This window comes from Marmota flaviventris, chromosome 11, assembly GCF_047511675.1.
Source record: "Marmota flaviventris isolate mMarFla1 chromosome 11, mMarFla1.hap1, whole genome shotgun sequence".
In the NCBI taxonomy this organism is placed as follows: Eukaryota; Metazoa; Chordata; class Mammalia; order Rodentia; family Sciuridae; genus Marmota; species Marmota flaviventris.
Genome location: NC_092508.1, coordinates 55,481,092 through 55,625,270, shown reverse-complemented (window position 1 = coordinate 55,625,270; position 144,179 = coordinate 55,481,092). Strand labels below are relative to the sequence as shown.

The following is a 144,179-nucleotide window of genomic DNA, read 5'->3' as shown; positions in this document are numbered from 1 at the left end:
TATGCTAGGCATTTCAGTATTTATGGGCAGAGGTATACCCAAAACTTCAAACATAAAGTAAAACCAGCAAAATATGCTCTCCTCTGGTTCCATAAATACTTTTCACCAGTATCATTATTTTTTCCAATGAAATTAAATGAGTGTGTTAAACCTGTAGCATAGGCTATTGCTTGGTATCTTCAGAACTGCTTTTGTCCTTCATATTCAAGTCTGAATCGGCTCCTCTTTCCTGTTATTCTTAGAATGAGATTGCAGAAGGGCAAGCACAGTCCATGCTGTGTATGGTCTAGCTCTCCAGTAACAATAAAGACTTTCTTGGTCAATAATCTATACGGTTTTTATCCATGAGACTAACCCTGTAAAAGGATTTGAAGGTTTTGTTTTTTAATAAATGTTGCCTGCTTCTAGGTCACACCTACCTCCCATAAATAAACACTCTGAATACAGGGCTAATGCATGTGTTGCAGAAGGTGCCTGGTTTAAAGAAATAAATATGTTAGCCTTCTACTTCTGATGGTTTCTGTGTTTGGGGACAAGAGCAGACAGACATGATTTTACCTATTGCAAATCAGAATACATTCCTATCATACTCAAATGCCAAATAAAGTTCTACCTAGTTTTACTAAATCTATGACTGTTTTCTTTTTTGTCTTCCATTGTTATCCTGCTATATAAACTATATGAAAGCATATTCCTAGGGAATTTCAGAGTTTCAACAAATGGTTCTTGATAAAGGACATGAATGGGTTTTTAGGCAATTTCATTGGAGAAGTAGGAACAGAAGCCTCATCATGGGGGTTTCAGAAAAGGAGAACGAAGGGGAAATAAAGACACTAGGTATGGAACAGCACATCTTTCTATGTATTTGGAAGATGCTGTCAGGTCAAATGAGTATGTTTATTGAACTGAGCAAGGTAAGGCCATATTTAGAGCCTCTAAGAAAAATGACAGATCTCAAGGACTAAAGTTTGAATGTGAGAACAAAACTAAAGTTGTTTTTTCAAGAGAATAGGGAACATATCCAAGACTTAGAAGAAAGTAGAGGTAATAACATAAATTATAGGAAAGGGAATTCTTAGAGATTTATCTCCAATATACTAGATCCCAGAAATTCAAAGATGAATGTAAAGGGAAAGGGGCTGGGAATCTTTAAGAAAAATGTGGTTTCTTCCTTCCACAAAAAGCACCTGGTAGAAGTGAGCCTGCAAATCCTGCAGAGGATAAGGCATATACACCCAGGAACCGCCTTCTTTATAAGTCTTGGTTTGAACCTACTTACCACAGCATTGATGTGACCATTCTTACAGTAATGGGATTCAGTGCAGGTGCAAGTGGCTAGAAAACAAAGTAACAGTGGCTTACACAAGATGGAAATTGTACTAGGTATTAGGACCATACACTTATTTGGTTCCCTCCCTTTGGAATACATAATTTGATTATACCCCCTCTAAAGTTAGGTCATGTGCCTTGCATGCATCAGCAAATTAAGACGTGTCATTTTTGTATACTTTCTGGACCCATCTAACAGGGAATGTACAATTCACTACATTCCCTTTGCCTGTCTCAGCTACGGTGGAAGTTTGGTTAATTTGAAATGCTGTTAGCCTGGGTCTCTGAGTCCCCACAATGAGCAGAGTTCCCTGCTGACCAGCATTGGAAGTGTGATGTGACCAAGAAATAAACTTTTGCTATGTTAGGACACAGATTAAATTTCTTTCTCACGTGAAAGTCTGGGTAGAAAGACCAGGACAGATCCATGGCGTTAGAAATCCAAGCTCCTCTGTCTTGCTGTTTAGCCATGCATGGCCACATGCTTCTGATCCGTAATTATAGCACTGATGCCCAAGCTGGAGTGGATGTAGAAGCAGAGGGCTTGGTGCCTCTTAAGGAAGGCTCCCAGATGCTGTCTCCCTTCCACCTGGACACCTGTGACCAGAACTTAGGCTCATGGTTACACCTGGAATTGAAAGGGAGAAAGAGCTAATGAAGACTAGGCAAGGCCAGCCAAAAGTTTGTGGCTGTTTCACCATCTCAGAGGAGAAAGAGAAAAGGGGACTACCACTCTTATCTTTCAAGGACTGCTCTCACAAACATGGTAGGGATAGGACAGCACTTCCCCACCCCATTTTTCATAAAACTACAGAGGTACTTAGCATATTGACCAATATGGATGAGAAGAGATTGAGGTCAATTAACACATTTTATTGTTGGAGAGGGACTCTTTTTCTTCCCCAATATCTCCATGACAATGTTACTGAACTAGGCCCATTTTGCCCATCATGTAATATGCCAATCACTGAAATGATTTTTTTTTTTTTGGTACCAAGGATTGAACCCAGGGGTGCTTAACCACTGAGCCATGTCCCCAGCCCTTTTTTATGTTTTATTTAGAGACGGGGTCTCATTGAGTTGCTAAGTACCTCACTAATCTGCTGAGGCTGGCTTCGAACTCAATCCTCCTGCCTCAGCCTCCCCAGTTGCTGGGATTACAGGCGTGTGTCACTTCACCCAGCCCAATCACTGAAATGAAAAGACAGAATTTATTCACAAAGCAGTCAAGCCTATTAGAGATAGGAGAGCTGGTCTCAAATCCACATCCCCCAGGATAGAGTCCAAGGGTATTTATCGAATAAAGAAGTAGGATGGTCTGAGGCCTTGGAAAGGTAAATGTAGGTAAGGAAACTGAAGTAATCCGTGGTCTGTGCATGCAGAATCAGATTTCAAGAAATTTCATAGGACATGTGTTCAGAAAATGGAGGTATTTTCATGCCTTCAGGATGGAGTTTGGGCCCTCTGACATTCAAAAGGTCACCCTTGGACACTTGCACAGGCCCCAGTGAAGGGTCAGTGGTTTCAACTGGTTTAAGCTACCTCCAAGTTCCTTGAAAACAACTTGGACAATCATTACCTTCATGACCCCTATGTCAAAGGTGTTATCTGTAGCAAAGCCAATGGGAAAGTATTGCTTAACTATGTGACCTCTAAAATTGGTGATAAAATAAGTAACTAAAAGCAGGTGAAGCTAGAGAGTTTATCCAGGTTTTGCCTTGGTTTCAGTAAAAGATTATGAGACAACAGTCCTCAGTATAACCTTCAACAAGGTTTGAAATGGTAATCTGTATTCATTCCATGTACTTGTTTGTCTGGCTTCTTTTAAAGGAATGCCACAAAAGGACTGGGGCTGTAGCTCAAGAGCACAGTGTTTGTCTAGCATGTATGAGACCCTGGGATTGATTCCCAGCATGGAAATAAATAAATAAATAAACAAACAAACAAACCACAAAAAATCAAATTTATGTTATTTGCTACATCTCAAGATAAGAGACAGGGATATAATATAAGAAATATAAGATATAGTGATAGAAAGATTGGCCTAATCTAGGGATTACATTCCAGTGAGTTTGGCTGTATACTCGTTGTTTCTTGCAAAGACCAGAATTACAAATAGATCAATGTGATCAATTCCAACAGACCACTCTTGATCTAGTACCCAGGACAGTCTTGAAGAGATGGGCTGAAACTGGTCACAGAACTCTTGTTTCTTTGCAGAAATTAATCTGTTCTTTTCATAGTTTACTTGGTTCAAAGCAGAGTGAAAAGCCCATCTAAATTCATTTTTGGTCACCATTCTTTATATTGTGTGTGTGTGTGCCCACACGCGCGCGTAAAATGCCTTTAAGCTTTATTAGTGAGCACTACATTCAGACCAGGAAAGGAATAGAGTTTGACCCACAGAGTACAGACAATTCAAGATGTAGAGAGAAGAAAGGCAATTTTTGAACCAAAATTAACCATCAAAATGAAAATCAAAAAAGAGGACTCAAGAGAGACAATGATATAGTGACCCTCTGACCTTTCACTCTTTTTTTAACCTCCTCTTTTCCTGCTTCCTCCCTTTATTTAAATAGTTAGAAACTTGTTGTCCATTGCTGAGGTTCAAGCCTGCCTGGGCAGGTGTGTGGAACTGGTGGGGCAGGCTTTTGCAGAGGCCTGAGGGCCCCTGGCAATGGATTCAACTGGGTCTGCTATTTAAATTCAAACACATCCAGACAAGTCTGGAAAATTAGTAGAAAGTAGAACTGGAATATGTGTGACATGCGGAAAAGCCTCTCTACAGAGAAAACTTGTTCTCAAAAAAGGAGAGCCTTCGTTGCAGGAGTTAGAGACTGATTTAGTTTCTCCCCTCAAAATAATTCTTATGATGACTTTTTGGTCCTGGGAAATTGGGACCCAGCGTCAGAATCTGTGTACCTAATGAGATCATCACTGTTAGAGGCTCAAATAGGATTTGTTATCAGGTCAAAAAACAAGCCTGCAGTGTGCCTTTGTACACATTAAAGATTCCCTCCCTCCCTTCTGCTTTAACCCTTCTGAAGAAAGTAACCTAAGTAACATGATGCAATTTATTATTATTATTATTATTATTATTATTATTATTATTATTATTTTGTTCCCACACTGCCAAGAAAAAAAAACTGTCTGCCATGCCCAGGAGAATTTTGTTTTGTTTTTCTTTATTTCAATATTAGGATTAAACATAGGGCCTCACACATGCTAGGCAAACACTCTACTACTGAGATGCAGACCCAACCTACAAACCTAAAGATTTTCTAAATCTTTAGATGAGATGTCCACTGATTTGTGAATTGCTAATAAAAGACAATTACATCTTTATACTGAATTTGTTGTAACTTTGTCTTTTGACAGAGATAATTAGATTTAGGTCACTGGGGTGGGGCCTTGATACAATTAGTGCCCTTATAGAAGAGGCACAGAGTTTTCTTCCTCTCACTCCCCATTACATTCAGGAAACAGTGAGAAGGTAGTTGAATGACGGCACAACAGGAAGAGAGTCCTCACCACAGACCCAAATTGGCTGGCCCCAAGCCTTAAAAGGAGCAGGGAAGGGAACAGGGTGGAAACCCAAAAAGAGTGATCTAATGTTTAAACTGTTAATGCTGCATGACCAGATACTTGACTATATAGTTCTCCAAGTGTGAGTATAAGGAGGCAAAAGGGCAAGCAATTAAATTAAAATATTGGGGGACAAAAATGCGGGATAAATCAATACATTATTCCAATACCATAACCCTAAAAAAAACAAAAATTGTTAACAAGAATTTAAATATTAACACTGCTTTCTGTTCCATAAAACATAGAGGAGTGGCATTTTTCTGGAACACGTCCATTTCTGTAATGACTTAAGAGATTAATTCAATAAGCTAAATTTACTAAACTTCAAGCTGGCAACCAAGAATTTTTCCTTCTTTTGATGTATCTAAAACATTTTTAAAATAATTTAAACTGGCATTCAGTATAGATTTATTAGAAAGCTAATGGTATGTAATGTTATAGTTTTAGTAAATAGATTGTTTCTAAAAACAAAGAGTGATATGAAATGAGTTATTCTTAAATTATAATATTCACTATGTATTCTACTTGGAAAGGAAGAAAATATCTTATTGAAGCATTATTTTCATACTTCTTTGTAGTTATAAAGCCTTTCTCACAAATATTTCCTTTAAATACAAGGAAAGCAGATCTGCTCCAGAGGTGTGCTGGTAAATGCTTAACAAGGAGCTCTCTGAAAGGAGTAGAGTTTGAGGTTTGCTGCTTTCCCCAACGTAAATGCTCCCACCATGGTTATCCCTCACTGTAGTGTTGGGAGAAGAAGTGCACCATCTGATTTTGCAAGCTGCAGGCCTCTGAAACCACTCAGCCCAAACCCAGAACCCTTTCCTTCTTGCTCATATCCCTAGAGATATCGTTTGAAAATTTACAAGTTTGATATCCTTGTACAGGGACACTCTGATGGTTATCTCTAAAATTGATAAATTGTTGTTTATCTAGAAATCCTATTTTCATAGACTTATCTTAGGATTCAATGAGAAATTTTATAAAATATACAGGAGGAATTTAGTAACCAGCAGTAGACAATTTCTCCCACTCATTGAAATAAACTTTAATCTTCATCCCATAATCCCTAATATATATATTTCAGATATATTTTCTCCTCAAATTTAGTGTTATATGGAACTTTAAAGAAGTGCGCAAATTAATTCTTAAAAAATTTACTCGTAAAATTATAAATGAGACATTACCTTATTCCTTTCCCTACTTTTTTCTCTCTCCTTTTAAACTCTCTCAATCTCTCTTTTCCTCCCTCCCTCCCTTTCTTTCATTGTCTCCCTCCAAAAGTTACTATAAATTTGGAGATCACAAATTTAGCTTGATGAGGAATTTGTACAAAAGCTAAGGAATTGCAAGCCTTACCATCCCCAACATAGAATGGAAAGATGTGGGACTTGTGATTTGAAGGAGTCTAGGGATAAGGTCAAAGCAAATTCCCTCCCTCTTGTGTTTCTGAGAAGACCCAGGAAGTCTAAGTGTCTGCTATAGTCACATGACAGCCAAATGCCAGTTAGAGCATTGCTGCCCACCAAAAACAAGGCAGGCTCTTATGGTAATGATCTTCAGAAAGATGAAGGACTGATGAGGCATCCAAGCTTTTGTCACTTCTTGGCAATATCTCCCCTCTTTTTATGTGTTTGTTTTCTTGTTAGTAAATAACCACTCCATTTCTTTCTTCCTTTCATGGCTCTCTGTAGCCACACACATATATCTAGATATAGATATAGATATAGATATAGATATAGATATAGATACACACACGCACACACGCACATGTACATATATATACACACACTGTAGGTTATGTTTTCAGGGAACAATAAATAATCATTTTCTTACATATGCTAGGAATCAACAACAAAATATTTGCAGGTCTTTCCATGAGCAAATCAAAAGAAAAGAGTTGAGACCAGAACCCCAGTTGGCTGTCTTTCCTAGAACTCCACCCAACTGAGACCTGCGCCAGTTAACACACACATGTATAGAGCACTGACTGTGTGCCAGGCACCATGGTCTAGAAATTAGTTGTTCCATCCAAGAGCCCCAATTTACCCTCAATTTATTAAAATTTTTTGTTTGCTTTTGTGTGGCAGAGGGCTGGGTGGTCCATTTGTTACTGACCCAAGCACATTTTGCCCACTGTACAGTATAACCAATCACTGAAATGACCTGTTTCCCAAAAGAGAATGATTTTATTCACAAGGCTGCCAAGTGTGTAGAGTGGAGAGAGCTAGCTTCAAATCCACCTCCCAAGGATAGAGTCTAGTGGCACTAACTGGATCAAGAAGAGGGTGGTCTGAGGCCTGAGAAAAGTGATTACAGGTAAGGAAAATTGTTATTTGTTCTGTGAGTGCATAACTAGACTTCAAGTTTCTTCATAAGACACATGTTCAGAAAATGGCAGTATTAGCATCCTCTGAAGGTGGAGTTTGGGCCCTCTAACATTCAAAAGGTCACCCACTGGACACTTGCACAGGCCCCAGTGAAGGGTCAGTTGGTTTCAACTGGTTTGAGCTACCTCCAAGTTCCTAAAAAACAACTTGAGCAATCATTACCTTCATGACCCTATGTCAGAGGTGTTATCTGTAGCAAAGCCAATTGCATTGCTTAGCTACGTGACCACTAAAATTGGTGATAAAAGCCAGTGAAACTAGAGGTTTTATTTGTGTTTTTCCTTATTTCCATTCCAGGCAATATTGAAATACCTCTCATTCCTCATAAGGACTAATCTGAGACTCTCCTGCCTGGGAGAGGAAGGGGGAAACTACTCCTAGAAGGGCAGGCAGAGAATAGAGGAAGCAGAATGTGTCCTCTGGGTCAGATGAGGCTTGCTGAGAACTCAGGGAGAGGGAATTGTGAAGGTCCAAAAAGACACTGAAGAGAAACCATAAGAGAGGATCTAAAATAGGATAGGCGAGAAAGGAGGCCTAAGGATAGGAAAAGACAGGAAGAAGTTCCAGCTGGAGATCAGGATATGCTGGGGTGCGGAAAAGCTGTGTCAATACTGGAAGATAAATCTGGTGAACTAGAGCAAAGTCAGGGGAAAACCTAGCTCTCCAGGAATTGTGTGGGAGACAATTCATCCTAAACCTAGGAATAGAAGGATGATGGAATAACCAGGAAAGATAGGCTCAGGGAAGGAGCTACAAGAGTTAACGTGCATGTTGTGTGCAAGACACTATCCTAAGTACTTTGTATGTTATCTCATTTAACCCTCAACAATAGCTCCGTGCAGTGGCTGATATTATTATAGTAGGAACACTGAGAAACATAATGGTTAATTTATTTCTGTGCAGCTTGTGAGTAACATAGTCTGGATTCCAAAGCCAGGTAATATAATCTCAGAGGTCTTATCACCGTGCTGTTGCATAACCCAAAGAACAGACAAAACTGGGCTGAACAAGTTAATGTTTTTCAATGAGTAGCATAAGGTTGTAGTCTTGCAATTTACTTCATCTCTAAGTAGACTGTGTCCTGAAATATCACTGTAAAGATATTTGTTCACATGACATATTTTGAGCACATTATACAACAGACACCTAATTTCATTTGGCAAATATTTACTGATCATCTCCCAAATTGCAGGAACTGGGCTAGCTAATAGGAATTCCTGCTCTCAGGGAGTTTATAATCAAGTGGGAACTCAGTGGTCATGGATTATTACTAAAGCAGATGAAGAAAAACCACAGGTTTAAAGACATATATATTAAAACTTGAATGTTAAAAAATGTTAAACACTATCAATTACTGATTCTCCATGATATACCAAAAATTTCAAATGACCCTACAATTGTGATAGTGAGGACAGATCTTCCAGCAATCCCTGTGTTCTAATATGACGTACACTACTTAGTTTTTAACTCTAAAGTCAACAAAATGGAGAAACTTTATTGTTTTCTGGCTATTTTTAAATGAAGAAATTTAGTTATCAAAATGTAAATAGATTATCCACTGTCACTGACAAAATAAGTGGCAGAGATTTAAATCTATTTCCCTATGATATGCAAGTCCAGGGTTCTGCATTGAAATACAAGTCCTGTGAAAAAGAATGAGTGTCAGTGATAGTTAACTAAAACTCCATGGGCCTTCTAAATCATAAGTATAATTTTTACAGCATGAATATGTGACTTTTCACAGATAAACCCACATGTATTGAACAAGGGCTGGATTTGGGAGCAGGGAAATACTGAATTCCCTGGTAGTTCTAAAGATGAGGTTTTAAAACAAATGTGTTTAGCTTAATGATAAAAATATTTTGCCTTTAAATAGCTCCTTTCTTTTTTTTTTTTTTTAACTCAGAGCCTATACATGCTCTACTACTGAACTCTACCCCCAAAATAGCTCCTTCTCTGAGGAATTTTTTTAGAAGTGAAGATCTTCCCAGAGCAGCCTTAACCCATTATGTCCCATTGTCCTATGCAGCACACTTATAAAAACCTATAAAGTTTTATAGAATGCCTATAAAATTGTTCAATTTAATTTTTATAGGTGCTCTATAATATAGAATGATGGCATATGATGAGTTAAGGTGTGCTAGAGATCTTTAGCTAATTCTTTACCTAGTGTTGAGGGGTCTGGCATAAAGTCCACTTGGTAAAACCTTTGACCAACTGTGCGTCTCTGTTTATTTTTTTTTTAATTTGGTTTTTTTTTTTTTTGTGTGTGTGTGTGTGTGTGTGTGTTTTTAATCAGGAATTGAATGGAGAGGCACTTAACCACTGAGCCACAAACTCAGCCCTTTTTATTTTTTTATTTTGAGACAAGTTCTCACCAAGTTGCTTTGGACCTCACTAAATTGCTGAGGCTGGCTTTGAACCTTCGATCCTGGTGAACTTGCCTCAGCCTCCCAAGCAGCCAGGATTACAGGCATGTGCCATTGAAAAACCAGCCTCTACCTCAGAGCAAAGCCTGTCCAAGGAAGGGACATCACCTTTGTCCTTGGAAAGACCCACAGAGCACTCCTAGGCACATTCCCACCCTGCTAAGTTGTTTATCTACAAATCAGATCTTCTGTGCCAGGTGTCCCTGACTCAGTCAGGCTAGGTAGGGATCCATAGCAACCCCCTAGTAGCCACCAATCAGCATGAGACAGGGAAATACCTGGGATGCCAGATGACCCTCCCAGTAGTTTATGGTGGTTGATAACATGTTGGGAAACCATGTAGTTCAGCATGTACACCCCTCTTGGCTTAAACCAATCAGTTCAAATGAATCCCCCTCTTGTAGTAACCAATCACCCTTACCCAACTTGTTCCCGCCAGTGAATGTGCTAACCATGTTTTAGGGTTGTTATTTGATTTTCCCGAGGTGTGATGATTTGCTAAGAGATGCTATGATGTATGTGGGGGTCCCTGCCTTCTCCAAAGAATGTATAAAACTGCTGCAAACCCTGGGCTCGGGGCCTCTCAGCGTCACCAGTTGCTGTGTGTGCATGTGGAGGACCGAGCTAGCTCGCAATGAACACCTCTTTGCTATTTACATCGATCTAGGTCTCTGGTGGTCTTTGGGGGTCCCGACTTCGAGCATAACACATCACACCTGACTATCTCTGTTTAAAAGCTCACAACTGGAAAATTGATCCAAATAGACTCTTTTCTCAAGAGTTGATTTAAAAACCTGGATCACTTCAAGTTGAGAATTTCCTATTTCCATACCTGTTTTGGAAGAAATATGAAGTGATCCATGGTGTTTCTGGAGAAACAATCCTCAAAACGGATTGGTTCTCTCTCTCTCTCTCTCTCTCTCTCTCTCTCTCTCTCTCTCTCTCACACACACACACTGTGATCCAGTGACCATGTGTAAATATGCCCCAAGAATAATGAAAAGTAACAAATTCAGAACCAACCAAACAAGAAAACAGGAACTGAAATTCTATAATCAGCTCTTCATAAGAATCCCCCATGATGACCTTATCTGAAATCCTCCAAGTACTACTTTGTAATAAGGCTTTGGGCAGGGGATACAGCTCAGTTGGTAGAGTGCTTGCTCACATGCACAAGGCCCTGGGTTCAATCCCCAGCACCACCAAGAAAAAAAAAATCTGTAATAAGACTTTATTTCTTCGATCACCAGAACACTCCCTAAGAAATTATAGCCTATAGGCTTAAAAAAGAAAGTTTAAGTGTCACAATCTGGCTCCAACACAGCTATCTGCAGCAAGATTCAAATGCAGGATTTCTCAACCTGGGCTGCTTTTTGAAATCACCTAGAGAGCTTTCAAACACATTGATGTCAGGGTTCCATCCCCAAAGGTTCTGGTCTAAGTGGTCTGGGGTGCAGCCTGGACATTAGAACATTCAAAATCTACCTAGCTGATCCCAATGTATAGTCAAGGCTGAAAAGCATCATTAATGCTAGATACAAATGATGTGATTGCTTTTCTCTATTAAAAAAAAAATGGTAAATTAGTTGTAACTGGACAGGCCCATCTCAGAATCCTTGACCACCTTGGTTAAGGGAGTGGACTATGTCCCATTAACCCCATTAGAGGGCACCCTTCAGGCCATTTCTTCCAAACCAGCTGAGGCAAAAAGATACCTAGCCAGTGCACTTCTCTTGCCCTGCAGAGCCAAACCTGGAACTCATTAGAGGGCCATCCTCCTGGAAGGAAAGTCAAGCTTACTCTGAAGTCTCCTGCACTCTAGTAGGAGAGGAGAGGCAGACTGCCTGAGGGTCTAAGAAAAGAAATTTGCTATAATAGCTTTCTGTTCCAAGGCTTGCTCCTTTCAAACATAGTTCGTCACCTTACCCATACACTTTTGTATTGCATTCTAAAAACATTCCACATATTTTTCATCAAGATAGGTTAATACCTTTTTAATTTTTTTGGTCAATACATGTTGAGATGTTTATACATTGTTCTAAGGATGAATGCAAAAAAAATGGGAAAATCTTCCATAAGTTATGTCCCCTTTATTTATGTACCTTCACCAGGAGCACTGTACCTGTGGTGTTTCTCTGCACACTGATTTTATTACTGTCATACTGATTAACATATGGAAAATGAATTTGGTGTCAAGGAGACACCAATGAAAGGAGAGGAATATAAGACACGTATATTTTGAAAGCAAAAAAGTCAACAGGTTATATAATATCATAAATATTTATAGCATTCATCAATTTTGAAGGCTTCTAGTTATTTGACTTACACTGTTTGGTTATTGCCTATATAGTCGTTATTGTAATTATCCCAAGATCATAAAAGGTTTTTTAAGAGTGTTGGTATATTAATGTGATCTGATGTTTGAAAAATCATTTCCATTTATGACTCAAAATAGAACATAAAAGAACTCTACACCACCAATGCTGTACTGTACAATTCAGGAAAGGGAAGTCAGTGAGATCATAAGATCCACAAAACAGGACCCAAGTCTGTTTTACTCACAATTGTATGCCCAGAACTTAACACTGGTGACTAACACATAGTAAATAACCAATGAATAAATGTTTGTTTAATGAGAACACATGGAAGGAGAATAAAAAACAGGAAGGAGGGAGACTATATTATAGAAAGTGAATGGAAGAGTATTTCACAGATTCTAGCATGGAAACTTTTTTAGTGTTTTCTACCAAATTTCTCACCCTTGCTACAAATAAGGTATCTGCATAGAAACAAAATGATTTTAAAATGATGATTATTAAGACTATGCAATCCTATGTATATTGTCAGTACTCTTAGTTGCAAGTGACAGAAACTCCACTCCATTTTTTTAAGCAAAACAAGAAATTGGCTTTTGCTCACAAAACTATGTATGTAAAGTTCCAGTTCTGAGCTGGTTCTAGTATAGCTGCATTCAGATGTGCATACAGGGTCCTCAGACATACTTTCTCCTCCCACTCTCTTTCTCTTTTTCTCTCTCCTCCTCCTCCTCCTCCTCCTCCTCCTCCTCCTCCTCCTCCTCCTCCTCCTTCTTTCTCTCTCTCTCTCTTCTCTCTCTCTCTCTCTCTCTCTCTCTCTCTCTCTCTCTATATATATATATATATATATATATATATATATATATAATTGAGGGGGGCGGTAACTGGAGATTGAACCCAGGGGCTTTTTTACCCCTAAGATACATTTCCAGTCCTTTTTATTTTTTTATTTTGAGACAGAGTGACAGGGTCACTAAGTTGCCCAGACTGACCTCAGACTTGTGATCCTCCTGCTTCAGCCTCCCTAGAAGCTGGAATTTCAGGTATGTACCACCATGCCTAGCTCCCCTCCCTTTCTTACTTAGCTTTATTCTTAGGCAGGTTTTTTGCATTTCTGCATGTTTAGCCCCATGCTGTTCAGAGACCTCTTATTGTCTCAAACATACATATTAATCTCCTAAAACTGGTTAGTCATTTAGGTCAAGAGTCTGTTCTTGACCAATCTCTATTTCCAGAGAACTGAGACACTGGGATTGCCCATCCATAATCACTTAGAGTAAAGGAAAGACAATTTTCAAAGTATAGGCTATGAAACAAACAAAACTAACAGACATTGTATGGATTCAGCTTGACCTGACTGCAGCCAGCCAGAGTCTTGGCCATCATGATTGCCTCTGAGTTACCCTGTTCAGTTCTCCCTGCACATGTTCCCAACAAACTATAAATAAACAAAACCATTAGAGTTTTGTTCAATAAACATTAAATAAACAAACCATGTGGACCTTTGTGGCCAGACCCTATGCCTAATTTTTTTTTATATTAGCTTAAGATAAACTAGTACAAACAGTTTAGATAAAATCATTTTTGTCATAACCACTTTGTAAGTTTTAGCCTTTCTGAACTAAATCTCAGTGGTCTACTTAGTCTTGCTGTCACCCAGGGCCATGTTTCTATTAGTAAGTTCCCCAGCAAATTAGGAATCCTGGATCCTCTTGCCTCTTCCGTTTCACAGCAACTGGGGCAGGTTTTCATTCACTAGAACCAGCTCAGTCCTGAACAACTGAAAAGTCTGCCAGGACACCAAGAAGCTGAGCAAGGGGAAGGAAGCAAATCCTGGGTTAGCCAGCTAATGTGGGAAAGAGGTGGGACTTATGTTAAATAATCAGTGCCCACCATATGAGTAAAAGGATGCCCCCAAATCACCTCTTGGTTTGGAGCAGCTATGTGCTGAATGCTGCTTATCCCACTGTGGTAAGAAGAGAGGCATCTTGCCAAGACAGTGGCATAGACATAGCTGTGGGCAGTTCAACTAGCCATCAGTGCACAGCTGACAGCAGATGGGAAGATAAAGAAATTAGAAGAAGAGTTATAACTTGAAAGAGATGTTCCGTCTCTCAACCTCTCAGCCTCTGACCTGGCAGAGGAAGTGAAAGACCAGGACACCGCTTACAGACCCTTGCTTGCTATTTTGTGCAGCTGAGAGTGAAAGAACTAAAAGAAGGAACAAGTGTGAGCTATCATCTCAAGATCAGATTGGGAGGCAAAGAATTCAATTCACCAGGAGGACAGGAATGAGGAAGAACCTGGTATTGAAGTGAGAGAGGATGGGGATCCCCTGCCAATGAGCCTTGATTTATTGCTCAACCATTAATGCAATATAAGACAAAAGTTCAGCATATGCAGATGCAAGAGGGGGACCCTTCCATTCAAGATGCAAGAGGGGAACCCTACCATGCATAAACTTTGACTGTTTGGGATTATACTGCTGTAGAATTGGTAGTTTGTTGCAAAAAGTTTTAAATAACTATCCCACAAGGGTCTGACTGCCTGGATAGCAAGAATCTGGGACACAGATGGGATGGCATTTCTCTGGCAGGAATAAAGATGAGAAAATGAGTAATATTACTTTCATCTGGCCTTTGGGCTACTTATGTCTACTTAATGGCCCCCAAACCCAAGTAAATAATTCCCTTATATATTGGATAATCTTGGGCCTGAGAAGAGTTTGGTCAAATGAAAAGGATCTGCCAAAATAGGTACCCCCATGGAAAAGTGTAGGAAAAAAACCCAGGGAATTCTACAGGATTGAGCATGCAACAGGCCATTTACACTCAGGTGTTCCAAGGACTTGATAAAACCATTTTTAAGTTGGAATGAGAAATAAACTATTACAGAAGCCCCTTGAGAATGGATCAGCCCTTTTCTCTCCTTCCTTAGCCCAGTCATCAGAGGTTTATGATGTGGGCAAAGCTATTACCAACTGGGGAGAGGCTGATGTGGTCAAGAAAGTGTGTCTCTTGTCACAAAACCTGACAAGAAAAAAGGATAAATAAAAACAGGAGAGAAGAAAACAGGGGTCTGAGTGAGATTAACAAGAAAGCAGATATGACACAACTTGCTTTGCGCTGGCACCGCTGGAGAAAAGCTAGATAAATAATGGTGTGCAATTTTGGTAGCATCAGGGGAGGAACTTAAGTCCCAACAATTTCTAAACTTTCCCCTGTGCTCCCCCTATAGGGGAAGAAGTGGAATTTCTCCACTCCTGGTTGGCCAGTTATGCAGGATGGATTTCCTTTCCTCCTTGAGATTAGGAGTGGGGCCAAGGTCACCCCAGAATGAGAAGTATAGTGGGAACTAGAGGACTCACATGAAACTCACTATTCACTGGTCCTCCAAGAAAGAGGAGAGGATTATCACCTTGGTAGAGTGCCCTTGCCACTCCTTATTTGGTACTAATTTCCACAGTTCCTGAAAACATTTTAGGAATTAATATTTTTATATATTTATTTTTTAGTTGTAGATGAACACAATATCTTTATTTTATTTTATGTGGTGCTGAGAATCAAACCCAGGGCCTCACACATGCTAGGCAAGTGCTCTACCGCTGAGCCACAACTCCAGCCCCTTGATATTTTATTAGAAGAGGCATTACAGACCTCTGTGGAAGAAATTTTGACTCACCTGGTAAGTGTGAGGATGGAAAGCACTGCAGGAGTCTGCTAGACTTTCCACCACTAGATGGGTGATAAATAGCAGGTAGTACAAGCTTCAGGTGAAGGTGCTGGAATTGGTACAACCATAAAAGTATTAGAGCAGATTAGGATATTTTGATTTTCCCATAGAGCCTTCAGTAACCAGTCTGGCTGGCCAATAACCAGATACAACTTGGAGAATGCAGACTCATTCTTAGGATAGAAAGCAGTAGATAATCCCCACCGATATTCTCTGGCTCTATTATAGCAATGATATCATGCTAACAGGTGAAAATCATACTTTCTTACAGAACACAGTAAAGTGACTGTGCATTCATCTATGCATGAGGAGATGGGGATGTCAACCCCAGCAAGATTCATGGCCTTGGACCATCCATGAAGTTCGTAGGTTTTGGCTGGATTCAGTAAGACCTTTTTGATTCTGGACACAGTGCAAGATATATGTGCCCAGAATATCCGTCCCATACAGCAAAGAATTTGATAGCCTATGTGCAGGCTCTGGGCACCTCCTTTCTAGGCATGTGATGCAGTTAGATTTCACCAGTACAGCACATGGCATGAATTGGGTTCTCTGGCAAAAACAAGTACATACTTCTAGATTTTTGGTCAAGGCACTGGAAGGGAGCGGAAACTAGACACACCCCTTTAGAACAAAAGTTTCTAACAGCATACAATACCCTGATCCAGGTGGAACCACTGACCAAGACTTTACTCATCACAGTGCAAATCGGCCAAACTATGAGGGATTGGTGGACGGCCTATTTCATTGACTTCAATTACTGTAGCACAGACCCCTACTCTAAGTAAGTGGCATGCACATTTACAATAATGCAACGTCCTTTTCAATAATTTATTGACTCCCAAGCTGTGGATGGTGCTAGACCCAGTTACCTATGAAACGGTCTCACCACGTTCTGTGTTTACCCCAGCGCCTCTCTCACAGGGCAAGATTGGTGGTCCTAAATCTGAAAATGTTTAGTATCCAAATTGGCCCAGCAGGGGGAGCTCGAGTGTCTGGACTGCTGCTGCAGTACAATCCACCACAGATACTATCTGGTTTAAGGCCGAAAACCAGAGTGGATGGAGGGCAGTGCCGCAGTCTGGCTGGGCACAAAATAACCTAGCCGCCACACAGCCTTGTAGGTTCAAACAGCAACCTTTATTCCCGAACTCTCACCAGCCCTCTACACACACTTCCCGGGAACACACTGCCTCCAGTGGGCTCCGAGTGCCAATTCTCCCAGAACCCCCGCGAGAACTCAACCCCGTGGGAACTCCAAAGTAGCGGGAGCCCGGGGCAGCAGGATCCACCCTAATCCCAGCAGGATCTGCCCTAATCCTGGAGCCACCTATTCCCAACAGGATCCACCCTAATCCCCGAGCAGGGTCACCTTTCAACCATTCCCTCTGGCAAAAATGCCAGGCGTCATTCTGACTAAACTGTGGCTCTCAACAGGGCAGAATGACAGCGGTATGGCCAGTAGGAGTTCAAGGCTGCTGGTTGTTTGTATTGACAATTGAGCAGCCTTCTGAGGATTTACTTTGTATATGGTACAACGGCAAGAGAGATAATGGTCTACTAGCATCATGCAAGCCTTTCCTAGCAAGAGAGAGTTAATGAAACTCCCACCATTAAAGATCCTAAGAAGTTAAGTGTGATGTATGGGTACCCATACCAGATTAACACTGATCTGTACATTCCACCAGCACTTCACCCATTCCACAGTACATTCTTCTAGGATTGAGCCTAAGCACATATTTTATCATAGCATTCATCTGCCATGTAACCACCAGGTAGCAAGATTGGTGAGGAGAAAGCACCACTTATTATAGCAAAAGATGTGAGCCCTATAAGGCTCCACTGGGAGTTCAAGGGACTCGTTCCCTCCCAATGGGTTGGCTGTTCCTCACTACAATGTGAGAAATGAATGGAAAAATAAATGTTTAGTTGGGACTAAAATGTTTAATCCAGCCCTCCTAAATTGGCCCCTGTTGTTCCTGTTGGACGCTGTACCAGTGGCCATGACTTAGGACCTGAGTGGGCTAAAGGAAACACCTCTAGGTGTTACAGGTGGCTTCTTGATCTGGCATACCATAGTACCATTGGTTTTAGAATCACTCGTGGATCCTGTCCTGTGTGATATGCTCCATGGCATCAGCCCCCAACTACTGTCATGTTGTCTAACAGGGATGATGCCACCAGTGTTGTTTAGCTGGATGATACAAATTTCCTTTATAAATCCCAACTAAACATTTATTTTTCCATCCGTAGCTGCAAGATTTTTATTGTTCTTGTTTGCTATTTTTCCTAGAACCCATGCTGTTATCAAGACAAAATGTTATATGTATAACTCAAATGTCATATGTCTATGTCACATATGAAAACTCAGATTAATGCTTTATCTGATCCTGTCTCTCCTATAGTAAACAAAGTAGGCCATTGGTTTGACTTCTGGGTCTCCCGGTAGCAAAGATGTTTATTATTTGCATAATTGTTCTGTCTTTTTCCATGCATGGGGCCTCTACTGCAGCTAAAGACTTTCTTACAGGTCCCACAAATGGTCTCACAGCTTGCCATGCTACAAAGTGCTAAAACCCTTCACAGGCTCAGGTCTTAGGGTAGAAGGGAGAGAGGTCCCTGAGATTTTAAGAGCTGGTTAGCAGGAGTGCAATGTATGGATTCAGCTTGACGTGGCTGAAGCATCTTCAGTCATAACCACCATGACTGCCCCTAAGTAACCCTGGTCAGTTTTCCCTGTCTAGTTTCCCAGTAAACTATAAATAAACAAAACCATACTGTGGTATGTGGAGCTTTAGGACCTGACCCTGCGCATGACTGTTTCATATTAGCTCGAGATAAACCAGGTACAGTCCTGCTTGGATGAAATCAATTTTTTCCTAACCACTTCACATTTATTTTCTTTCTATTTTTCTTTTTTCTTTGTTGCAGTGCTGGGGATCCAACATAGGATCTTGTGCACTCTAAGCGAGTGTACTACCACTGAGCTATATCCCTAGCCTCTGTCCTGAATAGCTATATACGAAGTCAATGCAAAGGACTTAAAATATAATACTACATTATTTTCAAATATGCAAAATTACTTATTTGCTAGGATGACAGTATGCTTAAAAAAAGAAAAGTAAAAGGTGTACATTAAAAAAAAATAGGGGTGTGGGTATAGCTTGGTGGTAGAACACTTAGTGCATGCAAAGTCTTGGTTTGATCATTTTATGTCCAAGACTGGAAAAAAAAAAGAACTGAATAAAATTACTCTAAAATATTAATAATGATTATGTTTGGGTGCTGAAATTCTTAATAATGTTTTTCTTTTCTCTTGTTCACAAGTTTCTTTATTGATCATGCATCATTTTTATTATGAAAAAATTAATAACATGTAAAAAAGAGGACATGTCTTGCATTATAGGTATCTGTGTAAATGTTTGATTTCACTTTCCAAATTGTGAAAGTAAAAACCAAAGTCTTTCGCAACTTTCTTTCACAGCACCTGGTACACAGGATCTTGTACCTACCAGATGCTGAGAAAACATTTGTTGAATGAATGCCAAAACCTAGCTCCTTTACCATATGCTATCTTGTCTGAAATTCCCATACTTGATCCTTGAACTTCTTTGGATCAAGGCAATAAAGGCTCCTGATAAACCAACAGTATGTTTTCTAAGAAATGTAATATTAATTAGAGACATTATTTTATCAAAATAGCAAGTCTGCCTTCTTGTAAATTGCAGCCGAAATGGGACAGGGAAAAGAAAAACAAATTTTTCTGAGGGGACAGAATAGAAGTTAGTGATTTTCAATAATAAAGAAAGGAAGCCTTGGGGGTAGGTTTTGTTCAAACTGTTTGCCCCTGCTGTTCTGATATATGCTCCACCCACAGAGTGTTGAGGAGGGAATGGGGAACACACATAGAGAGAGTCTACTTGTCAGATGTTGCATCTGAGTGAAGTACCATGGTAGACAACCCAGGGAAAAACATGGTATTTTATTGCCCTAAAGAATTTTATCTATTTTTGTATCTATTGGTAATAGTTTTGTATATATTCAGAAACTCACTTTGGCATTCCTGATCTTTGTACATGTATGCGTGTATGTATTTATATGTGTATGTATATATATACACACACACCAGTCAATACAATCCTGATTTTTTTTTTTGGAGGGGGGCTGGTTACCGGGGATTGAACTCAGGGGCACTCAACCACTGAGCCACATCCACAGCCCTATTTTGTATTTTATTTAGAGACAGGGTCTCATTGAGTTGCTTAGAGCCTCTCTATTGTTGAGGTGGCAATCTTCCTGCCTCAGCCTCCTGAGCCGCTGGGATTACAAGTGTGGGCCACCGTACCCAGCTTGAACTGATCTTAATACCTTACTGAGTTCCTCATTACCGAGTTAGTAAATCTTTTACACATCTTCATTTTATGAAAAATTTTATTGCATGAAAATTATGTCTTAACCTTTTCAAAATTATGTTAGTACCATAGATGTTTCTAGGAACATTTTTATTCATCAGAAAATTCCAAAATTAAAGTCTCAACTTTCCAAAGAATATCATTCCACTTTCAAAATAATATCAGCTTTGTAATAAATCTAATTTTCCTAAATTAAAATAGGAAAAGTTCTCTATAGAACTTCCAAGGAAGTTTTGAAAAGAAGACATTGTCAGATGCTTTAAAATCAGATCTTTAAATAAAAAGAAACTAAAAGCAGACAGATCAGAAGAGTATGAAGAGAACAAACTTTAAAAATGATCAATGCCAAAGATCTATGATTTTAATACCAATCCTGGGCAAAGGTCAACAGTTGCAATTAGTTATATAGATGATTTGTGAGCACTCACACACAAAAAAAAGATTGATCATTAGCTTAGAGTTATTAGTGAGGCAAGAATTACTGTGGAGCCTGATCCATATAACCACCTTGTTAACATAAAGTAGGAATTCAATAAATACTTGTTTGGTTGATCCATATGCAAAAATGTTCTTTTATCCCCCAAATCATTTACATTGCTCCCTTAAAAGTTTATAGTCAAGGGCTGCGATTGTAGCTCAGTTGCAGAGCACTCACTTCGAATGTGGGAGGTACTGGGTCCAATCCTCAGCACCATATAAAAATAAAGTAAAGGTATTGTGTCCATCTACAACTAAAAATAAATAAAGAAATATATATATATATATATTTTTAGTCAAGCATCCCAGTATCCTTTCTCTTAAAAAAAAAAAAAAGATGCATCAAGTAGAATAAAATGTAATTTGATCCATACTGTATTTTGTTTCCTGAATATTTTATAATTAAAGTATACAGTGACTTAAAAGTCAGTGGAATAAAGCAGATCTTAATTGGTACTATTATTTACACCACAAACAATGAGCATTTCAGAACCTATTCTAGATAAAATTCTAGGTAATATTTGTCTTTGCTGTCCCTTTTTTTGCCTTCAGCACCCCCTTGTGCCAGAGATCCCTTCCTGGGGCTTCTCCTGATGTGCAGGAATCTCCCTATCCAGGTTTGTCATTTCCACTGATTTCCAATACTGTCATCTATAATCTTCCACCTTTGTCTTACTTACCATATTGTTTCCCTAGGTACAGAAATGTTGGGGTCTCTGCCTCTCTCCTACTTTCCCTTTTTGCTTGCACCCAACCCAGCCACCAAAGGGAAATAAATTTCAGTGATTGTTCTGAGCCCAAGTTAGGCCAAGTTTACTGTTGAGCAGAATCACTGTGTTGGTTAAAGTTCATAATCTTCCTTCAGTTTCCCATGGCACTAGCTCGGTCTAGATTAATCAGGAACCTCATTCAGGTTCCCAACCATCTCTCTGCATGGTCTTTCATGTAGCAAATCAGATAATAAGATCTCAAAGCAAGTTTGAGAACAGAATTGTCCACAAACCCAAAGAATCTAACCCCAGTTTTTATTGAACCCTTGTTATGGTTTAGATATTAGGTGTCCCCCAAAAGCTCATGTTGAAAGGATAAAAGAAACTGAAGTTAAAATATAAAGGACCAGCTATTGTAAAGTTTCTAAACTGCACTCAGAACCTGAAATTCCTGTGGCAGTTAAGACAATTCCCGGAACTGCCCATTAGATATGTGTCGAAATCCCCCCTGACCACTTAGTTGCTTAACAACCTGGACCCTGTGCAGCTTGGCATGTAGGCACCTCAGGGCCCAAACCAATCAGTTTGAATGTATCCCCCTCCTTAGGACTGACCTATCGCTCTCGCCCGAACTGTTCCCGCCAATGAATGTGCTAATCATGTTTGAGAGTTGTTGTTTGATTTTCCCCGCGCCTCATGATGATTTGCTCTGATGTATGCAAAGCCCCCGCCCTCCCCAAAAAGTGTACTTAAGCACCGCTTAACTCCTGCTTGGGGCTCTTGGCCGCTCTCCCTTCTTGAGTGAGCACGGAGCCCCAGTGCGCTGGATTTTCAATAAACCCCCTTTTGCTGTTGCATGAGTCGGTCTCTTGGTGGTCTCTTCCTCCATCGTTCGCCGGTCCCTTACAATGTGTGAGACAATGCAAGAATGTTCAGAGGTGAAATGATTGGGTTATGAGAGCCTTAACCCAATCAATGAATTAATCCCCTGATGGGGATTAACTAAGTGGTAAGTGTGTAGGGTGTGGCTGAATGAGAGGGGAATTGGGGTCCTGCCTTTGGGGTATATATTTTATATATAGTGAGTCTATCTCTGCTTCCTGATCATGTCCTGAGCCACTTCCGTCCACCACATTCCTCCACCATGATGTTCTGCCTCACCTAAAGCCCCACGGAATGGAGCCAGCTGTCTAAGGACTGAGACCTCCAATAAACTGAGACCCTAAATAAACTATTCCTCCTCTAAAACTGTTCTTATCCATCTTTTAGGCAAAAGAGAGGAAAGAAAAAAAAAGCTGACTAAAATAACCCTTTTCACCAACAGTCTCAGGAGAAGACTTTTAAAGCTAAACAAATGCAAAAGTGGGGGTGGGGAACTGTCTTTATTTTTGGAGTGACCCCCTTAAGTCGATAGTAAAGTAGCTTGTGGGAAACTGATAAAAACTTAAAACAGAAGGGAGCATGCTCATTTTATATCAAAGGCTACATCTCCATTGTTTGCCAATTGTTTTCTTTTTTTGTTATTATTTTTTAAATAAAGACTACTTAAAAAAAAACTACCAAAGGAAATTAATCTAAAAACTCAAATGTTATGTTTTACTTAGTAATAACAAGTCAAATATTCACAAAAACCTTTCTCTGCAAAGATACTTGGTTAGTGCTGGAAATTTGTCTGGGAATGGAGTGAAGAGGAAGCCACGATACATATATAGATACATAACAATAATCTACTGATATGTCTTTCTTTAACCTGTAAACTGATAGACTGATGAACTGAAGGAAAATAAGAAGCACAAACAAATATTCTGTTATTGAAACAAAGTACAAGTAGGATGGGAAGGGCCAGAAGTGCGTCTCAGTCAAGGACCTCCACTGATAATCACTAATTCAAGAATACCCTACATGGCCAGTGCTTTCATGAAAATGCTTTTATTGTTTTATAACTGCTGTGAAGATTTTTAAAAGATAAAAGGGATAAGATATGTAAATGTGGAGTTTTAAGTTAGACTTTGCCCATGTTTAGCAATTAGACTTTAGTCAAATTTCTCAACTGACAAAGAGGAGATTAATTTTGACTGATTTGGGAGGAAATGATAACAGTTATGAAGCACTGCGTCACTAAATATCAGCATGGTCACGATTTAGTAGTTTTATTTTTGCTTTTATAATTAAATGTAAATGAAAGTTTACATTTCTTCTGTTGCTTTTTGAAGGACAATTTTTATTATTTTTATGTACAGAAAACTGAAGAGTGTATATTAACCAAGTTGAGTGGGTGAGATCTTTAGCCTCTTCTTGGAACATTTAATTTCTTCTCTTTTTCTTTCTTTTTTTTTTTTTGGTGCTGGGCCTTGAACGTGCAAAGCAGGTACTCTATCACTGAGCTATATTCTCAGCTCTAGAAATATTAAATTTCTTACTTCTGAAAACATGACAGTGCTTTCTCAGCATGGTGATGCTAGCCAAGGCCTGATGAGTCTTCCTAAGGTTGCCCACAAGAGACTGAGTGGACAAGCCCATTTAAAGGAAGGACACCTCTGAAAACATCAACATATGGTTCAGATCAAAAAGATTGTGACATTTTGGGCTAGGTTGTAGCTCAGTGGTGGAGCACTTGCTTAGCATGTGTGAAGCACTGGGTTGGATCCTCAGCACCACATTAAATAAACAAACAAACAAATAAAAGGTATTATGTACATCTACAACTAAAACAAAAACATTTTTTAAAAAGATTGTGACCTTTCATCTCAACATAAACCATTTAAACGTAGGCAGAATGAGCAGAATATCTTTCCAATGCCTCAAACTCAAACCCGTGCCTCAAAACATTCTGGCTCCTCACCCTCCTTGCCCCTCTTATTTCTGCACTCTCTTGTGAGTTAATAGTGTCATCATTCACTCAGTTGCAGAAACCTCAACTTCTACCTCTATTTAGTCAGTTGCTGACTCTTGTAAACTCTCTCTTGAAACCTCCGTTTCGGGGGCTGGGGATGTGGCTCAAGCGGTAGCGCGCTCGCCTTGCATGTGTGCACCACATACAAACAAAGATGTGTCCGCCGAAAACTAAGAAAAATAAATATTTTTTAAAAAGAAACCTCTGTTTCTTATTTTTCTACATCCAACAACTTGGATATACAACCTATAATATCTGGATATATAAACTTATAATATTTTTTCAGTCTTTAGAAATTTTTCTTAATTTCTATTTTCCTTCCCTTCATAAATTACTTTTAAATTTCATGATTTTATAGAATTCAATTATTTAAATTCAAGCAGAACTTTTTATACTAGATAGTGAATTCTCAATAAATCATACTTGAATAAAATTAAACTCTTTAATTTTACTCCTAGATCAACAAAAATGTACAGGTTAGATATATGAATGTTAAATAAGGACCCAAATTATATTTTGCCTGTATGCTTAATTCATTTATTCCTAGGATGTTTCAATTCAATATTACTCTAAAGTGAATTATCTCAGTTTTTTACTCTTGTGTAAATTATAGCATGACTTTCAATTTAATATGTGTCTATTTATTCACTCCTAGATTTTCATCTAGATTATCAAGAAGTCTTCTTTCCAGCACAAATGTTTACTTGTGTGTGTATGTGTGTGTGTGTGGTGCTGGGGATTGAACCTAGAGATCCTCAACTACTCAACCACACCCCCAGCTCCTTTTATTCTATTTTGAGATAGGTCTAGCTAAACTGCTAAGGCTGGCCTCAAAATCGCAAGCCTCGAGATTTGTTGGAATTACAGGTGTGTACCACAACATCCAGCTCAAGGTGAAACTTATATCCAAGCATTATATTCAAAACCATATTGAAACAATTATTTATGATGCATTCCATTTGAAGATACTGGTATAAAAATAGGTCTTGATTAGTTACCTCTAAGACCTGATATACCCTCCAGACTTTTTATTTTCTTGTTCATCTCAATGGGCTTTTTAGTCTAGTTTACTAAAAAACACAGTCCAAGGGAGATTGAGTGCTCTTGCTTTATATGGTAGATGTAAACCCAGAACAGGGAGAATGAGGAAGAAGAAAAAAAAAAAGGAGTGGCAGAAAGGATAGGAAGCAATGCACAGCTAAGCCACAGGAGAAATCGCTATAGGGGCAGCTAGTCAATAAGGAGGAAAGAGGGTGATTGACTTGCCACATTCCCTCTGACTCCAATTTCTACTAGTCAAAGTACAGCTCCAGTGTAGTTAACACCCCAGTCTTTTGCATTGCATCATCCAGATACTTTGGCAATCATTTGAGAAACTGGATACTGTGCTCTTTGGTATCGTGTTTCATAAAAGTCCCAAGGTGATAAGAGGAGCTAAGAACTCCAAGTGGGTGACTGGCACAGAAGCAGCAAAGAGGAACCAACATCCTGAGCCAGGGCTGAAGGGCAGAGGAAATCTGAGGATGTATATAAGACATCTCCATTATATATAAGTGCCTACCATAAAGTTCAGAAGACAGGATAAACATCTATCCCCCACTGTCTCTGGATTCTTTCTCAGAATTCTCAAAGGCAGCATGATATATTTGCTATTGCAATCAAATGAGGAGGCCTCCCCACTATTCGCCAGCTTTCGTTCTAGGATCATTTAACAAGAATCTTTGCTCACCTAAATGGAATTGCATTATAGTATATTGAGATAAAGAGGATGGGGATATAGCTCAGTTGGTAGAGTGCTTGCCTTGCATGCACAAGGCATGCACAAGTCCCTGGGTTCAATCCCCAGCACCTAAAAAAAAAAAAAAAAAAAAGGAATCCCTTCTGGCTGGCTATGCCTTATAGGGATGAGCAATGAAAACTAGCTTCTCTCCTAGCCAATCCCTAAAAAACAAATGCCAAATGTCTTCTTTGATATAAGGAGAGTAACCAAGAACAGAGTAGGGACGAAGAGCATGAGAAGAAGATTAACATTAAACAGGGATGAGAGGTGGGAGGGAAAGGGAGAGAGAAGGGAAATTGCATGGAAATGGAAGGAGACCCTCAGGGTTATACAAAAGTACATACAAGAGGAAGTGAGGGGAAAGGGAAAAATAATACAAGGGGGAGAAATGAATGACAGTAGAGGGGGTAGAGAGAGAAGAGGGGAGGGGAGGGGAGGGGAGGAGGGATAGTAGAGGATAGGAAAGGCAGCAGAATACAACAGACACTAGTATGGCAATATGTAAATCAATGGATGTGTAACTGATGTGATTCTGCAATCTGTATATGGGGTAAAAATGGGAGTTCATAACCCACTTGAATCAAAGTGTGAAATATGATATATCAAGAACTATGTAATGTTTTGAACAACCAACAATAAAAAATTTTAAAAAAAAACTAGCTTCTCTCTATCCCATGTAATCCATGATATATAAATAACCTAAGGCTTAAATAAATAACATATTCTGTGACAATTACATACATTTATCAAATAATTAAATGTGCAGCTTCCACAAGTGGAATATTGGCAAATATCTCCTTAAAAGAACCATGACAACAATTCATCTCAGTTTCTCTGTTCAATGACAACTTTCACTGTAGGTCCCTTTGAGAATGGAATAAGCCAATTCTAATCTCATCCAGGGAAACAGGTAACATTTGCCAGACATGAAAGCATGAGTGAATTGGGGCCCTGACTAAAGGCTGCCCCCAACCTTCTCTTTCCACCTTCTGCTCAGAGGGGCCTCTGGAATATTTGTGTGGACACTCCAGCCCATTTACTTAAGGGATATACTACCAGGAGTGGTACACCTTAGGGAGGACAGATATAGAGAAGGGATATGACAGGCTCTGGTGTGTTTTCCAGGCTATTTGGGCAAAGCATTCAGGGATCACAGAAAACCAGAGTCCCATCTATAAGAACAGTTGTCCTAAGAAAATCACAAAATTGTATATCTTGTTGTAAGTAGTTGAGAGCAATGGACTCAGCTCTGTTCCTTTTCATGAGTTTCTGGGAGTTATTTATTACTGCTTATCACCTGTAGATGACATATGGGCATTTGGGAGTAAATGGTCACATAGATTTCTTATGAGAGATCAAAGTCTTTGTTGTATAGCATTTTGTTTTATTATTCTATTATGTAGCCAAGGAATTGATCATTGACATTCAATAGCTTAGATTGCAAAGCTTATTTTGAGCAAAGAAATGTCAAAGAGGAATGGGGTAAATATGTTAAGAATTATATGCTGCTAGATTACTAGGTGATAATTATAGCTTCACTTTATTTATTATTATCAGTAGTAGTAGCAGTAGTACCAAGGATTGAACCCAGGGGCAGGCACTTAACCACTGAGCCACATCCCCAGTCCTTTTTATTTTTTATTTGGGAAAGGGTCTTGCTAAGTTGCTTAGGGCCTCCCTAAGTTGCTGGAGCTGTCCTTAAACTTCTGGTCCTCCTGCCTTAGCCTCCAAAGTCACTGGGATTATAGGCCTGTGCTACCACACCCAGCTATAGTTGTACTTTAAATTATGTATTGTGAAATACCTGCTTTGTTTTTCTGGTGGTGGTGGTGGAGGGGGTTGTCAGAAAGAGAAGATGTGAAAATTTAGCCAATCACCCAACTTAATTTCTCAGGGAAAGCCCCTGAAAATACTTCATTCTCCTGGCATAAAAATATATTATTTTGATTATAATCTATGCCATGTTGCTTTTTAATCTGAGAGATTTATTGTCTCTTGTGAGAAAGTAACCAGTGATGTATTTTATACTCCTCAACTCACACATCTAATTAGATGAGCAAAACACAATTAACATCTAACTTTCACACTATTTTGGAAAGGAAAAAAAAATCTTTGCTGAAAGCCAGTCCTGCATTTTAAGAAACAAATTGCCGATAGTAGGAAGAACCAAATGGGGAAAGGTTTGAAGCACAACTATAAGCCTGTAAGGATTGTAAGGTCACCTGAGGAGAAAATGGCCCCTGTATAAGTGCCCGGCAATGCCCTGCCTCTGACAGTACAGCAACCCCATATGGAGAATTTCGTTATGAAACTGCTAATAAAAGAAAGAATTCAATATTACACCTTAAATTTTTTATAGCATTTTACTCAAAGGGCACTGGGATAGTTATTGCCTTCATTTCAGAAAACTGAAATTTATACTGGATAGCTGTTGCCTTCATCTGCAGAGGCCCAGGGATGCCCTAAGCTGCTGCTATTGCGATTCAGGGTGGCAAGGCAGAGAAGAAAGACCTGGGCAAATTGCTTACAGAGTGAGATTTTATCTCACACTATCTCTGTTTATAGTTTTCTCTTCTTGTCTTTTATTATCCATATTATCATAAGCAAATTACTTAGCTTCTCTCACTCACCAGTGTCCTGGTCTCTTAGGTGGAGATACTAGACCTATCTATGGTAAATAAAAGGATTAACTGAAATAATGTATATAAACACCATGACAACCAGTAGGCTCCTAATTTAAGTGTCTACCTTTTAAATATAAGTGGAAACAGGAAGCTACATCCTTCCTACCTTGTTGCTTTTTTTGCCTAGAAATTCAAACTCACAGGACAGGAAACAACCCAGAGTCTAATGTTGGAATTGACAGAGAGCCAGGAAGTGATGATGGCTGCTCTAATCTTCCCTGAGAATTACTTGCCTCCAGCAAAACAGGTTCTCAAGGGAATGAGCAGGAAATTTTGTTTTCAGTTTTAGATATCTTTTTTTTTTTTTTTTGGTACCAGGGAATGAACTCAGGGGCACTCGATCACTGAGCCACATCCCCAGCCCTATTTTGTATTTTATTTAGAGACGGGGTCTCACTGAGTTGTTTACTTCCTTGTTTTTTGCTGAAGCTGGCTTTTTTTTTAATATTTATTTTTTAGGTATAGGTGGACACAATGTCTTTATTTTACTTTATGTGGTGCTGAGGATCAAACCCAGTGCCTCACGAATGCCAGGCAGCCGCTCTACCTCTGAGCCACAACCCCAGCCCGAGGCTGGCTTTTAACTTATGATCCTCTGTTCTCATTCTTGCCAGCTGCTGGGATTACAGACGTGCACCACCACACCCAGTTTAAACACCTTTTTTTAGAAACACTCTTTGCTCCACACATTAAAAAATACTTTAGAGGCCACAGTTGTAACTCAGTGGTAGAGCTCTTGCCTAGCACGTGTGAGGCACTGGGTTCAATCCTCAGCACCACATAAAAATAAATGAAGTAAAGGCATTGTGCCCATATACAACTAATGAGAGAGAGAGAGAGAGAGAGAGAGAGAGAGAGAGAGAGAGAGAGGAGAGAGAGAGAGAGAGGAGAGAGAGAGAGAGAGAGAGAGAGAGAGAGAGAGAGAGAAAACTGCTTTAATGACACCATGGGTCTTACTTGTACATGTAAAAAAAGTATTGGCTAGAATGTGATGTTCTTGGCAACTAAAAATAGAATGGTTTCTCTCCTTTACAGCACTATGCTGAAAAGCTTTTTTCAGTTCTCAAAGGTGTGTGGTCACTAAAATATGAACACTGAAGTGTTAGACACAAAACATTAGTTTGAGGATTTTAGAACACATACTCCTAATAACTGAGACATTTCCTTATTCAAGAGAGCACTGGAACTATTTAATGAATATATTATAAAAATAAAAAAATATCAGATAAAATAGAGAAAGTACAAAACTAAGACTTTCTATGAAAGGAAAATCTCAGCATCAATGATATATTCAATGTCTATGTATAAATATAGATGCTCTACTAAACCATGACTGTAGGAGTGTCATCTACAAGATGGTTTTGCTTGCTATTTCAGAAACCATAAACATGGTCACATTTACTTATTTTATATCTGTGAATATTATGATTCAAGTAGTGAAAATATTTCCTGCACAAATATTCAGGTAATTGCTGGGCACAGTGGTGCACGCCTGTAATCCCAGCGGCTAGGGAGGCTGAGGCAGGAAAACTGCAGGTTCAAAGCCAGCCTCAGCAAAACCAAGGCACAAAGCAATTCAGTGAGACCCTGTCTCTAAATAAAATACAAAATAGGGCTGGAATGTGGCTCAGTGGTCAAGTGCCCATGAGTTCAATCCCCAGTGCCAAAAAAAAAAAAAAAAAATCAGGTAATAATTATAGTGTAAATGAATAAAGAGTAATTGATGAAGATGAATTTCATTTCTTTTCTTAATTAGTTCCAGATTTTTCTTTTACTTCCTTTCTTTTTCTTTCTTTTTTTTTTTTTTTTGTTTTTGTTTTTGCAACTTTAGTACTATGTTATATCAATAATTCAATGAATAAAATGTGGTATAAATTGTTACAGAGCTGGGGCCTCCTGAGAAACTGAAGCAACACAAAGACTCTCCTTCAAATCCAGATTCTTGCAACCAACTCAGAAAGATTTCAGACATGTCACTCAGAGTAACAGGAATGAGTTTATTGAAGGGACAGCAAAGGGGAAAGGGGACATTCTTTTTTTTTTTTTTTGAGAGAGAGAGAGAGAGAATTTTAATATTTATTTTTTAGTTTTCGGCGGACACATCTTTGTTTGTATGTGGTGCCGAGGATCGAACCCAGGCCGCACGCATGCCAGGCGAGCGTGCTACCACTTGAGCCACATCCCCAGCCCAAGGGGATATTCTTGAGGGAGAAAGTGGGTCCTTTCAGTGAAGAGAGGGACAATGTGCATCTCCTGCACTCCAGATTTATTTGAAATCTCAGAGAAGTTTCCAGAGAGTCCAATCCAGGTCCACCTCTTGATTTTTGACTGATAGCAAGATGGCATCAGACTTTCATTGTCATGGCAATTCTAGGTCACATTGTGTCCCAACCGGCAGGACACATGGGCAGCGAACCTAGATGGGCAGGAATGAAGGGACAAGAGACACGAGACACGAAAGGATGACAGCAAGACAGGAGTTCTGATCAAGCTGCAAACTTTTATTGTTCACACAGGGGTATTTATATGCTGGGGATGGGGAAGCTCTCTAATCAGCAATTGCTGGATGTGGGTGGTAAAACTGCCAGCTGCAAGATGTCTGATGATCCTGATAACCGTAGGGTGTTCCAGGGAGATAGGTAGCTGCAGGATGTCTCCCAGGGGGCTGTCAGGCTATTCTTTGAAGGAGAATTTCCTTCTAGCCCCTGACATCATTGGCCTATGCTGACCAGTTCTAATTGTATTTTTTTTTCTTTTTTGTACTAGGGATTGAACCCAGGGACACTTAAACAATGAGCTACATTCCCAGCCATATATATATATATTTGGGAAAACATATAATGGCATATATATATATATATTTGGGAAAACATATAATGGCAGCAGCACCCCAGAGAAAAACCCCAGCATGGCGTCTAACGACCCTCTTTCTCCTCTTTGTTTCTTTCACTGGCGCGAAACGTTCCCGCCGGCGCCAACGTTCAAACCCTGCTGGTGGGAAGCCTTAGCCCCAATTAGAATTAACTTCTTGGGCTCCAGAACTGACATATGGAAGAGCTTGCCAATAAACGGGCGACCTGTTATCTACCTCAGCCCTGCGACCTCTCCTTAGACCTATATAAACACACAGCCTTTTGTAATAAAGCGGAAACCTCTTTGGTGATCTGTGTCGTGTGGTGCAGCATCTTCCAGTCTTACATATATAATATATATTTTATATATATATATATATATATATATATATATATATATATATATATATTTTTTTTTTTTTTTTTTTTTTTTTTTAGAGAGAGAGGGTTTCACTGAATTATTGAGGGCCTCACTAAATTGCTGAAGCTGGCTTTGAACTCGTGATCCTCCTGCCTCAGCTTTCAGAGCTGGGATTACAGGTGTGCACCACGGCTCCCGGCTCTAACTGGATTCTTAACCATACATTTTTACAGATTTTTTGGTTACAGGAACTATCCTTATCTCCCAGACTTTCAGGATCAAGCCACAAAAGTCTCCCGGGTTTGTCCCATCAACATTATCTCAAGCCTGCATTTCTGCTACAATTAACAGGTAGTTTGCTGAGCAGTGTGACCTATCCTGTTCACTTAGGCCATGCAGGGCTGCAGGTAAATTGCTTCTTGGAAAAGAAAGCATGTGGGAATCAGCACAATGGGCCCATTTCATAGAATTATTCTCTTAACTTTGTTGTTCCCACCATACTCATCTGTATGCCCCCTAAAATAAATTAATGAGGGAGTTGAGTTACATACTTTCTAAGGTTTCTTTCAGATTTAATATTCTTAATTCAACTATAATTCAATTTCATATATAAAGGAGAAAAACACCATCATAGCAACAATGAATTAATTGAAACATTGATGGTATAGAATCCTTCCCAGTTATCCAAGAAGGTAATTCTTCTTGAATGGGTTTGAATTTACATAAAACTTCATTATTGTAAAAGGAGTTATAGTAACTCAAGTTAACTGAGATTCCTAGAGAAAGTTAACAACACACTCAAGGTTGCAGGTTAATCTAATAAAGATTTGTAAAAATTGTCAAATATCAAGAAAGAAAACACTTTAAATAACCATACTGCATTTTATATATCCCTTCTGTTAAAGTGAGCTATTTGCTAAATGGTGTTCTTTAGAACTGTGTGAATTTACAAAACCAGTGATAGGAAGTGAAGTTGAGCTTCATCCCCAGTGAACTGGAAGAATTTTAATCACTTTATCACTTACTTGCCTTATCTGTGGTTCTATGTACTCTTCCATAGAAGGATGTGTAAGGGTAAAAGAAATTGAAGTTAAAGTGTAAAAGTTAAAGTATAAAAGACCGGGCATTGTAAAGTTTCTAAGCTGCAAGGCCTGAGTTAAAATGTAAAGGACCAGGTATTGTTAAGTTCCTATGCCACATGTAAAACCTGAAATTCCTGTAGCTGTTAAGACAATACTCGAACTGCCCAGTAAATATTCCCCCTGACCGCCTGGTTGTTTAATAACTTAGGGCCCTGTGCGATCTTGCACGTAGGCATCACAGGGCCTTAACCAATCAGTTTGAATGTGTACCCTGCTTTAGAACTGACCTATCACCCCTGCCCAACCTGTTCCCGCCAATGAATGAACTAATCATGTTTAGGAGTTGTTGTTTGATTTTCCTGCGGTGTATGATGATTTGTTAAAGGAGACTGTGATGTATGTAAAGTCCCCGCCCTCCCCAAAAAGTGTACTTAAGCATTGCTCAACCCCTGCTCTGGGCTCTGGGCTGCTCTCCTTTCTTGAGTGAGCAGGGAGCCCCAGCATACTGGAATCTCAATAAACCCCACTTGCTTTTGCATGAGCCGGTCTCTTGGTGGTCTCTTCCTCCGACGCTTCGCCGGACCCTTACAGATGGAATTGAGGTAAATAGCCTAGAAAGCTCTAAAATACTCATATGATTCTTAATGAATGTTTGGTCCTTTTGAAAAATTCTAAATATTTTCCTAAGTTTCGTAGTACACCTAATAAACAGTGTTGAAGATACTATCTTAGAATTTGAATTAAACAGAATTCATAGTTGACATTATAAGCTTGAAGTAAAGAACAGCATATATTAGCATACTCTGAATAAGATACAGGATGTAAACAAGACAAAAATGTATTATCATTCTAAATTCAGCATGGTTAATCCTGCCAAGTGGAGATTGTTTGCCTGTACCTTTAAAAAAACAAGAGGAAAAAAAAGAGAGAGAGAAAAGGACAGTGCTTTTTACTTTGTCTCTAAAACCCCTTTGGGGTTTTGTTTGTTTGTTTAGTATTTATTTCTTCTTAGTTTTCCGCGGGCACAACATCTTTGTTTGTATGTGGTGATCGAACCCGGGCCACACACATGCCAGGCGAGCGCGCTACCGCTTGAGCCACATCCCCAGCTCTGTTTGTCTGTTTGTTTAGATACTGGGGTCTAAACCCAAGGGTGCTTCACTACTGAGCTACATCCCTTTCAAACTTTTTCTTTTGATACAGGGTCTTGCTAAATTTCCCAGGCTGGCCTTGATTTTGAGATCCTCATGCCTCAGCATCCCAAATAGCTGGGATCACAGTGTGCACCATACACAAGGCTGCCACAATCCTTTTTTTTTTTTATGTCAGATTTCTTACCAGTGATTCTATTTTGTTTTCTTGTGTATACTTCCAATAACAATCTGAATTGCACTTTATGTTTTAGTTTGGTGTTTTGCCATGCTGAGGATCCAACCCAAAGCCTCAAGTGCATTTTGTTTTCTACCTGCGTTTTGAGATTGTCATAATTGCTACAAGACTAACTAAAAACACAGATCAACAGAATAACATTGTTTGGATGTAATATTACTTGACTCACCCTGCCGGAGCCACCGGCAGAGACTTGTTCAAGAAGTTGAACAATAGATCGCAAAGAAGAAAAAAAAATTTGCCCTGCAGCTCTGGACATAGTCTGAAAGCACAGGCTCAGGTAATTTGGAGGTCCTTGGGGCCAGCCAGCCTGAGCCTGCTCACCTTCAGAGTCTATGTAGCACCAAAAAGGACGCACCTCACAAAAATGCCATGAAAGTTGATGAGCTTTCACTCTATACAGCTCTGAAGGGTCCATGTATTTACATTATATGGAGGAGCCAAGGAGTCAACTCAAGAAAGCATCTCACAGCTTCAACATCATTGCAAGCCATGTAAAGTTGGTGTCAGGAAACACTCCCAAACTAAGCCTAAATGTTAAGTTTGATTCAATGGGGGCTAGACAGCTATGAATATCTCCAAAATGTACCCCCTGGATTCTTTCCAAGACTTGGTGTTATTGGTTTTGCTGGCCTTGTTGGACTCCTTTTCAGTAGAGGTTCAAAAATAAAGAAGCTTATGTATGCACCTGGTTTCATGGGATTAGCTGCCTCTATCTATTACCCACAACAAGCCATTGCATTTGCCCAGGTCACTGGGGAGAAATTATTACTGGGGTTGATGAGGCTACATAGTCATAAAAGATTTGCAGAAGGAGAACTTTCAGAAGCTCTCACTTTTGCTTTATAAGCCAGGAAATGTGAAGAATTCACCTGGAAATAAGTAGAAAACTGCATATTCTGCCTATTTTAATCAGTTGCAGGTAAACAATGGAAACTCCAGACAGTACATCAGTATTTCTACAGAAAAGTGGCAGAGAAGTCAGTATTGAATATAGTAAACTGGACTTTTTCTTCAGGAAAATCTCTAGTAGGCTTTTTCATTATCTTGAGTGATATACTACAAGTGGACTAAGCTGAAATCCTTTCATCTAAAGATAATGTAAAAGGGGGCTGGGGATGTGGCTCAAGTGGTAGCACGCTCGCCTGGCATGCGTTCGGCCCGGTTCGATCCTCAGCACCACATACAAACAAAGATGTTGTGTCCACCAATAACTAAAAAATAAATATTAAAAATTCTCTCTCTCTCTCTCTCTCTCTCTCTCTCTCTCTCTGTCTCTCTCTCTCTCTTTAAAAAAATAAAATAAAAAAATAAAGATAAGTAAAAGCTTTAGAACTCCTCATTCTCATGTCACTATTTATGTACATAATTAAAATCCAAATTCAAAAATAATAATAATATTACTTCACTCAGCCTCTTCCCCATTTGCATCTATCATTTCTGTAGATTTAGGATATTCCATTGCATGAACTGAAAACACAGCTAAAACTAGGCATATTTATTCATCCATGAACTTTTGGAAGAACTATAGGTTATCACCATTTACATCATGCTCATCCACATGGACAAAGAATCATTAAATTCCTATTTTCTGAGCCTAAGGTGACTCCACATGGTTCCATTTTCTCCATTTCATTCTGAATTAATAATAATAATAAAGCATGCCTAAATTTTTTTGAGATTTTATTGTGTCATGTTGTAAGTAACTTATTCCTTATAAGGATCTTTTAAAAACTTAAAAAAAAAAGTACCAAATAAATAAATAACCCAAAAAAGAACCAGTCAGTTGAAATCTGACAAATTAAGAGATACAATATACAGATCTGTAATCAAAAGCTCAGTCTTCATCCTTGACACCAATCCAATAACGAAGACAAGATCTTGAGAAAAAAGAAAAATAATGTTTATTGCTTTGCTAGAAAAGGAGAAACACAGTCCCAAAGGCTGTGATTCTGCCCATCAGCAGAAATAGGGGTTTTTTATAGAGGTGATTCAGAGAAAATGAGATTAGGGAGGAGAGATCAGGAAGAAGAAGTTTAGGGAAAAGAAACTCAGGGAGAAGTTTAGGGAAAGAAGATTGAGAAAAAGAAAAAAAAAATGTAAGTTTCAACGCCACAAGGAATATAGTCAAAGCATCAAGTGAACTCCTGTTACAGATCTATAGGGACAAAGCAAATACAATTATATATATAATTGTATGCATACACACACACATACATAGATAGATATGTCACTGTTTTTTGTGTTTTTTTTGTTTTTTAATATTTATTTTTTAGAATTTGGCAGACACAACATCTTTGTTTGTATGTGGTGCTGAGGATCGAACCCAGGCCCCACGCATGCCAGGCGAGCGTGCTACCACTTGAGCCACATCCCCAGCCCCAGATATGTCATTGTTGATGTAAGGCCCAGGCTAACAATGTCCATTTGGTAGGACAAGCCATGTTGAGCTTTACAATGTCTGGTCTTGCTTATAAATTTAGTCCAAAGGCACAAGAAGGAAACTAATATTATTATCTTCTCTCAGTTATTAGCAAGGGGTAGTGCAGGTTCAAAGTGCACTGTCTAGATGATAAATCCTTACTGTTAACCACTCATTATATTATTATGTAGTGCCTGTACCTGTGTAACATAAATTGAAGGCCAGAGCAAAGCAGTCCTCTCTAAAACTGAGGACACAGTACGGGTAATAGAGCTTAAACAAGATAGAGTTTGTACATCCCAAAGTACACCCGCTTCAACTTGCTGCTCCTCACTAGAGGCAGATCCCTCAGTAGGACACAGGTCCAAGGCCCATATTAGAAGGTGTTGTTAAAGCCTTTCTTGACTCCCCTTAACCCTACATCTAACACTTTCAGTCACATGATGACAAGAGATAACCATCAGGTTCCTTCCCTCTTAGGACTCATCTTATGAAGGAATAAGTCATTTTGCTCTTCATCTTAAAGTCTCATTCTTTAAACTACCTATTTTTTTCCTGTGGCAAAAAGTGCCAGTTATTCTTCAATATCTGTATAGTCCCTTCTTCCATAATGATAGAGGTCCCATTTGCTGTCTCCCTGAAGTTAGTTATGGGCATGTGATCAAGTTTTTCCCAATGGCATATAAACACACTGATAGAGTTCAGGACACACTACCCCAAGTAATGTCATTCCTTTGGTATTTGAGAAAACTGCAGAAATGACAATACTCTCACCTTCTCTTCTAAAGCAGGTCATAAGGTCCTCCTCATTTGAGAAGTACCCTTCCTATACTTGGAGGAAGGAAACATCAGCATCTCTGAAGAATCTGAACAAATGGGCCTTGCTAAATTCCCCACACTTTATTACCATTAGCTCATGTTCCTCTTGTCCAATCACACTTCTCCAGGAATATATAATTTTTCATCAAACATAAAATACATGAGTATACTTGTTTCTTTGGATGTTTATTTCCTTATGAGGTCTTATGTATTATGTAAAACTTAAGTTTTTATGCTTTTCTCTTTAATCTATCTTTTGTTTTAGGTGCGTTGGCCATGAATCTAGACATCAGTGAATAAAGAAATCTTTCCCCCTTACTATAATACATTGCTTGCACAGTTTACAGAAGTGTTCTTAAAGGATGTGATATACTCTTCTCCCACATTCTCCCTTCTGCTGGCTGGAATGTAGATTTAATCTCTGGTATGAAGCACAGCAGACAGCAAGATAGAAATAGGAATGGCATGTCATTCCTAGAGTTGTACTGACAACTTCATGCACCAAAAAGATTTCTGGAGTATGAGAGGGAAACAAACTTCTACCTTGTTAAAGCTCTATTATCTGGAATAATCGTGTTACTGGTAGCCATACTGACCCTAACTACTCCCCCCTTTCATCTATTGACCAGCAGGACTTGTGGCTTTTCTAATAGAAAGAAAAGCCTCCTCTTTATACCAGAGGACCTTATGGCCCCTCCTAATTGGGCCCATGATAAAATAGAAAATGAATTTGGAAAAATCCTTCCTTAGGTTAAAAACTCTGCTTACAAGGATACTCATATGCATAATACGACTTTGCTTTCAGAAGCTGATAGCACATAGCCTTTTTTCTTTTATATTTCAATCTAAAAACCAAATTTCCCACTTTTGCTAACATATCAACACCTCTATCAATGGGAGTAGATTGTGTTCTGTGAAAAGCAAAGGAGAATGTCACATAAATATTTTCAAACCTTACTTTTTTTTTTTAAGAGAGAGAGAGAATTTTAACATTTTATTTTTTAGTTATCAGCGGACACAACATCTTTGTATGTGGTGCTGAGGATCGAACCTGAACCTGGGCCGCACGCATGCCAGGCAAGCACGCTACCGCTTGAGCCACATCCCCAGCCCCCAAACCTTGCTTCTTTACAGCCATCTGAAGGATAAGCGCTGGGTCTCATTCCTTTGCATCCCTTAAGCTATTTCCCATTCACTTAGCCACCTAAGTTCATCTTTTTAAAATGACAAATTCAAGGGGGGAGGGGGGAGGATGGGAAAGGCAGCGGAGCACAACAGACACTAGTATGGCAATATGTAAATCAATGGATGTGTAACTGATGTGATTCTGCAATCTGTGTATGGGGTGAAGGTGGGAGTTCATAACCCACTTGAATCAAAGTGTGGAATATGATATGTCAAGAAATTTGTAATGTTTTGAACAACCCACAATAAAAAATTAAAAAAAAAATAAATAAAATGACAAATTCATAAAAATCAAAAGTAGATTAAAGGGCTAGGGACAAAGGCTCAGTTGGTAGAGTGCTTGCCTTGAATGCACAAGGCCCTGTGTTCAATTCCCAGCACCACACACATACACACAAAAAAAGTAGACTAGAGGGGCTGGGTTGGTGGCTCAGTGGTAGAGCACTTGCTTAGCATGAATGAGGCACTGAGTTCAATCCTCAGCACCACATAAAAATAAAATAAAGGTATTGTGTTCACCTACAACTCAAAAATATATCAAAAACATGAGTTTTTTTTTAAAAAATATCAAAAACCTGACTTTTTTTTAAAAAAAGGAGATTAGAGGCTACCAGTGCTGGGAGGAAGAGAGATGAGGCATTACTGTTTAGTGGGTACAGAGGTGATGTTCATGCTGTAAGAAAAAATTTTAGTAACAGATAGCAGTGATTATTACATAATATTATGAATGTAACTAATGACATTGAACTGTACATTTAGAAATGCTTAAAATTATATATTGTTTTACATATTATATTTTTTCACAAAATAATTTTTAAATGACAGGAAAAAAGTCTAATAGTAGAATAGAGGGAATAATGCCTACCCTACAGCCTTTTAATAATCTATACCTATTTATTTTTATGTTATTTTCTAATTTCTTTTGTTGTAAGAAAACAATTTATTTCACAGAGCAATTAAAAATAGTCAAGCATGTATTTTACCACTTAATTTATCAATATCAAATAAAATTTTCATAATTTGTTTCTATTTGTTTTCTTGATAAATTCTTCATTTTTTCCTCCCACAATGTTGCATGCCACATGGTTGGGGCAAGGATGTATTTTTATTTTTTTATTTATTTTTTTTAGAGAGAGAGAGAGAGAATTTTTTTTTTAATATTTATTTTTTAGTTTTCGGGGGACACATCTTTGTTTGTATGTGGTGCTGAGGATGGAACCTGGGCCACACGCATGCCAGGCAAGAGCGCTACCGCTTGAGCCACATCCCCAGCCCAAGGATGTATTTTTAAATACCACAGCCAAAGAACTGGAGCACTCATTGACAGCTACCATGGTACTATGCCACATGTTAAATGTGTTCCTAGCAATTTTCTTCAGTCATCTTCTATGACAAGTTTTTGAAAAGCATTTATTCCAACGACCTTCATTCATCTTCAAAACCCACTGGATGTTGCACCTTGAAGAACCCAGCAATGGGCCCACAAGCCCTACTACCACCCAGCCACCATGGCAAAAGGACACCTATCATTCTCCACGGCTGTGGGAAAAGTTATTTTCTAATTCTTATATAAGCTTTTGAAGATTAGAAGATGTTTCTAATATATGTTTCAATAGAAACCAGCATATTTTGTTTGTTCAACTGAATAATTAAAAACAAAACCACTTTATTGGGTACATGGCATCTTCCATCTATATTTAATGATGTGAGGGCAAGAAGTAAGGTTTTTGTAGCTCATATTAAAAGTGTTTTCATAGTGAGAACTGTTTTTTGTTTGTTGGTTTGCCAGGAACTGAACCTATGCCTCATGCATACTAGGCAAGTGCTATACAACTGGATTACAACCCCAGCCTGATGCTGTTATGTGAATAGGGCTCTGAAATAAAAAGAAACCTCAACTGGGGAAGGACTCCATGTATCCAATGGAAGACCTTGTAAGGGTAAAAGAAATTGAAGTTAAAGTGTAAAAGACCGGGCATTGTAAAGTTTCTAAGCTGCAAGGCCTGAGTTAAAATGTAAAGGACCAGGTATTGTTAAGTTCCTATGCTACATGAAAAACCTGAAATTCCTGTAGCTGTTAAGACAATACTCGAACTTCCCAGTAGATATTCCCCCTGATCGCCTGGTTGTTTAATAACTTAAGGGCCCTGTGTGGCCTTGCACGTAGGCATCGCAGGGCCTGGACCAATCAGTTTGAATGTGTACCCCGCTTTAGAACTGACCTATCACCCCCGCCCAACCTGTTCCTGCCAATGAATGAACTAATCATGTCTCAGAATTGTTGTTTGATTTTCCCGCGGTGTATGATGATTTGTTAAAGGAGACTGTGATGTATGTAAAGTCCCCGCCCTCCCCAAAAAGTGTACTTAAGCAGTGCTCAGCCCCTGCTCTGGGCTCTGGGCTGTTCTCCCTTCTCGAGTGGGCACGGAGCCCCAGCATGCTGGAATCTCAATAAACCCCTTTTGCTGTTGCATGAGCTGCAGTCCCTTGGTGGTCTCTTCCTCTGACGTTCGCCGGACCCTTACAACCTGAGCCACATATAAACCTGTTAAGCCTAAATCCTTGATTCGTTTACAAGGTATTTGCCTTCTCATATTGTATATAACATTATATAGAGCCTAGGGTTAGCTGTGTCCCTTCATACTTTTGTCTACAGGAAAGGCTGAATTAAAAAAAAGAAACCCCAAACCTCCTTGTTTAGGGAAAATTAAGTACTAAAAAGAAAGTTATTGATGGGAGGTAAAGTAATACCATATCCCAGGAAATTAACTAAGGCAATGATAGCAATAGGACCAGATGAATCAGCAGAAAGGAAAATACAAAAAAAAAAAAAAATTAAGATCAGGAAATAAAGAAAAAATATTGTGAAATCTAAGTAGGGATCTAAGTAAATAGAATGAAAAGGGATTGGAAAGTTATTGAAAAGACTGGCAATCTTAAATATCTTTTTCATTCTTTAAGCCTTCACAGTGTGCTATTTAAACAAACACATTTTGAATATTACCATACAGTAGTCACAGCAATATGAAAGCATTTGTCCTTGTGTAAGGGTAAAAGAAATTGAAGTTAAAATGTAAAAGTTAAAGGGTAAAAGACCGAGTGTTGTAAAGTTTCTAAGCTGCAAGGTCTGAGTTAAAATGTAAAGGATTAGGTATTGTTAGGTTTCTATGCTACCTGCAAAACCTGAAATTTCTGTAGCTGTTAAGACAATGCTTAGAACCGCCCAGTAAACATTTCCCCTGACTGTTTGGTTGTTTAATAACTGAAGGGCTCTGTGTGGTTGCACGTAGGCCTTGCAGGGCCTGGACCAATCAGTTTGAATGTGTACCCTGTTTAGAACTGACCTATCACTCCCGCCTGACCTGTTCCCGCCAATGAATGAACTAATCATGTTTAGGAGTTGTTGCTTGATTTTCCCGCGGTGTATAATGATTTGTTAAAGGAGACTGTGATGTATGTAAAATCCCCGCCCTCCCAAAAAAAGTGTACTTAAGCAGTGCTCAGCCCCTGCTCGGGGGCTCTGGGCTGCTTTCCCTTCTTGAGTGGGCATGGAGCCCCAGCATGCTGGTTCAATAAATCCCCTTCTGCCAATTGCATGAGTGGTCACTTGGTGGTCTCTTTCTCCGACGCTTCGCCTGACCCTTACACTTGCTTCTACATGAAAGGGGATTTCATAACTGCCACTCAGTGTAACTTAATTTCTACCTTCTAATCATTCACAGATATAGAGCTGTTAGTTTGCAGCAGGGCCAGAGATCTGTCAGCAGAATATGAAGTAGCTATGATGGGGTGATTTGTTGAAAACTTCTGTCCAAAATCAAATTCCTCCACTGACTTGTCTTGACCCAAATTCCTACCATTTTAAACTGTTTGCTTTGAGTTAATGTATTATTGTCACAATAAATTTTCCTTAGGCAGATGTCCCTGTGCTTAGATAACCCACAGTTCTGGGATGCATTTGTCAATGGGAAATCAGAAGAACTTGAGTGAACAAAACATAGGACAATTTTTCTTGTGCAGGGGGGGTATGCTCTTGAGGGGTATGTTCCCTCCTGCATCTCAGTCAGAAGTCTCATGTCATTATTATCTATCTCTGTGTTTGTGTGTGTGTGTATGTGTATGTGTATATACACCCCTTCCCCCACACACATATTTTGCTCATTTAATATCTCATGTTACTACTAGTGACTCTTTCCTTTTCATTAATTATATTTGGGTCATAGTTACCCTCACTCTTTTTACAGAGATACATAGACAGTTCTTAATCACAAACAAGTAAAATATTTAGTAATTTTGGTCCACTGCCAATACATTCTGAAGAACAACAAGAGTTTTGGTGCATCTGAGGCTCAAACGTAAAGGAAAAGAAGACTCCTCAGTCAACAGGGACCTAGACAATCTCCTTGGCAATCATAATCTACCTATACAAACCCCGTTTTTATCTCCAAATCTCTTCCACTTTTTGCCTAAAATCCCAGCATATAGTTTGTTTTGACTGATATTCAAATGTACCTGAGAATTCAAAGGGACATAGAAGTCAAATTTGAGACAATCTAAATATCAAAAGGAATATTGACTGCAATTAATTATAAAATACTGAATAAATAAAAATTCATAAATCTACAGTGGTTCAAAGAGAGAGAGAAGTTAATTTGCCATCATTAAGGTAACTGTTGCACTACTTATTACTATAGAAAAACCAGCCTCTACCTCAGAGCAAAGCCTGTCCAAGGAAGGGACATCACCTTTGTCCTTGGAAAGACCCACAGAGCACTCCTAGGCACATCCCCACCCTGCTAAGTTGTTTATCTACAAATAACAGGAGAGATCTGCTGAGTCAGGTGTCCCTGACTCAGTCAAGCTAGGTGGGGATCCATAGCAACCCCCTAGCAGCCACCAATCAGCATGAGACAGGGAAATACCTGAGATGCCAGATGACCCTCCCAGTAGTTTATGGTGGTTGATAACGTGTTGAGAAACCATGTTGTTCAGCACGTACACCCCCTCTTGGCTTAAACCAATCAGTTCAAATGAATATCCCTTTTGTACTGACCAATCACCCTTACCCAACTTGTTCCCACCAGTGAATGTGCTAATCATGTTTTGTTAGACCAGGACGCAAGAAAAGACCACTGACTCCAATTAATATCAAATTAAAGCAAGCTTATTATTTCGACCAGCCAGGCTGCCTTGCCCATCAAAATTGTGGGAGCCAAGGACAGCACCTCATCTTTCCTACAGCCCAGCTTTATAGCCCAGAAAGTTACACAAAGGGGGGTTAAACTCTGACAAGCATCACACTAATGGTAGTTTACATTTTTTGCTGGCCCCAACATCAGAATTTATGAGGACCATTAGAGCCTCAGAGAGGGTTGTTGTCTGGCCAGGGAAGGCCTATATTTATGAGGTGTCACTAAGTTTCAGAGAGTGCTGCTATCTGGTCAGAGAGCCAGGCATGGGTGAGTTCAAGGCACAGGCAGGCATTCCAAGCAGGTTCAGAATTTGCAGTAATTTATAGTAAAGCCGAAATTATCTTTTCATGGTTTTGTGGCGAGATGCCCAATTTTAAGAAAAGACCAGGTTGGGTCTATCAGTTTTAGAGTTGTTATTTGATTTTCCCGCGGTGTGTGATGATTTGCTAAGAGATGCTATGATGTATGTGGGGGTCCCTGCCTTCTCCAAAGAGTGTATAAAACTGCTGCAAACCCTGGGCTCGGGGCCTCTCAGCGTCACCAGTTGCTGTGTGTGCGCGCTGAGGACCGAGCTAGCTCGCAATAAACACCTCTTTGCTGCTTACATAGATCTTGGTCTCTGGTGGTCTTTTGGGGGTCCCGAATTTGAGCATAACACTATTAAAATTGGTAAAGTATTTATCTTGCCTTTTAGGGATTGTAGTTCATTCACAATTCATGAGGAAAAGTTTTTTTGGTTTGTTTTTGTTTTTTTTGTGGTGCTAGGGAATTGAACCTAGGGCCTTAGTGCATGGGAGGCTGTAAGGGTAAAAGAAATTGAAGTTAAAGCGTAAAAGTTAAAGGGTAAAAGACAGAGTGTTGTAAAGTTTCTAAGCTGCAAGGTCTGAGTTAAATTTCTGTAGCTGTTAAGACAATGCTTGGAACTGCCCAGTAATAAGGGCTCTGTGTGGTCGCACATAGGCATTGCAGGGCCTGGACCAATCAGTTTAAATGTAACCCCCTCCTTAGGAATGACCTATCACTCCAGCCTGACCTGTTCCCGCCAATGAATGAACCAATCATGTTTAGGAGTTGTTATTCAATTTTCCCGCGCCTAATGATGATTTGTTCTGATGTATACAAAGCCCTCCGCCCTCCCCCAAAAGTGTACTTAAGCAGTGCTCAGCCCCTGCTCGGGGCTCTGGGCTGCTTTCCCTTCTTGAGTGGGCACGGAGCCCCAGCATACTGGTTCAATAAATCCCCCTTCTGCCAATTGCATGAGTGGTCACTTGGTGGTCTCTTTCTCCGACATTTCGCGGGATCCTTACAAGGCAAGCACTCTACTAATTGAGCTATATCCCCAGCCCAAGAAAAAGTTTTTTGATTTTTACAGACAAGTGTAGATTGTTAAATGTAGAAGATTGATAATTAGAAAAGTCACAGGGTGGGCATGTAGCTCAGCAGTAGAGCACTTGCCTAGCATGTGTGAGGCCCTGGGTTCAATCTCCAGCACTGTCCAAGAAAATTCACTATTCTACTATCCCCAGTTAAATAATAGTTCACTCAAGGATGAACAGATAAAGGGAAAGATTGTTCCAGGGTCAAAATGACAGAAATCCATCTAAGGGAAATTCATGGAAGTAAATTATAAAGAACCTAATATAAAAATCAGCTTGCCAGGTGTGGTGGCGCATGCCTGTAATCCTAGCTGCTTGGGAGGCTGAGGCGGGAAGATAGCAAGTTCAAAACCAGCCTCAGCAAAAGCGAGGTGCTAAGCAACTCAGTGCGTGCCCCTGTATCTAAATAAAATACAAAATAAGTCTGGGTATGTGGCTTAGTAGTCAAGTGCCCCTGAGTTCAATCCCCAGAAATACCCCCCACCCCCAGCAAAAAAAGATTTTAGCCTCATTAGACTTCAAAACTGGGATGAGTCTGAAAGAAAGTATAGTCATTATGGATGTCTCATGAATAATACTAGCATGAAATTACCTCCTCATCCTCTCAATCATCAGCCTGTGGTGTGTGTATGTGTGTGTGTGTGTGTGTGTTAGATGGAAGCAATGCTCTATCACATCATCTCCACACACTAATCACTACTTCATTCTCCTGGGAGGAATGGACACATTCCAGGAGGGTTTTCAGGTGGACATCACTATACACCTTCTCTCCCAGGGTAAATAGCCACCCCTGAGAGAACAATCCATGCATTTCACAATGTCTATTTTCATTATTACAAAATCTTAGGAAAACAGGGGAAAGAAAAATCAAAGAGGGAAGGATCCAGAAGGAAGCAGACAGCACAGAAGGGGAGAATAATTTTCCTTAATAAAGGGAGGAAAACATCATAAAGGAGGGACAGGTAGTAATACTAATCCCTGAATTAGAAAGGATTAACGTCTGGCTGGGCACAAATAACCGAGCCACCACGAGGCACTTGTAGATTCAAACACGAACTACTTTATTGCCCAAACTCTCACAGGCACTCCCTGTAACTCTCTCCGCCCTCAACCGGCTCCGGGAGAGCTCAACTGGAACTCAAAAGTAGCCGGCGCCCAAGGCAGCAGGAGCCGCCATATTGCCGGAGCTCAGGGGTCCATATACAACTGAATACACAGCCTGCCCCAATCCAGCATCATCCAGTCATAGCAATTATACACAGCTTAACTTAATTATCATCATCCCAAAGGCTAGCTGGTGTCACCTCTCAACCATTCCCTCCAGCAAAATGCCAGGCGCCACCCTGACTCGGCTGTGGCTCTCAACAAATTTATTTTACAATTAGATAATCATTTGTGACCTTGAAGAAAGAATTTCTGCAGCCTAGGGCAGAAACTAGATTATGAATACTTAAGAAATGAGTCTCCGATGAAGAAATAGAGGTAAATCACCAAATGGTAAATGAATAAATTGCTCAAGAGACTAAGAGTCTGCTTTAGACAGGGCACTACAAAGGAAACTGCTGCTGTCTCCATGGGCTTGTGACCTTTGTAGACACACAAGGCCTTGACTTCAGGAAGGGTCCTGGCTTAGCTTAATCCTCTGATGTCAGTCTTGAAATTCTTAATTTTGAACAGGGGTCCTGAATTTTCGTTTTGCACTGTGCTTTACAAATTATGCAGTAGGTTCTCTAGGGCTCTGTAGGGGAACTGAAAATTTTCATTTAGCATTCATTCATTTAAATGAGCTTCACAACATAATAATTGCCCATTATATAGCCAGGCACTGTAGTTGTCTCTGGAAACAGGATTTTTTTTTTTTTTTAAGGTAGTAAGCAAGACAGAGGCATGACAGAAAGTCTTTTAAGGAAAGGTTGTGACCAACCCTCAAGAATATTAAAATGACATGATATTTTAATTCAGTGCCTTAGTCATAGGACCTTTATGACCTTTGTCAATTTACTCAACTTTCCTAAGCTCTTTTTTTTTTTTTTTTTTTTTTTAGAGAGAGAGAGAGAGGAGAGAGAAAGAAATTTTAATATTTATTTTTTAGTTTTAGGCGGACACAACATCTTTGTTTGTATGTGGTGTTGAGGATCGAACCCGGGCCGCACACATGCCAGGCGAGCGGGCTACCGCTTGAGCCACATCCCCAGCCGCTCTAGTTTTCTTAGCTAAATAATAATAGGTCCTACCTGTTAAAGTTGTTAGGTGAATTAAATGAAATCAGGAACATAAGATGGTCAGCACAGTACAGGGCACATGGTAGTATTCAAAATGTGACTATCATGAATTGCCAGCACCTACCATCACTTAGGGTGGAGAAAGAAGGTAATTTTAGATGTGGATTTTTTCACTTTTGTAAAAATGAAACAAATGTGTTTCATACATACTTAACACATTGATTAGGCTGAAAATGTACTTCAGTTTTTGACAGAGGTCAAATCTTTGTAATAGGATGTAAGGGGGAGAGATTTTTATTTTGTGTGTGTGTGTGTGTGTGTGTGTGTTTACTTTACATACTCCTTTTCAAAAACTAAGATTTTAGAAAATAGAGCAGTTGGCATATCTTGAATATAGAGGCAGAAAACAAAGTTTATGATTTATTACAATTCTTCCTTTCTAAGAATTACTTTCTTCCAGTCCAAAATAATTTCATTCAATTACCATTCTTTGTTCTGACTCTGCCATATCTTGGAAATATCAACTCCTTCCTTTCTCCGCATAACAGATTCATCATTCATAAAATGAGTCACACAAGCCAGACAATGTTTCTCAACCAGCAGACCTTAGCATGCTTATGTCCTGAATGGATGTGAGAAATTGACCCTTCCTGCAATGGGGCAGTCAAAGGAGGTCAGAAGCAGCCAGGGCCCCTGGGGTCAGTACCTCTGGTCATGAACTGCCTTATTTAAGACTCCCCAGGGCATTTTATGCAGGGTGGTCTGGGGTGTGTGCCAAGTAAGCAATAGCCACCATGGTCAATAATCAGCACTTGCATTTCTTATTGTCTGTGAGCAGTGTCTGCCATGTGGGCAATTATATGCAAAGTACCCTACTGCCTATCATGGATCAGAAACTCTTATCCATGTATGAGTTTGTAATCTAGTTGCCAAAGGTATATAACACAGCCCAGAGGGTAGTCTGTCAGGGCATGAGAGAGGAGCTTGAGCAGAGAAAAGTTTCTGGTGGGCTCAGCTCTAGGTAATGCCTTTAATATTTGTCTTAACATACAGTGGTCATTTCTATACCTTTGCAGGCAGTGTCCTTTTAATGGCATTCAAGCTAGCTGTTTTCTATGCATACATTTCTGCAAGCTAAAGTTTCAATGTAGAAATCTTGATATAAAAATGTATTATTGGATTTGAAATCCATTTTATTATCACATGAAATTACATTTGTCAATAAAAGAAGAGTTGCTACATCCTTTAAATATAATTATAATTGTAAATTTTGAATGGTTGTATAAAATGGTTTTAAATATTTTATTACGTATTTATGTGATCAGAGTCCCTCAATGATAATGACTATTCAGAATATGAGAAGTTCAGCATTAAAAAGTCTGGATCAAAAACTGCATAAAGCCATTTCAGTCATAAAACCTAATATCAAAATGTATTCACAGGAACAAGTTCAAATCCATCATTAAAAAAAATGGAAATCCTTATTTTAAAGTATTATGCCAATTCCATATTTAATATCTCCCCTAATACTATGTATTTCATTTTTTTATCAAAATTATAAACCTTAAAGAAAATGTTATAAATTTAACCATCATTTAGGTAGCTCCAAATCTCTTTCAGTTTACCCTAGTGTGCTGTACAAAAACGATCATTTTCTGTGTCATATGAAAGAAGTTGAGAGGCCTTGATATAGATTATAAGGCCGTCTGCCACCCATCCCACCCCAGGAACCTCATTCCCTGCTTTTGCTTACTCTGTCTCTCTCATTTCAAACACAGCTAGGGACACAAGGGTACATAGCAGCCAAGGTTCAAGTTTGTATATTACAGCATCAAGAACTGGACCATGGATGGTTGAATGCCACATGATCTTAGAGCTAGAGGGCAAGCTTAAAGCATAAAAAATAGACAGTGCCTAAAAATCACCTACAGTTAATAATAATAATAAATTTGGCAGGGTGTGGTGGCGCAAGCCTGTAATCCCAGCAGTTAGGGAGGCTGAGGCAAGAGCCAAAAATTCAGATCCAGCATCAGCAAAAGTAAGGCGCTAAGCAACTCACTGAGACTCCGTCTGGAAATAAAATACAAAGTAGGGCTGGGGATGTTTTTCAGTGGTCAACTGCCCCTGAGTTCAATCCACCCCCCAAAAAGAATAATAAATCAGGATGATTCCAAAGGGAAAAATTCACATTTATTAAAGGACAAAAACCTGAATAAATGGACTAACATACAATATTCCCAGATGGAATGATTTAGTAATCCTGTTTCTCAAGTTAACATACAACATACAAGTTATTGATTAGAAATAACTTAGAATATATAGACACCCATGCCCTACAGCAAAGCCAGGTAAATATTCGCCTTTATCACCCTTGTAGTGTCTCACAGAATTGCTCAGTGTGGATAACATCTTCCATCATTTTATTTATTTTTATTTTTATTTTTTTTCTGTAGGTACTGGGGATTGAACCCAGAGGCACTCTACCACTGAGTTACATCCCCAGCCCCTTTTTATTTCAAGAATGGTCTTGCCAAGTTCCCCGGCTGGCCTGGAACTTGTGATCCTCCTACTTCAGCTTTCCAACTAGCTTTCCACTGTGCCATTTCTTATGGTCTTTAACAGTGCATTTTTCTACGTACCTGGAATTGATCAGGCTATCAAGATTATTTCATAGTAATGAAATTCACAAAATCTTGGAATTAACCAGACACTATAAATTTTTACAATGCATCAAGGCTGTTGTTGGCTACTGAAGTACCTGAGTACTTGTACTTAAACAAGTTTGCTTGTAATTCTAAAATCAGAGCAACAGTGTTATTTCACCCAAGTTACATTTAGGTCTGCTGACTGTTTTTTGCCCCACAACATAAACTTTGTTTCCCAAATACGAGGCATGTCCTCCTTTGGCAATGCTAAATATCAATAAATTCTTCACTTTTCATGTCTCTTTTCCACACTTCAAGCTGACTACTCTCCATTTAACACAAATTTTCTTTTCAAACAATTCACAATATAACTGATTAGACTTCTAATCTTTCAAGGGAGAGACAGACCAATTCTAAAGGAGTTGTTCATGAGGATTGATGAATTAAAATATAAGGCATGTCCTAGCAGGGAAGGGAGGTTTGTCAATTGTAATTTTGTTTAAATATTATTATTATTAATTTATGGCTGTCATGGATGTTGGGAGATCACCCAATCCTATCCCTATTTTCAGTCAAAAAACTAAAGCTAAGATCAGGAGCTGGGGTTATGGCTCAGCAGTAGAGCGCTCCCCTAGCACGTGTGAGGCCCTGGGTTTGATTCTCAGCACCACATAAAAATAACTAAATAAAGTTTTGTGTTCAAATACAACTAAAAAATAAATATTAAAAAAAAGAAAACTAAAGCTAAGATCAGATGATTTAAAAATCCCTTGGCTAGGCAGAAAAAGGATTAGATCTCTGTTTTTCTCTCTAATTCATCTCATTCATTACACTGAATAACAGAATTGGTAACAGGTGAGTACATGAAAGTAAAAAAATTACTCGCCAAGAGGCAGCAGGTATGGTGAATGTGCCCCTTTAGAAATTTTTAAGCCATTCACAAGCCCCTAAATTCTGCCCCTTAAAACACATGCTTCAGTTCTTTCCTGGATAACTAGAAAAACACTAAAAAATAGGCCTGACAATTCTTGAGATCAGTGAGCACCTAATGAACTGACCTCCATTAGTCCTTTCTCAGGTCGTTAAGGATAAAAATTCAGTAAATCAGCCGCATTTTGAGGACCGTCCAAGGTGCCCCATGATTCATGCATGTCGGTGTCGCATGGATTTTCAGTACAGGCCCTCTCATGTGTGCGTCGCCAGTCATACACATTGGTCCCTAGCATTTGAAAGGTGGAAAGATGATCCGAGGGGTCGAGCCTTTCTTGAAACCTTAAAATTGCAGGATAGAAACCAGTGGTTTTAGTTCAGGCACAGGACTGGAATGAATTCGGAAATGGAGACCGAGAAGTCTGCATGGGGGAAGGGAAAGAGGCGCAAGAAGAAAGGAAAAGGCCTTTCTCTCCGGTGACGCGCGGTCACGAGGCATTCTCCCGACGTGGGCGCTCGCCATTGGCCCAGCCCAAGCTGACGTGCCGGCAATCGCCAGGGCGCGAACGGCGGCAAAGGCTGTGCTGCATTGGAAGTTAGCAAGGCGCGCGCGCTCCCGCGTTCTGCCGAGCCTCCGCCCCCCCGCCCTCCTCCCGCCAACCCTCTGCTCCAGTCCCCCTTCTCTCCCGCTTGGCCCCGCCCCTTTCTTTCGCCGCCCCTCCCCCACCAAGCCGGCGGCGCGCGGAAAGGGCGTCACGTGACGGCTGGCCCCGCCTCTTCCTCTCGGTCCCATATTGAACTCGAGTTGGAAGAGGCGAGTCCGGTCTCAAAATGGAGGTAAAACCGCCGCCCGGTCGCCCCCAGCCCGACTCCGGCCGTCGCCGCCGCCGCCGGGGGGAGGAGGTATTAGGGGGAGAGTGGGGGGTTGACGGGTAGTGGCCGGCATGGGGGAGGCCTGGCTCGATGGGAGCGGGGAGGCCGGGTGGACCAGGTTGGCCGTCCCGCGCTCTGCGTTGAGACGAGCGGTGGGAGGGGGAGGGGAGCGGGCCTGGGAGGCCTCCTCGGGGCCCCTCGCCTGCCTCGCCCTCACTCGGCCGCACAAGAGGGGGCCCTCGGAGGCGAGGCGTGGCTGGGGGGACCTCGGGCGGGCGACCGGTCCGCCGGCTGCGCGGCCTCGGATTCGAGGCCGAGAGCGGCATGGCGGGCCTCAGCAGGAGCGGTTGGGAGGAGGCGGTGGGGGGAGGGGACGAGCCCGCACATCCGGGCGAGCGAGCAGGCGGGCGGCGGCCACATTGACATTGATCCGCTGCCGCGTTACGAAATGGCGCATTGGCCCGCAATGGCCGCCGCCTCGCTGCGCCGCTGAGAAGGAGCGCGGGATTGGAGGAGCAGTCAGGAGGCGGCCCGGTAGAAATGCCGCAGATGGCTTCGAGGTTCGGGGCGCAGTGCTTTCGCTGAAGTTCTGCCTGCAATTTTCTAGGCTTTTACAGGTCCTCTTCGGCGACGAGAGTTTATTAATTCTCTGGCCTGTTCTTCGCAGTATCAAATTGGAAATAACGAGATATCTGAAAAGTTCGCTGCTTTAAAATTCTTTTCAATCTGCTAATTTTGCTAAACAAAGTATAACTACTTAAATCGCCATGTGGATGCAGTACTTTGGAGGATTTGAGAGTAGATGTTAAATAGGAATTTACATTTTTTGACATCCGTTTTTCTCTTTGGGTTGATTCTAGTTGTAGTTAGAGTTTTTAGGACTGCAAGTGAAGTTAAGTTCATGTGTTTTCGGTTATTTGAATTTTGATTTTTTGTGGACTTAATATGTTATCAATCAAATGTATTAAAGACTTGAGAAAATTGTCAGTAAATTAGTGCATTAGGCTATGTCACTTAACATTTTTTTTTTAGCATGTGACAACCTCTTCACGTTAAAATACCTTGTCTTCTATAAAACATTAGGATGTGATTGTGAGTGCATGCGTTAAATGACATTTCGTGTAATTCCTTAAATCTTTAAAACAAAGTCGGGCCACATCTTAATTTGTTTTTAAACCCTCAATATGTTTCGTGCTCCAGTTTATATACTTACTGTAAGTCCCACTTGACAGTTTGTTGTCACACTAAAGATGCTTTTTTTTTTTAATCATTTATTGGTGTGAGGCAAATGCATAGTTTTTGCACTGTATAACAAACTGGTTGTAGAAAGATACGTGGTGGGTTCTTTTCTAAGGTTTTGGGAGGTGCCTGTTTTAATACCGATTTTCATGACACAGGTTCTCTAAATTGCCGCTTGCAACTTTCAAAGTTGTATTACATAGTTTTGTGGCTAAAAATTAAATGCTTCTTGTTGTGCTGACTGAATATTTGAAATGGCATGTATTGGACAGTTTCTCCAACACTTCAGGCTTACAGAAAATGACTTCTCATTGGCAACTTCTAAAATAACCTAACAGTTGTAGCTTAAAGTTAAGGAATTTTGGGTTCTGGATTTGTCCTCTTGGACTTAATGACTTAATTTAGTTGAAGTGATTTTGTATTTGAAAGGCTGGTTTCCTTGCTATCATTTTAGTCAGACTTTTTAACTGAACAAATATTGCAGGTGTTTTTTTACTACTTTGTAGATTGAAGATTTGAACTTTTAAAAAATTAGCTTTTTGCAAGAAATAATTAAAATATTGACTTTCTCAGGGCCACGATCCAAAGGAACCAGAGCAATTGAGGAAGCTGTTTATTGGTGGTCTGAGCTTTGAAACTACAGATGATAGTTTAAGAGAACATTTTGAGAAATGGGGCACACTCACAGATTGTGTGGTAAGTTACTAGGGAAACAAAGGTTTAGGAAAGGGAGGGTGGAGGGCCTGTGAAGGTATATTTCAGTGCTTTCAAATTTTTATTTTGTAGGTAATGAGAGACCCCCAAACAAAACGTTCCAGGGGCTTTGGTTTTGTGACTTACTCTTGTGTTGAAGAGGTGGATGCAGCAATGTGTGCTCGGCCACACAAGGTTGATGGGCGTGTAGTGGAACCAAAGAGAGCTGTTTCTAGAGAGGTATTTTAATAATAACATGTTTTGTAATATGTGAAGTTGTGAAAGTTTTGTTTTTTTGACTCAACATATTTTATTTGTAGGATTCTGTAAAACCTGGTGCCCATCTAACAGTGAAGAAAATTTTTGTTGGTGGTATTAAAGAAGATACAGAAGAATATAATTTGAGAGATTACTTTGAAAAGTATGGCAAGATTGAAACCATAGAAGTTATGGAAGACAGACAGAGTGGGAAAAAGAGAGGATTTGCTTTTGTAACTTTTGATGATCATGATACAGTTGACAAAATTGTTGGTAAGTAACAATTTATTGGAATTTGAGGAAACGAATGGTTTCTTCTGTGAACTAACTTTGCTAAATTGCTGTAATCTTGTGTTGAATAGCCTATGAAATGTACAGTTCACTTTTCATGAAGCACCTACACTTGTGTAACAAGCATGATAATCGAACTATTTTTACATCCCAGAATGTTCCCTCATCCCCACTCAGTCAACTACCTTCTTGGCAATGTTTTAATTAATTACAAAATGACACAGGATATCGTTTACATGATTTGCCAAACATAAAATAACTTTTTTTGTTTGTTTGATTAAAAAATTAGTTCAGAAATACCACACTATTAATGGGCATAATTGTGAAGTGAAAAAGGCCCTTTCTAAACAAGAGATGCAGTCAGCTGGATCACAAAGAGGTAAGTAGGATCATATATACATACTCAGTAAATGTGAGGGGTTTTTGTTAGATTCTTAAAGAACTTCTTTGCCTGTGTTCAAGGTCGTGGAGGTGGATCTGGCAACTTTATGGGTCGTGGAGGAAACTTTGGAGGTGGTGGAGGTAACTTTGGCCGTGGTGGAAACTTTGGTGGAAGAGGTAAGGGTATACTTACTAACATTAATTACATGTGTATCTGAAATTTAATAGAAATTAAATACACAACTTAAGTCAAATCTTACATTTCCTCAGGAGGCTATGGTGGTGGAGGTGGTGGCAGCAGAGGTAGTTATGGAGGAGGTGATGGTGGATATAATGGATTTGGAGGTGATGGTAAGTTTTTATTTGTCTTTTAATGTCTGATAATCTTGATTTTATTTCTCTACCTTCTTTAAAATGTATCTAAAATGTTATACTGTGTAATTTAATCATGACTTAAATGGATTGATTATTAAATTGTATTTTTAGACTAGTGCCATAGAAAAACATTTTTCCTTGGAGATTAAACATTATGTTCCTTTTGGCCAGTAAGATGTATTGTACTTGACAGTTGAGATAGAATTTTAGTGAAACTTTTCCCTGAAATTTTTTTAAGTGAATTTTTAAAAAATGAAAACAGTTTTCGTTTCAAGAAGTCATTAAGTATTCATCTTAATTCTTACTAGCCCAGATTGTTGCTGCACTATTAACCAGATATTGCCAGGTTTTAGTGTTTATTCATTGGTTTGTTGGCCAGTGACTTAACTGTAATATAAAACCTGAATTCAATATCTTGACCATCAATTGTGATTATTTTGTGTGGCCTTATTTTATCTTTTTAGGTGGCAACTATGGTGGTGGTCCTGGTTATAGTAGTAGAGGAGGTTATGGTGGTGGTGGACCAGGATATGGAAACCAAGGTGGTGGATATGGTGGTGGAGGAGGATATGATGGTTACAATGAAGGAGGAAATTTTGGTGGTGGTAAGTTAACTTTTATGTAAATACTCAATTCAGTTACATAGTTTCATTACAGATGTTTCAAAAAAGTGATAAACATTTGATTAACTGTAATATTGGAAAATAATCGATAGGTAGACAGTTTCCTCAACTTTGCTGGCTATTAGTATATTGGTAAAATGTATTCCATCCAATTTAACTCTCAGGCACTTTTGAATTGGTCAAATGGGATCTGCAAATTGAATACTCCCAGACTCAAGATGCTGTTTTGGGTATAGTTTAGCAAAAATACTTTGAATCCTGATAGGTTATAAATGCATAATGTAATAAGTTTGAATCATCATTCCATGATACTATATAACTTTGTTAGAAATGCAGTGTTTTGGAATTTACTAGTGAAAGTGAGTTCTGATAGAAGGTATTTGTGTCATTTTAAAAGTTGTATACTTTATCAGAATCACTGAGTTTTGAACAATGAAAGTTTTGATGGTGTTGAATGAGAGAATATGTATAGAATCTAAGTAGATGTTCCTGTAATAGTCTGACATTTGGCAGTTTATTTAGAAACATGCCCTGCTATCTAGATCTGAGGGTTTGCTTAGGAGACTAGTAGAGGTAGTCTGGTAGCTCTATAAAATCTCTTTGGATGTAAGAGTTGGATGTGAGTTGCAGAGAGGGCTACCATGATTGTCAAGATAAGTTACATAAATTAAAATGGGGAAATAATTATTGTATAGGTAAGCCACCAATAAAAATCGTTTGTGATTTCAGGTAACTATGGTGGTGGTGGGAACTATAATGACTTTGGAAATTACAGTGGACAACAGCAATCAAATTATGGACCCATGAAGGGGGGCAGTTTTGGTGGAAGAAGCTCTGGCAGTCCCTATGGTGGTAAATATACTTTATATAAAAACTCTTTTCAGAACTATTTTAATTTAAAATTTTACATATATTTGAAAACTCTACATGTGTATTTTCAGGTGGTTATGGATCTGGTGGTGGAAGTGGTGGATATGGTAGCAGAAGGTTTTAAAAACAGCAGAAAAGGGTAGGTATCTTTAAGTTTTTATCATGATGATAAAGAATATGTGGAACTGTTCACTGAGTGTAATAATTTTTTTATCCTGTATTATTCAACAGGCTACAGTTCTTAGCAGGAGAGAGAGCGAGGAGTTGTCAGGAAAGCTGCAGGTTACTTTGAGACAGTCGTCCCAAATGCATTAGAGGAACTGTAAAAATCTGCCACAGAAGGAACGATGATCCATAGTCAGAAAAGTTACTGCAGCTTAAACAGGAAACCCTTCTTGTTCAGGACTGTCATAGCCACAGTTTGCAAAAAGTGCAGCTATTGATTAATGCAATGTAGTGTCAATTAGATGTACATTCCTGAGGTCTTTTATCTGTTGTAGCTTTGTCTTTTTTCTTTTTCTTTTCATTACATCAGGTATATTGCCCTGTAAATTGTGGTAGTGGTACCAGGAATAAAAAATTAAGGAATTTTTAACTTTTCAATATTTGTGTAGTTCAGTTTTTCTACATTTTAGTACAGAAACTTTAACAAAATGCAGTTTTGAAGGTGTTTCCTTGTGAGTTAACAGTAAAGAAGATCATTGTTAATTACTATTTTGTATGAATTTTGCTAAAGTTAACTGTAAAGAAACACCTGCTGACTTGCAGTTTAAGGGGAATCTATTCTCCCCATTTCCAAACCATGATATGAATGGGCGCTGACATGTGGAGAGAATAGATATTTGTATGTTTGAAATGTGTGTTTTAGATAAATAGGATTGGGTATTTAAATTAGCGTATTTGTGAATTTAATAGCACTAAGATTATCTTCAAATGAAAAATCTCAAAATTCCTATTTGGTTTTTGTGCATTTTCTTTCACAATGTAATCATGATTTTAGTGTGTTAGATTTGCCGAGTCCTAGCTGTGTTTAGAACATCTCCGTTCTACATTTACCTTGGTCACATTTAAACTGCTGCCATAGTTTTTGGGTGTAAAGGATGTCTGCTGCCCTCTATTTAAATTCTGAAAAAGGGTAGTGGATGTTCTCCCCCTCCCAGCTTAAAAAAACATTGTTAACTTTTTTAAGATAAGGTCCACTAAGCCTGCTACATTGGAGCAAATAAGTGGGTATCTGCTTATGTTTTGTTTTCTTTTTAAAGCACATGAGGCCCATATATCTTGATTTATTTTCCTTGGTTTAACTTTTCCCCCCTTGATAAAGCTTTCATAGCAAGAGAATAAAAATCATGCTACTGAACCCTCAATTGGCTGGCATGCTTTCCTGATTTTGCCCTATACATTTTGCTGAATAAAACCAAGGATAGTTTAGGTATAATTGTTGAAAATAACTCAATGCAGCAGAAATGTAGCACAGTTGCTTAGTACAAGCTTCTCACTTCCCAAAGACCTGAATTCCAAATTTGGATAGCCTGAGTTTTTTCTTAAATTCCCAAAGAACACATTGTTATTCTTTATGTATATTTCAACCTAAATTATGTTGGTGTGAGTTATCAATTTGTTTGGAAGACCATGATTGAGAAGACTTATAGATGATAACAAGGTCATATATACGAAAACCAATGTTTACTGTTTTGCGCCAGCTAGTGCTTAAAATTTCATTCAAGCCCTAAGTATGTGCCCTGCTGTTATTCTTTCTTTGGTAGTTGAACATTGAATTCAAGATTTTTACTTGGTTTTAAAAGTACTAAGCAAAACAAGCAATAAAAAGGGGAATGGGGCGTGCTAGTGTTTGAATATGCTCTCTTGTTGCTCTAATTCTGTGCCTCTGTGCATTATTAATATTTGGATGCATGCAATGCCAGCATGGAAATCGGTCTTCACAGATACTGCAGTTTTCCAGAAAACACTCACAAACCAATAAATGTAACAGACAACATTCCATTTGTTAATGGGCATATGTGAATAAGCAGTGTAGAAAATAGGCTAATATTAGAAAATGGTTAAGTCCTTAATAACTTCAAGTGTGGTTATATAAATGGACACTGTCAATGTTCATAACTTAAACCTTGGGTACCTGGTCAAACTAATGCTTGGGAAACATTTTATTAAAATTGAGCTAAATTGTCTCAAGTTTTTTTATTCACATAATAAAGGTTGAAAGAATGGGGGAGATTAACATTTTCTGTTTTTATGTTTGTGAAAAATTGTTTGACACAACCTTGACAGTATCCTTTAATGGCATATGAGGTTAATTGTACTGTTAACGAACTTTGTATGTTCTGGAACTAGTTTAATAGTGAATACATTTTCAGTAAGTCAATGTTTGCAACCTATAAGCAGGTGAAATCTGTGTATGTGACCTGTTTATAAGTTGTATTAGCTTAGTTTTTGTGAACAGTGTGGAAAAGTAAGCCATGAGGAGAGCGATTTAACCAGCTTTAAAGGACCTAAGATGTGCTTTTTAAGCACAATGTGGATCAAAGGAAACTGACTAAGACAGGACTTCAGCAGCCTTTTGAGTATGGACAAGTCAGCATAAATAAAGAATGACAAGGCAGCAGCAAGAGCTTCAACTACTGAGAAGTGAAGGCATAAGATACTATGATGATAGTAAGCAACTTTCCAAAAGCTAGTTAAATCTGCTTATTACAACTGAAATATCGAAGAAAGTAGCAGGAAGGAGCTCTTCGCCTTTTGGAACATCAATGAGAGATAGTTGCCACAGTCACTAGGTCTAGCATTTAGACCTGCAAGGAAGGGCAATAAGGATTAGGTAAGGCTTGAATTTGAATTTTTTCACTAATTAAAGAGTAATTTTTTGTAAAGCAAGGTAAGAGTAATCTTTTTGATTTGCAGGTTGAATGAGAACCCTACTTGCCTAAATGAGGAATGTCTTTCCTACCATCTTAAATACGAAGGTTTCTGGCTGGGTAAGGTTTGTAGCTCACAGTAAAATTTGATGACACCATTTATTTCCCTACAAATCTATATTACATATTTTGAAATTTCATCCCCTTTCTAGTAGGTACATTGGCAAAATTATAAAGCTGAAAACTTGGTACCACGTTCAACATGTGTTAAACCTAGGACAATTTTTAAAATTCTGAAATGGCCACAAGTGTTCATCTTGATGCAGATGTGGCCCCTTCATGTATACAATTCATTAATATCTTTAGGTTCAAGTCAGTTTTTGGTAAGGGAAAATACTTTTGTGGAAACAGTTTTTGTAACAAACATGACCGGTGCGTTATCAATCCTCACGCCAGGAAAAATACCTTCAAATGAATTTACAGCATTACCAGGTGGTATGGTTTTCTTCATTCAGGTGGCCTCATGTATAAGTTCTCTTGCATATAAATTCAGGGAATTATTTGAACAAATAGGATAAGCTTGGTTTTGTTCATTCTCGTTACTCTTAGCTAGAAGTAGTGGAGGCCTAATTAAACAAATGAAATTACCTCTTTTCCCAAAGAATTATTTGGTTACTATCCAGATCAGTTGCTGATTGTACATAAGGGCTATTTTTTGCTGCCACAATAGGGCTTGTTAAAACTTGAGGTTTAATTTACTTTTTAATAGAATAACAATTTCAGGGGGGACAGTTGCTCAAAACACTAGTTTCTAAGACGTGAGTTGATTTCCTTCATAAATGGGAGTAGTGAGTTTGCCATAAGGTTTATGAAAAAATGTTGGCTCTGATCTAAATTAGGACAGAATAATTCATAGAATTGAGTGAAAGGTAACAGCCTCTTAATGGTAAAATTCCTTCACAACATGGTTTAGTAGAATAAATTTAATAAGATAGGAAACATTTTAAAAGCATTCTTTCCAGTTCATTTATGAAATAAAAGGATTTTTTTAAAAATGTAGTTCCACTGTCATTTCTGAAAATTCCATATTGTCTCTTTTTTTCTTTTTTGGTGTTGCTGGGGTTGGAACCCAGGGCCTTTTTTTCTGCATGATAGGTAAGAGCTTTCCACTGAGCTACACCCCAGCCTCTCCATGTTTTTAACTTGTAACAACAATAAACAAAGTAAGGAAATTGTTAACTAAATGGGAAATGGTTGAGGCAAACTTCACACTGATATTAAACTTGCAGATTATTCCTTTCTTAAAAGCTGAGGTTACTTAAACTTGTGTCCTATGGGAAAAGATATTTGGTAAAATCCATTTGTTCAGGGACTAAATAGAAATAAATTTGGTTTTAAGAGTTCTGGTAAAAGTCACAATTAGGAATATTTCTAATTAATGACAGTATCTCTCACAGTTCCAGTAACTGATGTCACAAAGTAGTGAAGAAGCATGCTAATGTGCAGGGGTAATGTAAGGGTTGTTAGCTTATCTAAATATTCACAATTACTTTTGAAGTTTCAATGTTTTCTGATTTTTAAGACTTCAGAGGTGGTCTGTAATGGATTCAACTGTTTAATTTGTAGTATAATGAAATGTTTACAGAAAGAAATTTTTCATTAAAATATTTTTAGAAATGTGTGTGTTTCGTCACTTCATGAAGTTCATGTAACTTAAATGCTATAGGTGAATGTTATAACTTTAGTAATAAAACAGTAAACATGAAATGAGCCTTTTATATAAAGTTGTCTTTAAAAATGTGGGGTTTTTGTTGGTGGTGTGTGTGTGGTGCTGGGGATTGATCATAGGGCCTTGTGCATGCAACAAGGTAAGCACTCTACCAACTGAGCCATTTCCCCAGCCCCTAAGATGTGTATTTTTATTAAATGGAATATAACTGGGAAGTAGATATATAAGAAAAAGTATTCTCAAAACGTTAAAAATGTATTGCCACAATTCTTGCTGCTTCACTTAAGTCACAGAGTGAGAAATCTGAACCTGGGGGGAGAAGAAAGGATTAATTAAGGAAGTAAATCAATGAACAAACTGGGAGAAAAGGGGGTTGGGTGCAGCAGAAATATTCCCAGATGTTAGAATTGTCTGTTTCTTGAAGTTGGTAAGTTGAATATTTCTGGTGAGGGCAAGTTGGGGAAAGAACCCTCCTTAAAATTGGTGTTGAACTACACTGCTGCAGTATTAACCCGAGTTAAAGTGAAATGGATGTGGTTATGTATAGCTTGATAATATGGGATATGGTTTTCATAATTTTTTTAGTAGCATTGCAAATTTGGATTTCTAGGTTTAACAGCTGTTGATATTTTCTCAGTACATTTTTAAGTAAAATACCTTGTAAATAGAAGTCCGACGAGGATTTGTGGCTATTAGTAGCAGAATTATAACACATTTTGCTTGTGTTCACAATGGTTTCCTAGCATGTGCAATGGCTTAATATTCTCTGCAGTTAAGTAATTTTAAAATTGTGTACCTTATTTCATGTTAATACTTGAGTCCCTAAATAACATTTATTTTCTCAATAAGATTAAATTTTATTAACTGCAAAACATCAGGAGATAACATTTGGATCTTCTACTATCACTGTTATTTTCTGAAGACTGGTGTTTTGCAAAAAACGATTATAGCCATTACATTCATTTTAATTGTTAAAGGACTTGTCAAAAAATTTTGTCAAATGTTAACTGGCTACCTGAAGGTTACAGCACAGGTAGTTTTTTTTTTTTTAATTTGGTAATTTCAATCTTCAATGCATTGCATTGCTCTTTTCTGTCAACAAATGTGTAACCTTATATCCTTCAAATGTAAATATTTGATGGGCTGCATATTTGAAGTTAATCTGTCATTTAGTAGGTGTTGAAAGTGGGTTTTTGGTCTTGTTTTTTACATAAAGTTTTGCTTATCAGATTTTTAATAGTATCATGAGCTTAGAGAAGTTATTTGGGTGTTCATATACTGCTGCGCTTTTTTTTTTTTTAATGTAAAAGGAATATAACACCCATCCTGAAATATGACATGAAAATGATCTTAAAGAGCTTAACCTATTGTCTATCTTTTGGTTTGTAAGAATGTTGTGGTTTTGTCAATTCTAAGTGTTTTCTGTCCAGGTGTGGTATTGTACACTTGGAGTCTCAGCAACGGAGGCTGAGGCAGGAGCATTTAAGTTCAAAGCCAGTCTTGGCCACTTGGCTTGACCCTGCCTTAATATATATCTATACTGAGCATGCCTGAAATTTTCATGGGTGACTAGGTATGCCAGTGTCTTAGACTTTTTTTTTCATCTGAGATTGAAAAAAAATCTTTTTTCCTCCTCAGTTCTTCAGTAGTACTAACTCATATCAACAAACTGATCTGACAGTATCTTCAAATAGCAAAAATAGGGGCATAGGAGATAAATTCGAACACACTCCCACCTAGCACATAAGTGAAACAGGCTTCAGAATGAAAAGGGCATTTACATGAAGTTAAGCAACTAGTATGTCTAGAACAATGATTGGCATTAATGCCTCAAAAGGTATACATTCTTAAACTACAGAACGGAACTTAGGAATAGTTCAAGTAAGTTTTAGGATTTGTTCTTCTAGAAATTTTAAATAAGTTGCAATTGAATTAGTACTTAAATAATTTTGGTACTATGATTATATTGTATGAGCTGGGAAAGTATTTTGGAACTCAGCGGATGCAGCTAAGTGGAAGAAGACAGTTATTACTAAGTACCAACCAACTACAGGCACTCCAAATGGGTCTGCTGCTAACATTCTTGCCATGAACCCCCACTTAATTTTGTGTAAGAATGAATGCTTCACTGTTCTGAGGTTGGAAAAGTCTCCTAGGCGTCCATCAGTTACCACTGCTACCACCACCAGAGGAAATTATTTGACAGCACAATATTCAGGACACAGTATTTGAATCCCAGATCTACTGTTCCTTGAAGTCATTTTCAATCCTGATCTTAAGTCATCCAAATCAGAAAAGTATTCAAAACACCAGCTATAATGTGCTTAATGTGAACTAAAACTGAAATTTACAGATAAAACAAGCCTGAGTGCTGAAGAAAGTTGGCTGGAGGTCATTATAGGAACTAACTCGGATTATCTGGTTCCAGAGGTGGTGGAACACTAGCTTGCTCCTGGTGGATTAATAGAACTCATTCATTTTGGTACTGGGGATTCAACATGGGCACCCAACCCCAGCCCTATTTTATATTTGATTTAGAGATAGGATCTCACCTCAGTTGCTTAATGCCTCTGGCTGACTTTGAACTTGCAATCACAGGTGTGCACCACCACATGTGAACTTTTAAATGAATAATTGATATTTAATGCTTGCTTTGAGTCTCCCGAGTCAAAAATACTTAACATCACGTACAGTTGCTTAGATGAACTGAATGGAAGCCAGGAATGGTTTGAAAATGCATTTTTAAAAGGACTTGGTAAGGCCTCCATGTCTAATATTCAAAGGTGTCCAAATGGGAGCCAGTTCCCATTTACCTGTGTTCTAGTTTACTCCATTCCTGGGCAATACCATTTATAATAAAAAAAAAGTCCTTTCCTCTCTATAGTTTTTTTGAGATGCAGAATCTAGTACTTAGTTGCTCTTAGAGGATGTTAGCACAATCAGTGCTTGAATATATTCCTGCTTACTGTAGCCAATAAGCTCTTAGGCTGAAGTGAGGGCTTACAAGGCTTGTGTTCCATCCCTCATCCTCTCCCCGGCCACAATGCGTTCTCTCCCAACTTCTTGACCTTTAGACTCACTCCATGTGTTCAATCTTTTATCAAAAATCTTGCTTTTCCACACCTTCAAATGTTGCAACCTCAAGGTAGTTTTGTGTCCTACCCTGTTTTAGGTTGCAACACAAATGCTGACATTTCCAAGGTTTATTCCCAGGTTGGTCTTGAATTTGTGATCCTCCTGTCTCAGGCTATCACTGGACAGCAGGACCTTTATTTTCTAACATAATAAATTATGTTTGCTATCCTTCCTTTACTAGAATGCAAATTCTAGGAGAACAGGAATTTTGACTTTAACATTTCCCTTGTTTGAGATGCAGCTGCTGTTGAACTGCCGCTGTCTTGATAAACCCTAGTACCACATTTTTTTTAAAATAACAAGGTCATCCAAGTGTATCAGATGATTGACTTATGGAAAATGTTGTGAATAAACTGAAATTATTTAACAGTCGTAATATTCCTTTATTAGTATCAGCTCTTAAAAGTTGCTTTTTGCCAGAGCTAAACAATTGAATATAAAAAATGTATTTTTTTTTGTTCATACAGTATTTGTAAAAAAAAAAGTACATAGTGGTTAGTTTTGCAACGATTTACTTTTATCCAGATGTCATCATATAAATCTATGAATGTAACAAATGAGATAAGAACAGTATAAATAAGTTTTGTAGTATTTACACTTATGCAGAATCTAGCCCAAATGGTGTCCTAAGAAATTATAGTTAAAAGTGAAATCACTGATTCAATGTACTGATATTTTAATGCTTTTAAATTTCATATTATCTTCTATACTAGCTTTGGCTATAATTTTGCATAGAATTATAAAGTATATTTCTGCATTTCACATCACAGTAGGAGCTTTTAGTATTACAAAAAAAAAAAAAAAACTAGCTCAGAAAATGTCAAATTCTCCCAAACCTAGTTTTTCTTAACATCTGGCTTCTTACTTTTTGGAACAAGGAATACATTGCCATCTCTTGTTTGTTGCAGAGAGTATTCACTAGGAGAATAAGGTTTCCCATCTTCATCCCGTAACATGCTAAAGACTTCAAGATACAAAGTGCTGAGTTGTTTTTTCAGTAGATGGAGGCTTTTGTCATTTTCTCCTTTTTCTTTAAGTAATTTTTCTTTTTCATCTTTTAAATGACCTAAATCCTGCTCCAGTTCTACTATATTTTCCAGTTTTCTTTTTCTGCAATTTTGAGCAGCCACTTTATTTTTACCCCTCCTACGTATATCTCGAATTAATGCAAGTTGGGCTTCATTGAATTGTTCTTTGGACATCATTTCATTGAAGTCATCAACAGGAAGGTTAATGATTTTTTCCACAGGGAATGGGATATGGAGAGCTTTTGCCCTAAGCTCATCTCTGGTGAGATGAGCCTCCAAGCGACTTGAATGTTTGTCTTTTGTGAATGGGGTTTTTCTATGACCAGGACTTAAAGGCATTTCTTTCTTTGGTGTGTTTTCACTGTAGGCATCATGCACGGGTGCACTGTGCACTTGAGATGGTGACAGAGGTTGCACTGTATCCCCAGAATGTATTGGCTGTGTTTTGGGAGCATTCTGTTTAACACTTCCAGGGGCACTATCTAACTCTTCCATTTCAGAATCACTGAAGCCAGGTGGTGGGTCTCCATAGATGGAAGACTCCACTGAATGTTCTGGTGATGCCATGCTAGGACTTGTGTTCAGTGAAATGCCAGAGTCAGAATCATTGAATTCTGCTGTGCTTTCAGGATGATTTTGGTTGAAAGCTTTACAGAGTGATAGGTCAGAACCATCAATGGGTCCATACAGAAGTTCAGAGAGTGACTGACTCACAGTAGCAGAGGAGGGCATGCTATTGCTGGTACTAGGTTCTGCTATGAAAGCAGAATAAAATTCATCACCAAAATCTGTGTTTAATGTGGCATCTGAATTTAATGAATTCACTGTCAACTGATTGGGATCTTCTGTGGAGAGGATGCTGCTGAAGGAATCCTCAAAAGCATTCAGAAAATGTGGACTGCAGTTCCCTACTTCTTTCTCCAGTGAGGGGATGGATGGGTAGAAATAATTGTTGTCGATTTCTGTCAGCTTGGCTTCTGGGCTTGGAACGGTGGTAGTCTCAACCAGCTTATCATTTTCAATATTAAGACACTGCATGGAAAAGAAGTTTACACTATATGAACCAGTATTAAGTTTTTTTCCAGTTTGACCCCAGGGCCTTGCACATGCTGTGTAAGCATGCTACCACTGAGCTACATTCCAGCCCCTTTTAAAATCTGTTTTGAGACTGGATCTCACCAAGCTGGCCTCAAACTTGTGATCCTCCAGACTCAGCTTCCTGAAATCACTGGAATTAAAGGCTTGCGCCACCATGCCCAGATTACCTCAACTTCCGTTCTATAATCCAGAGATTAATGTCCATTTTCAATAGATGTATACACCTAAGCGTACGTATTATTTTCAAGAGTTATAGATCTGATCTATAACAGCCCATTAACAAAGTGCATGTTAAGTGAACCTGGGAAGTTCTTATGACCAACTGAAAAGCATTTTCAAATCCTTCCTATGAATAGATGGCATATAAATAATAATCAGAATGACTAATTTAATGGTACATCTTCAGTACTGCATTGTATCTTAGTTACCTGTAATTCTGGAATGGAAAATAGCTCCTGCCAAACTTGCTCAATATCCTGCTGCATGTTGTTTAAATCAGCCATGGCTCCATCAAGAGAAGTTTCAGGTGACTGGGCCTGAGGAGGAGCATTGAAGACTGGGCTCTCGATGTGGCTGGGAATATCAGGAACAAGTGACTGAAATGTAGCTGAAGAAACCTAAAATTGACAAAGCATTTATTTATCTACATGAGTATGTCACCAACAGTGGATAAGCAGTCTCCAAGGCACTACATACAAATAGAATGAGCTGAGCTGCAGTTCTGTACTTCTATTTACCAACTTCTGACCCCAATTTTATTATTTCTTTTAAATGAATACACATTAAAAGGACTTATTTATAGAGTTTTGCTGTTAACCAAACGTTTTATACCTCATTGTCATCTACAAATGGGAATGTCTCTGCCAAAAGCTGCATACAGTCATCGAAGTACAGAGCATCTGGTTTGGGAATGTGGGCAACCTGGATTAAAAAGGGAAAGGCATAAAGGAAGAAAAAAATTGTTAAATGTTTCATTGTCAAGCTAAATATTCATGATTAATGTTCATAAAATGTTTACAGTCTAGTTAATTGCTTAGTTCAGAAATCAGTTTGATACACAGACTCAAACCAGACTACCTGGATTCAAATCTTAACTCCCTCATTTTTGTTAGTGGTGATAGGGATTGAACCCAGGGCCTCCCAAATGCTAGACAGGCACCCTACCACTGATTACACCCTTAGCCTTCCCCTAATTTTTTAAGTGATCTAGGCAAATTTTAACCTTTTTTGAGCTTCAGATAAAAATGAATATTCTTCACTTATATAGAACATTGTTTGCCCTAATACCGTAAGCAATGACTATGGCTAGTTTTAGTACTGCCAGTACTTCCAATGTACAAAGTTCTTTCATGTGATTTATGTCCTACTAATCTTACAACAGGTTAAGTACTGAATTTATCAGAAGGCTGTGATTTGGAAGTTAATATGACATGGTCACAAAAACATAGTTAAAGGCAGAGCTGGAACTCAAATCCAAATATTTTCATTCCTCGGTCAGTGTTTCTTCCCTTAAACCCTGCCATATACTTTCCCCCAAACTGAGTACTCTGTACCTGGGAGTAGTTTGCAGATCCACTGGTTTCTGACTGGGTGTGCTGGGCTGGCTGAATTGGGAGAAATTCACCTGTCTCTTCATCTAGTTGTAACTGAGCAAAAAAGGCCTTCTCTTGCTCCTTTTGGAGTTGTTCTTGTCTTTCCTTTTCAAGTTTTTTCTGTTTTTCCAGCTCATACTCCTTCTGTCGCTGACTGAAGTCAAATACTTCTCGACTTACCCCAAGATCTATATCTTGCCTCCAAAGGATGTCAATCAAATCCATGTCCTATGTTTAAAGCAGAAAAGGAGAGATCATGGTTAAGATGGTCCACATAGGTTAATTCACAGTATGCCATGGTTGATGGTGGGGGAGATTACAAAACTCAAGTGAGAACACAAGATCCAGTGTTCTAGGAAAGCAGTTACTTTTGACTCAATGAACCTATTCACTAAAACAACCAACCTATGCCGTCTAATGTTTGAATCACTGGTAAGGTGTAGAGAGGACTAAAGGGGGAAGGGTTACCTTTTGCCTACAGAAAAGTTGGGAAAGCGGTATTGACTGCCTACTAGCCTCCTTCCTGAGAAATTCTAAATACTGTGTGTGGTGGGGGTGGTGGCTAGAGAGTGAACCCTGGATCTTGTACATACTAATAAGCATATGTTCTACCACTCAGCCCCTAATTAACTTTTTAAGAAACAAAGCAAAAAAAAATATTGCTCTACAAGAAAGATTGATGGTACCTTTTTTCTCCCACATTTTTGTTATTGGTATATTATAGTTGTACACACTAGTGGGTTTTGTTGTTACAATGAATAAGTTTTAAGATTGGGAACAATCTTACAAACAGGGGATGGTTATTTTGAATTAGTAACACTTTTTCCTATTGAAAAATGTATCAAAAGCAGTTTTTCTGATTTGTAACTTTAGTTTGGGGAAAATGTCTAAACAGAAAATTTATAGCAGTTTCATTTAATGAATTACCTATATCAAAGTGAAATTGAGAATGGAAAAGTGAAGCCCTGAGCAATAGGAACTGGGGCCCTAAAGGCCTCAGTTCTGCTTAGGGCTGGCTGTGTCAGCGTGCCTGCCCAGTAGAGGTCTAGAGCTCTACTCTACTTGAAAGGATAAAAATATAACATGGCTGCTTCCTCAGTGAACACTTGAGACTATTTTTACCCCACACAGCAGGATCAGGTCACCTGACCTGGAGACAGCACAGTGGCGATCACACCAAGAATTGATTTAACCCCCCCCCCATTATTTTTTTTTTTCCCACTTCGCCCTTCTACCAGATGTCTACAAGTTTCAATTGGTTTTAGTTATGATTAATATTATTTTATCCTGCATTAAAGTGTAAAATGTACAAATGTTATGTATGTTGATAGCAATGGGCTCTACTACTTTGGACTCCAGGTCAATAGATACTAATGAAGCTGGGGACCTATCTAATGAGAGCCTGGAATAACATTCGGGCTGTCTAAATGGACAAAATGAACAATTTAACTTTTCCCAAAACTATGTATAGTATCTTTGAAGCAGTGAAGCTGCTTGATCCTTCCTCAGGGCATGTCTGAAACTGATTACTAAACATGTGCAACATGTAAATAAAAATGATGGAGGCACCTTAATATGAAGCAAATTGGATGATGTTGTGTTGGTGAATATTATTTTTGGTGACTCTGGTGTTGGGTGGTGGGGACCCCATATACATTTATATATACCTTTTTCACAAACAGTTCTGCCACCTAATTCCTGCTATGACTACCTTTCAGTGCACTACAAATTTATTCAGTATGCTTTTATTTTTAATTTCCCATACACATTCAGAAAAGGACAACTTGATGGATCCTTATCAACAGGAAAAATACAACAGAAAGCATCATTTGGATCAGCTGTAGAACATCCTGTCGCGGGCAATGATCTGAAACAGTGGTAGATCCTGGGAGGCTGAGCATCTCTCATAGTCCTAGCTTTCCATCTCCACTATGAAGGCAACCAAAAGGTTTTCAAAGAACAAACATTATGTTCATTAGGGTAGGGATTATAATGGCACCCACACAGATGTTATCAAAGTGTTCTAAGAGGTTTTCCTCTGTGCTTTTAACTTTGTAGTTGAAGAAAAAAATTAAAGCTTAATTTTAAAGCAATTACTTTTGGTTTCCTAAAAACAGATGTTCTAACCAAGTTTAGAATGCAGCAACAGTGATTTTCTCCTCCCATCCTTAATACGTCATGCTGTTACTCTAATTTTCCCACGTTTCAGAAGGAAAATGCTTGTAGATTTGCTATTGCATGAAACATTGAAAGCTTTACATTTAATATGAACAGGAGTTTATTAGCCCACACTGGGAAGACCCACAGGCTCAGTGTTGTGCTCTGTGCTGACCAAACAGGCAGTGAGCATTTCCTATGAGAAGCCGTGTGACCAGGCACATGACTAACTGCACAAACGACCCATCTCTGCAAAGCTTGCACATCGTCTAAAAGGAAATAATTGTCAGGGTGGAGCCCGTAACAAACGAGGACTGAGGAAGAACTAAAATTGCTCTTCTGCACAGAAGCATAAGATTGAAGAAGTACAAGTGCCTGACCTCCTAACAAGGCCCAGAGGAGGATAGCCACATTGTTAGTTATTTCCTTAAAACTGATGAAAAAGCTTCCCAAGGGCCACAGAAGTGCTGGCTATGAGCCTTCATGTGGCATATGGAGCAAATCCTGTCTGCCACTTAAAAGAGTCTGAATTTTTGTTGTTCTTTTGTGAATTTGAGTGTGTTGTAAATTATGTTGCAAGTGTGGCTTACAAAAAAGAAGACAATAAGAAACACAATTGTTGGACAATTTATGGTAAATCACCATCTGGCCTAATGGAAAAATTCATGTTTAAAATGTATTCATCATCATTTGCCATCTGTATAATCTTTCACAGGTTTTATGGGAAATTATCTTTGTACTAGGATAAACAAATAAGAAAGGCCTTGAATACAGAATCCACATAAAATGTTTTTCTGCAAGCCAATTTTAGTACTTTGAACAAACAGCATTTATCATGTTCAGGTCATCCAAAATATCAGAAAAGATAAGGCACAAATAACATGATCACCATCCTTAAATAAAACTATTCAATAAACAAACTCTGGAATGGTATTTGAAAACTAAAATGGTATGTTTTACACATGTGTAAATGAAGCTCACATCCTATTTCCTTTGGAGAATTGACTGAAAGTGGTGGCACTCTTTTCTTCTAAAAATAAATGCATGTGATCTGTAATCCCAGCTACTCAGGAGGGTGAGGCAGGAGGGTTGTGAGTCCAGTCTCAGCAACTTAGTGAGACCCTGTCTCAAACAACTAAAAGGGCTGGTGATGTTGCTCAGTGGTTAAGCACCACTAGGTTCAATCCCTAGTACCAAAAAACAAAACAAAAAAATGAATTTCACTAATAAAGTGCTAAAAAAAGTACATATTATTTAGTAAACACAATGAAAACAGATCCTTACTGCTAACTTTGAAAGCAGAATTTAGATAGCATCTTCAATTACTCTTTGTTTTTTCTTTCACAGATTTCATTTTTTTATATTATGCCCAGGTGAATATTCACCTAAAAGTTAAATCTGATTTAGTCTTTTCTTCCCATAGACACTGCCCAAATTATTTTTTTTAAACAAAACTAGACAGAACACGGATCATACTCTATTGTATGAATGAATTACACAAAAACAATTGAGGGCCCCAATGGCCGGGGGGCCGGCTGAGACAAGAGGATCATGAGTTCAAAGCCTGCCTCAGCAAAAGCACTAAGCAACTGAGTGAGACCCTGTCTCTAAATAAAACACAAAACAGGGCTGGGTATATGGCTCAGTGGGTGAGTGCCCCTGAGTTCAATCCCTGGTACCTGTCCCACCCCACCCAAAGAAAAGAAAATTTAGGGCAAGCCTGAATTTTGAGGAATTCATTAAACAACAAAAAAGATCCTAATTTACAAGGTTCTACTTTGCAGTCCTAATGCTTATTAAAATGATACCAAGCAGAAGTGGTTTTAAAATACTTCTTTTGAAGACTATTATATTTCATGAATATTTATGTACCTATATACTTTTCTAGGGCTTCTGTCCTTCATGGCATTACAAGATACACAGTGCAGTGCTAATTGTTTTCTTAGAATTCTAGATCATCCAAAATATCAAAAAAGATAAAGTACAGATGGCAGGTCATTCTTTGTAGTTTGTCCACATTCAAATACTTTTGAGTTTTTACAAGACTGATTTGCTAATTCTTGCTTGTGTTGCTACAATAATTGTAGATAATTAAAATTATAAAATGATTATAAATATAGATTAAGAGAATGTTGGAGACAAAAAGCCATCTAAGCTAAGTAGAAATGTTGCTCTGTTTATTTCTACTTATAGCACAATTATAAAAAATACTGATCTAGCAACCAGTTGTAATACATCAGCAGAATTCTTAACAGGTCTTAAGAGTTACCACTAAACCAAATTTTCCTTGTAAAGAAATCTTACTCAGGAATTCTTCCTCAGTCTTCAACAGCTAGCTAGGGATATTTTACCCACATAAAAATTCCCGAATTCACACCAAGAGATAGATTATTCAATAAGTTAAAAGGCAAGGTCACTATGTGCCATTCCCTGGATTGTAGAGCCATTACTATCCTTCTCCTCTTGTGTCTTTCAACTAGAGTGGTCCAGTTTCCTCAGATTGGCAGGTTACTATACACGGACATTTTCATGTGCCTGCTTCCTGTTCACAAACAAGTTTCTCAGCAATGACTCAATCTAAGAAATATGATCCAAGCAGCTTACTGGAACTCTCACCCATTACCCTTGTCTATAAACTCTAAAGCATGATGCAAAGATAAAGCAAAACTGCAAAGTGGTTTTTCTCAAGAGGAACATATGTAGTTTAGTCAAAAAGAAATCAGAAGAGTTAATTTCCAAAATAGTAGGTGACCCCATCTGCTAAAAAATCTGCACAGCTCCAGCTTTTCTGTGAGAGGTTTCACAGCTGAGTCCCAACAGGGCTGGTTTTGGTTATTTGTATTGGAGCAAGATCCTTCTGCTAGGCTTCTTAGGGGTTATACAAAGATTGTCACTTCTTTGCCAAGAGAATGGCTTGAACTGACAAAGAACTTTGAGGATATTTTGAGTGAGCTATACTGAGCATTCAGTTTTGGAAGTCTATCCTCCACGTATGAAAGGCACACTTGGATAGACGTTCCACTACTATCTGAATGATCCTATAGGAAAACACACATGTATACCCCATGTTACCAACAACCTTGGAGAACATTACATCCAACGCCCTAACCTACTTCATCTAACCTACATGGAAATTAATTGGACACGGACCACCCAGGCAGCTCTAATGGAGGTCAAGCAGCTGTGTTGCTTGTCTCCTGGGTCCTTCTACAGGGGTGTCTCCATAAAGAAAAACTCAAACCAAAGGGGCTCTTTACAGAAACTTCCACCACTTCTAAATTTCCCAAAGTCACCCTTACCCTATTTTGAGGTCCTGCGTTTGTAAAACAATTACAACAACAAAACCCCCACCCTTCAGGGTCTATCCTTTTCATATTTAACTACTTAATATTAGCTAAAAAGTAAAAAGCAGGACAGTCACTCAGGATTGGGGGCCGAGCACTCAATGTCACGCCAGTCAGAGACCTTGTTTGATGTGGCAGTGGTTAGGGACACTGATGGGAGTGATGAATTTTACTGATACATATATATATTTTTACCATATTATATGTTAATAATTATAGGCTAACACTTAGCTTTCATTTTAAAGATGTCATTAAAACACTTTACTTTTTTAATGTAAACTTTCCGAGTATAAAATATTTCTTAAAATAGTAATCAATAGTTAAAACCTCAGTTTTCCACAATGGTGGTATTTACAAAAGGTGATGGTCAAGATCAACAAGATTACTGCACATACCTTAATCCATCTACCCACCTCTCTTACACACTTACAGGCCACCTGTAAGGTGCCAGGAGCCATGCTAGGTGCCAGGGATATAAAGATAAATAAGAGACAGTCTCTGACCTTATTATGAGACAACAGGATAAAATGCACGAGCAGCCCAGGTAGCAGAGAGGAAGTACCACTAACCCTGCACAGAAAGGCCTCACAGAGACGACAGCTGCCATAAAGTACATCAGTCCTGACTACATGAACATTCCTACCCATTTGAAAGGAAAGGAGGCTACAGAGGTGATGAGAACACATAAAAATAAACACATCTCCACACTGTTTCTGTGTTCTTGTCTCCCTTGGTGGTGGTAGTGTTTTCCCCCACTGACACCCCTACCCGAGGCTCAGATTCTCCAGCGCAAGGGAAATTCTCAGACTCAGAGACTTCCTCCATGCACTTGAACTTTTCTGTCAGCATGACTCATCTCAGCCGGCATGGGGCATGGGAATTACTGTTTATGCCACACAGTCAAGGAATGCTTCTGGAAGGGACCATAGGAATCATCCAAATAGCCCCTCTCATTTTGTGAACAGGGAAACAGGTTTAGAGGGTGAAATAACTTACAGTCCAACATCAAAGGATTCTTTCTCACACTATCCCTTTTCTGATTCTCTAATTTTACAACTCCTACCAAATTATTTGTGAGAAAAAGATACACCTTTGCTTCACTTTTGCTTTTAAATGCACTTCATAGTTTACAGGAGTTTTAGTGTGAGGGAAGGAGATCAGTATCGTATAATCTTCATTTCTACATGAGCATGTTGAGGCTCTGGGGTTGGAGCTACTTGTCCCAAACATGTGTTCAGCAAGCAGCCACAGCTAGGACTCCAACACCAAACTTCAGATTCAGAGTCTGAGGGAGTTCTTCTCATACTCGGGCTCCAATGCATTCACACCCCAGCAGAACAAGGTCTGGAAACTCTAGTTTTAGTCCCATACCTCCATCCCCCAAGCAGGAAATTAAGATGTGGAAGTCAGCCCTCTGAACCCCTGGACCTGACTGACCCAGGAGTCTTAGACGCAGATCAGACCAACTCACAGGAAGTTCAGCACTGAAACGATCTTCTATAAAGCCAATATTTACCCTACACTATTTATATTTCTTATCAACAGTTTTATTACAATACTCTGATTAGACTAAATTCCTTTTGGGCATGACAATATATTTGAAAAGGAAAAATACATGTATAGGTATAACATTTAAAAAGAAGAAAGATCAAAAAAGTAATCTCCAAGTTACCCTCCTCAAAAGCAACCACTTGTATTTTGTGTTTCCTTAGGGAAACATGCCATTATATGTCCACACAGACATACAAAACAGCCTACAATCACAAGGTTCCGTTTACCCTGCACTCCTATTTAATATATTCCAGAGATCGTTCAGGTCATAGAGTTATCCCACTACTTATAATGGTCAGCATTTTGTCATATAATGTACCATAATAACAAATGACTCAATAGTGTAACAATCAGTCCCCCCATTCAACTTTTGTTTCTTTTGGGGGAGGGCAGGGCATGGTATTGGACATTGAACCCAGGGTACATGCTAGGCAAGTGTTCTACCACTGAGCCACATCCTTAGTCCTTTTTATTTTATTGTGAGACAGGGTCCCTGTAAGTTGTCCAGTCTGGCCTCAAACCTGCCATCCTCCTGCCTCAGCCTCCAGAGTTCCTAGGATTACAGATATCACAGGTATGTGCCATTGTGCTCAGCTTCTAATCTTTTTGTTATTACAGATAATGCCACAATGAATATCCTTGTACATAAATGACTTCATATGTGTTTGAGGATATCTGTGAGATAAATACAAGTGGAAATGCTAGGTCAAATAGTACATGCATTTTAAAATATGACAGAAGTATCTATCAAATACAAAACAGCTCTATACAAAGGTTGTGCCTTTTACACTCCTACTGGTAATGTGGAGTGCCCATTTCCCTACCTTTTCCAACTCAAGTGCCCTTTACATCTTACATCATACTGGCCTGTGGTACCCACTCAATAAATACATATTTGGGCAGGGGGTACAACTGTGGAAGAGCACATGCTTAGCATGCACAAGGCCTTAGGTTCAATCCCCAGCATTAAAATAAAAAATAAAAAAAATTAACGTACAGGTCTCCTGTGTTCCATAATCATTCCAAAACTGGACCATTCCCAGGATTTTTAACAACAAAATGGAGGCCAAAGACAAGAATAAACTTCCCCTGCATAAATGTCGGCTTGCAAATAGCACTTCTTTAACCACCAATCTGTGCCTAGCCATAGTCCAGCCAGCTAACCTTGGTTTGTGCTTTCTGAGCTGGCAGCTTACTTACAAAAGTAAGAAACAAAGCCTATGACATACAGAGATAAGGCAGGTGGGACAAAGTCCCAACAGGTGGAACACTCAAAGCACAACAGTCCAATCAGCAACCTCAGTCTTTCTAATATACAAGATAAACTTAAGGAAAAAAGAAGGCATTCTTTCTAAGGATGTGTCTCAGAAACAGGTGTCTGTTGGCCACTAAATTACATTTAGAACACATAACTGATTATAAAAAGAGCCAACAGTGATTTTGGAGACTACAGTCCAGGCTTATAAAAATAGCCAGTTAAGTAGGCAACCAGCTAGAGGTTTCACCTGCCTGAACAGACCCCAGGAGGGTTCATCTAGCTATCTAACATAAGCCAGATTTCAATTTAGACTTTTTTTATTATAATTTCTAGTACTTAAAAACTCATTTAACTATTAGGAATTATTCTAAAAACATACTTTTTTATTTTTTTAATAGTTCTTTTTACTTATATATAAAATTAGTTTACATTCTGACAAAATTACAAAAGCATGGAATATAATTTACTCTAATTCAATCCCCAGTACTTTCCTTTGTCTACCTCTCCTCCCCTTCCCGTTTCCTTCCCTCTAATCCACTGATCTTTCTGAAAACAGACCTTAAAAATATTGTGTGGAATTTAACCTTAAGAGCCAAATTAATGGCCCATGAAACCCTGTTATCAGAAAATGTCTGATGTCTGACCTGCACTCTTCCAAACAAAACTATTCTTCCCCCATCCACAAGCTGTGAATACAGTTTGGTTTTCAAAGACTGTGGCTCTGCTTAACACAACAGGAGTAAGAGACTCCCAAGTCCTAAACCCTGCAAGTCATCTCCACTGCCTGGCTGCCAGCTTTCCCTACCAAGAGCAAAGGTGGCCCCAAATGCGTGTAGACCCTTGAGAACCACCAGATAGGATCACATCCAAGGGCTCCCCAAGACTTGCTGTGAATCAAGCAACAGTTCTCAGCTTCTGTGAGAAAGACAGCCTGACATCTGCAGTGATTTAAGGTCACAAAACACTTTCACTTGTATCATTATATCATTTAATCTTCAAACTACCAAGTGTGAGGAAGCCAAGATAAGGAAGGTAAAGTGTCAAAGGTTTCCTGGCTCATCAGCTGCCATCTGCAGCAGTCACAGATCCTCTCCAAACTGAGGAACATACCCATGTAAATCATTTCACCATTCAGTGAATCCTAACACCTCCCTTTCCTCCCTGTGCCCCCCAAAATAATTAAATTCCAGTCTGCTCTAAAGTTTGTTCATTGTAGTTGTGGATGGACTATTCATTAAAACCAGTTTTGAAAACAATATCATAAAAACAGGCCCACCCTTTCAAATGATCTCAGACAGCCCTAAATAAAAAATAAACACATGAGCTGGGTGCAGTGGTGCACACCTGTAAACACCTGTAATCCTAGCAGCTCAGGAGGCTGAGGCAGGAGGATTGTGAGTTCAAAGTCAGCTTCAGCAACAGCGAAGCGCTAAGCAATCACTGAGACTCTGTCTCTAATAAAATATGGAAAAGGGCTAGGGATGTGGCTCAGTGGTTAAATGACCCCAAGTTCAATCCCTGGTATCCCCAAATAAATAAGTAAATAAACAAACACATGAATTAGAAATCTCAGTCTCTTTCCTTTAGGACAAAAGCCATGAGTCTAACTAAAAATCTATGACTTGGAAAAAGTTAAAGTATGAAAACCAGTTGTATAGAGTTTTCTCAAGTAAATGTTCAGACAAATGTGGGAATATTGAATTTATTTGCCATTCCTCATAAAACTGCCATTATACTATCCTTCAACTGCCCCCGAAAATATACATCAAACACCTAACTCATCATACTGTCTATCCACTGTGAGATGTGGGATACCACCCAATAAATTTCTTAACCACCTATGATTTCTTATTTTTTGGTACTAGAAATTGATTGCAGAGGCGCTTTACCACTAAGCCACATCCCAGCCCTTTTTAAAAATTTTTTTTAATTTTTAATTTTTTGTTTTTTAAATTTTGAGGCAGGGTCTCACCTAAGTTGCTGAGGCTGGCCTTGAACTGGTGATCTTCCTGTCTCAGTCTCCTGAGTTGCTGGAATTACAGTGGTGCACCACTGCACCCAGCTCATCTAGGATAAATTTTATTCTAATTAGTTATATATGACAGTAGAATGCACTTTGATACATCATATATAGGTGGAGTATAATTTCTCATTCTTCTGCTTGTACATGATGTAGAATCCCACCGGTCATATAGTTATATATGTACATGGGGTAATAATGTCTGATTCATTTTACTATCCTTCCTTCCCATGTAGCCCCTCTCCTCCCTTCACTCCCCTCTACCTAAAATAACTTCATTCTTCCATTGGTGCACCCACACCCTAACTATGAATTAGCATCTGCATATCAGAGAAAACATTCAGCCCTTAGTTTTGGGGGATTGGATTATTTCGCTTAGCATGATATTCTCCAGCTCCAGGACAATTTTCTTTTTAAAGGAACTTTCTTCAGCTTGGACCTAGTAGTAGTTTAAATTATTTGCAGTACTAGGATTCCAGTGTCAAGTAAATCCAGGATTCAAAGCAATAAGCTATCAAGAACACCTACCTGAGACTAGGTCATATCACTTTATAAATAAATTTTTGGCCAAGATTTCTTCATCTGCAAAAGGTTGGGGCTAGATTCATTCAGTGATCCTTAAAATGTTGCCTTCTAAATGCTTTTGATTCTATGATGCCTAAAATATAAATCTAAAAACTAACTTTGAATTTTTTTTTTTTAAAAAAGGGCTAACTTGGGGCTGGGGATGTGGCTCAAGCGGTAACGCGCTCGCCTGGCGTGTGTGTGGCCCGGGGTTCGATCCTTAGCACCACATACAAAGATGTTGTGTCCGCCAAAAACTAAAAAAATAAATATTAAAAAAAAGGGCTAACTTTAGCTACTTGTAAGATGCTCTAAAGCAGCACTAATAGAAATATAATGCAAACCACACACCTAATTTCACTCTTAATAGCCTAGCTAAAAAAAAATTGAATTTAATTTTAATAACATATTTAACCCAATATATTCAAAAATTTATTTGAACATGTAACCAAAATTATAAAAATTATTGAGATACTATAAGTGACACACTCAACACACATAACAACAAATCTTACCTAATGTGACAGCATGTGTATAGTCCCACCAAAACAATAAAGGCATATTTAACAGAAAAAAAAATTATACTAGCTAGATGTAGTGATACAAATTTTGATATCCCAGCTCCTGGGGAGGCTGAGGCAGGAGATCACAAGTTTAAGGTCAGCCTGGGCATTAGAGAGACCCTGTTTCAAAATAAAGAATAAAAATTGCTGGGGATGCTCAGTGGTTGAGTACTCCTGCTCCTGGGCTCAATTCCCAGTACTGCAAAAAATAAATAAATAATAAAAATAGTAATTTAAATTTTAGCAAGGCTCATAGCAGCACACCTGTAACCTCAGCAGCTCAGTGGCTTGGGAGGCTAAGGCAGGAGGATCACAAGTTCAAAGACAGCCTCAGGATTTCAACTTAGTGAGATCTAGTCTCAAAATATAAACAAATAAATAAATAAATAAGGGGTGTGGATGTGACTCAATGGTAAAACTCCTCTGGGTTCAATCCCTGGTACCAAAAATTCAGTTCTTCAGTGGCACTGTCCACATAGCACTCCAAAGCAACACATGGCTGGTTGTGACTACATTATTGGGACAGTGCAATTCTGCAACACCCTACAAAGTGAGCCCTCCACACTCTTATAGGAGTGAATTCTACTGAACCAAACTCTTTTGCTTGGCAAATTACTTCCTAAGGATACAATGAATATCCTAGAAACATTAGCCCTTCCAAACTACACTGGGTAGTATTTACACTGCTAACAATTTGAAAAAAGCTACCTCCCTGACTTTAAAAGCTGGTATGAGTCTGAGGGCTGGCTCATAATGATTAAGCAGAGTGTTTTTATGTTATTCAGCAATGTTAGATCCAAATATCACACAATTAACAAGATTACAACAAAGGTTAGAGTCAGAGATGTAACTCAGTGATAGAGCCTCTGCCTGTGGGTTTGATCCCTAGCACCAGAATGGAATGGAAAGGAAAAGGAAGGAAAGATTACTACAAAGGTCATCTGAAGATGGATAGAAATAGAGCCTCAGGTACTTAGTATTTATTTCTGCTAGATATGTAAATTAACTTGAGTTTCAACTACTTTAAGATATATACATTTGAAAATGCACAATACCTTATACTGTTATTGCTCATCACCAGAAGCAATGTGTACCTCTTAAAAAGATTATCATTGATGTGTGTGTGTGTACGTATGTATGTGTGTGTATATATATATATATATATACACACACACATATATATATTATTCTATTAAAATTAATGTAGAAATCTTTTCCTTAATGGTAATCTTTTCAATTAACTCACTAATTATGTAGGGGACTTATCTACTAAGGCTTCACATTGAGATCTGAGAATAAAGGATCACAGTGTCAAAATTCTGAGTCCAGATAATAATGGTAATGACCACCCATTTATCACATAATTTGTATGTGCTCAACACTATTCCAAAACCCTTGTATATGCACACCAGTCCACCCAGGTGTGCAGCATTTCCATCACTGACATTCCAAAGAAAGGAAAGGGGTGTGGGGCTTGTGCCTGAAGACCTCCGTCATAGAGACAGTGACATCCAATGCAGGCACTGTTATATTACAGAACCAGAGTTCTGATCCACTCCAGTAACACAGGCTTTGCTTTTCCTTCAGAATAGCTTAGGTCTCTAAGAAGGCTGCCAGAGAGATGAGTGCCACATGGGGCCTCTGCTGCTAACCAGCTGTACAAGGTGCCTATGGCTACCACCTAACCTCACTGTGGTCCCCACAGTGGAAACCAAGACAATATCAGTCCTCACAGAATAGTTTTTCATTTGAAAAAGTATATGAATGCCTCTTAAAAACATAAAGGACAACCACAGGGTGAGGTAGTAATGCTATTAATAAATCCATCTCCCATTGCATCTCCCAAATGACCCTGAGAAGCATCTACTTTTAAAGTTTCTGGGTCTAGCCACTACATAAAAAATAGAAAATGAGATCTTAATTTGTTTATGTACCAGAATTTGCAATGGTGACAAAGGGTTGTAAATGTAAAAACCTTCCAGCTATGTCATCTCCTCAAGGGTCTTAGGTTTTCTCTTTCCCTTCACTGCTCTGCCTGTTTTTTAAGGTTAAAGCTATTCTGAGGTAGTTATCACAAAATATTTTAAAGCCTTTAAAGAATGGATGGATGGGTGGGGGAAGATAAGAAGACAGATTTGGATTTAGCCTTCTGCGAATGAACTGCCAGTTCCCAAACTCCTGTTCATATAACTTCAGTCCATATAAATTGCCTACGGACACTGGGTTTCTAGGCCCAGAACCCCAGAGAAAGAAATTTTGCCATAAGTAAGGCATGGGTCTGGGAAAGGGTTCTATGAGATGGTTTAACAATCCTCACAAAGGCAGGGAATCCAGTGTATGGGCTTATAGTGACCCTAGAAGAGCCTGGGCTGTGGGTAGGGCCTCTGCTCAACTGGGGTATGTGTAAGGCCTGGCCAGGAGTTGGTTTTCTGTTTCAGGAGGCCCAGTCTCCAGATATAGGCCCTCTCATCAGGCCAGGATATATGTAGGGAAGACCACAGGAGAATGAGAAGCATATAGCAAAGAGCAAAACAGGGCATGGATGTTTATGCCATTGTACAGCTAGAATTTGAGAAGGGATATTTTTCAAGTGGGCTGTGGAAAGCTCAAAAATCCCTGAAAAAGAAGGAATATAATAGTAAGAATAATCACAGCTACCATTTGCTGAATACTAGCACTAGTACCTTGTGCTAGATCCCATGCCAAGTTTTTATCTTCCTTAATTTGAAGAACACTGTGCATAGATATCCATAATATAAAGGTGCTGACACTAAACACAACCCACAGTAATATCTACATAACCTCCCCAGGCCTCAGTTCTTCACCTAGAAAACAGGAAGATGCTCCTTACCTAGGGGTGTAATAGGACTGCACAGGACAAAAATGGTTAAAGTACTTAGCATGCGGCTCCCATGGTCACCACTGGCAGACTCCACATCTGCTTGCTTGAGGCTCACAGACAGAACCCACAGGAGAAAGGACACTTGTCTGTTTTTTTTCTTTCCTTGGGTGAACAGTGATAACTATTGGGACTGGAAACCAAGAAAAGACTGTTACAGTGGATTGAAGATAGTAATTTGATCTTAGAGAAGGGCAAAAAGAGTCCCTGTGCACTATCTTGGGGAAGAAAAGAATCTTCTGAAAGCAGAACAGCAACTGCAAGCTGGCTTTTTCTCTTCTTCCATCAATGGAATGAATACACTGGCAGATAAGTTCCTTCTCAAACATAGCAACAGTGGAACATGCAAGGCTGAGCATAAGTGATTTTATGGTGGGACCAAAAGGAGAAAATACATTTCACTCCTTTAAAAGATCCCTTTTAATGGCAGCAGAGGTGAAATTTATTTACAATGGCAGATTCTCAATACACACGCTGATGTCCAGCCCTCTAAGCCATAAGAATACTCACTCCTACATAGCAGGACCGCCCCCCCCCCCCACATTCATTTTCCTATTCACCATAAACTTTCCAAACCCTCTGATGGCTTCCAGACACCTTGTATAAATTTGAAACACTGCACATGCTCCCCAAAGGCCTTCCAGACACCCCTGATCCATCCTTTTCAGCCTACCTTCTGGCTCATGCCTCTCCTATTCCTGGGGCTTCACTTAAATCTCTAAGTCTGAGCCAAAAGATATCTATTGGCTTAAAAATAAAGTCTAGTGAGGGCTGGGGCTGTAGCTCAGTAGTAGAGTGCCCGCCTCACATGTGTAAGGCACTGGGTTCCATCCTCAGCACCACATAAAAATATAAGAAAAATAAATAAATAATCACCGTTTAAAAAAATAAAATCTAGTGAAAATGTGACCTCCTCTAGGATGTCCTCTGTAAGTCAGGTGGAGGTGACATTTTCTCATGTAGCACTGTCATGGCCCTGTCATATATCATATACTAGCTTGTATTTATTAAGTACCAACCTCCTAGTGGGCAGTTAGCAGACTCACTCTCATGTTTATTAAGTAACTATTAAGTAAACAGGCAAAGTACTAGATGTCAGAGTTACCAAAAAGAGTAAAATACGGTCTCTACCCTAAAAGAATTCATACCCTAGGCTGAGGAGATAGAGACATTAACTAATTTATACTATTTATGAAATAAAAAACACCCTATAATTCATGTGTGCAAAGAGTCAAAGGGATAGATTAATTAGGCAATCTGAAAAATAAATACACTTCCTTGACTGAAGAGTATCTGTTGTTATCCTAGGAGGTTAAAATGACTTAACGCCATGTGTTGTGATGTACACTTGTAAAATCGATGACTTAGGAGACTGAGGAAGGAGGACTGCAAATTTGAAGCCGGCCTCTACAACCCGGTGAGACTATCTCAAAAAAGGACTGGGGTTGTAGCTCAGTGGCAAAGTACTCTTGGGTTCAATCCATAGTACCATTTTTTTGTTTTTGTTTTTTTAAATCCAACAATTTCATGCCCTAAAAGTTTCCTAAAATGCACATTTAATAAATATTTGTGGAATGAATAAGTGTACATTATTTTGGTTCTGAATTCAGTATTTTCATGTATACCTAAGGTGTCTCCAGTTAAAGACTTCAAATTACTTAAGAACTGAAGGTACCATGTTTTATATAATTTATGACCTAACTATTAGTTGTAGAAAAATTATTTAACCTCACTCCCAGTGAGAGTACTTCAAAATTAGCCTGTAGGTACTCTACTGAAGTATTAGATCTTAAGAATTATTATCTCATACCCCTTCCACATACCCCTTTCAAGGTAACAATAAAATCGATGTTTTAAGAGAACAAATGTGTCTTGAAATGTCCATTAAAAGAATTATGCAGGGGCTGGGGATGTGGCTCACGCGGTACCACGCTCGCCTGGCATGCATGCGGCCCGGGTTCGATCCTCAGCACCACAAACAAAGACGTTGTGTCCGCCGAAAACTAAAAAATAAAAAATGTTAAAAATTAAAAAAAAAAAAAAGAATTATGCAGGGGCTGGGAGTTGGAAAGCAGTTCTCTTCACAACATAGGCAGTGAGTTGGTAACATGAACCAAAATAAAATCATAATTGTTTCCTTAATCTCCATTATATTTTGTAGCACATACAATCACTGAGCTATAATTTATAGCACAATTATACCATTATCAAGTGAACTTTGGAAACCTGAGGGACATAAAAGCCAGAGTCCTACAGAGTCCTCTCTGGAGATCAGACTTTACTTGTCAGGGTCAATGAGAAGAGATACGAGGTTGCCCCACTTTCCTTAGGATGCCTCACCCCACCTGTGCAAGGGGCGGGGTAGTCCCTAGATCACAGCTGGGAAGCCACTACCTGAGGATTCCCCCAAACATAGAGCCTGGTAAAGAAGTTTCTAGAGAGTACAAACTCTTGTCTGAAGAATGACAACCCTGGACCCACAGGCCATTCTCAATCTGGGAATCAGCAAGAGAACAACATCATATACATTGTCAGTGGGGCCTACCCAGCAGCAGAAACTAACTCATCCCATTCCAGTCCTTTGAGATTGTATATCTTGTTATGTTTCATTGAGGACTACCAAGAACAAAAACACTTTCTTCCAAACTTGGTAATTCTTTCTATCACAAGTAAAATATAATAATTTTTATTCTTCATGATTTTCATTACCAGGATTTTAATGGTCAAAAAGGGCAGGAGGGGGACTAGGTTAAAAAAAAAAATCCATAGTTCTTCAACACTCTCTAGTCACAGCAGCAAAGGTCCCTGGCTACAAAACAAACCAACAAAGAGTACAGCTCTTTAAAAACTCTTGAGAGCCCAAAGTAGCAGTCACACCCCTGTGCCTGTCCTACACAAAGGAATCAACAAAGCACTGTATTCATTTCCCCTTCTGTTCTAAGCTCTTAGGCAAGTAATGGGTTGGATTCTGCATCCACGAGTAATAGTTTAATTCTGTGCCTAAGCAGAGCAGAGAAAGAACTGTCAGAGATGAAACAAAGGACAATTCCATACACCTTTATCAGTGGGCCAGCCCCCTTGTACACACAGTCAATACAGACCTCAAATTCAGGTCATTTCTCTCAGAGACATTGGAGGCACTAACCCACCTCTACTGCCAGTTATATTCCTGACAAGATAGGAAAAGGCATTTAATGGGAAAAATTATTCAAGAAAATATAAGTCTGCACTGCATAAGAATAAATGTTAACAATGAAATCTTTCTGTCCTGAGGACCTTTAAACACCTATTACATAAATCATTTGATACAAAAGTCACAAGAACAAATAAAAGAATAACATAGTTTTGAAATATTAAAGAAACAAAAAGGTCATATTAAAAGAATTTCAAGCTACTGCCAGTAGAATTTTTAAAAGCTCAGCAGCTTTCTGAGGTGACCACACACACCCCACCAAAGGGTGATGGAGAAGATGACAGTTGGGCCTCAAAAGCTCTATCTGGCAACCTGGTGGTGGTGGGGGGGGGGGCGGGTTACAAAGACAGTATACAGGGCAGGGGCTAAGTCAGCTTCAGAAGGTAACACACCACACCCAAGTCTCTCAAGCAAAACTACTGTGCTGTACCCTGCCTCCAATACACACAATTTGGAGGTTAACCCCCAGTTCCAAATATGTAAGCTCAAACACCATACAGGTAAGTACAAGTGATAGTTACTTTTTTTGGCAGATAAAACTCCAAAAACTGGAGTTGCTAAAAGTTGCCTAGGAGATTCACAGGTTTTGTTTGCAATAGAGGACGACAATAAGGAAGCCCAGGAATGCAGAGCCCTAGAGTAGGGCAGGCAGTGCCCTGGCCTGGCCTCCAGACAACACCCAATCCCAGTTTCTGAGTATTCCATCCAATCTTTTCTATATGCTATCCCCAAGTAATCTACCCACAGGCCACATTCCCAAGAAAATAAGGAAAAATTCTACTGACTCACTTGGGGGAAAACCTTTTTATAATAAGATTATCACTGAAATCTTCGCGAGGAATTTAAAGAGCTCAAGTTGTATCTACTGAATTTCAAACATTCACCAAGCACCTTGAAATACAGCTCCCAGATTTAGGCAGCAATCATAAAGTTGTGAAGGCCAGTGACCAACTTATTTTCATGATTTAAGTAAGGCATCAGCTTTGCTAAGTTACTATATAGATATTTTCAATGGGTACCAAGTCCTAAGCTAGGTCCCCTAAAGCACTGGCTTTAGAACCTGACTGTACCTTGGAATCCCATGGAAAACTTTAAAACAGCAATGCCCAAGTTAACCCCCAGGGAATCCAAAAATGTGGAACACAGTCTGGGCATCAGTACTTGAATACTGATGGTAAATCTAATATGGCAAAGCTTAAGAACCACTATTATAGGAAGCAAAAAGAAATACAAAAAAGTGGAAATCACTAAAACGTCCATCACCTAAAATGAGTAGATAACTAAAATATGGTTTATCCATACAATGAAATCTTCAACAATAAAAAGAAAGACTCACTGATATATGTTACAACATGGCTGAACCTTGGAAACATTATGCTAAGTGAAGGAAGCCATACACAAAGGGCAGATATCATCAATGTTGTAAGTTTCCATTCATATGAAACATCTAGACTAGGCAATCCATAGAGAAAAAAATAATAATAAGTGGTTTCCGGGGGCTAAGGGACTTTGGAGAAAATGGGAAGTGAATGCTGATGAGTATAGGGTTTTCTTTTGATGATAAAAATTATAGTGATGATTCCATAACTTTATGAATATACTAAACCACTGAATTAGCTTAAGTAGGTGAATCATAAGGCATGTGAATGATCCCTCACTTAAATTGTGTGTCCACCTCTCAAGGAGATTAAAATGCAGCTGTAGAGAAATAAAAAATCCTAGATACACAGGTAAGACAAGTATCAAGAAAGATTTTCAAAGGCCATTAAAAAGAACTGCCCAATACGGAAAAAAAGAGCTACACTCAGGAGGCACCAAAGTCAAAGCAATCTGATGTTTTTCTTTTCCTACCCAATCATTTTCCTTTTATTCAAAAAGGTCAGATCTTTTTAGTGTACTAGGGATACTACAGGCTCAAAGTCTCACCAAACTTACGAAAAAGGAATGACCACTCAACATTGCCAAGGAATTTTTTTTTTTTTAATACAAATTCTTCAGAATGCAAACTATTGATGGACTATAAAAACATTCAAGAGTAAACAATCCACAGGTACTTTGAAAGACTGACTTGGTGATCCAAATCTGACTTATATCCTGGATATGTCTTCCACCATTACAATAGTCCCAGGCAAACTCACATGTTAAAGTACACAAAAATTTCCAAATATGAAGCTTTGTAACACCTAGGTATTATGGTATACATGCTGTGAAAACAATGAACTGAAAGGGCTTCCTACCCTCAAGAGTTCTTAAAATTAATACAAATAGCTAAAAGGTGTTTATTGTGGCAGGGGCTCACTCAAACAGCAAAATCCAATTTTAGACAAGGCGGGATTTTGTTTAACAGTCTTATTTTGTTTTGTAGGGGTGTTAGTGTAAGAATATTATTTGTATTTTCCAACACTGTTTGGGAATATAAATATTATATACTGGAATATATTTTTGCTTTTATATCCAGAAAACATACCATTATCAATTGAAGAAGGCTTGGCCTATATCTCAGTCTTTTTAATAAATATTTGCTGATACTTATTTAAAAGTAAGTAGCAAAAAAATTTCAGTAATTTCTAGAAATCAGATCATCAAAACATAAACTATAGCCAGGTATAGTGGCGCACACTTGCAATCTCTGTGATCCAGGAGGCTGAGGCAGGAATACCACAAGTTTGAGGCCAGCCTACAAAACTTAGTGAGACCTGTTTCAAAACTGTAAGGGCTGAGGATGTAGTTCAGTGGTAAAGTGCCTCTGGTTTAGTCCCCAGTATCAAAAAACAAACACACACACACCACACACACACACAACCTCTATTCCTCACTTTATAGTAAACCTGAAATACAGATGCATTTTTACAGTCATAGACAAAGACAAGCTAATTACTGCATCTAATAAACCTGCTTCCTCTACCCTGATGTCCAACATATTTCAATCAACTTTCAGAAGTGGCTGGGCCAGGTAAACACCCTGGGGACTCACCCCCATCAACTTTTAGACAAATAAATCATCCATGGATCATAAGTTCTGCAGCATGCTCGATTCAGGCAAATCAAGTCATAATTCTGAAAACACTTTGCTTAACAATAAGGACTAGGAAATAAAGTGTTTAATTTTAAAATGTACTGTTCTCAAAGCTCTAAGTAAACTTCAACTAAACAGACTTGAGCCCTTATGCTTGCTTCAATTCAGAAGTGCCAAAACAGGGAACTAGTGTTTGAGCCAGCAGGTTTCTGCTAGCTGTTTTCAACTCAAATTCCTACCCCTTGCCCCAATTTTACCCACTTTCCTTAAACCTGATTTAACTCTGTCAATCACACTTTTCACCATCCTCACTACCAAACTTTAAAAAAATTTTTTTTATATATCGACGAACCTTTTATTTTATTCATTTATTTATATGCGGTGCTGAGAATTGAATCCAGTGCCTCACACATGTCAGGCATACGCTCTGCCACTGAGCCACAACCCCAGCCCCCCCAAACTTATTTTTGATCACTATTTCAAAACAAAAGAGCCAATGGAATACGAGAATATACCAACCAACAAAGGCAAAGGCTGAGATTAAGAAAAAAGGAAAACAGTCACTGAAAAACGTAAGGCAGAATCTCAAACACTGTTGAAACTGCCTTATAAAACCATTAGTATATTAAAACAGTCCTGCCTCTCTAATGAAATCTACCTAGGTTTGTTTCTGAAAAAGATCACAGGCTGCAATTTCATTGATGGCTTATACTCTCTCTCACTGAAATTAACAAGATCCACCTCGCTCCATGGTAAGTGGGAAAGATGCAAATATGAATCTTTCATTCCAGGCTCTTCTGCTAGTTTTTCTTAATCTATCAATTTGTTAAGGGTGGGCTTTTCCTCCTGCTTCAAGGTTAACTCCTCTTTGTTCGATGTGAAAGTGGGGATTCTGAGCTCTGTGTCAGACTACATAGATTTGAATCCTCTCTGGGCCACTCAACAGTTGGGTCACTTTAGAGTACTGGACCTTTCTCTGTGCCTCTTTCCTAACCTGGAAACTGGAGATAACAGTATTTCCCATGAAGTCACTGTGAAACTATTTATGAGTCAATTATCATATTGCCTAGCACACAGAGGTGTCCAATAACTTAATCTGTTATCATCTTAGTGCCAAATTCTTCCTAAACACGGAAAGGTTAACCTGGCTTAAAGAAAAAGTGAAAAAGAAATATATATATAAAACTCCCTATAATTGTTTTCAGTCAGAACGAAGGATATGCTTAAAAAAAAAAAAAAGCATCTGTTCTGTAGTCACAGACTCCTTTCTCATGCAGCTTTGTTAAGTGTAAGTCATCTTGAATAAAAATAAATATTAAGAAAAATGATGCATTTGGCTTACAATGCTTCCATAGCCCTAAAAAAAGACTGGGAGTTCTCCTGTTGCTGTTGGTTTCCCAGCAATGTTTGGGTTTTTTTTTTTTTTTTTTTTTGGTACTGAAGATTAGAACTCAGGGCCTCGTGCATGCAAGGCAAGCACTCTACCAACTGATCTATATCCCCATCCCTCCCAGCAATGTTTTTAAGGACCCAAGTTAATAAGTGATATTTTTAAATGGCCCTTATTATGTTTAATGCAGAGAGACTGATGTGAGTTGTGCAGTTATCCTCCTACCTGTGGGCTTCCACAATGTCCCAAGAGATTTTCCACATATCTAAAGTCAGACTGTTCTTTGCTTAACATTCATTCAAGAGATGAGAAGCTTGTCCTGTTTTTATGCTTGACTTTTAAAAATAATCTTATCAGTCTAACCCAAGATCAACTTCATCCCTCATCTACAAAAGTGCTTTATCTTTCCAAGACACTCTTGAAAAATAACTGATGGTTCTCTCTCTACTTAATGAAGATATAGAATCGGTCTGGCTCTTCTTACTATTTTGTTTCTCAACACATCCTCTGCAGAGTGAAAACCTGTAATACCATTAATACCTAATACCCACTTCACACCTGGATAGTTTCTTTGACCCTTTTGTTCAAATCTTTGACTCTTCAAACCTTTCTTACTGAAATGATTTTAATATGAATCACAATTATAAACATGAAACTGATTCTCAATTTTACTTCATTTTTTCATTGTCTTCAAATATGCAAAATGATGTGTTTGATAAAAATAACCAATTTTCCATCTTTGCAAACATAACTGAAAAATTCGTACTTATGAGAAAGGAGTACATATTTTATGCACTTCTGTATATGGAATGCAAGACTACACAGTAAAGAAAAAATACTAAAAACCAAAGTTCATTTACATCATCTATCTTTTCCTCAAACATTCCTACTGATTACTAACGAACAACAAAAAATCATAATGTACAATATACTTCTTCCTAATAACCAGAACCAGGAGAATACGATCGCAACCATTTCTGGGAGGAAAAGTTCAAGACAAATAATTTTAAAAGGAAAAAAATGTACAATTAATATGCTGTCAGTAACCTAAAAGCTTACATAACCTCTTCGGGATCAGTCTCAAACTCTACATTTAAGAGCATAAACATATTTACTGTCCTATAAATTTTTCCCCCTACAAACTCAATTATCCCCACCATTGACAAAAGAACAATCTTCTTTCAAAAGTTCCTACAAAGTATGAACAGAAAATTTTTTTACTTTTATAATAATGTACAAAACAATATCAAAATATTATGAAACACCAGTATCCCATCCTCTGCCCTTACAAAGAAAAGGTAACACGATAAGAAACTGAGGAGGCAAATTCTCAAATAAAAAATATAAAGGATTCATGGGATAAATAGCTGAAAGGAATAAAAATTTAGTAACAGGCTAAAAGCAATAGAAATTCTAATCTACACTCACAACTCTTACCCTTGACAGCACAGAACAGAATACCCTGCCTTATACATTTTGAAATTGCAATTTTAAAACGCTAAATCCAAAGACAAAGCCACCCAGGGGAAAATAACAATTGCGCAACAGATCAACAGCTCCAACTTGTCCCTTGGCCCCAGCGCGGCGAGGTTTGCACGCTATAAAGCAGGAAAGGGCCAACTGAGGGCCGCCGTGACAGCCAACCGGCCACTGTCACTGAGGCCAAGGCCACGAATGCTAGGATCCACACAGAGAGGCACCGCGCCCCTAACAAGAAATCCCGGTCACTGTCCACTCAAACCTCACAGTCCGCGGACTGGCCCTCACGTTCTGCTGCGGTGCAAGGGGCCAACCCTGAGTTCCCAGCCCAAACCTCTCCCCTGACCCAAAAGAGCGCCAAGAAACGCGCGCGGCACCCCTCCCGACCGCCGGCCGCACGTCGAGGGATTCCAGCGCGCAGGGCACTTCGTGACTCCCCCCCACCTCCGGGGATTGGGTTTTCTAGATCAAAGCTTCCAACGCGTGATCCCATGGATCCACTGGTTAGGTTACTTGGCAAAGTAGCGCCCACAGACGGACCAGCGGGGTGAGTGCGCGGTGCCACAGCCCGTACCCGCCTAAGTGGTGGGGCCCGGGGGTAGGGGGACGCGGCGGGAGAGGAGGGGCTCCAGGCCTACACCAGCAAGAGACCTCAGCTCCCCCGAGAGCGGCCCCGTGACTAGGCACATTTTTGCCGGCTCCGAGTCTGGGGAGCCGCGCAGCCCCGGAAAGGGCCGGGCCGCGCCGGCTCAGACTGCCAGCGTCCGCCCCCTCCTGCCCCGCAGCCTCTTGGGCCGCTCAAACTCGAGGACCAGGCCACGGTTCGGGGTCCCAGCTTCGAGGGCCAGGGAGCGGACGTAGACGCTTCCTCTTCCCACACACGCTGGCACAGCCCCCAACCTCTCCCCACACTTCCACCCAGCCATCCTCAGGGGCCGCAGGTACGTTGACGGTCTGACCGTCCGGCGGCGTCCCCACTCCCTTCACTGCCTCAAGGGTCGTGCAGCGGCTCCAGTGTCCGGCCGCTGCAGTCCAGGCTCTGGCTGTCCCCTCCCAAGCCGTGGTTCCCTCGCGCCCCAGCCCCAGTCCCGACACCAACGTGGAGCCCCGGGGCCAGGGAGCACCTGCTGGGACGGCAGTCCTGGCGGCGGCAACTCCATGTCCATCATGCTGAGCTGGAGATTGCGTTGGGGCTCCTCGACGGCGACCCTGTCCCGGCTGCCAAAGCGCGGCGCGGACAGGGCAGCACTGGCGGCGGCGGCAGCTCCTGGGGGCCCTCGGCACTCCCCGTTCGGCTACTCGTCCCGAGTTGCGGGCCAGCCCTCTGGCCCGCTCCGCCTCCCGCCCCCTGGGGGCGGGGCAAGATCCCGGGCCCTTCCTTCCCCCGCGGCGCGGCTGCCGAAAATCCCCCACCCCCGCCCCGGCTGACGCAAGAAGCTTGGTGTCCGGGGGCGCGAAGGGGCGGCGGGCTGGGGTCCTTTGGAGCGGCTTGAGGAGAGGTAGTGTTCGACCCCGGGTCCCCGCGCTCAATTTGCCCTTCCCCGCATAGAAGGGCGGCCCTCTTGCCCGGGAGATTAAGAATTGTTTGACGAAGGTGGCTTGGGCTCTGGCATGAAACAGTTTAAACAGTTGGAACAAACACGCCCGGAGCCCCTGTAAACGCGCCGGTATCGGAGCTGCGCCTCGCTGATTTGGAGTTGCAGAACCTTGCCCATTTTATCTCACCCCACCGCCCAAATGTGGCGCCAGCCCAGAGGCGGGGGCCGAGGATTTGGACCGCGGCGGTGCGTACCGCCAACTGCCCTCTGGCCCTCGGTCCCCTCCGGAGCTGGAGCCAGAGCCCTGCCCAGGGGAAGTGTGGGCCACGCTGCGAGCTCGTGCTCGCAGTCACCCTGAACGCCCTCGATTTACTCCCTTGCGCTCGCACTCTCTGAGCTCCGGTTGCCGAGGGGTGTTTGGGTGGGTCAGGGTTGCCCACCAAGAGCTGAGCGGGAACGCGAAGACCTTTCTCTACCCTCCAAAACACGCACAAACCACAGATGGCGTCCTTCAACAGGACAACACGCCAAAATTTTAGAAATTTTCAAGTACTCGCGATATAGTTAAGAAAAATATAAAGTTATAAAATGATTGAGGGGCTGGGGTTGTAGCTCAGTGGCAGAGTGCTTGCCTAGCATGGGTGAGGAACTGGATGCAAGCTTTAACATCACATAAAAATAAAGGCATGCTGTTCACCTACAACTACAATTTTTTTTAAATGATTGATATAGTATAGACCTGTTTTGTAAAAACCTGTGCCTAGGGATGAAGAATGGTAACTTATGTATTAATAGTTGTAAAATAATGAATTATTTTTCTTTCTCTTTGCTTTAAATGTGTTTTTCTACTGTGAATATGTATTACGTCTTTATATTTAAAACATTTAAAAATTAATCATTGCCTACGGATAACAAAGTATTCGAAAACAAGAATAGTGTGAATTCCTACAAGTTTTAAAAGAGGCTAGATGGTTTGGGTTTTTTTCTCTTACACATCAACACAGGAACTCTGGAGCAAGCCTACTTTGCAGTTTCTAGCTTCTCGGAATTATTCAAAACCAGGTGAAGCAGATAGTACCAACAGTGGTTTTACTCTTTCATTCAAAACCTGACTGTAGCAGATCAACGCCCGCCCCGCCCTTAGCCCCCCCCCCCGCAAAAAAGAACCCTGCAAGAGCTTACTTTCCCTTGGTTGCATAATTTGACACGCCCAGGAATTACATGTAGGTTTACATGTTCAAATATTCTTTTAGATAAGTGAAGTGTAATTACTTGTAATTGAAGCAGGCTTCTCCAACTTGAATTAAACTTCAGCTGTTGGGTAAAAATCCTGCAAAATGATCCCCACACTGAAAACAAGTTTGGGAGAAATTATTTACAAAAACCTCATACGAAGAAGGCAGACATCATAGTAAAATGATGTTTTGGGGTCAAAGGAAACAACAGTACATTGTTAACCATTCAGGTCACTTATTAAAACTACTACATCAGAGATGGTGGACAGCTAACCAGGAGGTAGGAGATGCTCAGTGGCTATCCTGAAGGCATTCATAAAGTCTTTGGTACTTCCTCGCTAAGCAACATTTCCACTGAGTTTAGACTGAATGAAATAACCATTACCTTTACAAAACTACAATTTGCTGGGAGTATATTATTTCAGGCACCTGTAGAGTACATATTTTCAAAGGGAGGAGAGAAATATGATAAGTTTGAACATGCCAAAGAAAGAAAAATAAAACATGAAAATCTGTTTGACATTGAATGGTGGTTCAGCTCTAGAAAAAGGAAATCTGAGTCTCAGACCACCCATGCCAAGGAGGTTCCCAGTCTTTGAAAATATTGAAATACAGTTGTCCTCTTGTCTCCTCAAAGAGGGCCAAGGAGAACCCTGGCCCTCCTTGCCCTCTAAACTTGCACTCTGTGCTATGGGGGCACAGATAACTACATGTTGAGAAGCACCAGGGGAGCAAGAAAGAAGAGGTTCTCTTTTTTTCTCTCCTTTTCTGGTGTCCATGAGAGCCAATGTACTGCCAAGCTCTTAATTACATGAGTGTACGCATACGTGTGTGTGTGTGTGTGTGTGTGTGTGTGTGTGTGTGGTGTTGGGATTCAACCCAGAACCTCTGCATGCTAAGCAAGCATTCTACCACTGAGCTACACCCCTAGCCCTACTATTTTTCCCCTAATTGGTATCACATTCTACTGATCCCTGTACGTTTTCATTAATTCTTTGCTGTCTTTGAAAAGACAGACAGCTCTCCACACATGCTTGAGAAGTGTCAGAACTGTGATACCTTGCCCCCAAATCTCACGAAAGGTAAGCATCAAGAAGGAAGCCTTCTGAGTGCACAAAGTTTGGATAACGGTGATGCAGTGACCCATTGTTCCACCTGCTTCTCTTGCTCTCATCTGTCAAGTTCCGAGACCCAAGAAAGAACCAAGGCTGCTGCTTCTATCATTCCTCCTCAGTTATACCCCTTGTTGGAACAAAAAAAATATTCATACTCTTGGAATTATAATTGAAATTTTACTTCATACAGCATATTGGGAAGTAAATTTCCAAAAATGATACCAAAAAAAACCCCACCCCTCCCAATACTGAAGCACATGAGTAGTACCCCTGCGTTGAATCAAGGATGGCCCTGGGGTTTGCTTTAAGTTATTGGAGGCCAGGAGTGCCACTATGCCAGGTCCCAGCCTAAGCCTGAATAAAGCCTGACAGCTTTCAATTTTATACTCTTGGAATTTAGTCATCATGTTAGAAATCTGACTACCTTCATGAAGGAGAAGCCACACAGGATGAAACTCCCAGTGGGGAGAGAGGCTATGTGAACACAAGGACCAGATATTTGAATGTCTTGGACTTTCTTTTTTTCATATATATATATATATACATTCATATATATATATACACACATTCATATATATATATACATTCATATATATATATATATATATATATATATATATATATATATATATAGTAGTTGGACACCATACCTTTATTTTACTTATTTTTATGTGGTGCTGAGGATTGAACCCAACACCTTGCACGTGCTAGGTGAGCGCTCTACTGCTGAGCCACAACCCCCCACACACTCCCCACCCCGCTGCATCTTGGACTTTCTAGCCCACCTAGTCGGGAAACAGAACTCCAGCCCTGCTAATGTCAGACTGCAACCACATATGAGAAACTGCAAGCAGTGGAAGACTGGCTGAGCCCAATCTACCCAAAGAACTGTGCAGGAATATAATAAATTGTTTTGAGATGGCTTACTTCATAGCATTAGATAACAAAAGTAGTATATATTGAATAGCAAAAGCAGGATGTCTCCAGCCTGCTTTATATTTGTTAAGCATTACTGTGAGCATGTTTTAAGGTGATTTAATAACATCTCAGATCAGTAGAAAAGAATTGACTTCCCTGGCAATGAGGATGTTGTCTTTCCCATAATACATACTTTTTGCTACATACAAAGCAAATGACCTCATCATGTCACACATCAGTATAATACCATTAGATAGGTGATAGTGAGATATTCTCCTTATTAAAATACACTTAAAGAATACAGACATTCCATCAATTAAGTAGATTTTTTATATAAATGCATATTAAGGTTCTGACCCTGATAAGACTTCATTTACACCAGTTATATAACATTCTTGCTGACTATCTGCTGAGGGAATTTGAACTTCAGGAGAAAACTGCCCATTGAATAAACTGAACTCCAGTATAGTAGAGTCCAAAGTAATTTATGTGTAAACTTTGCACACCTCACTATGCAAACTACAGCTATAAAGAGCTGCATATCTACAAAGCCAGTTTTAACTGGTGTAGTTTCCTGTTCATAATAGAAACAGTGCCCTTCAGGAACTGAAATGCAGTGAGTAAAGGAAAAAAGAAATGGAGGTTTAAAAAGAGTTATTTTGAATTATGTGTGTTGATATAAATATTTTTGCATAAGAAAAATGCTGTCTGTACCCCCAAGTGGTAATAAAAATATATAAATATTTTTGTATAAGAAAAATGCTGTCTGTACCCCCAAGTGGTAATTATTTATTAATCTAATTAGTTGTAAATTGATAATTTTTTGCCTGTCTGTATTTTACTAAATAAACATGTATTATTTTAATCATCATCATCAGCAGCAGCATCATGGAGATAAGGTGCAGGGGTGGGGAAGGAATACTTATCTTTCCCCCCAAACCACTGGATCTATTTTATTTTCAAATTGAATTTCATTCACATGCTTTGCAGATCTTTCCATCTTGTATTTATTTGAGTGGAGCCTAGAGATTTCATCCACACATTTAATTGTAGTTATGGTAAGAGTATGAAAATTCTTTCCTCTTCCAATTTACTGCCATTATATGCAAAGTTTCACTCAAATAGTAGTTCCCAGACAAAGAAGAAATTTTATGAGTAGAGACTAAGAACTGCAGCTTCATAATTATATGCAAAGTTTTCCATATATAACACTGCCATTATAGGGAGAATAAACAAAACATAGAAAAATGCTTAGGTACAGAACTATGTCTGGAAAGTTGATTTATGAATATTAGTGTTGGGAGTAGAATATTAAATAATTTTCACTTTCATCTTTGTATTTTTCTTAATTGTTTAAATCTTTTACAGAATGTACTTTTAAATTAGTGGGAAAAGGAACTGGAGTGTGGCTCAATTGTGAATCCACACACTTGTCTAGCATGTGTGAGGATCTACGTTCAATTCTCAGCACTCCCCCCTTCACGCACATAAAAGAATTAAGGGGAAGAAAAACTTCATTTTGAACAAACAAAAAGCAGAATGCGATGAATGGGATCCTAATTAGAATAAGATATATCTCATGCTTGTATAAATATATCAAAATAGATTCTACTGTCATGTAGAAAGAACCAACTAAATTTAATTGGTTCTAAAAAAAAATGCAATGAACAAAAGAGCAAAACAGGGCTGGGGTTGTGGCTCAGTGGTAGAGTGCTTGCCTTGCAGATGTGAGGCACTGGGTTTAACTCTCAGCACTGCATATAAATAAATGATTAAAATAAATGTCCATCAACAACTAAAAGTTTAAAAAACAAAAAAGAGCAAAACATCCTCATAAACCAGCCTTGCAGACAAAGTTTATAACATGCTTGAAGGCTGAGAAGTGAAAAGAGAAATAAGATTCACCAAGTTATTTATCATCTACAATTAATTTTTTTTTGTTTCCATGGACTTTTGATTTGCCCTTTGAATAATGTTAGAATCAAAAGGAAACTTAAGATTTCTGACCCAGATATGGCAAGTAATTTTTGTTTGGATTGATAACTCTGATCTATAGGTAGTAGCTGCCTATGAGACTTTGCTGAGAAGTATTCAGAAGCAGTTTCCCAATTTGGTAGAAAATGTCAATGTTTGAATAACAATGTCTACCATGGGCACAGAGTTACAGGATTGTACAGGATTGGTGGCACTTATCGGGTATTTTTCCTCCCTACTCTAATCTAAGCTACTATTTCTTAATTTGAGGGAACTGGGGGGTCAAGTGGTTAACAATGGTAACAGAACTAGCTATTGCTGGAACCAGAAGCAGAATAATGTTTCCTGACTCCTAGTTTTATATTCTTCTCACACAACAAATTGAATTGGACTTTTGCAGATAAATCTGATACCGAGACATACCTAAAGTGTAAATTGGCACATTGGTTTTGAAAGGGATTAATAATCCAATTTATTAACAATAATTTTTATTTTTGTATATATTTCATATTCCCTGCAAATCAAAGTGATGTGATTTGGTCCAATATTATAAATCAGATAGTGACAAAAAAATAAAATGACTTGCTTAAAGCTCAAGAAAATTATTATCTGAAAATCACTGGATCCAAAGCCCAGGCTTAGTCCATTCCATGTCAGGTATCATTAGATAGTCTCTTGGCTTATGCTGTATTTGCAGAGAGTACTTGTAGCAAAGCTCCCTAAAGATTACATTTTTCCACATTCTGTTTAATTAATTCCCTGTGGACAGAATGATAATGTATTTTTCACTAGAGAGAAAACTTGCAAACAAATACAAGAACAGGATTTCTGAATTTAAAAACTTCCAAGTGAATGCTGGGAGGGTCATTTCCAACCTGAGCCCCTTCACTTAATGGCAGGGATTCTATTTTTATCTTTTAATGAAAAGGTCTAATAATAAGGCATACAATATACTGACAAGACTATAAGCTATTGCAACCCTTGCAATTCTTCCAATAGATTAAATTCCTCTAGATGTGTGCATCTAAAAAGCCTAACCTACAGGTTAACTTTAATGTCAGTTTAGAGTTATCCCTCACTTCAGGGAGGACTCAGGCAACTACTCATCACATTTTCTTTCTCTTGATGAAAGATAGAATATTTCAATTTCAGGAGTTCATAAACTTTAAAAATTTGTATTGGATAATATATTGATTTACTTGCCTTTTTTTTCTGCTAACACTTATTATATGCTTACTCTGTATCCCAACCTTAATTTTCAGATTTTTACTTCTCTATGACATATTAGGGCTTTGAATAGCAACAACAACCCAAACAAATACAACAAATATTTGTTGATTGCTGGGACTTGTGTGTTGTGGATCATGTGTTTTGCATAAATTTATTCATTTAATTGTTTCAGAAAACCAAAGGTCCAGGTACATTATTACCCCCACCTTAGAAATGAGAAAACTGAGGTCCAAATATACTAGATAATTTATCTATGGGCAAGCCAGTGATAAGTAGCTGAACAGTCACTGACTTTAAAGTTCTTAAAAATGTGCCATGTCTAAGGTATGTTTCCAAAAAAATACAAGGTTAATTAGAATATTTGGGCAGAAGTATTTAAAATAGTGCCTCCCCCTCAAATCCAGACATTTTATTATTCATTTAAAAAAAAACAATAGTTGAATACTTAGGGGAATTATGTTGGAGATTCAATGAAGACCAAGTTGAGTTAAATACACATTCTGTTTTCAAGGTCCTTACAGTCCAGTAATAAAACATCATAATGGACTATCTTAAGGAAGTAACAAAGATGAAGACAGTTGATCTATTCAGCATATTGGCAGAGGACTAGAGTTTTCTCTTTTTAAGCTTTTATGCAAAATTGACACAATTTTCTTTTTCTTTTATTACTTTTTCTTATATTTCTTTCTTTCTTTCTTTTTGGTGCTGGGGATTGAAACCAGTGCTTCACACTTACTAGGCAAATTTTCTTTAAGGAAACAGAAAAAAAATCCCAGATTTTTTGAGGTATAAGTGACATACAATAAATGACACATATTTAAAGTATAGAGTTTCATAAATTCACAAACACACATTCATGAAGCCATCACCAAAATCAAGATAATGCATAAATTCATCGTGCCGGAAGTTTGCTTTTGCCTCAATTTTAATTCTGCTTCTAGGAAGAAGAACCTTGCTTCCTATCACCAGACAACTACTGATCTACTTCGTAACTACGAATTGTTTGATATTCTAATCATGAATGGAATCATATAATAAAGACTCTTATCGGGCTTCTTTCATTCAGCATAATAGAGATTTATCTACATTATTTTATATATATATATATATATATATATATATATATATATATATATTTCATTCCTCTTCATTAAATAGTATTACGTTGTGTGAATGTATCAGAACTTGTTTATTCGTGCACTTGTTGATGGACATTTAATTGTTGCCATTTTCTAGCTATTACAAGTAATGCTTTCAACATTCATGTACAGGTCTCTTTTGCGCGCACTCTCTCTCTCTCTTCTTTCTCTCTCTGTGTTGGCGGGGGGTACTGGGGATTTAACCCAGGGCTGCTGTATCCCCACTCCTTTTTATTTTTTATTTTGAGTCAGGGTCTTATGGCTGGTCTCAAACTTGTGATCTTCCTGCATCAGCCTCTTGAGTAACTGGGATTACAGGCATGCACCACCCATGTACATATGAACAAACATTTCTTGTCTCTTTGAAGTAAATGGCTAGGTCATATGATAAGCATATGTTTGACTTTATGAGAATGTGCGAGACCTTTTTCCTAAGTTGGTTATACCATTTAACATTCCCATCAACAGTCTATTGGAGTTCAAGATCCTCCCCAACATTTCTAAAACAAGCTGGCATCGTTGTTTCAATTATATATACATATACATACACACACATATATCTCCAATATTATACAGATTCTAATTACATATATACATACATATACACATATACATACAGAATTGTGGCTTTAATTTGCATTTTCCTAATGTCTAAGGATGTTGGTTATCTTTTTATGGCACCATGATTTTAATGTATAATGTAATATTTTCTATACATTGTCTGAGAGGAGAAGTTGTATCTCTACAATAAGCTTGACTGTTAACAACTTTGCTATTAGATAATCAAAGAGGAATTATGGTAAGAAAATATCATTAGCTAATGGTAAGATGACATAAAATATTCAGAAAATATAAAATATGCAGCTTCATGAAAATTTGAGTTCTTAAAAACAGAAACTATAAAATACTAAGTTTTTATTTTCAACTGGTACCTCAGAATTTCCTCTGCAGCTGGAGAGTGTAATTCAGTGGTATAGCATGTGCTAGCATATTCCGAGTCTTAGGTTCAATCCTTAGCAAGAAAAAAATAAAAAGAATTTCCTCTGCTACCATGCACTGATGGACCCATTCGTGTTTCCCGGACTGCACTGAGAAGCAACAGCCATTACCTGTTTCTTTTTCTTCCTCAATTGTTCTTCCTTTGAAATCCTAGTTGTTACTATAAACATTTTTAATTAAATTGTCCAAAATCATCTATAAATACCCTGATGAGTTCATTGCAGTAGGTGTTTTGTGACAATACTGATTCATAAGGTGGAAGAAATTTGGTTTTGGTTTTTGTTTTATTTCACTAAAGACTTTTTCATAAAGGAACATTATAGAAATATTTCTTGCTAAAGCTTAAATCCTATAGCCTCCTGGAGTTAAGTACTGCATTGGCAGCAGCAGTAAATATGTCTTTTCAATTGCTCATTCCAATTGGAAGGTCAGATAATACCAACACTTGATCTTATTATCAATTCAATTTTTTAAAAAATTATGTGTACTATGTGAAGTGTCTCTTGTGAAATGAGTTTATTGAGCACTGACTATATACAAAGCTCTACTTCCAGATACTTTATATATGTCATTACCAATCTTTACAATAACCATTTTATAGGTGATAAAGTCTAGTTCACTGACTCAGGAACTTGGCCAAAGTTACATAGCGCCATGATTCAGTAACTTAGCTAAGGTTCCATGGCAGAACTCATGTGAAATCCTGGCTTTAGCTCATTGCAGAAACCTTTGCTCTTTTCACTGGACAAAACTAGGCCACAAAATACCTCCCAATGGTTTGTGAATAATTAAACATTGTAGGAATCATGATCTACACTATAATTTTTGCCACTGACCTCACTTAAGTATATGACATAATTTGAAGGGTGAAGCATAATTTTATGCTACTGGGATATAATAAAGCTGTATAAACTATGCTATAATTTTTACATTTAAATTCAATTTAAGATATCCATATGTTTATTTTTCTTTACCTTTTCTGCAAATGGCATCTTTGTATTTTTTGTGGTTGTAAGTGGTTCTAAGCATAGCAAGGGGAGATCTACCAGAGACCAGAGAAAATGATATTAGGAAAGCTTGAGGAAAATGCTTTCTTTTTTCCACCTTGCTGCTTACCATTAACCCTCTACCATTGACTGAATCTGTAAATGCATAAAGGAGAAATTATAAGGGCCCCAAGAAACATGTGACCTATATATTATTGCTAGTAGTTCATGGGTGAATTTAAAGAATATTACTCTTAAGGAACATGATTCAAATTTTATGGCCTGATTCCATGGTCCAAGGTTTTCATAGTTAACTGCCAATCAGTACTAGATTGAATCATGGGACCTTACTCAAATTATTATTATTATTATTATTATTATTATTATTATTATTATTATTATTTTACTACAGATCACCTTCATAATTTAAAAAAGTTGTACCCTTCTCTAAGAGAGTTATGCATTCTTCATTCACTGAAGAGTGAATACCTTGCTTCCCAGAGGCTTAAATAGAAGAGAGTGTGTCATGAGGACAGCTACAATAATATGTCTGAAAGTAGAAAGGCAAGGTAACTTTTTAAAAAAATAATTAATGTAAAAATACTGCAATATCTTTAAAGATAAAAGACTTGAAACGGATAGTCAAAAGACATACAGCAAAGCAGTTCAAACAAAAGGTAAGCTTATAAGAAGATTTGAAGGCGAAAAACCAAAGTAATACAATGAGAAAAAACAGTAACTTCACCTATACATTGATCCTATTAAAGCAAGAAAGAAAACTTAGTTACCATTGTCGTCTTGGTCTTCATGATCCTCAGAAAAACAGGTTGTGTTTGCAGAAATACATTGTTTACACTTAGTTTGATTATCTCCAAGAAATTTTCTGTGAAGTAATTTAGTTTTTTTTAATCAAATGACCATCACATACTCCTACCGTATTAATACAAATTATAGTTTCTCTAGCCTACATTTTGACAAGTCCTGCTGTGTATTAGTGTATGGGGGTTGTAAGCCTTAGAGATGGGAAGATCTGGGTACAGTTACATACTAGCTCCAAGTACATCACACAACCTAGGAAAGTTGTTTACCCTCACTCTTCCTAGTCCAAGGGTCATTGTGAGGCTAACTGGTATGATGTATTTAAAGTTAATTATGAAGATGAGGAGTAATTAGAGCCTTTGAATCAATTATCTGAAAATAAAAACTGTGAATAATGCTGATATAATAATGGGCAATCTACGAATACAAAATATTTAGTTCTTTTTATAAATGCATATTTGACATAATGAAAAGAAATACTGGTCTGAACTTGAGACACTGAGAGATTCTTCAAGATAAAAATAAAGGAGTTGGCTTAGACTTCAGCTCCTTAAGAGCTAGAGACTGTATTCATCTTCTCAGTCCTATTACTTTTAACTTTGTCTATACAGAGACACTCCATAAACAATAAAGTTTAATTAGTTGACAGAATGATTGCTTGAGTAAATGTGCTGATTTCTAAGGTTTCTTTTAACATCAACACTCTGCTATGAGATGATGGGTGATTGTTTTGTTGTGCTTCATTAAGACACATGTATGAAAATATCAAGTACTGGTTTAGCAAGAGACTTTGGTATTTATATTGAAATGGGGAGGCTGAATATTTCTTCTTGTATATCTTTTTGTTGATAAATATTTTTAACACTCATTTTCTACCTACTGAGGAATTTTCCAACTTGCAGGAACTTGACCAGAGGAAGATCTCTGTAATGTAACTCATGGAATATAAGGCTCCATTTAAAAAATATTTTTAATAATGGCAGTGGAAAACAAGGAATAATTCTTTATGTTTGTAACTAAGGAGCCTTGCTGGCTGAATTCTGTGGTACTACTGCCAATAATTAGCAGACAGCATAAACATTTTCATTTGTTGGAATGCTAATGTCTTAATTTCAAATCTACAAAATACTTAACCCATTAGAGATAATGACCTCTACAATTCACTTTCAAACTGCTACATAATTCAGAATTATTTTCCTATTCCAACTTTACATAAAATTAAACCCATTCAATATAGACATATAGACAATGTAGACAGGATATGTTATATAAGCTTAGTGACTCACTCTAAGCCTGAGGAAGATCATTTATCTCAGCTTCTTGTCTTTAAGTGTATTTGTCAATGCCAGAACATGATTTTAGGGAACCAGAAAACAGTACATTCTCTGCCTAATAATTTTAATATTAAAGTTCTTTTCTGCTTTTCAATGATTAAATCCCTTAAGGTATATAGCAGACTATCGGCATTGATTTTCTTGAGTGGTAGATTTAGCGTTATGGGACATTACTTCCTACCTTATATATTAGTGTATTACTTGATTATTTAATATGACTTTTTATACATTTAATATTTTAATAATAATACTTACTGTTATGGTTTGGATATGTGGTGTCCCTCAAAAGCTCATGTGTGAGACAATGCAAGAAACTTCAGAGGTGAAATGATTAGGTTATGAGAGGTATAACCTAATCAATGGCTTAATCCACTGATTATCTGAAAATAACTGTAGGCAAGAAAGAATGTATCTGGAGGAGGTAGGTCATTGAGGCTGCCTTTGGGGTTTATACTTTGTCCCTGGTGAGTGAAGTGCCATCTCCACCCCCGCCCCGCTTTCTCTCTCCTTCTTGGTACCAGGTCCTGAGCTGCTTTCCTTTGCCATACTGTCTGTCATGATGTTCTGCCTCACTGTGGTCCCTGAGCTAACGGAGTACGCTGTCTATGGATTGAGACCACTGAAACTGTGAGCGTCAAATAAGTTTTTCCTTCTATAAAATTGTTCTTGTCAGATTTTTTTTTTGTTCACAGTGGTGAAAAAGCTAAAATACATATTCATTATTCAAACATTTTGAAAATATAAAAGGTAAAAAAAATTAAGAAAGTGGAGATGCTATCTGGATTTTACCATTACAAATTGTATATATGTATCAAATTATCAAACTGTACCCATAAATATATATAATTACAATAATAATTAATGAATTAAAAAGTCTCTCTCTACACTATTTTCCATTCATAGGTCTCCTCTGTTTTCTTCTCCCAATTCACTATTACTGAATTCTTAAAGTAATTTCAGACAAATACATATAGAAAATACTAATATATATTCTATTTTTTCCTTTTACGTATAAAAGGTACCACATAATATATATTTCTCTACACCTTGTATTTTTCATTAAAAATATCTTGGAGATTTTTCTATATCAATACGGTACATAGTACATTCTCATTCTCTTCCTATGCAAATTTTTTTAAGGCCACATAATATTCTACTGCATGAATGAATCACTATTTATTTAACTCATTTCATATGAATAAACATTGGGTTGTTTCCACTCTTGCTATTGCAAGTAATGCTGCAATGAATAACCTTGTACCTAGGTCAGTTTTTAATTTTTAATTTTATTTTTAACGAATAATAATCACATATATTTATGGGTATAATGTGATATCACAATACATGTATACATTGTGGAATTATTTAATCCAGCTGTTTACCAGGGCATTGTATGTGTCAAGTACATTCATTTGATATATTAATTTAAAAAGGGGTTGTGGGTCAAAGATAGGTACACTTATCAGATTGACAGATCTTGCCAAATTGTCCTTGTTAAAGTTTTACCCATTTATAAATTTATAAGATAAACTATCAAACTTTTAAATTTTGGAAAATATAAATGACCACCTTCATATTCATTGTCTATTTTTCTTTTTGGTTTTTGGGTTTTTAAATCTTACATATTTCTGGTAGTGCTTTGTATATAAAAGATATTAATATATGTGATATGAGTTGAAAGTACTTTTCCCAGTTTGTCATTTATCTTCTGATTTTTATTATGGTGAAGTTTCTTTTTTCTTTTTTTCTCTTTCTCCTTTTTTCCCCCACATGAAAAATTTTTGATTTTGAGTCACAATTATAAGAATGTTCCAGGTTATTAAGAAATTTTCTCATAGTTTTCTTCTACTAATTTTAGTTACTTAGTTTTTGTATTTAAAGGTATGATGTCTTCGTAATTTAGTATACAGTATAAAGCATACATCCAGTTTTATTCCAGATGGCTACCCAGTTACACCTGTACCATGTCTTGAATAGTCCCTCTGTTATACCTGGTAATTTACAATGTCACTCTTTTCAAATCCTGTCTGCATCTGGGTCTACAATTTCATCTGTTTTGTTAATCTCTGTGGACATTTATGGGGCCAGTTCTACATTGTTTTAATTACTGAGGCTTTTTTTTTTTTTTTTTTTTGTACTGGGGATGGAACCCAGGGATGCTTTACCATTAAGTCACATCTCAGCCATTTTTATATTTTATTTTGAGACAGAGTCTTGCAAAGTTGCTGAGGGCCTCACTAAATTGCTGAGTCTAGCCTCAAATTTGTGATCTTCCTACCTAAGCCTCTGGAGTTGCTGGAATTATAGGCATGCCCCTCTTGAGACTTTTTATTGTGTTTTAATATCTAATAGGACTAAGAATTCCACTTTCTCCTACACAGACATATATATTTCTCTCCTTTTCAGACATTTCCTGGGTATTCTTCCTCTGACCTCAATATATATTTGAGAATTATCAAGTTTAAAAGGAAAATAAATTGATTTTTTTTAAAAATTGGGATTGAGGGCTGGGATTGTGGCTCAGCGGTAGAGCACTCACCTAGCACATGCGGGGCCCTGGGTTCGATCCTCAGCACCACATAAAAATAAATAAAACAAAGGTATTGTGTCCGACTACAACAAAAAAATAAATATTAAAAAAATTGGGATTGAGTAAAAATATTAAATCAACTTAAAGATGTGATTTTTAATAATTTGAAAATTTCAGACCTAGATATGTCTTTCTGCTCATTCAAAAATTATTTGAATTCTGGGGTGTTTGTTTTAAAGTTTTCTTTTCTTTCTTTCTTTTTTTTTTTTTAATAAATGTCCTACCTCTTAAGTTTAGGTGGACACAATATCTTTATTTTACATTTATGTGGTGCTGAGGATTGAACCCAGTGCCTCATGTATGCTAGGCGAGCATTCTACCACTGAGCCACAACTCCAGCCCCAGTTTTAAAGTTTTCTACATATAGAGCTGATACATATTTTGTTCAATTTATTTCTAAGTATTTTCCTTTTTTTTTCTTGCTACATTAGATAAAGTCCTTCATCTTTTTATCTTCCAGGAGGTTATTGTTTGTATATATGAGATTTATCAGTTTCTCTATATTAATTTTGTATCTTTTTACTTTACTGAATTGTCTTATTATGATAATTTTCCAGTTGAGTCTTGGGTTGAAAAAACATAGTCATATCATCTGTAAGTAACAGAAGTATTTTTCTTCCTTTCCCACTTTATACTTGAAGTCTTTTTCTTCTCTTCCTCCTCTTCCTCCTTCTCCCTCCTCCTACTCTTCCTTCTTCTTCTCCTTCACATTGAACCCATGGATTTGTGCATGCTAAGTGTGGCTCTACCACTGAGCTCCACCCCCAGTTCCATTGAAGTTTTTATCTTGTCTTGTTATGATTTCTAGGACATTCAGTAAAATTTTACTAATAATAGTGACAGTGAGCACTCTTGTCTTATTTCCAACTTCAGTCTGTAGCATTTCTCCATCAAGTAGAACTCTGGCTAAGTGTGTTTTATCATGTTAAAGAAGTATTCATCTGTTCCTGTTTTACTGAGTGCTTTCTATCAGGTCGTTGAAATTATGAACATTTTAAATAAATACCCTCAACAATATTCTGTTATTTTGACCTTTCTGTCCTCTGGTCCTTCAATCCCTTGTTCGTGTCTCCAACAGCTGGTCCTAACCAGAAACCAGAGGGAAAGGGAGTTCCTAATAGTCAGCTTCCTAGAGCCCATGGTAGGACAGGGAAGGGTAAAGGAGTAGATCTGGAGGCACAGACAGAATGTATCCAGTATAGATGCCAGTAACAGAAAACAAGACAACCTCTCTTCATTAATTGAAAACAAAAAGATTGTTATGGGTGGCAAAAGTAATCTTCTTGAAGTTAATGGCATTACTTTTGTTTATTGGGGGAAAAAATGAAAGAAAATTATATGATCTTGAACATTTTTGCATAGCAACTTGCTGGTATCAGCATTTTTCTGATCTGATGTTAGCAGGCCTAAATTGCATTTCCTGAGCCTGAACTCCCTTTTAGGATTGAGCTTCTTGAACATAATTTCCCCTCTATTTATTACCTTATTTTAAAAACATTTTCACTCTTTCCTCAGACCTAAAAATTATGTTTTAGTGGGATGGATATCACATGGCTCAATTTTCAGCCCAGGAACCAGACACTATATCTTCTGGGAAGGATCCAGCAAAACACACCCACTTCCCTGGCACCTTGGCCAGTCTCCAAGAGTGATCCTTTCAGTCCTGCCTCAGATGCCCCCTTGCATCAACACACCTGGTTTTGGGGGTAGTGATTTCACCACTTGATGCTTTCCCTGATAGGCTCATTCTTTTTCTGCCAGATGTTTGGAAACTGTGACTCCATAGCAATCCTGGCTCTTTATTCGTAGATTACATTTTTGGGAGATATCATGGATTACAGAGAGGCTGGCAGACAAAATACAGAACCCTCAGTTACATTTTAATTTCAGATAAACAACAATATGGTGTTTCCATGTGCCATATAAGTCAAATAAGATAAACAAACGGTTGTTTATCTGAAACTTGAAGTTGACTGGTCCTCCTGTATTTTTCTTTGCTAAATTTGTCAACCCCTGTCATAAAGTGCTTCCCAAAATAATCCTCTACTATGCTCCCTGCAGCTACCTCCCTTTCCCCCAACTCCAAAATTTCTCCCCCAGAATTAGTTTCAGAAAAGTTTTAAGACAGCCCAGGAGGGGTGTTAATTCTACTGGTCACAGCTGAGATTCACTTCCAACTGAATTTTAATTTTAACCCCCATTTGCAGAGATTAATTAATCAGATCAGTAAATTTGTTACTTTAGCACTAAGGACATTTCAATGGTGGCTGAAAACAAGGGTGAATTATTGAAAAAATTAAATGTTGTAAGGTATGTGTAAGGGTGGGGTGGAGGTGGGGATGTTCAGGGTAGCTTAAAGGAATGCATGCAGGAAAAAGAATACTGAAAAAAATATTAACATTTCTGACAGTTTTGCCTGGCTGGAGTCTTGGTATTCTTTGGTGTAGTGCATGACTTGGAGCCTGGATCCCACAGTACAGAAAGCAGAAGAGGCTGTGGAGGGAACAACTGCTAAGCAACCAAGTACTGGAGGCAAAGTAGCCCAGGAGGAGAAGTAAAACCAAGAAATTTTTAAAAATTAGGTGCTTGACGTTTAAGGAAAAAAGTCCAGAGTTAGTCAAGGATGATTGCTTATTGCAGGATTAATATGACAAAACTTCTGAAAAAGGAAGTAAGGGTAGCACGTGGTACCCTGCTGATATGTTTCCTTCCCAAGTACTTCTCCATTCCTAGCTTTTATGCCGCCATACATAGCAGGGACAGCAACAACGCTCTCCCTAAAGGCTGTATCTCCATGAAATGAATACACCAGACCACAGCCTTATTTTCTGAGATTGACTCTATGTAACTAGCTCTCCCAAATTCTGTGGCCTGAGAGGCTGAGAGTTTGGTCTGTCTTAAGTCAGATCCAATACAATGTTTCCACGTGCCATATAAGTCTATGCCTTAAGACTATTTAGGGGAACCAGCTTAGCAAAACCATTTTAATGGTCATTTTCCTATCCAGAATTTTTGTACCAAGCAGCTTGGGGACTTCAATGCAAGGGTCTGCTGAAACCTGACCTGTTCAGAGAGGCAAAAGAGTTTTTAGCTGCCAGTCCAACAGGGTGGTTAACTTGTTTTGGTTTATCAGGAACTTTCCTAGTTTGAACACTGAAATTCCCACACCCCAGAAAACCCCCCCAGTCCCAGGCAAACTAGGATGGCCAGTCACCCTAAAATCAAAGTACCTAGGCTTTGGCACCTGAATATCAGTTTTCTAATCTATAAAATAAGATTGGCTGTATCCATTTGGGATTGGCTGACATAGTTTCTAAGGTTACTATCATATCTGTGAGTCTGTGATTTGTTCTCATGCTCCTGACCTTGCCCATCTACAGCCTATCTCCTGGAGAAAATTCATTTGCTCCAAGTCCTGAGTCCACATAACCTGATAAACTTAATGGGAGAGAGGTTGATAGGGTTTACAGCTGCATTTCAACAATGGCTCAGGGAGGAAGGATGTGGCCATAGCCAAGTGGCTCTCCTGGTGAGAAGTTCTGCTGGGGATGGGGTATGTGGCTCTGTGCCACCCCAGGAGGAAGATAGTCTTAGGCAGGCAGGTTTGGGGGCAGCCAGACCAGGAAATTTGGTTTGGTTTGATGGGCTGGTTTCAGCAGCAGGGAAGGAAAAGGCCATAGGCAGGGCGGTCTTGTCTAACTTGAGCCAGCTTTCACACTCTGACCTGAATAAAGTCAGCAGTTGAAACCAGAGACTGCAGAAGAAAGGAAGTAGTCTATTGATAGCACTCTTTTTTTTTTTTTTTAATGCATTTGCTCCTAGCCTGTGTCTGTCATCTAAAAATACAAATAAGCAGCTATCATTCTGGAGAAGTTGAGAGTTCAACCCTGGAATCAACGCCTACTAACTTTATGACAGTGGGCAAGTAGTTGGTTAAATCATATGAATTTACTGATATTTGACCTTTTCAATCTACAAAAATAGCAATTCTACATGGTTCAGCCTGATAACCAGCTTTCTTCTCTTGGTTTCCTCCTGTATGAAATGTAGATAGATACCAATCTTAGGAGGACTAAGTGAGAGAAGATATAGAAGGTGGTCAGACAGTCCCTGGCACACAGTCCCTGCTCACTCATTGGCTATATGGACACCACCATCATTACTAGTTAAGAAGCATGCAGGATCTTTAGACTTCATCAACTGAACCTAGGAGGGCCTAACTCTACTAGGACAGAAGACATGGACAAACCAACAAAATCTGGTTACCTTAATAAACTGTGGAACTTCTTAATCCCAGGTGAAGAAAGAATATGTTCATACCATAGGTTTTTCAGGTGGTTTGAAGAACTGAAATTTCATCCCTTTTCCCAGTCCAGACAATCAGTTGCAAAGCACAGAAAGGTCTTTTATCCTGCGATCTGGCTCTACTGTTGGGCCCCATCTTCAGTATTAACATCTGTTTATAGCAACCGCATCTTATTCAACTTAACTGTATGCACATACAATGTGTAAGCATTGTGAAGCTCACACAAATATGACAGGCTTGTCATTATCAGAGTACAACAAAAGTTACAATGGATTTCTCTCAATAACTAACAGGAAGCAATAAAAAGAGTGGAAACAAAAGATTTGCTGTAGTATTTTCATCTAAGTAAATACAATTTATTAACTTAAGCAAAGGCTCTTGGGCTTTTTATAGCTCAAGGATTCTAGGAAATAACTCTCTTACATATAATGAGGAAGTGCATCTTTAGGTCTCTATATTTTTGTTCCCTATAACATTCCTATGTTTAATCTTTTCCAGTTTATACCCTTGATGATAAAATAATCTGTTCAACAGGGGACACTATAGTCCTTAAGTCAAATGATGGCTAGGGGGATTCTGCTGACTCCAAGGCCAGTTCTTCCCACTGTGTGGATCCCAGATGTCAGAAATTTAAAAGAGAAAAGAGCTTTGAACTTGGCTTGGCTTAAACTCTCCCTCTCAAGCTAACCTCTTTCAAATGTGAGAAAGTTCAGTTCTCAACTTGCATTAACAAAAGGTGTTTACAACAGAATGCCTGGCTGTTCCTAATAATGGCTTTGCTTTTTGAATTAATTCCTCACTGATGACAAAGACTGAGCTTTTGAACTTCTGGGTATGGCTAGGCAGGGCATTTTTACTTGGCTTGGCTCTTTACATGGTAGAAAAGGCTTGGTTGGACACCTGGCATTTGTGGCCAATAATTATATTACAATTGTTACTGTGCATTACCGAAACTTCAGTTTTGACTAAAAGCCAACTGTACTCTTTAAAACAAACATCTTTTGAAAGCCTAGTGTGCTTTTAAATGATCTTAAAAATCCATTTTATAAGGTTTGGTACAAACTAGATTTTTTTAAAGTCGGTTTTTGTTGTTGTTTTTAAACAAGGTTTTGCTTTAAGGAAGTATCTCTTTGCCTATAAATTGGTGTAAGTTCCTTCAGCTTTAATAAGCAGTGTGACCTCTCATCTGAGACATAATGCCTCCTTGTCTCTTGTCCCTTCATCAGTGTGGATGTCTTTCCACACCAACATGTTTGCTTACCCCATTGACTTATTCCAGAGCATGTGCTCACAACTGAGGCAGGGGAGGTGATAAACAGCTAAATAGCCAGAGAAACAAATCATTGTTTTCACATTTAGGATTAATTAGGGCTTGTATGTAGCTCAGTGGTAGAGCACTTTGTCTATCATGTGCATAGTGGCCCTGGGTTCAATTCCTATCACTGCAAAAAAAAAAAAGAGAGAGAGAAAGAAGAGTCAGTTGTCCATGGACAGACTTTCATGGTTGTAAGTTTTCAGGTCCCAATTCTTAACTGAAAACTTGATCACCAAGGTAGTAGGATCAAGCCATGAAGGATGGAGCCATAGGGGTTTAGGTTTGTGCACGGAGCTGGAATTTAAAGACGCATCCAGCAGGAGAAGCCTAATCTGTTAGTTTCCAAATGGAATAACTCTCATCAGTGCTTCTCTTCACTGTTAGATTCAGAACAATGACACAGATATTTGCCTCACAAGGAGGACCTGGAGAAGTTACATGTGATACACATGTGACTGAGAAATGGTTTTTTCCTGGTATTACCCTGCCCCTCCTCCTTGCCTCCATGCCTTGGACAGCAGGCCATTGTTGCATTGCCTCAAGGTGGGGGAATGATATATTAGGATAAAAAGCAAAACAAGAACAACATAACTTTTGTGAGTTGTATGTTATGTTAAAAAACCTCTCTGAGGTCTAGACAGGATTTGAAGTACAGCCACAGTATTCTGGAGGAAAAAGGTGTGAGGAGAGTAGGGCTTTTCTGGAAGATTAGAAACACTTCCCTCTGCTAATGGGAGGAAAGATGGATGAACAGCCAGAGGATAAAAAAAGCATGAGTAGGTCCTTCCCTACTACCTCACTTTAAGAGGAGGTAGCAAGCCTAGGGAGAAAAATGGCTGTGTGCTGATGGCCTACAGAATTTCCCAACACCTGGAGTGGGCCCCAAGGTAGCAGGGAGCTGTTGAACATTACTGTGAACTGAAAGGAGTCACAGACTTAACACTGTCAGTAAAGAAGGACTAGAAAAAAACCATAGACATCTTGGTTGGTGCCTCCTCCAAAATCAGACTTAAAAAACAAATAGATCTCCGAGTACCTTGGCACTACCTAACCACACTAACCACCCTTTCCACTCCCACCCTAGACATAGATACCTTCGTAAAGGTAGACAAATACTGAAATGATGGAAGTCATGAATGACACCTCCCAATATAGAGTGCAGACTTGAAACATACATTAGGTTGATTGACAAAGGAATAAGTAAATCTTTCTTGCATACTTGAGTTTGTACACTGAAATCTTTGCATCTGGTTTGAACTTCTGGGGATGGCCTCATGGTGCAGTGGAAAGATTACTAATTGAGAATGATAGAAGCAAATTTCTGTCACTTAGAGGGTGACTTTGGACAAGTCATGAAACTACCCTGAGTCTCAAGATCCTCACCCATAAAATGTGGATAATAAAACCTCTCCTGACAATTCAGTTGTGTAGTGAGGAAAGGGATGTCACAGAGTACTGTTTGAGGCAGCAAGGCAGCCTACATAATAGTACCAAATGCCAAACATAATTAGAAAAAAATACTAGTTAATTCCAACCTGTACGAACTTGTAGCAAAGGCTGACCAGATATTTTTCAGTTTCATTTACTCTTCCTGGCATACAAAAAGGACATTTTCCAGCCTTTGTTGCAAAGTTAGGATAGAGCCATATTATTGGATTCTGGCTGACAGGATATAGCAGAAGTAATAATGGGTGGTGCTTGCAGACTTAGCCACAGATCCTGCTGTGTGGTCTTATATATACTCTATTCTTCCCCTGTGTCAGTGTTGAAGATGTTGGCCTTTTAAGATCAATGGGGCTTGAATTCCCAGGTCACCATTTGGAGGTATCACCCGGGAAAGCTCCCAGTTTACACTAGATCGTGATGCATGAGAAACTTTCATCATGTCAAGTCAATAATATTTTGGGGGCTTTGTGTTGATGTAACCTATCTACCCTATCCTAACACCATACTATAATAAATAATAATTATAGAACATATTGCTGTAATAGAAGTTATACGTATTATGTATGTATGCATATACATATAGATGAGATGTCTCAAAGCATGAAGGAGTGGCTCAGTCAATATCTTTCCTTCCATATTACAAAGAACATAAAAGTTCTCCTCTTGGGCAAAGATGTCATAAGCACAAGTCACGATGACATTCAAGTCTGTCTGACTTGCACAGCGGAAGCACATTCACCTAGAAAGCTGGAGGAATCTCTCACTTGGAGTTGATACCTGTATGGGTACTCTGCACTGATGAAGATGATACTCTGAGATGATACTCTGAGATGAACGTATCATCTCAGCTGCTGAGCCCTTTTCTTGCCTGATCTAGTTGGCCACTTGTACTAGTCCCTCTTCATCTCAAACTCTCTGTGGGCCCCGGCATTCTAACATCAGGGGATGCTCTGGACCTAGGTAATGAGGAAAGTCTGTTCTGTAGGGAGCACACAGCTGTTACAAAACATCTCAAAGCAGTAGGTTTTGCCTGTTTGCTTATTGCTACACACATTCCCCAAATGGTTTCAGCATACATACACATTTGCTACTCAAACCACCAGAGCAGTTGGAACCATTGACTGTACCCAGAGACTGAAACCTCACTGCAACCCTGGAAGCTGCTCATGCAGGCAGTAGTGGTATTTTCCCCAGAAACTACACTCTCTTTGTTCAGAGCTGGCTAGAGACACAGTTATCTTTGAGGCCTGGGGCTTCAAATTACCTTTGCTACAAGCCTGGTCATCACCTCTCCCTGGATAAGGCTTTATTCTAACACAGCCAGTGGGTAGGATCCCTAGGGAGAACCAGGCATTTCATTTCTCCATTAACAAAGACTCCCCCTCTTTGGGACCAGTTAGCTGGCTTTTGACCCGTGGCAGAGAATCTTGCCCAGTGGTCATGCAGACTTGGGCCACTGGTCACAGAGGATGAATGAAGAGCCACGAATACAACAGGAAATCTGACATCATAACTGAATGAAATCTCAAAACTCCCATCCTGCTGAACTCTGGTAAGTGCTGTTGGTACATAACCTTCAGATAAATGTCACTACTCTTCAGGAAAAGAAGGCATTAGTATACTTTCTATAAGTATTTTCATTATTGTGATGAAAATTGGTAACCTTAAGTACAAAGATACTTTAGCTGTATTTAGTTGTTTGACAGTGCTGGGGCCTCATGCATGCTAGGCAAGCACTCTTCCACTGGACTGCATCCCCAGCCCTACTTTAGCTCTTTTTAACTGTTGCTTTCTAACATAAAGTTGTTTTTTTTTTTTTAATCATGAAATTATTTTGTGCCGATTATAGTAAATTTTAAAGTACAAAAAGGTATGTACAGTTTTTGCATAACACTAATCAGCTTTTGCCTTGTGATGTAGTTAACCATGTATGTCTTTCTCCCCTTCATATGTTCTTGATGGAAGAAATGATAGCAATATCTTTAGTTTTGTATAGCTCATAACACCCACCACAAACATTAAATGTTTGTGAATGAATGTCATGACCTTCCATCCTCCAGGTCTGTTCAACAGAAATAACCACTAATTCCAGCTTCTTGTATATATCTCTATGGATATGGATATATATATATCTACAACAAATATGTTGTAGATAACAAACAACTGTGTATGCAAGTGCATATGTGATCCATTTCTTTCTAAAAAATATTAATATAGCATGCCATATATATTAGTTTGCAATAGTTTTTTCAAATACTTTTTTTTTCTTGCAGATGGACACAATACCTTTATTTTATTATTTTTATGTGGTGCTGAGAATCAAATCCAGTACCTCACGCCTGCAAGGCAAGCATTCTACCACTGAACTACAACACCAGACGGCAATAGTTCCCCCTGCACCCCTCACTCTGGGGCGCCAGGGATCTAACCCAGAACCTTATGCATGCTAGGCAAGCAAGTCCTTTATCACTAAGCTACACACCTCCAGCCCTATTTTGCTATCTGAAAACACACACACACACAATTTTACAATTTTTTTTTTTCTTTTTGCAGTTCTGGGGATCAAACCAAGGCCTCTATATCCTAGGCACTTTACCACTAAGCTAAATTTCCAGCTCCTGAAATCTGCTTTTTTCACTTAGGAATATATCTTGATGATATACATTAATACATATAGATATGATTGCTCTTTTGTTGTGTGTCTCACCCCATTGCAGTGCTACAGTATAAATCATTTAACTAGTCTCTATAAACAGTGTGTGTGTGTGTGTGTGTGTGTGTGTGTAAAGACTCCTCTGGGCTGTGCCAGCATGGGACTCCTCTCCAACATCCTTCCCTAGAATTCATCCTCTTCTAAATCAGAGATCCAGATCACAGGTGGTGGACTGCTCTCTGAGTGAGAACTTCCAAGACCAAGGACCCTGGCTGACAAGTTAGTATGCTTGATTCTTAAGAAGGAACTGAGAGGGCTGGGGTTGTAGCTCTGTGGTAGAGTGTTTGCCTCGCATGTGGAAGGCACTGGGTTTGATCCTCAGCAGCACATAAAAATAAAAAATAAAGGTATTGTGTCCATCTACAACTAATAAAATATATGTATATAAAAAGAAGGAACTGAGAGTCTTCTGCAACAATTGACATTCTGGATAGCCAAACAGATGGGCTTATGTCTTTTCTCTGCTCCTAGTAGATTCACAGTTTGTTTTTTATTTTTATTTTTTTAGTTGTAGATGTAAACAATACCTTTATTTTATTTCTTTATTTTTTATATGGTACCAGAGGGCAGGGTGATTGAACCCAGTGCCTCACACATGCTAGGCAAGCGCTCTACCACTAAGCCACAACCCTAGCCCATAGATTCACAGTTTTAACCCATTCTGCATACTTAAAATATTTTTTCTTCCTTTCCATTTTTTTTTGCAGTGGTAGGGATGGAACCCAGACCTCATTCATACTAGACAAGTGCTCTACCACTGAGCCTCACCCCAGCCAAGTCCCCAGCCTTTAAAATTGTTTTTCAACTTCAAGTTTGGGAGATTGAATTAATTATACTCCTTATTCCAAAGTACCTCCTCCTCTTTAGTCTCTTCAAGGTCCCTCTCTTATTTTATCTATCTATCTATCTATCTATCTATCTATCTATCTAGTATTTGTCCCTCCTTCCAAACTATTTCCTCTTACCAAAGCAACCATTCTTCTCTATTTAATTGAATGTGTTTCTTTTTTTTTGGCGGGGGGTGAGTACTGGGTTTTGAATCCAGGGGTGCTCTACTAATGAACAATATCCATAACCCCCCCTTTTTATAACCTGTACACATATTTTTAAAAATTACTTGAATCTAATAGTAATTGGTCATAAAATATGTAATTATCATTTTTTAAATTTTAAATTTATTCTAATTTGTTATACACGAGAGCAGAATGCATTTCAATTCATAGTACACATATAGAGCACAATTTTTCATGTCTCTGGTTGTACACAAAGTAGAGTCACACCATCTCATTCCACCATCTTTCCAACCCCCTTGCCCCTCACTTCCCCTCCCTCCCCTTTGCCCAATCAAAGTTCCTTCATTCTTCCCATGCTTCTCCCCACCCCATTCCCATTATGGATCAGCATCCACATATCAGAGAAAACATTTAGCCTTTGGGTTTGGGGGATTGGCTTACTTCACCTAGCATGATATTCTCCAACTCCATCCATTTACCTGAAAATGCCATGATTTTATTCTCTTTTAATGCTGAGTAATATTCCATTGTGTATCTACACCACAGTTTCTTTATCAATTCATCAGTTGAAGGGCATCTATATTGGTTCCACTATTTAGCTATTGTGAATTGTGCTGCTATAAACACTGATGTGTCTGCATCATTGTAGTATGCTGTTTTTAAGTCCTTTGGTATAAACTGAGGAATGGGATAGCTGGGTCAAATGGTGGTTCCTCCAGGTTTTCCAAGGAATCTTCATACTGCTTTCCAGATTGGTTGCACCAATTTGCAGTCCTACCAGCAATGTATGAATGTGCCTTTTCCCCCACATCCTCACCAACACTTATTGTTGTTTGTATCCTTAATAGCTACCATTCTTACTGGAGTAAGATGAAATCTTACAGTAATTTTGATTTGCATTTCTCTAATTGCTAGAGATGTTGAACATTTTTTCATACATTTGTCTATTGATTGTATATCGTGTCTGTTCAGTTCCTTGGCCCATTTGTTGATTGGGTCATTTGCTTTCTTTCTTTCTTTTTTTTTTGTGTTTTTTTGGTTTTTTGAGATTTTTATGTATACTAGACATTAGTGCTCCATCTGATGTGCATAAGGTAAAAACTTGCCCCCATTCTGTAGGCTCTCTCTTCACCTCACTGATTGTTTCTTTTGCTGAGAAGAAGCTTTTTAGTTTGAATCCATCCCATTTATTGATTCTTGATTTTATTTCTTGCACTATAGGAGTCTTATTAAGGAAGTCAGGGCTTAATCTGACATGATAAAGATTTGGGCCTACTTTTTCTTCTATTAGGCACAGGGTTTCTGGCTTAATTCCTAGGTCCTTTATCCACTTTGAGTTGAGTTTTGTGCTGGTGACAGATAGGGGTTTAATTTCATTTTGCTGCATATGGTTTCCAGTTTTCCCAGCACCATTTGTTGAAGAGACTATCTTTTCTCCAATATATGTTTTTGATGCCTTTGTCTAGTATGAGATAACTGTTTTTATGTGGGTTTGTCTCTGTGTCCTCTATTCTGTACCATTGGTCTACAAGTCTGTTTTGGTGCCAGTACCATGCTGTTTTTGTTACTATTGCTCTGTAGTAGAGTTTGAGGTCTGGTATAGTGATGCCACCTACTTCACTCTTCTTGCCAAGGATTGCTTTGGTATTTTGGGTCTCTTATTTTTCCAGATGAATTTCATGATTGCTTTTTCTATTTCTCTGAGGAATGTCATTGGGATTTTTATTGGAATTGTATTAAATCTGTTTAGTGCTTTTGGTAGTATGGTCATTTTGACAGTATTAATTCTGTCTATCCAAGAACAAGGGAGATCTTTCTGTCTTCTAAGGTCTTCTTTATTTTTTTTTCTTTAGTGTTCTGTAATTTTCATTGTAGAGGTCTTTTTCACCTCTTTGAATCCCAAGTATTTTATTTTATTTTGAGGCTATTGTAATTGGGGTAGTTTTCCTAGTTTCTCTTTCAGAGGATTTGTTACTGATATACAGAAATGCCTTTGATTTATGGGTGTTGATTTTGTATCCTACTACTTTGCTGAATTAATGTATTAGAAGTTTTCTGGTGAGATTTTTTTTGGATCCTCTAGGTATAGAATCATGGCTTCAGCAAATAGTGATAATTTGAGTTCTTCTTTTCCTATCCATATCCCTTTAATTTCTTTCATCTGTCTAATTGTTCTGGCTAGAGTTTCAAGAACTATATTTAATAGAAGTAGTGAAAGAAGGCATTCCTGTCTTGTTCCAGTTTTTAGAGGAAATTCTTTCCATTTTTCTCCATTTAGAATGATGTTGGCTTTGGGCTTAGCATAGAAAACTTACAATGTTGAGATATGTTCCTGTTATCCCGAGTTTTTATAGTGTTTTGAACATGAAGAGGTGCTGTATTTTGTCAAATGCCTTTTCTGCACCAATTGAGATGATCATATGATTTTTATCTTTAAGTCTATTGATGTGATGAATTACATTTATTGAAATCTGTCTGTTGAACCAACCTTACATCCCTGGAATGAACCCCACTTGATTGTGGTGGACTATCTTTTTGATATGTTTTTGTATTTGATTTGTCAGAATTTTATTGAGAATTTTTGCATCTATGTTCATTTGAGATATTGGTCTAAAGTTTTCTTTCTTTGATGTGTCTGTGCCTGGTTTTGGAATCACAGTGATATCGCCTCATAGAATGAGTTTGGAAGTGTTTCCTCTTTTTCTATTTCATGAAATAATTTGAGGAGTATTGGTATTAGTTCTTCTTTGAAGGTCTTGTAGAGCTGTGTATTCATCTGGTCCTGGGCTTTTTCTTGGTTGGTAGGCTTCTGATGGAGTCTTCTATTTCATTGCTTGAAATTGATCTGTTTAACTTGTGTATATAATTCTGATTCAGTTTGGGCAAATCATAGGACTCTAGAAATTTGTCAATGCCTTTGATATTTTCTATTTATTGGATACAAATTTTCAAAATAATTTCTAATTATCTTCTGTATTTCTGTAGTGTCCATTGTGATATTTCCTTTTTTATCACAGATGTTAGTAATTTGAGTTTTCTTTCTCTTTCTCTTTATGAGCATGGGTAAGGATTTATCAATTTTATTTATTTGTTCAAAGACCAATTTTTGGTTTTTATCATTTTTTTCAATTGTTTCTTTTGTTTCAATTTCATTGATTTCAGCTCTAATTTTAATAATTTCCTGTCTTCTACTGCTTTTGGTGTTGATTTTTTCTTATTTTTCTAGGGCTTTGAGATGTAATGTTAGGTCATTTATTTGTTGACTTTGTCTTCCTTTAAGGAATGAACTCCATTCAATGAACTTTCCTTTTAGTACTGCCTTCATGTGTCCCAGATATTTTTGATATGTTGTATCAGTGTTATCATTTACCTCTAAGAATTTTCTAATCTCCTCTTTGATGTCTTCTGCAACTCATTGTTCATTCAATAGCATATTATTTAGTCTCCAGGTGTTGGAGTAGCTTATATTTTTTATTTTATCATTGATTTCTAATTTCATTCCATTATGACCTTTTAGATTACAGGGTAGTATCTCTACTTTTTTGTATTTGCCAAGAGTTGCTTTGCGGCATAATATATGGTCTATTTTAGATAAGGACCATGTGCTGATGAAAACAAAGTGTTTTCACTCATTGATAGATGAATATTTTATATATCTCTGTTGAGTTTAAGTTATTGATTGTATTATTGAGTTCTATAGTTTCTCTGTTTACCTTTTGTTTGGAAGATCTATCAAGTGGTGAGAGAAGTGTGTTAAAGTCACTGAAAATTATTGTGTTGTGGTCTATTTGCTCTTGAACTTGAGAAAGAGTTTGTTTGATGAACGTGGATGCTTTGTTTGGGGCATACATATTTATAATTTTTATGTCTTGTTGATGTATGGGTTCCCTTAAGCAGTATGAAATGTCCTTCTTTATCTTTTTTGATTAACTTTGGCTTGAAGTCTACTTTATTTGATATGAGGATGGAAACCCCTGCTTATTTCCACAGTCCATGAGAGTGGTATGTTTTTTCCCAACCTTCCACCTTTAGTCTGTGGGTGTCTTTTCCTATGAAACGAGTCTGTTGGAGGCAGCATATTGTTGGTTCTTTTTTTATTATTATTTATTTATCTAATCTTCCAGTCTATGTCTTTTGATGGTGAGTTTAGGCCATTAACATTTAGGGTTATTATTGAGACATGATTTGTATTCCCAGTCATTCTTGTTTATTTTTGTTATTTAACTTGACTACATTTTTCCTTTGAATGTTTTTTCCTTTAGTGTAATACCTCTCTTTGCTGATTTTCATTGTTGTTTTTCATTTCCTCCTAGTGGAATATTTTTCCAAGGATGTTCTGTAGTGCAGGCTTTCTAGTTTTAAATTCTTTTAACTTTTGTTTACCGTGGAAGGTTTTTATTTCATCATCAAATCTAAATATTAATTTTGGTAGAGAAAATTCTTGGTTGGCATCAGTTTTCTTTTAGTGCTTGGTATATGTTGTTTCAAGATCTTCTAGCTTTCAGGGTCTGGTTTGAAAAATCTGTAGTGATCCTAATTGTTGTCCCCCTATGTATAATCTGATTCCTTTCTCTTGTGGCTTTTCAAATTCTCTACTTATTCTATGTGCTAGGCATTTTCATTATAATATGCCTTGGTGTAGATCTGTTGTGATTTTATATATTTGGTGTCCTGTAAGCCTCATATATTTGATTTTCCAATTCATTGTTCAGTTTGGGAAATTTTCTGATATTATCTCATTGAATAGATTGTTCATTCCTTTGGTTTGTAACTCTATGCCTCCCTCTATCCCAATAATTCTTAAATTTGGTCTTTTTATATTATTCCATAAGTCTTGAATGTTCTGCTCATGGTTTCTTACCATCTTCACTGTAGGGTCAACTTTATTTTCACGATTATAAATTTTGTCTTCATTGTCTGAGGTCCTGTCTTCCAAGTGATCTAATCTGTTGGTGGTGCTTTCTATTGAGTTTTTAATTTGGTTTATTATTTCTTTCATTTCAAGAATTTCTGTTGTTTTTTTTTTTCAGAACCTCTATCTCCTTATTGAAGTGTTCTTTGGCTTCCTGTATTTGCTTATGTAGCTCTTTATTGAAATGATATTTTGATGCCTGTGTTTGCTCTCTTATATCATCTTTTAATTCACAGAACATTTTAATTATGTACATCCTAAACTCCTTTTCTGTCGTTTCTTCTGTTGCGCTGGCCATGGATTCTAACAATGTAGTACTGTGGTTTGTTTGGGGCACTTTCCCTTGTTTTTTCATGTTGTTCATGTGTCTTCCCTTCTAGCACTGAGGATCTGAGGTGTTACAGTTTTTACCCTATAGGGTTACAGTGTCTCTGCAGGGTTTCAATACCTCTCCTTTAATGGGGAGAACAATATTAACAGATCCCAATACAAACAATATACAGCCTTAAACCAAATAGTTGTAGATGTTTACGGTTTTGTCACAATACACAGTTCAATTATTATCTACAATATAAACAATAAGTTTGCAAAAGGATCTACAGTTTCTGCTGGTGGACAAAGAGAGAACAGGAGGTGGGGTGTAGGATGAGATGTAAAGGAGATAGAAGGTGAGGATATAGTTATTAGATCTTAGGAAGCATGAAAGAGTAATCTAAAGAAGTTGGCTAGTAGCAGGAGGAAAGAGAGAAAGTGATTTTGGGGAGACAAGTAAATGGGAAGACAATAGAGTACCAAAAAAACTCAAATATAAATGTTAAGAAAAGTAAAAAAAAGGAAAAATAGGAGATCAAAAAATATACAACACAACTATAATATTCTCAGTAACCTAATTCATGAAAAGTACTTGGTTTCACAGATGTTGCAGATGTGAGGGTGGGAGAAGAGAGAGAAAAGAAAAAGAAAAGGGAGAAAAAAATTTTTGAAGGAAGTTGCAAGGATGCTTCCCTTCTCATCCAATATGTGTGGTTGTCTGCTGTTTGCTGGTAACTCTACCCTCAGATGGTGAAGGTTATTAGGGTAGAAGGTTTGGTCTTGAGGGACAGAGCTCCTAGAGGTGTGGATAGCATTTGTCCTTCCCTGATGGGAGACTGTACCCCAAGGATCTCTTCTGGGGTCTGCTCATGTGATGTGGGTGTCTGGTTTTATCTCCTTAAATCACCTGTAGACTTCACAATTCCTGGTCTCTAATTTAGTCTCTACACTATATCTCACTCACCCTTCTCTTTCTACTTCCCAATCAGGAACCTTTCTCTCCAGAGGTCTTGTGGGTTCTGCTCTGGGGGCTGCGTACCCATAGTGGAGAGCTGTTTTGGCAGTTCAGGACTGAACTGTTTTGGCTATGGACTGGCCAGTAGCCGCAAACACTATGCCAGGTTAGCGGCTGTAGGGGGAGAGTAGGGAGCTGGGGACTATAGGTATCTTGATATTGCTTCTAGGCCCCAGCCGGTAGGAGTTGGAAGTTGCCCCAACTAAAGATGGCAACAAAGATGTCCCAAGATGGAGGTGGCTGCTTCCAGATATATGGTGTTGTGTCTGGCAGGGCCCGGGTGGCATTGGGAGGCGTGTTCAGAGGTGCAGCTCTGTGACATGCAGTGTTGTGGCTGGTGGCTGTCTCCAGACCCTGTGTGTTGTCCCCAGGTGCAGGCTACTACGTGTAGGGGACTATGGCAGTGGTTGCAGTGTCCCAAGATGGAGGCAAAGCAGGGAGCCCCATGTTGGTAGATGGGGGTCCACACGGGAGTAGTAGCCAGAGGTCCTGCATGTGGGCAGCAGCCAGGGTCCTGTGTAGGAGTGGCAGCTGGGATTCCTGCATGGGTGGGCAGCTAGAGGTCCTGGTGGGTGCTGATGCTGGTGGTCCTGCTTGGCACAGTGGCTGGGAATCCTGTGTGGGAGCAGCTGTCAGGAATCCTCTAATAACTCACAGAGAAACAGTATTCCCACTACTTGAATCCCAGGTCATGGAGCCACACAGAATGCAGCCTCCTTCTAGTCTGCCATCTTCGATCTCCTATTCCCAGCCCTTTTAATTTTATTTGAGACAGGGTCTCACTAAGTTGCCAAGGTTTCCCTTGAATTTGTAATCCTCCTGCCTCAGAACCCAGAGTACCTGGAATTATAGGCATGTTTCAGCATGCCTGGCTAATATGTATCTTTCAGTGTGTGTGAGTTGTATAAGCTGGTTGTAACACAGGTTGTGTTATTATATTGTGTGTAGCTTCTTATTCACTCTTCTAAGGACAGCAATGTATGTGTATTTCACTTACACCAGACTGCTGCTGCTATTGGCTGTCCTCAAATGCTCAAACCACTATACTACAAAATATTAGACCATTCTGTTGGTGAGCATAGAGGCATAAAGTGAATCTGAGAGCCTGGAGATCATGTAGTCTTGTTCAATTTCCAACTAACAGGTTTGAGTAATTTATTTATATATCTTAAAAGGCAGCATGATAAAAGGATAAGCTAGAAACTTGGAGGTTTAAGAGTTGGCTGGGAGTCAGGCTCCCTTAACTTCTATCGGCTTCCCAAACCCCAGGTCACCCCAAATAGTAACAAACCATGTAAACATGACGAGCTTTGCATAGCTCATAGCTTTAGGACAAGTACTTAGGCCTCTCACTTCTAATCAGTCCTTTACAGAGGACTGTGTCCACCTACACTGACTGTTAGTGGAGTACCAAGTCAATTCCCAAGATGGTCTCAAGTTAGAGGCATAATTTAATTTATGAACTAATATAGTCATCCCAAACTCAGATCCATTTGAGGTCAAAAGCAGTTTCCCCAGTGTTCAGAAATTCCTCTCTGAACTTCCTGCCACTTTCACCAGCCCCCATTCTTCCTCCTCTCCCTCTATTCTTTTCTATTATCAGGCCTGATATAGGTTGAATTGTGCTCCACCCCTGGAAGTCCTAGTCCTCAGGACCTTGGAATATGACCTTATTGTGAAATAATATCCACTTGGATGTAATTAACTAAGATCAAGTCATACTGGAGTAGGATGGGCCAAACATGACTGTGTCCATATAAGAAGACCATGTGAAGACACAGAGACATAAGGAGAAAATGATGTAAAGAAGGAGTGATAAATCAATGACCAAGGAACACCAATGATAGCCACCTATCACTAGAAGCTAGGAGAAGGCGAGACAACAGATTTACCCTCAGAGACTTCAGGAAGAAACAACCCTACCAACACCTTGATTTTAGACATCTAGCTTCTAGAACTATAAGAATACAAATTTCTGTTCTTTTAAGCCACCCAATTTGTAGTACTATATGGCAGTCCGGGAAGTAAATACAAAACTATACAGTCCTTTCTGAGCCTAGACTCCATAGGGAGACTGTATTAGTCCATTTTCTGTTACTATAAAGAAATACCTGAGACTGGGTGCTCATAAAGAGAAGAGGTTTATTTAGCTTATGTTTTAGAAGCTGAAAGTCCAAACAAAATGACACTAGTTCTGGCCCCCTTATTTGCATCACCTTATGGTTGTGGTTGTCACAATGGCAGGACTTCAAGCAAGAAGAAATCACACCACTAGAAAAAGGAGCCAGAGAGCAAGGAATGGCCCATAATGATCTCTTACTAAGCTCTACTTCTTAAAGGTTTACCACCTCAACACCCCCACCCCACACTGAGGACCAAGCTTCCTATACATGAACTCTTGGAGGACAAACCACATCCAAACCATAAATGAGTCACTGAGCAAGGTTTTGACCAGTACCCCTGGTTCCAATGCCCCTGCCCAGCCAGTCTTGCTAATCCCAATTCGGGATATAACACACCATCTAATTTCCGGCTGCAGTCTGTGGCTGTCCAGATGATAGTGAAATTAGATGAACTGGTTATACTGCAATGTCTCCAACTACAATTCACTGCTCTCTGAGCCTGAGCAATTTTCCATCACACTGAACTAAGTATCATAAAGATTTCTAACTAGTGGGGTGAGAAGGGCTTGCGGTTAAAATAAAAGCTGGGCCTCCTCATTGCTTTACTTCATTTAAAATTTGTTCTGAATTTCTAAAATCATTAGGGGGAGTTAGGGAATTCACATGTTTTGCAGAGGAGTGTAAAGGTAGGTCACATTTCCCTTCATGCATATCTCTTGTCAGAGATTAATACACAGGGAAAGGAGTTTGAATTCAGGCTTGCCTGACTACTTACCTCTCTTTTTAGCTTGTTTCAACCAGCCTCTTGTTGACTCGCTCCACTAAAATTGCTCTTTGAATGATCATCAATGGCCGTTTAGATACCAAATCTAATAATTCCCCCTCATTCTTTGTTCTCATCCTCTCATTTAAAATTGATGACTTTCTCTTCTTTCTTTAAGTTGTCTCTTTGTTCTGCATTTCTGCTCTTCCAAGTCTTCCCTCTAACTCCATTTCCTTCTCCTTTTCCCTAAAGTTATATCCCAATATCATCTTTGGTCATTTTTTTATAGTACTAGAGATTGAACCCATGGGCACTTTACTACTGAGCTACAGCCTCAGTCCTTTTTTTTTTTTTTAATTCTCGGCAGACACAACATCTTTGTATGTGGTGCTGAGGATCGAACCCAGGCCGCACGCATGCCAGGCGAGCGCGCTACCGCTTGAGCCACATCCCCAGCCCCAGCCTCAGTCCTTTTAAAAATTTTATTTTGAGACAGAGAATCTAAGTTGCTGAGGCGGGACTTGAACTTGCGATCCTCTTGCCTCAACCTCCTCAGTCACTGTGATTATAGACCTGCATGCCTGCCCAACTTCCTTGGTCATCTTTTTGTCGTTTCTCTGCTCTTTCTTGGTCATTTCATTCAAACTCCTATTTTTCTATCTACTGGCATAATTTTGCAGGGCATCTGCAAATCATCTTGGCCTTGAGCTTTTCTTTCAAGGTCCCCATTTCTAGCTGCCTCTGGGATGTCACTATTGGTTGCCTCCCTACTTTAAACTCAACATGCCTGCAAATGGACTCAAGTTTCTCCCCCTAGAGATTCTACATATTTTGTACATCTTGAGGAATGTAACACATGGCCACCAATGCAGTTCTGACAGTATGGTGGTGCTCAGGCCACTTCCCCGCTCAGAAAGCTCCAGTGGCTTCCTACAGCCCAAAGTAAAAAGTCCAACCCTATTGTCCAATAATGCCTTGCTCATAATCCCAACCCTTCTTTACAACCAAAATGTTTTCTCTTTTCCTCCCATGTAGCCTTCATAGCAGTTAGGCTCAACTTCTTATTGAGCTCCAAACGCTCCACTCCTTTTGGCTTCCTTCCTTGCCACCTAAGTTTAGAGTCCATCTTCCTAGAGTAGGCTCCTTTACTCTATTCCTGAATTTCCTAATCATTCTCATTCTTCAAAGCTCAGTTCCAATGTCACTTTCATAAAGCCATGAATGACTGTTCTGTCCTGCCCACCTAACTAGAAGTTACTTCTCTAGTCTCTGAGTTCTCATAGCTCTTTTTCAAACCTCCTTTTTATGAACCTAACATTCATCTATGTATGAAGTCATTTGTATGAGTGATAATAAATACCATTTTTTCCCTTTCTCTTTCTGATGGTGGGGATCAAATGCAGAGACTTGTGTGTGGCAGGCAAGAGCTCTACCACTGAGCTACACCCCCAGCTCTCCTTTGTTCAAATCTTAATGCAATCTTGTTTAATTCTCCTGTTGATTTTATGAGTTGTACTATTATCCTCAATTTGCAAGTTAGGAAACTGAGGCACGGAGAGTTCATCCTTATCCAAGGGTAAGTAAGTGGGTTCAAATGATATAGATGCAGTCAGCCTCCAGAGTTCAGACTTCTAACTACTACTACATGAGACACTATTTTGGTTTATTAGACAGGAAGCTCCTGGATGGTAATAACCCTGATTCCTAATGCCATCCATTATACTTTAAAGAAGTTTTTGTTTGTAGGTTTTGTGGCACTGGGAACTGAACCCAGGGGCTTTTAATCATGGAATTACATCCCCAGCATCCCTTCTTTTTATTGTGAGAGTCTTGCTCTGTTGCCAAGGCAGGCCTTCAACTTGTGATCCTGCTGCCTCAGTCTCCCCAGTTGTTGGGATTATAGGTATGTGCCACCACACCCAGGTCACTTTAAAGTTCTGAGAAAAAGAAGAGAGTTCATTAAAAATTCTTTTTTTTCTCCTTACTGAGTAAATTAGTGTCTTTTATATGGTATTTGCTGCAAATACTATAGCTCCATTGCCCCACCACTCTCCATCTCTTTTTGCCCTCATGCTCTCAGCCTGTGGAAAAGGGTATGTTCCAAGGAAGGGCAAAGGGGCCTCCCTCTTCCTAGTCTAAGAAATCTCAGGAGTTTTCTAGGGCAGTGTAGACTTCCTGAGTAACACTCAAGTGGCATCCCTCTTCAGCTAGCAAGTACTCTACATTTGTAACCTCAGCTTGTTCCAGGGAATGAACTTCTTGAAATAAACACAGAGGAACAGGACTTTTTATTATCTCCAGATGGGATTGTACAGGCTTGGAAGCTGTTGAAATATTTCTGCTCTGCCTGGATCAAACTTCTGTTATCTTCCCAAAGGGAACAAAGTTTCTTTCATTGAGAAATAGTAAATTTTGTGTTAACTAATTTAAACCAACTTAGATTAAATTCCACCAATAGACCCTCCAAAATCTAGATTTTTATGATGTGCTTTTTATTTAATTTTGTATCCTCCCCACCTGATTCACCTTTCCCTCCCCCTAGTATTGGGAATTGAACTCAGGGGTATTCTACCATTAAGCTATATCCCCAACCATTTTCATTTTATTTTGAGACAGAGTCTTTCTAAATTGTTTAGGCTAGCCTTGAACTTGTGATCCTCTTCCTCAGGCTCTTGAGTTGCTGGAATTATAGGTGTGTGCCATCACATTTCTCTCCCTTTTAAAATCAGATTTTAGGCTGCATTGGCATGTGTGAGGACATATACACACAATTGTGAAATTGTTTTTGAATCATAAATCGAGGTTTAGTTGTTGTTTTTTAAAATAAGGATTAACCTGAAAGTGGAAATACAAGGCCTTTAAGACATTTTATTTTAATTCCGTTAGTGGCAGTCAGTTGAGCAACTTCCGCACAAAAGGAGTCCAATAAACATCTAATGAATGAACACCATAAATACTTATAATTTGGGGCTATAACAATATAAAATATAATTGAAAAATGATGGTGCCACCTATTGGTGATGATATAAAATGTAACCTTATCACAGACATGTCATTTCATGTTTCACAATCATTTGTTACTTATTCTCACAGAGATTCTAAGAGTAACTGAGGAGCTACAAGGAAGGCTTGAATCATGTGCATATGAGGGAGGCACCAGTGTTTCAACTGGGTTGCTTTCTATTGGGTGCCTATTAAGCACTCAGCGCGTTGGAGGATGCCAGAGAATTGAAGACTGCCTTCAATCTCCTGCCTTCAAGGATCATCTTATCTACTTGGGAAGAGACCTACCTACTAAGAACTGTCAACCGATACAACCAATTAATTAACAGCCTGACATTAAAATATATGATGTTCATTCCATGTGTATGGGTATATTTTATGTACTGTATTATATGAAAACCATACTTTCTGAACCCACAGGACAGGAATAAGATTGTTTTGTGCACAATTTACCTCAGGCCTACTATACCACAGCACCTGGCACTTAGTAGGAAATTGATAAATACTATTGAATAACTGAATAAGTCAGGTATCATAGTAAAATATATGTGGCTTATAGAATACTTTAAATCAAGACTGGCAAAACAGATCAGAAAATATGTATAATCATAGGAAATCCTATAGAGCAAGTGAATCTTGAGTTAGATTCTGGAAAATTCCTTAAGGGACTTATAACCTAATAGATTGAAACCATCAGTGCAGAGAGACCTCTTGTACCCTTGGATTTGGTTTGAATTTGAGATTTTTGTGGTTTGCTGTGCTAACCCACGCTTTTCCCTCACACATGGACTGGATTTTTGCTCGAAGTCCAAAGCAAAAGAAGAGAAGAAGACAGATGGTGGATAGTTGCAAGAATGTATACATTAATTCTACTTGCGGAAGTTTTATGGGTGGGAATAATTCCTGAAGTAGGCAAGCAGCTTGTTTTCCTTCCTCCTAACCTCCAACCCAACTGTGTGCTCCAAAGTATTCCTAAAATATTTGGCAATAAGTACTACAAATCTTAAAAATCATTGTGTTTTGATTTAGTAATTTTCCTTCTAAAAGTATGTTAAGGAAATAACCAGAAATGTGAACAGAAACTTTTTGAAACAAAGAAAATATCACTATTCAGCATAAAAGCAGTTAAATTTTTAAAGTTTAATTAAATTAAGTTTTGATACAGATATAAGCCAATTATTACATAATATTTAAAAATATGCCACAAAATTGTGTATGTATAGGTATCCCTGAATAGAATTATAGTTGTTTAAATTTTACTCTATTGTATAAAATTTATATCTTTGAGGGGTTGGGATTATAGCTCAGTGGTAGGGTTCTTGCAGGCATATGCCAGGCTGGGTTTCATTTCCAGCACTGAAAAAAAAAAGTTTTTGAAATTTAGTGCATGTTCTGACTAACATTCCTCTGGTTGTGCCCTGCTTTCAATGTCTTTAACTAGTCCTTGATTAGACTATGTTGCAACTTCATAGAGAAAAGATTAATATATAGAAAATTGATAATAATGCAAATGCTTCCTGTCCATAGCTATGATTTCTGTTTCTGTGATGCCAACACAAATTAATTTTGTCTAGTAGATAATATAAATCTTCATAAATCAAATTCCCATTGATTTTAGCATATTAGTGATTCCCTCATTAATTAATGTCTTAAATAAAAAATTCGATGTTTTCATTTTATATTTCTCTGTAGTAATAATTTTCCCTTATTTTGAAAATAATTCTTTAACACTAAGTATTTCTTATATTCTAAGAAATACCTATTGTTTTCTACCATAAATATGTTACTAATTTTAGTAAACTTTTTAAGTATAACATGCATGCAGAAAAGTATAGAAGTTTAAAGATTAATGCATTTCCACAAAAATCAACATACCATGTACCTAAGACCCAAATCAAGGAATAGAACCTATTGCCATCCCAAAGTGCTTTTGTGGCTTTTTCCTTGTCACTCTAACCACCTTCCTTTTTTAAACACTATCCTGCCTTGCAGCATCATGGATTCATAGTGTGTTCTCTTTTGTGTCTGGCTATCATTAATGTATATGGTTACATAAAATTCTGTTCTTTCATTCCCTTTGCTTTGTAGTGTTCCATTATCTGAGTAGATCACATAATGTCCATTCTAATGCTGATAGACATTCAGATTGTTTCTGGTTTGGGGGCTATTGTTAGCTAATAAGCAAGGCAGGCACTTTTACAGAGGAGAAAACTGCCACTTCTTTAAAAGACTGTTAATGACCCTTCAAAGTTGTTTTTGTTGCAGCAAAAACTCTTGGAAAAACTTAGGAAGAACCAGCCAAGGTCACCCAGTCACACTGACTCACTCTTTTAGGCAACCTAGATTAAACTTGGCTCAGTCTATACTAAGCTAAGCATACTCAGAAACATTCCTGTCCAGTAATTTTTCTTTCTTAAACATGTGCTGTAGGACCTTGAACTGAGCATGCCCAGAATTGTTGTCCCCCACCACATGTACTTTCCTATATGAATATGTATAGATTCCCCAAACAAAATCCTCATGCTTCCTTTGTTTGGGGAGAGCACTGCTTTGCAGATAACCCCAGTGCTTTTCTTACTTGATGCAGGCAATAAACTATCTCCACTCTCTTACCTCCTGGTGTGCTTTTTGGCTTTGTACTCTGCTAGGAGCCATAGCCAAGTAGGAATGATGCATGGCATTTTTGGTTGAAAGGTAACGCCAGCAAGCCATTGAGATGATATGATTATGTTAAGATCTGCATTCAAATGGATATTAGACCCCTGCTGTCCGCCTAGGCCTGCTACTTTGGAGCTCTAGCGGGATTCCCGGAGAGTTCCCATTGGTTGGGGAAGTACGGTAGGAGGGATTTCCGGAGGAGGGATTTGTCTGTTGGGGTAGTGTGGCCCGGGAGAACGCCACATGTGTGGTTCGGCATATTTCCCGGGAGAGTGCGTGGCATTGGCGGGAGTTTCAGAAATAAAGTTTGTTCCTGCTTGAGTGGCTCGTGATTTTGTGCCCAGCCAGACTGCAGCAGTACTCACAAAAAGCAAACCCATCACATTTGGTTACACTATTATGAATAATGCACCTATGAACACTTTGTACATTTTGTATCATTTTTGCTGACTCTACCATATGTTCATTTAGACTATGAAAGATAAACCTGAAATTTAAAAAATCAATTTCCTTTTTCTCTCTATGCAACATTCCATCAATATAAAATCCTTTCAATTAACAAGTTTTGAAATTTATATTCCAGATAATTAATCCTCATTCACACATTTTGTGAATTTCTATGATCTGATAATGAGATTAACAGCTAGTGGAGAAGTTTCCACCATAAGGAAATGTAGGGTAAGGAAGGGGAAGTAGATTTGGATTTGGTAGAAGGCAGTTAAGTGTCAGGCTTTAGGGGTAGGATGTAGGAGAAGCAGCAGGAAGTGTAGATTACAGACTTTTCCATTCATTGAAGTCTTGGCTACATCTCTTTGAAAAGAATCATTATAATGATTGTTAACATGATTGATTGCTTTAAAAATAGTTTAGAGTTGGCAAAGCACTTTTCTATCCATGATTGCATTTGATCTGACTCTCACGAAGGGATTGGTATTTTCATATCTGTCCTTATTTTCAATGCTTAACACTTAAAATTGGACATCACAGTTAGACTGGTGGATTAGGACTCCAATTCTTCCCCATTGAGAGGGCAGGTTCCATAATCTAAGTACATCTAGTTCATTCTTTCCAGATCATTTTGGTAACTCTCCAGTTAATACTTATCTCAGAAGTAGTGAAAGGGAAGGAATAAAGAGGCAGAAGGAGCATAAAATATGCCCTCAATTACCTCTTTTATTATTAAAAATATTGTAAACTCTAAGATACATGTCAAAATTCTACAATATTTGATTAAAGACCAAAAAAGTGGTGTAGAATGGCAGTATTTATATTTTGGCTTTCTGCGAGTGAAGAAGACAGTGGGATAGAGTGGACTAGGTGAGGGTGGTGTGGAGATTCAGGATAGATCCAACCCAGCAGGCTTGGTAGGGGTAGGGCTGGCACTGGAATTGCCAAGCACAATCCAAGCTGGAAGGAAATTTTAGTGTACCTAAGAGTTTTGGATAAAATGGTGCAATGGACAGAAGAAAGTTCTAGAGAAGATGTGTTGAGTTTGATAATGTGAATGTGATATCAGGGAAGGAGGTTGCTGTGGTGGCTTAGCAGCAAGTTTCAAATCTTGGAGGTGACAAAGAAAGAGGCTTAGGGAGGGGTGTTGTGAAGCATCTCAGTGAATCTGAAATATTTTCAGAGTTTTTATCTGGACCTGTGCTTTGGAATATTGTACAAATATTCCAAAGTTTGAGATCTTCTAAATTGTCTTTTCAGGGCCTCCTACAAAACAGATGACAGGGGAAGTAGTTATGGTCTTCTATGGATGGTCAGGCAGAATGGAATTCACTTGGGAACCCCTGACAGGTACTTTCTTGTGTACTTTGCTTCAGTGCCCTGAGAAAGGATTAAGGCTGATCCATGCCAACTCTGCCAATGGACTCACTCCAGCTAGGCAAGCTTATTGTCTTTGATAGCTTCCAAGTGTGTGTTTTCTTAGAGATGGATTTCTTGAAAAAAAAAAAAAAAAAGCTATTCTTGTTGCCAAGGTATTAATTTAACAAGTTGCAAAATGCTAAAGGAGAACATGAAGATGTTTCTAGGCTTCATACTGGGCAAGTGGCAACTATTTGACACTACTCCTACACTAAAAGGACCAACAACTATGCTATGGATATGTTACGTTTTATCCTTTCTTTCTTTTTTTGGGGGTGGGGTGGGGTGGGGTGGGGGGGTGGGGGAGGAGGTGCTAGGGATTGAACCCAGGGGCGCTTGACCACTGAGCCACATCCCCAGCCCTATTTTGTATTTTATTTAGAGACAGGGCCTCATCAAGTGCTAAGCGCCTCACCATTGCTGAGGCTGGCTTTGAATTTATGACCTCTTGCCTCAGTCTACCAAGCCACTAGGATTGGTGACTCCGTGCTTGGGTTTTTTCTTTCTTAATACTGTTTTAAATCCTTTCTTACACATTAGGACCATAGCATACTCCTTATGTGTGCCCAAAGGGAACCTCTCATTTAATTTGCAGAATAAACAGTATTATTTCCACTCTAAATATATAAAATTAAAAGAACATATGAGATTAAAGGTATTAAAACTGGGTCCCTTGCTTATAACTATGCATCTATCCAAGTGTCAATCTTCCACAGAGAACATACAGTCTTGCCCTTTTACTTAATACTGATTGGGACTATTAATCTCACAACCTGGTTAGGCTCCCAGGTTGGACAGATTTCTGCAGGGCTTGGTCCCCCTACAAGTGGGAAAGACTTAGCTGCTTCTTACCCCTTGTCTTCAAAAAGATCCTGAGGATCTGTTTTACCCACAGGCTTCTGAGAGAAATGACTGATTGTCTTTCAGGAATTCAGAGTTGTTGTTTGGGGGCAGCCCAACCCTGATTGCTCAATTTTGTAGGCAGAGTCACAGATTAATCATCCATATGTGAGTTCTTCTATACTATCTAAAGTTTCTTGGATGGTTTTTTAATTTATATGATAAAATTGTAGCCTATTTAACGTTTCTAATTCATGAAGCATTTATACAAGAAAAAAGAGAAAAACAATCGAGGGGCTAGTGACAAATACTATTTGGCACAGAGTGAGATTGAGTTTTGTATCTGGGTGAATAGTTGGTGCAAAATTGTGATGCTGTGGTGTTTTGTCACTAAAAAGTGCTCCATTTGGGACGGCAGAAGGAAACTGAGATTTGCTGGGTGTACACAGGCCAGAGGAAAGTACACTGAGAGCTGCAGCTACTGTTTCAACATGTTGTCTTTTTACTTCTCCCTTTAATGCAGTTTGAATCTGACTAATCAAAAAATCTGAAATCTGAAATGCTCCAAAATCTAAATTCTGGATTTCAGATTTTTGATTTAGGGATGTTCAGCTGGTGAAGTTTGTACAAATATTCCAAAGTCTGAAAAATTGTGAAATCTGAAATACTTGTGGTCTCAAGCATTTTAGATGAGGGATACTCAACATAGAGTTTTCTTGTTACAAAAGGAACACTTCCTCATTATCCAAATAGAAAATTGATGACACAGAGAGAGTAAAAAACACCTCAATACTACCAAGGATTATTAATTTCTGCACTGGTTTTCCATCTCCTTGGGACTTAATTTCTAAATTAAGAGGAGAATATAGGATGGGGATGTATTTTGGTGGTAGAGCTATGGTCTAAGATGTGCAAGGCCCTAGGTTCAAAAGAGAGCACTAAGAATCATCCTCTAAAATACCTCAAATCACTTAGTGTCAAAATAGAATGTTGTTTTGTGTGTTAAGCAATAAAGAAAAATTGTAATTATAAGCCATTTTATTTAATTATTAACAAACATTTACAACAAACAAAAAAGATTCTGTTAAGACTAGAGTCACATTCAGCATGAGCAGATATTTGAAATATGAAAAGCACATGGGGCCAGAAATGGATCATATTTACATCATTCCTTTCAGATTTATTTTTGGCTAAATTCATGTTAATTTAAGGGGAGGTAAAACATAACTCATCATACCATTTAAATGTCCTCTTTTGCTCTCCTGTGCTTTCTCTTTTTTTCCCTTCTTTTTCTCTTTCCCTCATTCTTTCTCATTTGTCTTTTATCCTTTCCAATTAATGCGAATCCTACTTAAGCTAAATGCAAAATAGTGTACTGCTACTGAATTCCTACTTTTGTATCTAGCCTTCAATAGCTTTTTCCTCCACACTGGGGATTAAACCCAGGTGCACTTTTAACACTGAGATGCAGCCCCAGCCCATTTTAATTTTTAAAATTAAATTTTAATTTTAATTTATATTTTAATTTAAATGTCTCACCAATAACTTTTTTTAAAATTTTTTAATATTTATTTTTCAAATATCGGCGGACACAACATCTTTGTTTGTATGTGGTGCATGAGGATCGAACCCGGGCCGCATGCATGCCAGGCAAGTGCGCTACCACTTGAGCCACATCCCCAGCCCCCCTCACCAATAACTTTTAAAGTTTGAAAAATACATAGTCGGAATGAGAACATTCAAATACAGTAGTTGTCCCTTAACTGTGATTTTACTTCCTGATTAAATGGAAAGTTTCAAAAATAAAGAATTCACAAGTTTTTAGTAACTTTAGTATAGTATTATTATAATTGTTCTACTTTATAGTTATGTTGTTAACCTCTTACTGTGCCTAATTTATAAATTAAACTATCATAGTAGTTAATAATTTAATTAAAAAAGTTAATAATTTAAAAAATAATTTAAAAAAGGCACTAAATTTGTATATGCATGTGTATATAGGAATGAACATAGTATACAGTGTTTGGTACTATACGAGGTTTGGGGCATTTACTAAGGGTCTTGGGACATATCTTCTGCTGATAAGGGGGGAATATTATAGCACAAAAAGCTAAAATAAAAAGTAAAAATCTTTTTTCCCCATTCTTACTCCTCAGCATTCTTCCCACTTCCAGAGATGGAGTCAAGAACCAGAGATAGGGTGGGGTGAACTTAGGGGAATTTTTTTTTGCACTTTTATAATTATGTTCTTTGTGACTGTCTATATGTGTGTTTTAAATCATTTTAGAGGGATTTGGAGAGTAAGCGGGGATTTTTCCTTTCTTTTTTTTTTTTTTTTTTTTTTTTTTTTTTGTGGTGCTGGCGATTGAACCCAGGGCCTTATACATGTGAGGCATTCTACCAATTGAGCTACATCCCCAGCCCTTAAAGGGGGATTTAAAAGTATGAATTGAATTTATCATCTTGAGCCCAAAGCCCTTTAAGAGCTTTCAGAAGAGCATGCATACACATATTTACTTTACTAAAAGGGAATCATTGAGCACATATTGATTGGTCATCTGTTTGTCCTTAATTCATTTTAGATATCCTATCACATTAATAAACATTTACATATATATTAAATACATACATACAATGATATGATATTTTATCATATCATTTATATTTTATATATACATTTTATATCATATATTATATATCATTGTATGTATGTATTTAATTAAGCTCTTATTTTTCAACACTTAGGTTACTTTTATTGTTTCTGTATGATGAACACAGCTCAGATGATCTGCTTAGTAGTTCAATCTTTGTATACATGCCTAAATGCTTCCTAAAAATAGAGTTATAAAATTGAAATGATATAAATACTTTTCCCCTAGTGCTAGAGATCAAACCCAGTGCTTTGGGCATGCTATGCAGGTACTCTACCACTGAGCTACATTCCTGCCTCAAAATGTGCTTTTAATTTAATTTAATTTTATTTTTTGCAGTACTGGGGTTGAAATCCAGGGCCTCATGCATGCTAGGCAAGTGCTTTATCACTGAACCACACCACTTAGCTCCTACTATACATGCATTGTTAAGGTCTTTGAAAATACTAGGCACTTGCTGTTTTTACACCTTATTTTATTATTATTTAATATTTTTATTAACATGTATGAGTCATACATATTAAAAGAGCTTAGCCTCAACACATGTATACTGCATGCATTAATCAAATTCAGCTTTCCTTTATCCATTCTCCCCCAACCCAAGCTGTAGTAATCACTATTCTACATTCAAGTCCACAATTTTTAGCTTCTACATTTGACAGAGAACATGGGGTACTTGTTTTTCTTTTTTTTTTAATTAAAAATGTTTATTAGATATTGCCTTTAATAGATTTACTACATTAAAGGACAGAAACATTTTTTGAAATGTGCTAGGGTACTTGTTTTTCTGTCTGACTTATTTCACTTAATTAATATCCTTCAGTTCCATCCATTTGCTGAAAATAATGGGATTTTTATTCTTCTTTATGGATGAATAATATTCTATTGTGTATATATGCCATATTTTCTTTATCCATTCATCCATTGATGTGCACCTGGGTTGATTCCACATTTTAACCATTGTGAATAGTGCTGCAGTAAGCAAGTAAGCATGGGTGTGCATGTTCTTGCATTTTAACTATGCAATCTAGAAGCTAACAATGAATTTAGCTTCTTTTCTAGGTTGAGACACTGTAAACTGCTTTCATGTCAAGATCTGCCTCATCTTCTAAAGTGGGAGTTCCCAGCATCAGGCTTGTGGAGGTGTATGCTTAATCCTTCCACAAACTGGAGTGAGTCACTCTCCATTTCCTTTCTCCACCCTTCCTGAGTCCATACATATCCTGGCTTTAAAAAAAAAAAAAATTTTAAGAGGTGGAGTCCAGCCTAAAGATTCTATTGGAGTGAAAATGGAAAGGGGCATCTGTTCTAGGTCATTATTATTTCCAAATTGGAATTCACCTTGTCTCTTAAGACAAAGCTATCTCAGATTCTTATCTTAGCAGCTACCTTAAGAAATCTTAACTACTTTTACAGAAGAGAGAAAAAAATCTCTAAAACTCTTTGAAAAATGGGGCTGGGGTTGTGGCTCAGTGGTAGAGTGCTTGCCTCACATGTGTGAGACACTGGGTTCAATTCTCAGCACCACATATAAATAAATGAATAAAATAAAGGTCCATCAACAACTAAAAAAATCTTTGAAAAGTATTAGCAATAAAAACTTGTTTTGCTTTGTTTTATTTTGGTGGTGCTGGGCAGTCTGGGGGTATAGCTTAGTAGTACAGCACTTGTCTAACATTGCTTGAGGCTTTGGGTTCAATCCCTAGCACTGCAAAAAAAAAAAAAAAAAAAAAAAATAGTGCTTGGGATCAAACCAGGGCCTCACACATGCTAAGCACATGATCTACCACTAAGCTATATGCCCAGCCAATGGTTATTTTTTAAGAAATAATGAAATAACTTGGTTGGGATGGACAGCTATTTTGGCAGTAAGATTAATATGGATTCTTTGACACTTGGGTAGATTCCCCAGCTGATCTGTGCTCCTTTCCTTCTGAACGCTGGGCAGCCTTCACAAACCCCTTGGAGCATATAGAAAAATTGGTATATGGCATGGACACAAACACACCTCACTCCACCCTCCTGTTTTTTTTTTTTTTTCTATTGTGACTATTATATCACTACCACTGAGATTTAGTGATGGTTTTATTTTTTATTTTTAGGTACTAGTGATTGAATCCAGGGACTGTTTACCACTGAACTACATCCCAAGTCATTTTTATTTTTTAAAATTTCCAGACAGGGTCTTGCCATGTTGCTGAGGGCTAGCCTTGAACTTGCAATCATCTTGCTTCAGCCTCTAAGTGGCTGGGATTATAGATGTGGACCACCATGCCAGGCTAGTAATGGTTTTAAAATATAATGTAGTCATTATGGTTGGTCAGGTACATTCTAGGTTAAAAATCAAAGGAAACATAAAAATAAATTTTCAAAAATCTGTAATGTTGTATAGCTTTAAAATTTATAAAGCACTTTCACATATCTCATGTGCTTTTACAACAGCCTTGTTAATTAGGTACTATGACCCCATTTACAGATAACAGAACCATGGTGGATGGAGGTTTTAAAATTGCTCAAGACAAAGTATACAGTTATCTTTCATTTCAATACTCTTCCTTTCCAACAGGTGAGGTGTACAGGAAACTCATCCTATTGAAATGACTCTTAACCTAGAAGGGAAGCAACAAGATGAACTTACCACTCTGTGGAGTTAGGAATTTAATGTTTTTTTTTTTTTCCTTTTCTTTTCTTTTGAAGCCTTGACATTCTGCTTTCCATCAGGATCATGAAGTGTTTGGCCAGACATACCCAAAAGAATGGAGAAAATGGTTCTGATTTTCCCTTCTTTAGGACTAAAGTCATAGTCATCGAAATCTAAGATAAATTTCAGGAAAACTAGCTCCCATAATTGATCATCTTACCTTCAGCCAATTAGGGGTTAATTTTTAGGAGATTTCAGATTTTTTTTTTTTAAGTGTAGTTAGAACTTGATAAAACACTGCTATTGAAGTCTTAATCCCTACCAGAGAGCTCTCTCTGCCCTGGACTGGCTAGAAGCACATATTTGTTCAAATTAAGAACAGGTGTTAGGACAGAACATCTGCTGCAGTCTGGAAGAGTAAAGACTATAGAAAATATAAATCAGAAGTTCTACTTTTAAGTGACCAGGTTAATAATGATTAAGACACAAGAAATGCAAGGAATTTGAAACATGTTTCTTAACTAAGTTTTGTATCCAGATTGAGTTCCATTTTTTTTTTTTTTAGAAGTAGAAAAATTTTTCTACAAAAACTACATGTAGTGGCTAGGTACAGGGTTCATAAACTCTTTTAAGGCTGTATTTACTTTTAAATAGCATTTCCAAATTTCTCAAGATTTCATCTTGGAAGTAGAAGCCTTGAGTGTTTTAGCAAATAGGAAAACTAAATCTTGAGACCTATTGAACACAAGTGGTAACAGATGGGCCCTTTTTTGGATTTGGTAGCCTTTAGATGAGTGTAAAAGGAAACTATGACACTTTAGGAGGTGACCCAAAAGAAAGGGCCATCAAAAACAAAAATAGGTTTTCATATATCTGAGCATCAAATCAATGGGTGAGTGACAGAAAGACTCAGCTTTCTAACCAACTTAAATTCCATTAGAATAAGAGAGATAACTTAGAAAAATTAACTTTTGTGTTTCCTATGATTCTTGTACTTCTTTTTCTCCCTATCCCATTCAGCCATCAGAACTTGTATAGAATGTATACCCAGTGCCCAGAAATATTTGATTCATGAATTGAAAAAGATTAACTAAGATGACATGCCTTCGTGTAATGGATCTTTGCAAAGGTGAATTCTTTGAGATGATAATAAGAGGTTTGTATAAAATCTGAGAGGCAGAGCAAGGGTGGACCAATGGATTATTAATGAGCATTCACACAAAAGAGTAAAGAGAATCAACCCACAGCGAAAGGTTCACCGCTAATGAGACACGAGGGCTTTGGCTATATTACCTAACCTAAATGTCCTCATCTATAAAATGTGAATAATAACAGCAACTATAATATAGGGTTATTATGTGGATTAAATAAGACAATGAACATAGAGTAATGATAGACTGGCAAGTAGGAATTGGCAAGATCCTAAGGGCTGTGCAGATGGTTACACTTCTAGTAACCCCCAAACAATATAAGTCCCTGCCTACAAAGGGGCCATGGGAATTCTACAATGTATATCAGTTTGGGCCATATCATCATAAACCAATTAAGGACTAAGATGCCTGCCCCATTCCAGAGTCCTTGGCAATTAAATCCTAAAACTATGTGATACAACTTATAAATATACCCTGAAATGACTTCCTAATGGCCCAGATATATGGGGACATGAAATAGAAATTGAGTTGGATAATAAAAAAGTCATATTTCACAACCCACTTCAGCTATTATTATTAGTGAATCAAAGGATATATCTAAATGTCAAAGGAAAGAGCAGGGATTCAGGCACAAGGTGGTTAATAACTTTACTCCAGATACATTTTATTGTCTTAGTAGGCTCCTCATAATTTCTAGAGGACCCTTTGGGGGAAAATCTGGTTGTAGGGAAGTTAGGAAGTTGTTTCAAAACCTCCTCCTTTGCATAGCTTCTCTTATAAGATTGAGAAGACATCAATTGTTTCGAAAGGGGGAAAAACCCCTACAGGGGGCAGTTATGCCTGTAAGTGGTGATAAGCAGGATGATGAGCTTATTTCATTCATTTAGGAGAGCCAACTTTTTTTTCAAACCTTTAAAAACAATGCCTTCTATTTACTTTCTTAGAATAGGTAATAAAGTCTACATTTCTTTTGTTTTTGCGGTACTGGGTATTAAACCCAAAGCCTGGAGTATGCCAGGCAAGCACTGTACTACTGAGTTATACCCTCTGTCCACAGCTACATTTCTTTAAAAGTATTCTGACATTCACACTTTTCCTCCAACTCTAACCCTGCTCTTCCTTTAATTTATTTGAAAGTAGATCAATCCTTGCCATAACTTCTAAAAAAGAACACAGTGCTCTGGGCAGCACTGATGACATTCTAAGAGGCTGGATAAGAAAGAAGAGGCAAAGCAGCTGCAGGAGGTGAACTGGTGCCAGTATGCAGTGTGGGAATCACAGAAGATAACAATTTTTATTTTTGATACAGAGGATTGAACCCCGTGGTGCTTATCACTGAGCTATGTCTCCAGCCCTTTTTTCTTTTCTATATTTTGAGGTAGGGTCTTGGTAAGTTGCTGAGGGTCTTAATAAGTTGATGAGGCTGGCCTCAAACTTGTAATCCTTCTGCCTTAGTCTCCCAAATCATAGGGATTACAGGCGTATACCATAGCACCTGTGTATTAGGAGATCACATTTGGAAAAAAGATAACAGGGTTGAGAGTATAGCTCAGTGGTAGAGTATTTGCCTTGCACGTACTAAGGCCCTGGTTTCTGTCCCCCAAACTGAAGGGGGAAAAAATTCACAAATTGGAGCTACTCCACACGCCCCTCATGCCAGGGATCAAGCCCAGGGCCTCACACATTCTAAGCAAGGGCTTTATCCCTAAGTTACATCTGCAGACTGAAGCTATGTGTTTTATGGTGTAAAAACAACACCTAACTCTGCTAGATATGGCTTTTTGCATTCATTTCCACCACTTTCTATATTCAACCCATCTCTAAATCACAGTGGTGCAGGAATTGGAAAACTCGAAATCCAATTCCTACTT

At 38.5% G+C, this 144,179-nt stretch overlaps 2 protein-coding genes, 2 long non-coding RNA genes and 1 pseudogene across 8 annotated transcripts in view; 4 read left to right on the top strand and 1 right to left on the bottom strand.

Moving 5' to 3' along the window:
• The first annotated feature begins 33,568 nt into the window (after positions 1-33,568).
• On the top strand, positions 33,569-35,306 carry LOC114101109 (MICOS complex subunit MIC26 pseudogene; annotated as a pseudogene).
• Positions 35,307-51,965: 16,659 nt separating this feature from the next.
• Positions 51,966-61,368, top strand: Hnrnpa3 (heterogeneous nuclear ribonucleoprotein A3). Of its 3 annotated transcripts, none has more exons than XM_027946010.2 (11): positions 51,966-52,048; positions 53,897-54,019; positions 54,110-54,256; positions 54,337-54,547; positions 54,855-54,944; positions 55,028-55,123; positions 55,217-55,297; positions 55,786-55,926; positions 56,674-56,796; positions 56,886-56,953; positions 57,046-59,003. In XM_027946010.2, the coding sequence occupies exons 1-10, from the start codon at positions 52,043-52,045 to the stop codon at positions 56,936-56,938; spliced, it is 1,071 nt and encodes a 356-aa protein (XP_027801811.1). In that variant the 5' UTR covers positions 51,966-52,042; the 3' UTR covers positions 56,939-56,953; positions 57,046-59,003. The 3 variants fall into 3 exon arrangements, with proteins under 3 accessions (XP_027801811.1, XP_071475141.1, XP_027801810.1); XM_071619040.1 differs by lacking the exon at positions 57,046-59,003 and adding an exon at positions 59,734-61,368 and having other exon boundaries at positions 51,979-52,114; XM_027946009.2 differs by having other exon boundaries at positions 51,979-52,114.
• A 3,678-nt stretch (positions 61,369-65,046) lies between these two features.
• Nfe2l2 (NFE2 like bZIP transcription factor 2) lies at positions 65,047-93,022 on the bottom strand. 3 transcript variants are annotated; one of them, XM_027946012.3, is made up of 5 exons: positions 92,828-93,022; positions 68,231-68,497; positions 67,509-67,598; positions 67,106-67,294; positions 65,047-66,611 (listed from the first exon to the last, which is right to left on the bottom strand). In XM_027946012.3, exons 1-5 carry the CDS (start codon positions 92,870-92,872, stop codon positions 65,388-65,390), a joined length of 1,815 nt encoding a protein of 604 aa, XP_027801813.1. In that variant the 5' UTR covers positions 92,873-93,022; the 3' UTR covers positions 65,047-65,387. The 3 variants fall into 3 exon arrangements, with proteins under 3 accessions (XP_027801813.1, XP_027801815.1, XP_071475140.1); XM_027946014.3 differs by lacking the exon at positions 92,828-93,022 and adding an exon at positions 92,278-92,362; XM_071619039.1 differs by lacking the exon at positions 92,828-93,022 and adding an exon at positions 91,662-91,707.
• LOC114101122 (uncharacterized) lies at positions 92,424-130,861 on the top strand. Its single transcript, XR_011709102.1, has 3 exons — positions 92,424-92,644; positions 105,512-105,617; positions 130,592-130,861. It is a non-coding gene; the product is annotated as an uncharacterized lncRNA (long non-coding RNA).
• Positions 130,862-139,634: 8,773 nt separating this feature from the next.
• LOC139707645 (uncharacterized) overlaps positions 139,635-144,179 on the top strand; it is an 8,530-nt gene continuing 3,985 nt past the window's right edge. The window contains exon 1 of the long non-coding RNA XR_011709103.1: positions 139,635-139,688. This is a non-coding gene — a long non-coding RNA (uncharacterized lncRNA). The remainder of the gene's footprint in view (positions 139,689-144,179) is intronic.

Bases quoted from the DNA above. Each gene is read 5' to 3' on its own strand.
- Hnrnpa3 (XM_071619040.1), top strand. From the start codon at position 52,043: ATGGAGGTAAAACCGCCGCCCGGTCGCCCCCAGCCCGACTCCGGCCGT. The intron at 54,548-54,854 runs GTAAGTAACAAT...TTAAAAAATTAG, and splicing joins TACAGTTGACAAAATTGTTG to TTCAGAAATACCACACTATT. The intron at 55,298-55,785 runs GTAAGTTTTTAT...TTATCTTTTTAG, and splicing joins TAATGGATTTGGAGGTGATG to GTGGCAACTATGGTGGTGGT.
- Nfe2l2 (XM_027946012.3), bottom strand. From the start codon at position 92,872: ATGATGGACATGGAGTTGCCGCCGCCAGGACTGCCGTCCCAGCAG. The intron at 68,498-92,827 runs GTGCTCCCTGGC...CTTTAAACATAG, and splicing joins CAGGACTGCCGTCCCAGCAG to GACATGGATTTGATTGACAT. The intron at 67,295-67,508 runs GTATAAAACGTT...TGTCAATTTTAG, and splicing joins CATTTGTAGATGACAATGAG to GTTTCTTCAGCTACATTTCA.